This window comes from Balaenoptera borealis, assembly GCF_965194805.1.
Source record: "Balaenoptera borealis genome assembly, chromosome: 4".
NCBI classification, from domain to species: Eukaryota; Metazoa; Chordata; class Mammalia; order Artiodactyla; family Balaenopteridae; genus Balaenoptera; species Balaenoptera borealis.
In genome coordinates, this window is record NC_138861.1 from 591,661 (window position 1) to 726,310 (window position 134,650).

Genomic DNA, 134,650 nt, shown 5'->3' on the forward strand with positions numbered 1-134,650 from the left:
AGGTTATTATAAGATATTGAGTCTATTTCCCTGTGATATACAGTAAGTCCTTGTTGGTTATCTATTTTATATATAGTAGTGTGTATATTTTAATACCAAACTGCTAATTTATCCCTCCCCCTCTTCCCCTTTGGTAACCATAAGTTCATAGTTTGAAAATATACATAACCCCCAAGTTCATTGCAGCTCTATTTACAATAGTCAAGACATGGAAACAACCTAAGTGTCCACTGACAGATGAATGGATAAAGAAGATGTGGTACATATGCACAGTGGAATATTACTCAGCCATGAAAAAGAATGAAATAATGCCATTTGCAGCAACATGGATGGACCTAGAGATTATCATACTAAGTGAAGTAAGTCAGACAGAGGAAGACAAATACCATGTGGTAGTGCTTATATGTGGAATCTAAAAAAATGATACAAACAAACTTACTTAGATCTATTTCTTGTCCTCTCTTCTGTTCCACTGACCTGCTTATCTATTCTTGCACCAACATGACACTGTTTTGATCCCTGTATGCTTATAAACCTTGAAATCACACAGTTTATATCCAATAATTTGCTCTTTATTTAAAAGTTGTTTCATACATTCTAGGTGCATTACATATTTGTATAAATTTTAGAATCAGATTATAAATTTCTATTAAAAACCCTGCTATAATTTCAATTGGGATTCATGATGAACCTACAGATAAATTTGGGGAAAATGGACATCTTAACAATATTGATTCTTCTGGCTCATGTACACAGTATATCTCTCCATTAGTTTAGACCTTTAATTTTCTTCAGCCATATTTTTTTAGTTTTCGTGTTTCATTCTTCTACACTTTTTCTTAAAGTTATTCCTAAATAATTTATATTTTGGAGGCTACTGTAAATAGTACTGCTGGTTTTTTAATTTAATTTTAATGAATGATTATCATTGCTACTATGTAGTAATGCAATTGACTCTTACATATTGACTTGTAACCAACAAACTTCTTAACTCATTTTTTTTTTTTTTTAAGTAGGCACTTTAGTGCCTGTATCAGGGGTCAGCAAACTATAGCACACAGGCCTAATTCTCCATCTTTGTGAGTAAAGTTTTGGTGGAGCACAGTCACAACTTAGTGTCATCTTTGCTGCAAGGGCAGAGGTGAGCCCTTGCCACAGATGCTGGTCAGAAAGCCTGCGAGATGTGCTGTGTGGTCCTTTACAGAAGAGGTCTGTCAAACTCTGGTCTATGTTATACATCCTTCTCACAGTCTACCTTGAAGCAAGGACCTAACACTTCACTTAGAGTACAGTCTTGTAACAAAATACTTCTGTCTCTCCTCCCAGCTTGGGCTAATATTGTCACACATTTTATTTCTACATGTGTTATAAAGCTCCCAATGATGCGTAACTATTATTTTTGCTTTAAACAGTCAATTATATTTTAAAGAGATTTAGAAATAGAAAAAATATTTGATTTTCATCCACATATGTACCATTTCCTCTGCTCTTTATTCCATTGTGTAGATCAAGATTCCATCTGATATCATTTTCCTTTTGCCTGAAGGACTTCTTTTAACATTTTAATTTATTATAGTTCATGTCTACTGGTGACAAATTTGTTCAACTTTTATATATCCGGAAAAGTCAGTTTTGGGGCATTCATTTCCTAAAGATACTTTTGCTGGATATCGAATTCTAGTTTGACAGTTTGGGTTTTGTGTTTGGTTTGTTTTGTTTTTTTTTTCTTTTTTCCCTTTAAGAGCTTTAATGACTTTGTGCTACTTTTTCTGACTTACATGGTTTCCAACGGAAAGTTCTGCCATTCTTTGTTCCTCTGTACCTAATTTTCTTTTTTCACTGAAGGCTTTTAAGTTTTTCTTTTAATCACTGTTTTAAGCCATGTAATTATGATGTTCCTTGAGATAGTTTTTTTCATGTTTCTTATACTTAGTACTTTGAACTTCTTAGATCTGCATTTTTATAGTTTTCATTAAATTTGGAAACTGATCTGTCCTTATCTCTGCTCCCCACCTATCTCTTTTCCTCTGGGGACTCCAATTAAATATATTTTAGACTAAGTGTATTTTCATCTCTCATATTGTTTTTTCCTCTCTAGAAGTTTTATATGGGTGTTTTTCTGTGGGTTTTAAAAATGTTTTTGGTTTCTCTTCAACATGTTTCCTCTACCTTCCTGAATATATGAAATAGAATTATAAGTTTACATCTACTAATTCCATCATCTGGGCATTTGCCAGTTTATTTTTGTTGATAGATTTTTGTCTTAGCTATGGATATTATTTTTCTGTTACTTTGTATGTCTCTCACTTTTTTGGTGCCAAAAATTATTATTGATACTATTTTCTGTGCTAGATATTTTTGTATGTCTATCAATATTCTGGAGATGTGTTCTGCAGTGCAGATAAGGTCCTCCAAAACAATTTTAAACTTTCAGTTTTCTTAGGTGGGCCTAGAGTAGCCTATAGTCTAAGGCTAATTTATCTTAGTATTGAGGCAATCCTCTCCTAAGAAACATACCCTGTGGATGAAAAAACCTCTCTGCTCTGGCAGCTGAGAACACAAGCTCTTCTCAGCAATTTGGGAGCTCTGAGGGTCAGAAGTGCTTATTCCCCGTATCCAGTAAAGCCCTCAAGTGCATGACCTGACGAGGACTCAGCCGAAAACGAGAAGGAGACACCTCCAGCCTCTGTAATTCTCACTCCTTCCAAGGCATCCCCAGATGCCCGCCTGTCTGCCCAGCCCGGGGAGACCACAGGACCCTCTCCTTCTTCCAGAAATCACTCCCTGGGCTGCCTGATCTCAGCCTCTGATTGCCGGTATTTCATATATTCTCTTCTGTGTATTGGTCATTTCTGGTGGGAGAGTAAATCTGGACCATCTTACATCAATTTGGCTGGACCATGTATGGTTTTCGGAGTGTGTTTTTAACACTTCAAAGTAATCTCTCCATATTTCACTTTATCCAACCTCTATAAGGTGTTTAAAGGGAGCATAATTATTTTCACATTTAACCTTTGAGGAAATCCATACTATCTATGATCACCCCACTCCTTTGGTGGAAATTCCTGCTCTAGAACCCAGCTCCTTGCATCCAACCGCATGTTTTCTCTAGACGACCATGTCAAAAAATAGCACTTGTACTTTGAAAGTAAATAGCTTCGGATTTAAAAAAAAAATCACTTATATATGAGGTGATTATATGCATAACCTTTTCCTTAATGCTTTTGTTAAATTATTTCTTCAAAACACTGCTCCCATTTTCTTTTCACATCAAAGATTGAATCGTATTCATCTGGAGCTAAAAATTTCCAAATGAGTTGGAAGATATATGAATATAGAATTGACAGTATGTTATTAATGTCATCTTATCAAACACACCTTTCACTCTGAACTTTCTGCAGCTATTTTTTGGATTTTTGGTGTATAAATTTACTGCTACGGTTGATGTACAAAAATCAGACAAAATTTCCAAGGTCAATTTTAAAGGAGGAATTGAAAAGTAAGTTTGCCAAAATATTATTTTCAGTAATGTTTCAGGAAAAGCAAGTGATTTTTCTCAACAAAATATAAAAAATTATTATAAATACAATGCATCTTGTTAAAAAGATTTAAAATACAAAATAAAAAGGAGAGAAGACTAAAATTACCCATAATTTCAGAATCCGAAAACTATCACTAATATTTTGGTGTATTCCCTTCCAGTCTTTATTTTTCTCTATCATATAGGTCTTTGTATGTGTACTTTTATTATAAAATAATATAATTAAATTGTTCATATTTTGTAAACTTGCTTTTTCTTTTTTTGTTTTAACTCAGCTAACAGGCTTCTAATAGCTTCAATTCTCCCTTTTTATAATTTAATATCAAAGTTATGCTTGCATAAACATCTTTTCTGTTTAAAAGCTAGATGTTTATCACTGGCAAATGTTACTAAGCCTAACACTGAAAGGAACAAGTCAAAAGTTTATAAATAGAAAAGTAATTTTTATTTATATAGAAAGAAACAGACACACCCAATATCCAAAATTTTAGTCTGCATTCCAAATAAAACATTCAGGATGAATATTTACCTTTGGTTAGTTATTTCTGGAACCTCTTTGTGGTGGACAATTTTTCTAAAGCTTTGTTTCAGGAACTTGCCCTTTTGGGTTTTTCACGAGGGGCTGGTAAATGTGTTAGGCCTGCCAGGGCCCTAGGAGATGTCACTCGTAATGACAGCTCTCATTGTGAGTTCCAAGTGTCACAAGGACTGAGGCAGGATCCAGGTGGCAGCAAAGCCTGTCAGAGCCCATAAGTGTCCCGACTTTACAAGAGTGAAGAAAACTCCTGTTACTCGGTAATGCGTGAAAGAAGACAGTATTCACGACATGCTTTCCAGCACAGATGGAGAATGAGGTATTCTCATAAAGAGAAATACACATTTTTTTGCTTCTGTGTTTCCCAATCAGCCTGACCTAAGCAGTCAGCTGGGGCCCTTGTTAAAAATCCAGATCCCTCTCTGTAATCCAGAACCACTGAATCAAAGTCTCCAGGGAAGAGTCTACCCTTAACAAATTCTTCCCCAGGCAATTCTAAAGATGTGGCCAGTTTGGGGGAAAAAAAAAAAAAAAAAGCAGCCCTGTATATGAATTTGCTTTTCTCAAAGTATTAAACTTCAGCAAATAATGTCGTGCTAGAGCTGTATTGAATGCATTCATCTCTGCTGATCCAGAAAAGGCGTTTCACAATCCTGCTGGATTCCTAGGAGCAGCATTAAGAACACACATTACAAAACTGTTGCAAGAATGTGTTTTATGTTACGTGTCTTTTGGCCACAATAAAAAAAAAGAACATACATTATGATGGAATTATGTAGGTTATAAGAAATAGAGTGTGCTGTTCACCAGATAATTTTTAGTAGAAATTCCAGGTACAAATGCTGTTCAGGTGACTTCAGGGTGTCCTGTAGCTGTCACACTTGACTTGAGGGTGAGCAAATCATGGTTGTTATCAAACTCTAAGTTAGCTTGGGTGAATTTATTGGCAGCAGTGACGTGAATCATGCATTTTGTTTTACCATCTCAATTATTCCTGCCGATTCTTATGAAATGACTCATTACTTTCTTGCTGACTGGAGTCAGAACTCCTTCAGGGAAAAGCCAGTTTCTCTATCAAATCAGGAAGCCCCTGAAGAGAGCACCGTAATCAGATTTACCAAGCGATGGAGATAGTGGGAGCGCAAGTCAAAAGGGTTTGCCCAGCAGGGTAAGCGAAAGGCACAGAAATACCTGTTGTGAGATAAACACCTCACAAGAGTGAATATGTACAATAAGAACACAGGAAAAAAGTTCTCTCTCAGGAGAAATGTGTCTTCTTCTAAGGCTCCCAAATGGTGGCCTTGGAATATCATACACGGGCAGCCCAGAAATCTGGACCAGCTTGTTGCTAGGTTGCCTGGTTACTAACAATTCAGGCAAGTCCAGGAATTCCCAATTGCAATTCACTACTTTTCCTATTTGAGGATTTTTGGGGTTTTTTTGACCCTTTGATAACCTTACCTATTCCTACATTTTTGTCCTTACGTAAGATCGTTTTCCATTCCAGCCCTTTTAATAATTATATGTCGATAGACAATATAGTAATTAATAAGTAATTAGTAATAAGTGACTGGTAATGTTTTTGTTAAAATTTGCTCCCGTTTATTTTTTAAAGTGCATTTTACTTCATGATACAAAGAGAGAAGAGCATAGCCGATTTTTCTTCCAGCAAGGAAGTAGCCGTGTGGATAACAGCATTGGTGCAGAGCAGGGCAGAGTCTAATCTGTGTAATGTGAAATGAGTTGCCAAATTTGGGGACACACGCTTTGAGCTTTCCTTCCTTTAATCAGTAAATTAACTAAAAGCAAGCTGCATATATGGTCCTTGAGATAAGGCTTTGAAACACCGCAAAAGAACAAGGAAGACAAATGCATTAAATGACATTTCTTTCAATCAGGCAGACAGATGATCAGATTTCTGTTTTCATGAATTATAGAGCATGTGTCCTGCTCCCCTTTTTGGGAGCCTGAAACAGTCAAAGCTTCCTCGCCATGAAACTTTATCCTCATCCTTAAATATCCATAGTTATTTGCATTACCTGTTTACTTTCTTTCATCAGTTCTTTCAGTGCAATAGCATCAAATGACCTCAGCAGCTGTTTTATATATATGCTACATCAGTACTTGTTACATTGTTACATTGGTACTTAGTATATACACTGGTACATGGTCCATTCTCTCCCATTGCTTCCGGGGTATATATTTGTGATATTGTGACTTATAAGAGGAAATGTATATTTAGTATTTTGTCACAAGACCTTTGGGATTTCCTAAGTGATAAGAGCAACAAAGTTGTCTTTTATTTGTTGATGAGATGGGTTTTGGACCGACCTTAGGTACCTAAGTGTGAGGACTGGTGGCTAAGAGAGCCCCCCCTTGTGTGTCGAGGACTGGGAATTTCAGTCCCACACCCTGGCCTCCGGGGAGGAGAGAGGGCCCGGAGGGGGAGGGCACCACCAGCCAATGATCTAATCAGTCATATCCAGCTGACCAAGCCTCCATAAAAACTCAGAAGGACGGAGTTCAGAGAGCTTCCAGGCCAGTGAACCTGTAAGTCCGTGCACCGGTCAGTAAAAGGATTTGAAGGGAAATGATTTTTGGAAGATTTGTAAGTCTTGGTAAACACCATATAGTTTAGGAGACACAAACAAAATTCATCTTAATATGAGTTGTCCGTGAAATCCGGACAGCTCTGCTCACGTGGGTGGTCGGCAATGTCTCGCTGAAGCTTGAACACGGGCACAGACCAAAGTCAACAGCTGCCACGCATATGAGCCGTTACCTTTTTTCTTTTTTTCAACGTTATTTAATTTTATTTTCTTATTGACGTATAGTTGATTTGCAATGTTGTGTTAGTTTCAGGTGTACAGCAAAGTGATTCCGTTTTATATATATACATATATATTTTTTTTTAGTTCAGATTCCTTAAAAATGTACATGTTGTTTACTTTTCCACATATTCTTTGCTTAAGATTTATTAATTTAAAAAAGGCCCCATGTAATGACTATAATGTAATGTCATTAAAATAATTTTTTCCGGGCTTCCCTGGTGGCGCAGTGGTTGAGAATCCGCCTGCCGATGCAGGGGACACGGGTTCGAGCCCTGGTCTGGGAGGATCCCACATGCCGCGGAGCAACTAGGCCCGTGAGCCACAACTACTGAGCCTGCGCGTCGGAGCCTGTGCTCCGCAACAAGAGAGGCCGCGATAGTGAGAGGCCCGCGCACCGCGATGAAGAGTGGCCCCCGCTCGCCGCAACTAGAGAAAGCCCTCACACAGAAACGAAGACCCAACACAGCCATTAATTAATTAATTAATTAATTAATTAATTAATTTTTTAAAAAAGTTACAATCTGGAAAAAAAATTTTTTTTCCTCGCAAAACTAATTACTGTGAGAAACTTTTGTTAATGCTTCTCAGTAAATCAGACTAGAAGAGAATGTCATTTTTTTGCTCGCCAGTGCCAAAATTCCGGATCATAGATACATGACAACTGTTATGTTCTTATGCCAGAGTTTGAAAATATTCTGTTTATTTTGTTTTCTCAGACTGATCAAGGCCAAGTTCTTCACACAAGAATAAAGGCAACTTGCCGATGATGAGTTTTGGACCTAATGTGTTTTCCTAAATTTGGAAAGACCTTTTATGGACACTGCAATGTCTACAGCATAGAAGTATAGATTATGGATATCCGTAAGTGTGTTTTTAGTTCTTTACCGTTAAATCTTTTTAAGATGCTTATGAATATTACACAAACCACAGTAAAGATGAGATACCTTTGCCGCTCGTTTGCAACTGCCTTCGCCTCTCCTTTTTTCTGGAAAGGGACACCCGACGTGAGAGGGCAGACGGGAGGGCTCAGGCCTCAGCTCGCGCTCTCCTTGGCCGTACGAGAGGTTTCCTTCTCGGTCCAGCAAGGTTCCTGGCCACGGAGCACAATGTTTCAGCAGCGCTACAGCTTATCTGTTCAGCCTGAAGCCTGCCTGCGAGGTAGGCGCCCAGGCCTCGGGGCCCAGGCCAGGAGGGCCCTGGGGAGCTAGCCCAGGCCCAGACACCCAGAGGACCAGTGAGCGGCCGTGTCGTCGCAGGAGAGGACGGGCGCCGGGGGAGAGAGCACAGCTTCGGCCCACAGACAGCTAACCGCTGCCTCTTTATCCGTCTTCTTTCTTTCCTTTTCTCCTCTCCTTCCTTCTCCTATGCATTCTCTTCTTTCGTTTTCCTTCCCTTTCTCCTGAGTACCCTTCCCCCTTGCACATCTCCTGGGCTCTGCTTCTCTTTTTCTACTCCTGCCCCAGCGTATTGTTCTTCCTCACAGCCAATTTTCCTTTTCCTTTCCTTCTCTTCTCACTTCACCCACTGTGGAGAAGCTTACGCCTTTCCAGAGACCTGTGGTTCCTCTCAGCAGGCGCAACATGCCCAAAAGACATGCTTAGGGCGTCCTAATGGTTCAGTGTGGTTACTGAAAATTAAAGGTATATGTCAGAGGACGTAAAGGGTTGGGTTCTAACTGCTACGTTCTGCTAGGAATTTGCTTAGTCCTTTTTTTTTTTTAAATATCTTTATTGGGGTATAATTGCTTTACAATGGTGTGTTAGTTTCTGCTGTATAACAAAGTGAATCAGCTATACATATACATATATCCCCATATCCCCTCCCTCTTGCATCTCCCTCCCACCCTCCCTATCCCACCCCCTAGGTGGTCACAAAGCACCGAGCTGATCTCCCCGTGCTTTGTCCTTCTTACTCCGCTAGGATACTAAAGTTTTCTCCACCCGAAGCTGTGGAACCTTCACCTTAGAAGCAAACCTGAAGGACATGGGCCATGACTGTTTCTGAGGGACTCGAGGCTTTCCACCAATAGGCGAGTCCTAGAGACCCATCCGTCAGAAGAAGAACTGACGAGGTCGGTTAACTTTAAATTGCACATTGTCACTGATACCTTTGCTTAACAAGTCAAGGTATTTCCAACAACAATGCACCGAAAAATTAAACTCCAGTTCACCCTTGAGCAGCATGGGCTTGAACTGCAGGAGCCCACTTATCTGTGGATTTTTTCAATAAAACAGATCTTTAGATTAACAAAGTGGTGGGTTGGGGGTAGTTTGCGTCTGATGAGAGATCACAGTATGTGGAATCAAAAGAACTAGGGTTTGAGTCCTGATTCTATCCAGACCGTTTCGGCTTCTTGCCCTGGGGCGAGTCCTTTATCAATTCCTTTGCTTTTGAGGCAGACATAGAAGTTTGCACATTTGCACCTGTGAGGGGTCAGAGCCCCTAATCCCCGGTGTGTTCAAGGGGCAGCTGTATGGTAGTTCCATCTGGCACTGACTTTGGAAGAGGATCGGTGTGTATGGTCAGAAATGAGATTCAGAGACTGCAAGTTCAAAGCTACTAAGTGAATAGTTTCTGTTACCTGCTTCTGTGTATTCAAGAAGGACAAGATAACAGCTTCATGTTTGTCTAAAATTTTCCATTTAAGGAATATCCTGTTTTAGCACTGTCACCTGCCTCAATATAACACCTACTCTGTGTTGTTATAAAGTTTTTTGGTTAAAGTTAATGTTTTTTAACTCTTTCTTGGCAAAGATTTTAATGAGGAATAGATACTACTCAGGTAGCAAGGAGTTGTTTATACTTCCTTCTAAAGAAATTATATTTTTCACAAGAACGAAGTAAGAATGCAAACCATATAGACTAATTTAATTTTCTTTGACTATCATTCAAAGTACACTTTGCCTTCTGAGGCTTAAATTCCTATACTGACTGAGGATTATTATTTCTTTCTATCTTTACAAAAATGACAAAATTAGAAGTCAATTATCTTTTAAACCCTATGTATGAAGTGTATATAAATGAATTGTACAAAATCAACACACAAAAAGGAAATTGTCAGTCAGATTCTCTTATGAGTTTCACACCTGCTAGAAGAAGCAGCGTTCTCCTGCAGAATGAAAACAGTCCCACCTTCTGTACTTTTCTACTTGATAAGAGAAGAACAGATTCCAGACAGTTAACTATAGAATTCACCACATTACTTTTCTTCTCTCCACCAAACTAAAATTTTGTTTCTTCCATTTCTCTTAACTGAAGTTATTAATTTCATCTAAAAACATCTTTATACCAGAGTCAATGAGTTCAACCTGAAACTGCACTACATGTATTTGAGGCTAATACATATTATAAAAAGTCAGATCTTTTTGCACCTTTTCCAGAGCAGTGACATGTGAAGCCAAACTTAAACATACTGAAGGAAGATTTTTAGTACGAAAGTGCCTGGCCTGTTCATTCGCATTAAATTGTTGACCTAGGGTCTAGTCGCAGCTCCACACTCACTGATATTTCTGTTTCCTAACTCATGGAGAACAAATGACAGGCACCCGTGCTTAGCAAGGAAAGAAAACATATCCAATCCTTTCCAGAAACATCCTGAACTTCCTAAAGTAGGCTGAATGGTCCATGGGGAAAATTTATTTGCTCTTGGTCAAAGGAACAATTAATCCAAAACAGATTTAAATCAGGGCAGCTGTAAGGCATTGGGTTGGAAAGAGGAAAAGGAAAAGAAAAAATTGTTTTATGTTTCAAGAGAGTTTAGGAGATTTCTTTCAAGTCTAAAAGTCACAACCCAAAGAACACAAAGCTTAACCAAAAATAACAGCACTACAACTCTTGGCAAAGAATCAAGACTTTTTTCAATAAAATAACCAGTACATCTGAGCGATCTACTATACCAACAATCCAATAATATCTATATTGATGTTGCAATATGGAACAGTGTATATACTGGACCAAAGTTGTGCTAAAATAAGGCAACATAGCACATGTCTGACCACAGAGGAGTTATTTTACAGTGTAAGCTTCCATTAATAACAACATACATGCATATCATCAAACTGACCCTCAACGTAGATGGAGCAATCGTTCCCACAGTTTGGTTTCAATAATTTCATGTTAAGTGGTTCCATTTTAAGTCAATTTCCTACTACACAAGACTATCAAATTAATGTAATTTCATATTTCAAATAGAGAACATATTACATATTTTATTTTATTTGTGAATCGTCTCTAAAGATTCAGTGAAACTATGATATCATGCAAGTATAAAAATGCATTAGGGGACTTCCCTGGTGGTCCAGTGGTTAGGACTTCGCCTTCCAATGCAGGGGGTGAGAGTTCAACCCCTGGTGGGGGAGCAAAGATCCTACATGCCTCCAGGCCAAAAAAACCAAAACATAAAACAGAAGCAATATTGTAACATTCAGTAAAGACTTTAAAAATGGTCCATGTCAAAAAAAGAATCTTAAAAAAAATGCATTAGGGGCTCTTTGTGTAATGGATATCTTTACGTTTTATCTGAAAAATATGTCTATAAAAACCATATAAATGTTTGCAAAAATATCTTCTAATATTAACTTTTTTTACTTTGTAAATATCTAAACCATTTGTAAGAAAGAAAAAACTTCTTTGTGTTTTGATAATTATCTATATCAGAATTTCCAAATTAATAGAACAAAATAGGAAAAAAGAACTTGAAGCCATAAGTTATATTTAGTTATTCGTCAAGAAGCCAGATTCCATGGGTTTTGAATATCTGACCCTTTGGCATCTTCCCACATAATCAACCCTTTAACCCAGACTTGGAGTAAAGGGAATAACAGTATTTTTTTCCCTTCTCTGTTTAACTTGGCTTAACTTTCTGTAGAAACTCCTCTTTCCCACAGCCTAATTCCAAACAAATTGTAATGTTAACAATACCCTTACCATGGTTAATGCTGTCATTTTGCCAGTTAACCTGATGAAAGGCCAACATTACATCATTTCCTTTTTAGGTGAGAAAGTAATTAGGAATTTCAACCTACGATTGACTTGTATTCTTATTACTGAATTTCCTTTTTTTTCTTTCATTGCTTTTGAGCAAAAATTTCCAGTCATGGAGAGATCTTCACAAAAAAACATGAGGGAGATAATATCAAATGATCTAGAAAAATATACCTTTCCCTCCTCGAGTAACCAATAGGTAATAGAATGCTAGAAAATGGGCCACAGACAAACCTTTGAAATGGTCATTTTTCCAGGGTAGATTTGAGAGGGTCAAATGTCGTGTTGCTTTTTTTGTAGGCTTTAGAGAGAAAATATACAGATTTGAGAAATAATTGTTTTCTAAATCAGGAGAGAACAAAGTAAAAAAAAATCTGTGATGCTTTTGATGGAAATTAAATGGCTGGGGGCTGAAGAGTAAGCCAGTTTCACCCTATGTGAGGGGGTGGACGTGACTATAGGGACAGATTATTTCAGATTTGTTCATTTGACAGAAAAGCAGAAACCAGGACATATGAAGAGAGTCTCCCTTCACGGGGCAAAGGGGGGCCCAGGGGCTGCAGAGCTGCCCCACACGACACTGGGCCAGCAGGTGGCTGCTCTGTGCCCACGTTTTCTAGGCCGGGGGTCAGTGGGGCACTACAGCCCCACCAAGCATTTACGTGATGGCCACAGTGGTGGGGACGGAAGGTCGGGGTAGCCGCGTTAGTGATTACGTATGATTTAGAAATGCATTCATGGTTTGAACATTTAGTGTTAAATAAATGCTTTAACTTTGTCTAATTCAGTGCTGCCCACACTGATTTCAGCAAAGAACTTTCCCTTCTGTCCCTCGCGACACACACACACACACACACACACACACACACACATCATCGTCTTTCACAAACCAGAGGACATAGGTGTCCTAAAGAAATGCGTTTTAGTCAACGATTGTCTTCAGCGTTACCAGTTGTCCGAACAGAGGGTTGGGCATATTGGTGAAGGATGTTGGAAAATACCAAGGACTTTGGAACTCCCAGGACGTATATTCAGCCCTCCTTATCCACTTATTCCTTGTCCTCAGATTCAACCAACCGCGGATCAGAAATATTTGGGGGAAAAAAATTCCAGAAAGTTCCAAAAAGCAAAACTTGAATTTACCTTGCACCTGGCAACTATTTACGTAGCATTTACATTGTGTTTGGTATTACAGGTAATTAGAGATGATTTAAAGTGCACGGAGGTTGTGTGTAGGTCACATGCAAATACTACACTGTTTTATAGGAGGGAACTGAGCATCCATGGATTTGGGTATTTGATGGGGGTCCTGGAGTCAATTCCCTGTGTACACCGAGGGAAGACTGTATTCAGTGGTCTAACACTTGATGAAGGCTAAGCTCAAAGGACTGAAAAATGAATCACGTAAGAGCTTCACATTCAATCATTTAGAGTAGTCTGTGCTGACCAGCAGGAAAATGGAATCTTTTTCTTCGTTCTGTGTATCTAAAACAGGCATCTAACATTCTCACTCAAGGTTGAGTAGACATGGGGACCAGTCTTTAAAGACTTTTCTTTCTTCCTTTGTTTTTATAGTTAATTGACTTTAAGATCTCCTCAGGCATTAGATACTTGCTAGAACTGTAGTTCCTCTCCTTTCCCACAGAAAATTAATTTTTCTCATTTAGATAGGATCATAAGAGCAAAACCTAACCCTTATTTCAGTCATGAATATTCTTGAATGCAATTGATGTAAGTGGCATTTTTTGTTTAACAGAGGACATAAAAATGAACACCCGGCCCTAGAAAGATTTACTGGATAAACCTTGCCTCTTCCTACACACTGTAGGAGGAATAAATGTCTGAAGAAGGAAGAATTGTAAAGATACAGAAGATATTATGATGTAAGGAAAAGTGTAACCCATGAAATCTTTTGAAGGACTCCTCTGACTTGGGATTAAAATATTTTATTGCTCAATCCTGTAACTTCCAACAGTTATGAAATAGCACACTCATAAGCTATTGTTTGGGGTCATTTTATTTTTTATGTGATCCCTATACTCTGAAGATCTGCAATGTGTCTGGGAAATAGACGACCCTTTTACTAGTAACAAAAATATCCACTCTTTATTGGTGTTGGGGGAAACCAGGGGAAACATACTTAATGTCTTTCTGCACTTAATATGATGACCTGAATACAGCAGTCACTTAATGATACTGTTACGATTGTATTCGTGTCAGATTTAAGAGAATCCTCACCCCCATTGCTGGAAAGTGCTAGGAGCCTACACAGCATAAAAGAAGAAAACAAGGTGCATATAATGAACATTTATTTAGTAGGACTCTGAGTATTAGCCCCTGATTTGTTTCTCTACTAATTCTGCAACTGATATCAGGTCAATTAATCCTTCTGACATTCTGACATTTTCTTTCTGGACTAGAGATAATATCTCCCATCTTAGGACATGTGGTGCGTGGAAATTTCATCATGATGAAACATATTTTGAAAAAGACAAGTTTCTATATTTCTTAAGATAGTGTTAAATCATGGCTCTTCCACAAGTTTAGAACCACACAAAATGGCACTTTTTCCTTTTCCTCCATTTTTCTCCACTATATCTCTTGACTTAGTTTGGTCAAATGATAGCACAATTTTAAAAATATTCAGTTCTCAGAAAATAAAAGATTTTAAAGGATGTAAAGAAATGTGTTCAGTCTCAAAATCTTCAAAGTCACACATTCCTTTAGGTATAGTGTCCTGGGTCATTAAATGGTAATTGTCATGTACAAAAACAAGTTGCTATTATAAAAATTAGGCTTATTCTAAGATAAGCCTTTCTTATTCTAAATAAAAAGCATGGCTAATTTTATTAAGAGCCTACAAGACCCTTAAGCAAGTTTTTTTAGCTTCAAATATATTTACAATTATGTGTGTGTGATACTATATATATATATATATATATATATATACACTAATGCACAAAGCATCCTGCTAAAAGATTAGCATTCCATGCTAGATGCAGAGATTCTTAATGTTAGTCTGTTTGGTTAACAAATTCCACAGTTTTGTAGAGATAAAGAGATCATACTTATACCATCCTTGGAATTTTTGTATAATGAGTTGAAATTATAGAAAAGGGGGCTTCCCTGGTGGTGCAGTGGTTAAGAATCCGCCGGCCAATGCAGGGGACACGGGTTCAAGCCCTGGTCCGGGAAAATCCCACATGCCGCGGAGCAACTAAGCCTGTGCACCTCAACTACTGAGCCCACGTGCCACAACTACTGAAGCCCGCGCGCCTAGAGCCTGTGCTCCACAACAAGAGAAGCTACAGCAGTGAGAAGCCCGCACACTGCAACAAAGAGTAGCCCCTGCTCGCCACAACTAGAGAAAGCCCACGTGCAGCAACGAAGACCCAACGCAGCCAAAAATAAATAAATAAAATAAATCTTAAAAAATAAAAAACTACATTAAAAAAAGAAATTATAGACACTAATTACATATAAGTCATATAATGAAGCTATTTTCTAAAGCTACCATCCACCCATTCATTTATTCACTTACTCACCGATATTTATGGAGAATTTCACGTGTGCTGAGGACAGAATGGTGAGCCTGTCAGACAGACCAGGGCTCCACGAAGCCATGGAATCTGCTCTGTGTCTACGTCCACGCATGTTAACCTTTCTTGTCCAGAAATTAGCTGAAAGAATTAATGTTCCCTCTTAGGGTTTGCTTTCTTGTAGACTCTACATTTGATAACTTAATTTTTTATATTCCTTGGACTTTAGAGTGTTCTTACTTCAAATTAATTCAAACTATATTTGAAACATAAAAGCGAGCAAGGCTCTTCATGGAATTGCTAACAGCAATGTTTCACAGATTTGTTGAAAACTGAAGTTTGCTCAAGATCCCACACACAATATGGCTGATTTATCTGTGGTAACAGCAAAGGAAGAAGATTAAAGCTATTCTATATGTAATCATATTGCCTCGAATGCTATATGTGACCAAAATATGATTTCTGATGGAAAAATAAATGAGGTCTGCTAAAATGTCAAGAAACCTAATCATTGCATTAAGTAATGATTTTCATACACTAGATGGGCATATTTCCCTAATCCTAGACAGGGGGTTTTCAGATGTCAAAAGTGTGTCACAATTTAGGTATCTGGAAGAACTGGTAAAAATTACCCTCTTAAACAATAATTATCCTGCTTTCATTGATGTCTGGGTTATATCAAAAATAGGTTAATGGGAGCAATTAGTTGATTTTTTTCCTGGTGTAATGTAATTTATCTCAGTTGTGGTATTGGTACAAATGAGGAAGATGATAGTAAAAACCCATTACATTAAAATTTAATGTGTGTAACTTATTCTATTTGTTTCAGTGGCTATAATGCTTCTCTCTCCACCTTCGGTCACCCCACTCCCACCAACACACTTTGTTACGTGTTTGGTTGATTTACCCCAACTCTGCCGTGTTTGATTTTCTCACAGTGATGTTTGAACCTCACCACTCATACATGCACACCCTCTCCATAACCAAATTTGAAGACAATAATAATTTCAGATTTCTCAAACTCGTCTGTATTATGGCCTCCTTTAATTCACCAGCTACTCATTCCCTGACCCCTACAATGTAATATCTAACCTTCCACAGACCATTGAGTCTGACCCCCTTAAGATCTTTAAAGACCTCTTCATCTTTAAATATATCCCCTCCTCCATCCTTGCCACCCCCGGTGCTACTGGCAGAAACCATACCTGTCTAGGATCCCGGAAATAACAGGAAGTCACCCTGTGTGTCAGACAAGGTGCTTTGTTGCAACAGAAACTGGTGCCGGCCATCTTCCATAGGACAGAGAGGTCGTGCACCATGGTCAAGTGGGATTCATCCCAGAGATGCTGGGGTGGGTTGACATCTGCTAAGTAGCCCATGTGATGCACCACATTAACAAAACAGAGTGTAAAAATCATACAATCATCACAAAAGATGCAGAAAAAGCATTTAACACAATTGAGCATACATTGATGATAAAAACTCTTAATAAAGCAGGTGTAGAGAGCAGGTACCTCCACATCACAGAGGCCACGGCATGGCCAGGCCACTCACGAGGGCTGCTCTCTTGTTCTGTGTGCATCCCCTGCCCGGCCGGTCCCTGCCTGATCCACACCCACTCATATGCCCGACCCTCCCTCTTAATCACACAGCCCGATCAGTAACTGCCTGTGTGCTCCCCCCGTCCTTCCTCCCAGACAGTTATTGATCCACTGTGATAGTCTATCAAAGGGAAAACATCTGCCTGTGTTGGTCCTTAGCGTGAGGGCTATGAGGGACATTTCCCTCTGCCGGTTTCCCTGGAAACCTATGAGCCAACCTGATGTCAATTTCCCTTGTAACTGGTAACCTCCCTCCCCCCCCAGTAGCAAAGACTGCTGCCATGTCGTGTCCTGCCAGCCCGTCCACAGCACACTGGGGGGTGTCGCTCCAGGACCTTGCTTCATGTGTGTAAGATCCCCTGTCCAATAAACCACTGATGTTTCTGCCGCTGACTCTGGACTCTTTCATTGGTCTCAAAGCTGCACTTGCAGGCCTGCGGGGTACAACCCAACTGTCATAAGTGACAAGTCCACTGTTAACATCATTGAAAACAAAGTATCAGAGAAAAAAAGAAAACAATCCTCTTTACATTTACATCCAAAAAACAAAGCAAAATACCTACGAATAATTTTAACCAAGGAGGTGAAATACATTTATATTGAAAACTAAAAGATATTAATAAAAGAAATTGAAGAAGACACAAATACATGGAAAGATATTTCATGCTCATGGGTTGGAAGAATTAACATTGTTAAAATGTCCATACTACCCAAAGCAATCTACAGATTCAATACAATCCTTATCAAAATTCCAATGGCATTTTTAATGGAAAAAGAATAAATAATTGTAAAATTTGTATGAAACCAAAAAAAAAAAAACCCAAATATACAAATATCTAGTAACTAACATAGTATGTTATTGGCATAAAAAAAGACACATAGATCAATGGAACAGAAAGAGATCCCAGAAATAAACCCACTCATATGCAGTCAATTAATTTACGACAAAGGAGCCAAGAATGTACAATGGAGAAAGGACAGTCTCTTCAATAAACGTTATTGGGAAAACTGGACAGCCACATGCAGAAGTATGAAACTCGACCACTATCTTATGCTATATACAAAAATTAACTCAAAATAGATTAAAGACTTGAATATAAGCCCTGAAACCATAAAACTCCCAGAAGAAAACATAGGTGATAAGCTGCTTGACATAGATCTTGAAATAAATCTTTTAATCTGATATCAAAAGCAAAAGCAATAAGAGCAAAAATAAATGAGTGGGGCTACATCAAACTAAAAAGCTTCTGCACAGCAAAGGAAACAATCCAAAAAATGAAACGGCAACCTACTGAATGGAGAAGAAATATAAAGAACCCATACAACTCAATAGCAAAAAAACAATTTGATTTTAAAATGAGCAGGAGATATGAATAGACCTTTTTCCAAAGACCAACATACAGATGGCCAACAGGTACATGAAAAGATGCTCAACATCATCAGTCATCAGAGAAAAGCAAATCAAAACCACAATGAGATATAACCTCACACCTGTTAGAATGGTTCTTGTCAAAAAGACAAAAAATAACAGGTGTTGACCAAGATGCGGAGGAAAGCGAACCCTCATGCACTGTTGGTGGGAGCGTAAATTGGTGCAGCAATTGTGGAAAACAGTATGGAGGCTCCTCAGACAATTACAAATATAACTTCCATGTGATTCAGCAAATCCACTTCTGGGTATTTATCTGAAGAAAATGAAAATACTAATTTGAAAAGATCTATGCACCCAATGTTCACTGTAACACTGTTTACAATATCCAAGATATGGAAACAACTTAAGTGCCATTTGATGGATAAATGGATGAAGAAGATGAGGTGTATATAGATATAATGGAATATTATTCAGACATAAAAAAGAATGAAAGCTTGCCATCTGTGACAACATGGATGAACACGGAGAACATTATGCTAGGTGAAATAAACCAGACAGAGAGAGACAAACACCAATATCGTTAAGATCTCTCTTACACGTGGAATTTAAACCAAACAACAACAACAACAAACCCAGGGTCCTAGATACAGAGGACAGATTGGGGGCTGCCAGAGGCTGGGATGGGGATGGGAGAAATAGGTGAAGGGGGTCAAAAGGTAAAAAAAAGTAATAATGATAAGATCAGATAAAATAAACATATAAGTCGTTCATATACATTACTTGTAATCTGCCTTAGAAGTTACGGAGACACACCAGAATATTAAGTCCCACAGAAGTAAATAGAGAACTATTTAATACAAAACTCAGATTATTATTAGTCTTATCCTAAGGAAAAAAGTCAGTTTTTAGCAGACGGGGGCCTCCGAGGCAATGGGAAGCTGACGAGCACAGGTCCCTGTGGCTGGAACTGCTCTCATACTGCAGACACTGTGCACAGTTTCACCTCCAAGCTTCTGCAGGAAGACAGCAAAGGCTTCCTTCTTCAAATAGGAGCGAACCTCTCCCAGTCTACATCTTTTATCAACCCGGACATTTCTTCTTCTTCTCATCTTTTTTTTTTAATCTCCACTGCTTGACAGATATTTCCACTTGGATGAATTACTGTCATCCCAAATTCAATATCTTTAAACCGAAATGCATACTCTTCCCTCTCTTCTTTCCTAAAAATCCTTAATGCCACAATATCCCAGGCACATCTGTACTGTCAGCCCTTTACCAGGCTGAAAACCTTGAGCTATTTTTAATTCTCAGGAAACTCCTGCTCTGGTTCCTATGTTCCCATCCAACTTGGCCATCTGAGATATCAGTTTATTTACTTATTCTCCACTAGCGACCCCGTGGGCAGAAAGCCCGGGCTTTGCAACAGGTCCCCTGCTAGGCTTCACATAAAATGTCAACAGCAATAAGTCCAATGAGGCTCAGAAGCTATTTGAGAAATAGTCACTGTTAATAGAAAGAAAGGAAGGAGGAGGGAAGGAAGGAAGGAAGGGAAGAAAAGATGAGATGATATAAATAATAGAGCCCTCAATAAAAACTTAGGAGACCTGGGTTCTACTTGCACACTTTCCACTAATTAGCTCCAGTAAACCGGTAAACCATTAAACATGCCTTGGTTTTCAGAGTCTTCATCTATGAGATGAGGTATTTGTCTGTGTGGCATGAGATCTTTCCTAGTCCTGACACTTTATGACTTTTCCTGTTTTCCAAGTTGTAACATTCAAGCTAAACTATCAGAGAGCCCTGGAGTCAAGTAGAGATCCCAGCAGGACTCCAGAGGTGCTCAAGTCTCCTGGAGGGGAGCCATGAGCATGTGATTCTCCAATTTCCCCTCCTAAGAAATCAGGACATGCAACGTTGAGCCAGGGCCAGGTGCAGTATCTGGGAGCCTGGGTCAACTATAGTAGAGGGCATCTCTCACTTGTGGAGTACAAGGGGTGGTGCAGAAGCGTAACCCAAGACATCATCTTAGGAAGACTGAATCAAAGCCGACAAGACCACCCAACAAATCCACAATCTAAAGGGCTTAGGCACCAAGACATGCAAACAGCCTAAGTGCCTCTGAATGGACAAAGAAGATGTGGTACATATATACAATGGAATACTACTCAGCCATAAAAAAGAATGAAATAATGTCATTTGCAGCAACATGGATGGACCTAGAGATTATCATACAAAGTGAACTAAATCAGACAAAGATAAATATTATATGATATCACTTATATGTGGAATCTAAAAAAATGATACAAATGATTTTGTATCATTTTTTTAGATTCCACATATAGACATAGAAAACAGACATAGAAAACAAACTTATGGTTACCAAAGGTGGTGGGGAAGGGTTGGGCTGGGAGTTTGGTGTTAGCAGATGCAAACTATTATATACAGGATAGATAAACAACAAGGTCTTACTCTATAGCACAGGGAACCATATTCAGTATCCTGTGATAAACCATGATAGAAAAAAATATAAAAAAGAATGTACATATATATATATATATGTCTGGCTGAATCACTTTGCTGTACAGCAGAAGTTAACACTACATTGTAAATCAACTATACTTCAATTTTAAAAAATAAAGGGCTTAGGCAGACAAGAGAAAAATATATATGAAGCAGAGAGAGATTCTAGGAAATTTCTCTTAATAGAATTTTGTCATGGGATGATCATAACCTCAGGTTAAAACTGTGACCTGGCTCTGTGTGTGTGTGTATCTGTCTCTGTGTGCCTGTGTGTGAATGTCAGTTTGAATGGAGTATGAAAGGTAAAAGATAAAAAAAGCAATGGGCTAAAATGTGAATGAGATATTAGAGAATGAATGTGAACATATGTAAATTATTCTGTTAATGCTTTCAAGACATTTGATAGTGAAGGAAAAATATAAGCAATAGCCAGATGAGGGTATAGACTGAAAATAAATATTTGTTGTGAAACTACTGCATGTATGTCACTAAAGAGTCAGCAACATGTAACACAAATATGGACCTCAAGCTATGCAGTGATTTTAATGTAAAACTAAAATGATCACAATTCTAGACTAAAATTATACTGTCTAACATCTTGGATAAAAACACGCATGATGAAGAAGGAAGTGTGTACGTCAGCCGAGGTGAGGAAGACCGATTTGCCGAGCCTCCTTGCGAAGCCCCCGCAGGTCTGCCTTGGCGTTTGTGATGGAGGATAAACTGCCCTCCAAGGCCGTGGGCTCAGCACGGGGCGTGACTGCAACCGTGACATCGAGCACATTCAGGGGATTCATGGGGCAACAGCGTAGCTGAGGCTATAATCTACGAATAGAACTTTCCTCCCAGCTCTGTACTCTGCAAATGTGTGAGAACAGAGAGAGAGGCTAGTGCAGGTGAGAGGTCAACGATGACAGGTTTTCTTTAGCGTTCCATCTGTCACTGCAGCAAAAATCCCCGAGTATCATTGCTGCTCAGGCAGCTCTGAAGCTGAAAACCTTCCACAAGATTTGCATGTGAGAACCAGTTTACTCTTTTTTGTTGTTTTGGGTTTTTTGTTTTTTTTGAAGTATAGTCGATTTACAATATTGTGTTAGTTTCAGGTGTACAGCAAAGTGATTCAGTTATACATACATATATATCTATTTTTTTCAGATTCTTTTCTTTTATAAGTTATTACAAGATATTAAGCAGAGTTTCCTTGGCTACACAGTAGGTCCTTGCTGGTTATCTATTTTATATTTAGTAGTGTGTATGTGTTAAACCCAAACTCCTAATTTATCCCTCCCCCCTTTCCCTTTGGTAACCATAATGATACAAATGAACTTATATACAAAACAGAAATAGACCCACAGAACTGGTTTACTCTTGACCACTTTTCCTCCATTTATTTATTTCTCATTCATTCATACAACATAGCTATTGTGGAACGCTTATGCACTAGGTACTAAGAGGTAGAAATAAAGTGAAGAACAAGAAAGGAGCTGTTCCCACAAAGAGGCGAGTGGGAAGCAGCCGCATAGCACAGGGAGATCAGCTCGGTGCTTTGTGACCACCTAGAGGGGTGGGATAGGGAGGGTGGGAGGGAGACGCAAGAGGGAGGGGATATGGTGATATACGCATGCATATTGCTGATTCACTTTGTTGTTGTACAGCAGAAAGTTACACAACATTGTAAAGCAACTATACTCCAATAAAGATGTGAAAAAAAAAAAGAGTCCACCATCTAGGAGGGGATACAAACAGTGACCGAATAACTGCAATGCAGTGAGTGTTATTGTTATGGGGAGTACGGAGTCCTATGGAAACACGAAAGCTGCACCCAGTCGAGGACTTAGAAGTAGACGTGAAGCGAATGACATTTCCCACGAGACAGTGAATGGGAGGGGTTAGCTGAGCCGAAAGGAAGAAGCCTCTTGCAGACACATGCAGCAGTCAAGGAGGCGAAATCATGCTGAATTAACAGAAAAGACCTCCAGGTCTCTGGGGTTTATGTGTCCAGCATGGGTTGGCTGCAGCTCTGAGACAGGCTGGGACCTGGGACTTGGGACCCTTTGCTGCAGTGCTGGCGCCTGGACACACCTCTCCTGGAGCAACAAAACACAGAGAAACCATAAGGGACTAAAAACAACTGTGTGCATGTGTACTTGGGGCAAATCATGGACAACAAGATACAAAAAGACCAAAAACCCAACCGCCACTTCTGAAGAGCCCGGAGCAAAAGCAGGTCCTGCAAATGCCCCCTGCGCTCAGCACCACCTGAGGGGCGGGCGGACCACCTCTGCCAGCCCTCCGGCCCGACCTTTGCACGCGCCCCTGCCCTCACCCCGTGTAAGGAAGCAGCTCGCGCCGCCTCGGGGAGTGAGCCAGGGCCCCTGTTGCTTGACCTCGCTCCCCCCTCCTGCAGCAGGGCCCCAATTAAGCCTTGCCTCAATTTCTTGTCTGGCCTCTAGTCAATTTCCTTCCTTCTTTCTTTTTTTTTTGCTTAATTGGAGTATAATTATTTTACCATGTTGTGTTAGTTTCTGCTGTTCGGTGAAGTGAATCAGCTATACGTATACACATACCCCCTCCCTCGTGGACCTCCCTCCCACCCCCAACCCAGCCCCCATGCCACCCGTCTAGGTCACCACAGAGCACAGAGCTGAGCTCCCCGCACTGTACAGCAGGTGCCCAGCAGCTATCTGTTTTACACATGGCAGTGCACATCGAGTCCATTTCTGTTGATTAAGGAGGCCAGGTACCCCGTTCGGTATCAGCTCCGCTGTGCTCCCTGCCTTCTTTCTCCGGGACACAAGCTGTCAGGTCATCCTGCATCCGGAACATCGCCTGTCTTGTGGCAGAAGGCAAACATCGCGTTGAAGCACAGAGCTGTCCTCCCAAAGTGACACGTGCCACTTCTGCTTACATCTCACCAGGCAAAGTAAGTCATGCGGCCAAGTCCACCAGGCAAGGGTGTGTAATTTCCAAAGGGCAGGCAGGGACACCACATTGTGAACTGCAGTTGGTAGCAGAAGAGTGAGACCACCCATCAATGCTGTAAACAAAGTAATAGAACGAGGATAGAAGTTGGAACAGCCTCAGACTTACACTGATTGCAGTGTTGCGTGATCTCAGATGGTGAAACAGAAAGTGACAAGGATGAAGCCGGGTCACGTAGGCTCTACAGGGCACCTTAAGGAGGGAGGATTTCATCACAGATGCACCGGGTAAGATTTGCTGGGTGATTGCAGTGTGGAAACTGGATTGGGGAGAAGCCAGATCGAAGGACGTGTGGACCTTAATCCAGGTGAAAATTTATGAGACCTGAATAAAGACAGGAGGAAAAAGACAATAGAATTTAAGAGGTGCTTGGAAAATTGAATCAGCAGTGGTTGGAGAATTCTTGTATATGAGGGATTAACAGGGAAAGATGTAAAGATGCAGCCAAATTTTTCGGGTTTTTTTTTTTTAATTTTTATTTATTTGGCTGCACTGGGTCCTTGTTGCTGCATGTGGGATTTTTCGTTACGGTACGGGCTTCTCTCTAGTTGTGGCATGTGGGTTTCATCTTCTCTAGTTGTGGCTTGGGCTCCACAGCATGTAGGCTCAGTATTTTGCAGCACGCGGACTCTCTAGTTGAGGCGCACGAGCTCAGTAGTTGTGGCGCACGGGCTTAGTTTCCCCAAGGCATGAGCTATCTTAGTTCCCCGACCAGGGATTAAACCCACGTCCCCTGCATTGGAAGGCGGATTCTTTACCACTGGACTACCAGGGAAGTCCCCCAAGTTTTGTTTAGTTCAGAGTAGAGAGGTGTCAATCCCAACATAGAAATACAGAACGGGGTCAGGTTGGGGAAGAAGATGGTAAATTCCATCCGGGGAATTTTGAGTCTGGCTCTCCTGGAAGCCATTCCAGCAGAGGCATCCAGTAGGTGAGTATATACTTAGGTCTGAAGTTATGAAGGAAGGGAAATCTGAGCTAAAGTTGTACGTCCGGGACTTATCAGGATGTAGGTGCAAACTGAGCTGAACGATTGATGTCAACCGGGCGATGTGTGAAAGGAGAAGAGGGGAAAGGATGAAAAGATAAAGCAGCACAACAGAACCATTTTTCCTGCCGAGATGTTCTTCGGCCTTTATTAAGCGCATACCTCCCCATATTTTTATTACTCTGCCCTAGAGGAAGGGCAATCGTTCCCGAGGAAGAATCACAGGTTTTCCCACCGCCCTCAACATAACATGGTCAGAAGAACAATTAAATCATGAGTCAGGCAGCTTGGGTTTCAATGTCCACCTTCACTCCTAGCAACCACGTGTCTGTGGAAAACTCCTTAATCAGCCGTGTCTTAACTTTTTCACCCCGAATCAGGGGTGCTAACACCTTGACTCCCTCCCTTAGGAGACTGTCAGGGCTGGGAAAGCTGCATGCTATGGGTGAAAGCTCTTTGAAAACTGAAAGTATCTTTTAAACACAAGTTGGTATTACAGTGTTCACCCTAGGAGGGGAAATTCCAAAATCTATTTTGAGATCTCATAAAATATGAAGAAAATAGAAAGCCCTTTGCCAAATCTCATAAAAGCAAAATTGACAACATTTTTGACGTGACTCATTCTTCCTTTGAAAACCAGCTATCAGATAAGGGTCAGCTCCTTTCAAAAAGAAACTTAAGGAAAATAGAACTTGTTGGAGTGAGACTGTTGTTTTTTACATTGATCATTTTCAAGGTGTTTATCATTATTAACATATGAGTTAGCCCGTGGCCTTAACTCTAACCCTAATATATGTATTTTTCCCTTCAGGCAGATACATTTAAATGGTGGCAAAATAGTTAAATTTTCCAATTGGATTTCAGTGACCTTTTTATGGCGCTCTCGGTACTAACCAAAAGTTCTGAACACCCGCATACTTACAAAAACATTAATTCTAGAAGATTTGTCTAGAGATGAGAAGCCAGGAATCAGAGCGTTTACACTGCCAACGGTCCAGTGACTCTGTTTTCTATACCTTACAATTTCAGACAGTAATTATGATCCCCTTTCAAACAGTTTTTACTTATTTCAGATTAGAGCCGACCTTCATTGTCATTGCTTATGTGTCTTGTTCTTGTAAACTCCAATTTAAAATCACTCTAGTGCCCTCTATCCCAGCAGCTTATGGGAAATTTTGGATTATTGGTTGTATGTCAAGTGTTATTGTAAATACTTTGTCAAGAGTGGGGCTTGTGCTTTCAGCTTTACTACATTTGTTTCATTTTATCTTCCCAACCAAAAGGTGCCCCAAACACGAAAACGTTATAAAATTCATCATATACCACAGAAAGTACCAACTACGATTTAGAGATTAAAAGAACTTAAACCTTCACTGCACATTTAATTAAATGTCTTTAAGTTTAAATGTTGAATATATGTTCAGGGATATATAAGTAATAGAATTAGTTTAGTCCTTGGATTAATTTCTAAGCTATACTACCTCTAGGGGTAATAAATATTAGGTATATGGGCCATCAATCACCACACTCACCCCAAACATCACTATCATTATATACTTTCTCAGTCAGTCCTCAGAATCTTTCTCAACACAACACCCCAGGAAGCCCCTTCAAATCACTTACCTGTATGCCACCCTGAGGCCAGCAGTCTACATAGGTGATAAATACCAATAATCAAATGTATTTCATCCTACTTTATCTAAAGTAGATGTATCTTGTCCATAAATTTTATCTTTGAACATAAAAAAATCTTCCTCAGAAATTAATTTATGCTATAAGCACTAAAGCTATAGGCAACAACCTATTTTTTACAGGTATTAACACTGCTTATGGAAGATAAATTATTATTGTCCTACCAGTACTCTCTCTGTCACACTTCACTACCATCCAAGAATAATGAAGTGTTTGCTAATTGTTAATCACTAAATGCTTATTTAGCAATTATTCCTACACTCATTTCAAATAAACTGTTAATTTAGGAAGGAAAAAGTAAGCTGATTTTAAATCTTATGCAAACTTTGTTTTATCACTTCCATGACTACAGACTATTTTCTCATATCTCAGCTAATCTTTTCAGCACTGTTTGTAAAGCAGTAATAAAATGGACATTTATTGTGCACTAATGTGGAAAGTTATCATTATTCTTCTAGAACACATCCTTTGCCTCTTACTGAAAGGCATTTTCCTCTTTTTACATTCTTTTGGACTCTTCCAAATGAAACTTCACTAATTGTATCGTAAAATCGCGCCATGTAGCTTTTGAGATCATGCAGATGTGTGTTGACAAAATAGCTATTTCAAACTTTGTACATGGCCTTGAAAAAAGCATTTTAATGACTAGGAAAGGAGATTTGTTCAAGTCAACAGGTTGACAGTAAGCAGCTGTTTCTGTTTTATACATTCCATCTGTTGGACCACACTTTATATCTGTCCCCTTTTCAAGTCAAATTTTCAACAGATGCATCTTAGTTATCATTTAATAGTCAGTGTCTGGCCGGCTACAGTTCTGATACTTATCATAAGCTGGTTGGTGAGTATTACACTGTATCCCCTGGCTGGGAGCCTTTGGCAGCTTTACTGTAGTGCACAGTTCTTAACGAACAGCATGAAATCGATTTCCAACTGCCAGGGAAAAAATGCAGTAATGTCTCATTGTCTATAGCACTACAATGTGAGATCTTAAAACTACAGCTCCGTTAAAAACACATCTGAAGGACTTCCCTGGTGGTGCAGTGGTTAAGAATCCGCCTGCCAATGCAGGGGACATGGGTTCAAGCCCTTGTCCGGGAAGATCCCACATGCCGCAGAGCAACTAAGTCCGTGCGCCACGACTACTGAGCCTGTGCTCTGGAGCCCGAGAGCCACAACTACTGAGCCCACGTGCCACAACTACTGAAACCCGCGCACCTAGAGCCCGTGCTCCGCAACAAGAGAAGCCACCGCAATGAGAAGCCCACGCACCGGAACGAAGAGTAGCCCCCGCTCGCTGCAACTAGAGAAAGCCCGCGCGCAGCAACGAAGACCCAAAGCAGCCAAGTAAAATAAATAAATAAATAAACAAACAAATAAATTTATTTATTAAAAAAAAAAACCACATCTGAAAATATTAGCTTCAGAAGTGTGTTTGATACCAGCACATAATATGTCTCTTTGCAGAGAGTCCACCCTTAAAACTCACTTTGAATCAAGTTAATAAGTCTTTGATGGCTAATTATAAAAGGCTCTTTATGTTAAAAAAAAAAACTAGCCTAAATTGCTATTTGTTGATTTTTTATTGTACATGTGGTATAATTGTGACTGTATAGTCATTAAAATATATTTCGACTACACAAATCACTGCTTACACACCTTGAATAACCTTGTAGTTTCTACCGTAGAAAATATTCTGCTGGCCCAGAAAGGCTCCCAGCTCACGGGCTAGATCATAGCACTGTCAATCTCTCCTGAATAACCACATATTTCACATGAGAATTAAAATGACTTATGCTATAATTGTGTGGCCTTGCTGACCACCAGAGAGCTTAAGAGGTCTAGCCTCTGTGATTGAAGCATACTGGTCGGGGAGTATGAGAGTTCCTGATCCTGCAACCAGAGATCAATGATTTGAGGTTTTCTAAATTAATTATATGACATGCTGTTAAGATTTTACTGGATAACAGTAGAACTAGTAAAATGTCAGTCCACAGCAATCATTTAAACAAAGAACTATTTAAAATTTAAAAGTTTTAATATGTTCACAGATATATATGGGTAGACCATAGCTGACAATTTGATTTCCTCTCAAATAATATTGTCATCAAAAAACCACAGAAAACTAATCTAATGAATGGACTTAGAAGCATCTGGAATGCACTGTTGGTAAAGCAGTGATCAGTAACTTGGTATTGACTCATCACATACTCCCCTAGGAAGAAGCCACAGAGACTCTGCAACCCTGAGTTAAACCGTACAATTGAAGGCTGCGTGTGACTGGGGTTCTGGAGCTGTGCAGGGTGCAACTCTCACGACACTTGGAGCCCTGAGAGCCTGTAAAGGGCTTAATATCAATGTTTGGATCAGTAGTTTTGAAGATAGAAAATGGGATAGTATGACTATGATATGACTCTCAATTTTATGTCAAGATTGTCCCTCAGTTTGTTAAGAGAAGATTTACTCAGTCTCATTCAGAGAACTTCTAAGTCACTGTTTGTCAAGATCAGCTTTTTATTTTTTTTTTAAATTTAAAAACATTTATTTTATTGAAGTATAGTTGATTGACAATGTTGTGTTAATTTCTTCTGTACAGCAAAGTGATTCAGTTATACATATATATACACACATTCCTTTTCCTATTCTTTTCCATGATGGTTTATCACAGGATATTGACGATAGTTGCCTGTGCTCTACGGTAGGACCTTGCTGTTTATCCATCCTATAGGTAATAGTTTGCATGTGAAGATCAGTCTTGAGTGCTTTCAAAATTTTACTTTTTAGCAAAGCACTCAAGTGTGTGCAAGATTTGCTTGAAAAATAAGTGACAGTAGATCCAAGAGTCAAGATTCTCCATACAGCGGTGCCCCTTAATCCGCATGGCAGCGTTTCCCTGAGCAGGAGATGAGGAATGACGGCAGCCCGAGCACCGAAAGGCCCTGTGAACCGGCGCCCTGTCCGGTCTGAACCTCACCCCCACTAGACCACGAGTGTGTGGCTCGGGGCACGTCACTCTCTGTGTGGGGCAGACAAGGAAAAGCATCTCTACTCCGGAGAATAAATTCGACGCTCAAATTCAGACAAGTCAAGGGAGCTCAGGCCTCAAAGAACTTGTAGTCAAGTAGTGCAGACAGGGGTAAACAAAATGCTGCAATAAAGCATCTAAGTCCTAAAGCTCATATGAGCAAAACAGACAAGACGCAGGCTCAACTTGTGTTCAGGTCTTGGGCGTTGAAAGGGAAGACCTCACACATGAGAGGGAGTGAGAGCGGGTGAGGGGGCTGCGATCCAGGACGGTGTCAACACCACTCTTGGCCTGTCTGATCTCTGGAGGGTGAGAAGAAACCTCCATGGAAGGGTCTGCAAGGCGCTGCGGCTGGGGCTGCTCACAACACGTCCAGGAGGTGGAGACGCCTTCTGGGGAGACGTACAGACGCATAAGAGAACGGGGTACAAGCAGGGCCCAAAACGGGTGTGGGGACAACAGAACGTGGTCTCTGACTTCTCCCTGGACCACAGATCAGAGTCAGAGGCTGTTGTTCTCGTGCCTTGCCGAGGCCACCATTTCTCCACTCGGTCTTCTGTCTCTATTCTTTACTCCGTTCCAGTCTCAGTTCTTTATTCCTTGCAGCCTCCACACCAGCTCTACTCATCTGCTTTCAGTTCTCCCGACATGCTGCATGTCCTGTCCTCAGGGCGCTCGCGTATACTGTTCCCTCTGTCAGAAACACGCTTCCTTCCCCGACACTCTGTTCGGTTCCCACACACCCTCCATATCTCACCTCCAGCTTCACCCCCTCTGACCACGACTCCACCTCCCACCTGCACCTGCAAAGATCAGGTTCTCCTTTTCTCATACTTCTCTGCACTTTTCTTTCATAGCACTTGGGCTGTTTTTAATTGTATGGCTGTTGCTTCCCAGCTCACTAACTCTGGAGCAATCGGCAAGGTATTAAACTGTTTTGCTCACCACTGTATTTTGTTAATGTGTATCTGGTCTCGACTTTATTTAATAAATAAAATGATCACCGACTCAATCTGAAAAAGTCTTTGACCACACTCCTCCCCTGTGTCTCCTTCTGTGAAATTCCCCGTTTCTGAATCTCAGCATGGAATGCTCAGACCAGATTTTTTAGTCCTTTTCCATTGCACCCTCTGTTCTATAATCTCAAATACCCAAAGGGAAACGATCTTGGCTTTTTCAAGAGCAAGACTTAAGGGAAGAACCCTTAGTGTCCACTTTTTCATCTTTGCTGTTCTTTTGATGTATCTAACTTGACAGTGATAAAAATTTTCTTCTGAGAAAGAAAAGCGCTCTGGACTGCAGGCCTTTCTAATGTGGGGCATAGGAAATCGCTGTCATAAACAGAGGAAGTCAGATGTTTCCTCTTCCATAACTTCTAAGAAAATTATTATTGTTAACATCTATTCTCACCTAGGAATAAAAGTAATTTAATACAAATCAAGAAAATTCCTCATCACAGAAATTGGTTCAAACAAAAAAAAGAAAAAACAAGAAATTGGTTCGCTCCATCTAGAGAAGCAGATGTTAAACCACGGTCTTATCAGCTTGATGGGGATATTTACAGTTTGCACACAAGATAGACAAGCATAATTTACTTATTGACAAGACTATGCCATTTTCTGATAACCCAAGGACATGATTTTATATTTATCAAATATTTGGATCTTGTAATGATAATAGATAGTGAGTCTCTGTAGATGAAATGAAAGCATTAAAGTCAAACACTTTTCCAGGGCTTTGTAACTGTAGGTGCTTGAGTCTTCTCATATAACTTATAGTCCAAACCAAGCACTTTTGAGAGCCCAAGAGGATACTAAAAATAACTGAAATTATATAACTTTTGAAATGTTCATTTTTTTCTAATAAGACAGCTTTTGTATATTATGGAGATATGTATTTTTAAAAAATATGTCTATTTTCAAAAGCATTTTCTTCTTAAATTAAAAGTAACATATCTGGACAAACTAAATAAGAATGGTATTTTTTTCTATTGTATATTGACTATCTTGACTATAACATAAGCAGAACTTTCAGTCTCAGCTCTGACAGCTCTAAAGAAATTAGAAGTTATCACTCCCATCTTTTCAAGAAGAAAAAGCTGTACTGGACCAGGGTAAGTCCATGGTCTTCAAAGGATCCCCACACTTTTGTGGATTTCACATCTAGGAATCCTGTGAAGTTCCAAGGAAAATGCCCTCCCAGCTGTGGTTGTGAAACATGTCCGGTGTCTTTTCCAGGGAAAAGGGTTCACCTGACCCTTATCTTATCTGGAGGAAGGGCATTCCTCTGACTTCAACCTTCCTGCGTAACCCAAGGGAGCAAACAAAAGCTGTGCTACTGGAGACGCACTTGTGCAAGTCCCATCCCACTACATGGCTGAGATTTCACCCTGAGATTATAGAATACCTCTCCTCTCCCCCACTTCACCACCACACCAGCAGGGCTCTTGTATAGCAAGAGTGGATGACAGCTGAAATTTGCTGCAAAATGCAGCCCAGAATCAAGAGGAGATAAAAACAAGAACGCTCAAGGAATTTGAAGCCTCTGGCACCTACAGCTAAAGCAAACATCAAGAAAACCCCAATGCTTCTCATAACATAAATCCTCACACTAAATGCCTATTTTCCTTTGTTTCTATTACTCAGTACAACACGTCCAGCTTTCTCCAAAAACTTACAAGGCATGCCAAAGTCAAGAAAAAAGTATGAAGAAACAAATGAAGTATCAGAAGCAGACTCAGATATGACACAGATGTTGGAATCATCAGAGCAGGAATTTAAAATAACTAAAATTAGTACGTTTAGGTGTCTAATGAAGAGGGGACAACACGTAAGAACAGGCAGGTAATGTAAGAAGAGAAGTGGGAACTCTAAAAAAGAGTCAAACAGGGTACAAATGAACTTATCTATAAAACAGAAATAGAGTCACAGATGAAGCAAACAAACTTACGGTTACCAAGGGGGAAACAGGGTGGGGAGGGATAAACTGGGAGATTGGGATGGACACATGCACACTACTACACATAAAATAGATAACTAATAAGGACCTACTGTAGAGCACAGGGAACTCTACTCAATATTCTGCGATAACCTATATGGGTAAAGAATCTAAAAAAGAGTGGATATATATGTATGTATAACTGATTCATTTTGCTGTACACCTGAATCTAACACAACATTGTAAATCAACTATGCTCCAATAAAAAATAAATTAATAAAAGGATATTATAGAAATCAAAAAAAGTGTAACAGAAATGAAGAATGCTTTTGACTGATTTATTAGTAGAATATGACTCAGACAAAGGAAGAATCAGGGAATGTGAAGATTAGGTCAATGGGATCTTTACAAGCCAAAAGGTAAAGACAAAGAAAGAATGAACAAAAAGAATAGAACTTTTAAGAACTGTGGGGAAATTTCAAAATGTATAACGTATATATAATTGGAACGCCAGAAGGAGAAGAAAGAGAGAACAGAGCAGAAGAAATATATGAAGTCATAATGGTGAAGAACATTCCAAAATTAATGACAGACACCAAATCACTGATACAGGAAGTTTGGAGAGCACCAAGCAGAATAAATTTCAAAAAACTGACACCCCGTCATGTAATATTCAAGTTGCAAAAACACAAAGATGAAGAGAAAATTTTCAAAGAAACTGGAGGGAGAGGGGGAGGCAACACCATGTGTAGAAGAATAAGGGTAAGAGTTATACTGGATGTCTCATCAGAAACTGTGCAAGAAGAAAGCAGAGTAAAATATTGAATGCATTAAAAGAAAAAAAATCCACCAACCTAGTATTATATATCCAGCAAAATGAACCTTCATAGGTGAAGGAAAAATAAAGACTTTCTCGGACAAACAGAAGCTGAAGACATCCACTCCCAACAGACCTGTCTAGTAAGAAATGTGAAAAGAAAGAAACAACGAATATATGCAATGAAGAGAAAACAGTTACAGATATGGTGATATTAATCCAAATATATCAATAAACACCTTAAATGTGAATTGTACAGATACACTAACTAAGAGACAGAGATTGTATGAGAGGATAAAAAAAGACCCAATTATATGTTGTCTACAAGAAACCCACTTTAAATATAAAGAAACAGATGTTAAAAGCAAAGCAATGGAGAAAGATATATGGTAGTAACACCAATCAAAAGAAAGCTGTAGCAGCTGAATAAATCTCAGACCAAGCTGACTTCAGCACAAGGAAAACTATCAGGGATCTAGAGTGGCTTTTGATGAGCAGAAGAAAAGAAATATCAAAAATTATTGCATATTGCAATGAACTTGAAGGTAGGAAACGTAGAGAAAATCAAACCTAAACATGGTCATTTAAAAAGAAAAAATAAAATTGATAAATCTCTCAGCCAGTCTAATGGGGAAAAAAAATTGAGAAGACACAAATTACTAATATCAGAAATGAGAGAAGGGCTATCATTGCTGATCTCACGGACATTAAAGAATGATAAAAGAATATTATGAACAACTCTAGGCCCATAAATTTGATAACTTAGATGAAATGGATCAATTTCTTGAAAGACGCAAATTACCAAAACTCACGTGAGGGAAAATAGATAATATGAATAGACATATCTATCAAAGAAATTGAATAACATTCCAGAAAATAAATCACCAGGCCCAGATGGTTTCACTGGTGAGCTCTGCCAAACATTTAAAGAATAAATGATAATGATTCTTTCAGAAAATCAAAACAGAAGGAATACCTCCTAACTCATTCTATGAGGCCAACGTGATCCTGATATTAAAACCAGGTAGACATTACAAGAAAGGAAAACTACAGACCAAAGTCTATAGCATGGAAAGGGAGATGCTGAATGATGGGATTGTGGGGAAGAAAATAGAATATCTTGTAAAAACTAAGTGAATATGAATACACTTTGGAATTTAGTTAATAATTTATTAATATTAGCTTATTAATTATACCAAATGTAGATATTAATGTAAGATGTTAATAATAGGAGAAACTGAATGTGGGGTATGTGGGAACTCTGTGTACTAATTTCTGAATTTTTCTATAAATATAAAACTGTTTTTAAAAATAAAATGTATTTAAAAACAAAGTTTTGCCCTACAAAAGAGACTATTAAGAGAATAAACAGGTGAGTAAATTTACTTCTTATGACAAACATGGTTTATAACTAAAAGTGAACAGGTAAACTTTTCTAAAAAAGTCATATTCACCACAGAGAGTCAAGGAAAATGAAGAAACAGAGGAATATATTCCAGATGAAAGAACAAAATAAAACCTCAGAAAAAGACATAACTGAAGTGGAGATAAGTGATTTACCTGATAAATTGTTCAAAAGGAGCAAACATCTGGTAGTTATAAAATAAATAAATCACAATGAACAGCATGGTGGCTATAGTTAATAATGCTGTATTTTATATTTGAAAGGTGCTAAGAGAGTAGAATTTAAAAGTTTTTATCACAAGAAAAAAACTGTGTAACCGTGTGGTGATGGATGTCAACCAGAGTTATTGCAGGGATCATCTCACAATATATACACGTATCAGAACATTATGTTGTGCACCTGAAACCAACATACTGCTGTGTGTCAACTGAAAAATAAAAGAGCTCAATATAAAGGTTATAAAGATTCTTACCAAGTTCAGGAGAACAGTGGATGAACAAAAGTGAGAATTTCAACAAAGAGGTAGAAAATATAAGAAAATACCAAACTGAAGTCCCAGAGCTGAAGAATACAATATCTGAACTGAAAAACACAGTAGAGGGCTCAACAGCACACTAGATAAAACAGAAGGAAGGGCCAGTGAGCTGGAAGGCAGGACAGTGGAACTCATCCAATTAGAGCCGCAAAAAGAAAAAAGCACGAAAGAGTGAGGATAGCTTAAAGGACCTGCGGGACAAGGTCGAGTGGTACAGCTCGAAGCCCTTGAAAATACTGGAAAAAATAAGAATGTTCTTTGCCTGTTTTAGAAAATACAATTAAAATAAAATAGCTTTTTGACATAAAATACAGAATAAATATAAATTAAACTTGTTATGTGCACACAGATATAGAAATATTTTCTAGCCTGAAGAAAAGGCAATGTTTATCCAGTGCTTTCTTTACCTGTTCTCAAAGAACTAGCATCAATAACTGTGTTTTTCTTCTGTTAAAGGTGTCTGTTTTGGAAGTTTTACCCTCTTTTCTCGACCTAACTTTAATCAGGGTTCAGTTACAGGTATTTGAGCTTAGAATTTTAATTTCTACTTAATAGCTGACTCCTTCTTTTGTTTTATGCAAGCATATTTCTAGTACATATGGGAGAAAGGAAAGAGAAGATTGTTTTCTGAATTTTATCCCACACCCTAACCTCCCCACGATGCTTATATGGTTACAGATTGTAACAGGAAGAGCTGCAGAGATGACGCAGGCCCACCCTCGCCCCATGTGAAGGGGAAGCTAAGACACGGGGTGTTAGAGAGCTTATAATCTGCTAACAGTGGGTGTCCTGGACAAATTGGTGTGACTGCTGTATGTCGAGCCACTAACCATAAAATAGGTGTAAAGAAGGGCTCACAGGGAAAAGTTAGAAGTTTTGGAAAAGTAACTGAGCAGCTCAAAGTAAAGCGCAAACGATTTATTGGAAATTAATGAGTATCTGAGGAGGGTACTAGTCTGCAGCGTTTCAAATTAGAGCGGTCTTAATATTGAGGCCACAAGAGGTAAAAGTCACAATCAAATAGAATATGTAAACCAGAAACACTGGTCATATATTAACAGTTAACCGATTGCACTCTGATTCACCAGGGTCGTGCCTGCTGTTGCGTTTATACAACCACGCCGTCCTGCCCCTGTTCACATGCTCTGTTATGGTTTCTCTGGTATCTATAGCAATGACTCGTTTTGATACCTTTCCTTCCTTAACATTAGGGAAAGTCCAATCTGCTCTCAATTTCTCTCTGTCTTTTCACTGACCCACAGCTGTGGCTTCAAACACAGAAAACCCTGCTCTCCAGAGACCACTGCCCCTGTCCACCGCCTTCCCTTTGCTCCGGCCGAGGCACCCCCAGCCCCAAATCTCCACGCTGCACATTCAGGGAGCAAGACTACGACTAACTGTACATCATGACCCTGACCTCGTAAAGATGGGGAAGAGGCCCCTGCAGGGGAAGACTGGAGAGAGAACAAACTGAGAAAAGAGTCCAGATTCGCAGCATCCCACAGCATGGAAGAGGCTGTGAGTGAGGTGAGCAGAGGCTCTGCGGTCAGTAAAGTGTGTCTCCTTTACTGAGACACACGTGTGTGTGCGGGAGAGTGGCGCGTGCAGGAGGGGCTACTGATGGGGAAGGGGAGTCAGGGACAGCTCGCCGGGAGAAATTCTCCTCCGTGTCTGCTCTTCCATCATCATTATTATCGCACGCCCTCCATTCTCATACATGACTGCAGTTTAGACAACAAATCATGCTGTCAGCCTAGGATCAGTCACCCGCTCCGAGCTTTTGAGGAACTTAAGACAGCCAAGATTTTCACCTACTAAACAATAACTACCTTGTTTTCCTCCTTTTCCATACAAAAGTACAAGTTAGAGTTTATTACTAAATATGTTAAATTATTTTTCATTGTAAATTATTTCCATATTTCAGCTGACAGTTTTTAAAGTCCCGAAGGGAAAACTAAGACATAGCAACTTAACTACTATTACAATGTTTTTCCTTCTAGCAACAATTCTCTAACATAGCACATTTCTAGTTACTTTAATTTACCCATCTTAACTCCCAAACGAATATACTCATTATTTATAGAAGGAAAGAGGGGAAGCACATAGGTGACCATAACAAGGTTCTTCCTGCTCTGCTATAATGAAAATAATCGACTTTATTTGATAACTTATTAAAAGTGCCTGCCTGGATATTGGCTTTTTACTTTCCATGGTGTCTAGGCTAAAATCATTGTTATGCAAAAGCCATCAGTCTCAGATGATTCTTACATCTTTCGGTCTCTGAGTTAGATTACAAACATATGAGAAAAGCAGATGTAAAGTACTTGGGTTTTCGTAATAGTATTTGTTGAATTATTGAAGATAATATAAAACCATGATTAAAGTGTATGAATATAGCTGTGAATTTTCCTATAAGCTTTTCCCTTGCCCTCTTCAGTTTGTTATAATTATCTAAAAATTATGTGTGGCCCTTTAGGCAATTTCTCTGTGTGTGTGTGTGTGTGTGTGTGTGTGTGTGTGTGTGCGTTTTTACTGTTGGTATTGTCTGGTAGGTTATTATCACAGTAAGAATTTTACTTCTTTTTCTTTTAAAATACATCATAAGTCAAGAAAGGAACCTGAACTAACCACTAAGCAGTTTATTTCCTGAAATTTGAAAATATGTACCTTAGAAAATTCCAGTAAATACAGTAATATCTTCATCTCCATTTCTCTGGACACCAAATCACCCCTCACCCATCCACCTGTTCAACAAACATCAGCACTAGGAGCTGTGCTCTGTATCAGGCACCGTGCTGGGCATCTCAGGACTTCACAAGTTTGCTCAGCCTCTCTGAGCTGCAATTTCCTGGTCCATAATATTGGAATAATAATTTACACTTCCACAGAAAATGACGAGACAACCCTGAATTCCCGAATCAAACATCATCAACTCTCTGAAATGAGTCATGACCATCTGTGGGCTCCTAAGGCATCCTCTGAGCATTTCTATTACATCATGCCTATCACGGTTTCCCAACTACTTTTCTTTTTTTTTTTTTTTTCAGACATGGTAGCTTTTTATTTTTTTTATTTTTTTTTTAAACGTCTTTATTGGAGTATAATTGCTTTACAATGGTGTGTTAGTTTCTGCTTTATAACAAAGTGAATCAGTTATACATATACATATGTTCCCATATCTCTTCCCTCTTGCATCTCCCTCCCTCCCACCCTCCCTATCCCACCCCTCTAGGTGGTCACAAAGCACCAAGCTAATCTCCCTGTGCTATGCAGTTGTTTCCCACTAGCTATCTATTTTATGTTTGGTAGTGTATATATATGTCCATGCCACGCTCTCATTTTGTCACAGCTTACCCTTCCCCCTCCCTATATCCCCAAGTCCATTCTCTAGTAGGTCTGTGTCTTTATTCCCATCTTACCACTAGGTTCTTCATGACCTTGTTTTTTTTTTTTCCTTAGATTCCATATATACGTGTTAGCATACTGTATTTGTTTTTCTCTTTCTGACTTACTTCACTCTGTATGACAGACTCTAACTCCATCCACCTCACTACAAATAACTCCATTTCATTTCTTTTTATGGCTGAGTAATATTCCATTGTATATATGTGACACATCTTCTTTATCCATTCATCCGATAACGGACACTTAGGTTGCTTCCATGTCCTGGCTATTGTATATAGAGCTGCAATGAACATTTTGGTACATGACTCTTTTTTTTTTTAATTTTATTTATTTATTTATTTATTTATTTATTTATTTATTTATTTATTTATGGCTGTGTTGGGTCTTCGTTTCTGTGCGAGGGCTTTCTCTAGTTGTGGTAAGCGGGGGCCACTCTTCATCGCGGTGCGCGGGCCTCTCACTATCGCGGCCTCTCTTGTCGCGGAGCACAGGCTCCAGACGCGCAGGCTCAGTAGTTGTGGCTCACGGGCCTAGTTGGTCCGCGGCATGTGGGATCTTCCCAGACCAGGGCCCGAACCCGTGTCCCCTGCATTGGCAGGCAGATTCTCAACCACTGCGCCACCAGGGAAGCCAGGTACATGACTCTTTTTGAATTATGGTTTTCTCAGGGTATATGCCCAGTAGTGGGATTGCTGGGTCATACGGTAATTCTATTTTTAGTTCTTTAAGGAACCTCCATACTGTTCTCCATAGTGGCTGTATCAATTTACATTCCCACCAACAGTGTGAGAGGGTTCCCTTTTCTCCACACCATCTCCAGGATTTATTGTTTGTAGATTTTTTGACGATGGCCATTCTAACCGGTGTGAGGTGATACCTCACTGTAGTTTTGATTTGCATTTCTCTAATGATTAGTGATGTTGAGCATCCTTTCATGTGTTTGTTGGCAATCTGTATATCTTCTCTGGAGAAATGTCTATTTAGGTCTTCTGCCCATTTTTGGATTGGGTTGTTTGTTTTTTTCATATTGAGCTGCATAAGCTGCTTGTATATTTTGGAGATTAATACTTTGTCAGTTACTTCATCTGCAAATATTTTCTCCCATTCTAAGGGTTGTGTTTTTGTCTTGTTTACATTTTCCTTTGCTGTGCAAAAGCTTTTAAGTTTCATTAGGTTCCATTAGTTTATTTTTGTTCTTATTTCCATTTCTCTAGGAGGTGGGTCAAAAAGGATCTTGCTGTGATTTATGTCATAGAGTGTCCTGCCTATGTTTTCCTCTAAGAGTTTTATAGTGTCTGGCCTTACGTTTAGGTCTTTAATCCATTTTGAGTTTATTTTTGTGTGTGGTGTTAGGGAGTGTTCTAATTTCATTCTTTTACATGTAGCTGTCCACTTTTCCCAGCACCACTTATTGAAGAGGCTGTCTTTTCTCCACTGTATATCCTTGCCTCCTTTGTCATAGATTAGTTGACCATATGTGCGTGGGTTTACCTCTGGGCTTTCTATCCTGTTCCATTGATCTATATTTCTGTTTTTGTGCCAGTGTCTTGATTACTGTAGCTTTGTAGTATAGTCTGAAGTCTGGGAGCCTGATTCCTCCAGCTCCATTTTTCTTTCTCAAGATTGCTTTGTCTTATTGGGGTCTTTTGTGTTTCTATACAAATTGTGAAATTTTTTTGTTCTAGTTCTGTGAAAAGTGCCGTTGGTAGTTTGATAAGGATTGCATTGAATCTGTAGATTGCTTTGGGTAGTATAGTCATTTTCACAATGTTGATTCTTCCAATTCAAGAACATGGTATATCTCTCCATCTGTTTGTATCATCTTTAATTTCTTTCATCAATATCTTATAGTTTTCTGCAAACAGGTCTTTTGTCTCCTTAGGTACATTTATTCTTAGGTATTTTATTATTTTTGTTGCAATGGTAAATGGGAGTGTTTCCTTAATTTCTCTTTCAGATTTTTCATGATTAGTGTATAGGAATGCAAGAGATTTCTGTGCATTAATTTTGTCTCCTGCTACTTTACCAAATTCATTGATTAGCTCTAGTAGTTTTCTGGTGGTATCTTTAGGATTCTCTATGTATAGTATCATGTCATCTGCAAACACTGACAGTTTTACTTCTTCTCTTCCGATTTGGATTCCTTTTATTTCTTTTTCTTCTCTGATTGCTGTGGCTAAAACTTCCAAAACTATGTTGAATAATAGTGGTGAGAGTGGACATCCTTGTCTCGTTCCTGATCTTAGAGGAAATGGTTTCAGTTTTTCACCATGGAGAACAATGTTGGCTGTTGGTTTGTCATATATGGCCTTTATTATGTTGAGGTAATTTCCCTCTATGCCTACTTTCTGGAGAGTTTTTATCATAAATGGGTGTTGAATTTTGTCAAAAGCTTTTTCTGCATCTATTGAGATGATCATATGGTTTTTCTCCTTCAATTTGTTAATATGGTTTATCACATTGATTGATTTGCATATATTGAAGAACCCTTGCATTCCTGGGATAAACCCCACCTGATCATGGTGTATGATCCTTTTAATGCACTGTTGGATTCTGTTTGCTAGTATTTTGTTGAGGATTTTTGCATCTGTGTTCATCAGTGATATTGGCCTGTAATTTTCTTTCTTTGTGACATCCTTGTCTGGTTTTGGTATCAGGGTGATGGTGGCCTTGTAGAATGAGTTGGGGAGTGTTTCTCCCTCTGCTATATTCTGGAAGAGTTTGAGAAGGATAGGTGTTAGCTCTTCTCTAAACGTTTGATAGAATTCGCCTGTGAAGCCATCTGGTCCTGGGCTTTTGTTTGTTGGGAGATTTTTAATCACAGTCTCAATTTCAGTGCCTGTGATTGGTCTGTTTAGATTTTCTTTTTCTTCCTGGTTCAGTCTCGGAAGGTTGTGCTTTTCTATGAATTTGTCCATTTCTTCCAGGTTGTCCATTTTATTGGCATATAGTTGCTTGTAGTAATCTCTCATGATCCTTTGTATTTCGTCAGTGTCAGTTGTTATTTCTCCTTTTTCATTTCTAATTCTATTGATTTGAGTCTTCTCCCTTTTTTTCTTGATGAGTCTGGCTAATGGTTTATCAATTTTGTTTATCTTCTCAAAGAACCAGCTTTTAGTTTTATTGATCTTTGCTATTGTTTCCTTCATTTCTTTTTCAATTATTTCTGATCTGATCTTTATGATTCCTTTCCTTCTGCTAACTTTGGGGTATTTTTGCTCTTCTTTCTCTAATTGCTTTAGGTGTAAGGTTAGGTTGTTTATTTGAGATGTTTCTCGTTTCTTGAGGTAGGATTGTATTGCTATAAACTTGCCTCTTAGAACTGCTTTTGCTGCATCCCATAGGTTTTGGGTTGTCGTGTTTTCATTGTCATTTGTTTCCAGGTATTTTTTGATTTCCTCTTTGATTTCTTCAGTGATCTCTTGATTATTTAGTAGTGTATTGTTTAGTCTCCATGTGTTTGTATGTTTTACAGATTTTTTCCTGTAATTGATATCTCGTCTCATAGCATTGTTGTCAGAAAAGATACCTGATATGATTTCAATTTTCTTAAATTTACCAATGCTTGATTTGTGACCCAAGATATGATGTATCCTGGAGAATATTCCATGAGCACTTGAGAAGAAAGTGTATTCTGTTGTTTTTGGATGGAATGTCCTATAAATATCAATTAAGTCCATCTTGTTTAATGTATCATTTAAAGCTTGTGTTTCCTTATTTACTTTCAGTTTGGATGATCTGTCCATTGGTGAAAGTGGGGTGTTAAAGTCCCCTACTATAATTGTGTTACTGTTGATTTCCCCTTTTATGGCCGTTAGCATTTGCCTTATGTATTGATGTGCTCCTATGTTGGGTGCATAAATATTTACAATTGTTCTATCTTCTTCTTGGATTGATCCCTTGATCATTAGGTAGTGTCCTTCCTTGTCTCTTGTAATAGTCTTTATTTTAAAGTCTATTTTTTCTGAGGTGAGAATTGCTACTCCAGCTTTCTTTTGATTTCAATTTGCATGGAATATCTTTTTCCATCCCCACACTTTCAGTCTGTATGCTTCCCTAGGTCCGAAATGGGTCTCTTGTAGACAGCATATATGTGGGTCTTGTTTTTGTATCCATTCAGCCAGTCTATGTCTTTTGGTTGGAGCATTTAATCCATTTACATTTGAGGTAATTATCAATATGTACATTCCTATTACCATTTTCTTAATTGTTTTGGGTTTGTTATTGTAGGTCTTTTCCTTCTCTTGTGTTTCCTGCCTAGAGAAGTTCCTTTAGCATTTGTTGTAAAGCTGATTTGGTGGTACTGAATTCTGTTAGCTTTTGCTTGTAAAGTTTTAATTTCTCCGTCGAATCTGAATGAGATCCTTGCTGGGTAGAGTAATCTTAGTTGTAGCCTTTTCCCTTTCATCACTTTAAATATGTCCTCCCTTTTGGCTTGCAGAGTTTCTACTGAAAGATCAGCTGTTAATCTTATGGGGATTCCCTTGTATGTTATTTGTTGCTTTTCCCTTGCTGCTTTTAATATTTTTTGTTGGTATTCAATTTTTGATAGTTTGATTAATATGTGTCTTGGAGTGTTTCTCCTTGGATTTATCCTGTATGGGACTCTCTGAGCTTCCTGGACTTGATTGACTATTTCCTTTCCCATATTAGGGAAGTTTTCAACTATAATCTCTTCAAATATTTTCTCAGTCCCTTTCTTTTTCTCTTCTTCTTCTGGGACCCCTATAATTCGAATGTTGGTGTGTTTAATGTTGTCCCAGTGGTCTCTGAGACTGTCCTCAATTCTTTTCATTCTTTTCTCTTTATTCTGCTCTGCGGTAGTTATTTCCACTATTTTATCTTCCAGGTCACTTATCCGTTCTTCTGCCTCAGTTATTCTGCTAGTGATTCCTTCTAGAGAATTTTTAATTTCATGTATTGTGTTGTTCATCATTGTTTGTTTGCTCTTTAGTTTTTCTATGTCCTTGTTAAACGTTTCTTGTATTTTCTCCATTCTATTTCCAAGATTTTGGATCATCTTTACTATCATTACTCTGAATTCTTTTTCAGGTAGATTGCCTATTTCCTCTTCATTTGTTTGGTCTGGTGGGTTTTTACCTTGTTCCTTCATCTGCTGTGTGTTTCTCTGTCTTCTCATTTTGCTTAACTTACTGTGTTTAGGGTCTCCTTTTTGCAGGATGCAGGTTCGTAGTTCCTATGGTTTTTGGTGTCTGCCCACAGTGGCTAAGGTTGGTTCAGTGGGTTGTGTAGGCTTCCTGGTGGAGGGGACTGTTGCCTGTGTTCTGGTGGATGAGGCTGGGTATTGTCTTTCTGGTGGGCAGGACCACGTCCAGTGGTGTGTTTTGTGGTGTCTGTGAACTTATTATGATTTCAGGCAGCCTCTCTGCTAATGGGTGGGGTTGTGTTCCTGTCTTGCTAGTTGTTTGGCATGGGGTGTCCAGCATGGGAGCTTGCTGGTTGTTGAGTGGAGCTGGGTCTTAGCGTTGAGATGGAGATCTCTGGAAGAGCTTTTGCCATTTTATATTACATGGAGCCGGGAGGTCTCTGATGGACCAATGTCCTGAACTCAGCTCTCCCACCTCAGAGGCTCAGGCCTGACACCCGGCAGGAGCACCAAGACCCTGTCAGCCACACGGACGTTCCCTTTTTTTCCCAGCTCTCCCAGGAATCATGAAGTCTGAGAAAGCCAATTATGTAGACCTGTGATGGAAATTAACAACTAAAGCAGTGCCATTCGAATTGAACTCCAGATCCAAATGCTGGTCCAGGAACCGTTTGATTCTGGTCTTTAGATGGCTTGCATGAAATAGATTTTTGGTCAGTTACAATAAGGCAGAATGGAGGAGACTCCTTGCCTGACAGCAGTTTTCCAGCAGTCAGATGAAGAGACACATAAGGGGTCCTGAACAAAGGATCTCCTGTCCTCGTGGAGTTTGGGGACCTGCACAATGGACCTAGATGACACTTCTTAAAATTCACAGCAGTTAGGTTACTAGGCAACTAATAAAATATTATTGAATCAAGTGAAATAAGAATTAATTTGTTAATTAATTAAAGCATTAGTATTAAATGGCATTAGTTGGTCTCATGAAATGTTAGAATAAATGTTTAAATGTGTGAACTTAATTAATTAATATGAAATGTAATCAACTGAACTAATGTTTCTATCACCCTTGATACCTTGAGATTTCTTCACCTACCAGCAGCCCATAAGGGGACGCCCCCTGGCAGAGCTGCCTTTCCTCTCAGCCACCTCCGCACAGTGTTCTTCTCCAACCTGCTCTTTTCCTAATCCCGTCTCTCTGTGGCCAAACTTCTATTTAATTAACTCAAAACTGGTGGCTTTATTTACAACTTAGATGAGGAAATTTAATATCCTATAAAAAATATATTGTATTTGGGAATTGGCCAAAAACATACTTGTGCAGTACTTGCAATAGTGTTTTCAAGCTTGGCTCTTATGCCAGATGGTCTGTCACCACCTGGGCATCAGCCCCGCCCCTTGCTATGGGCTCTTCCGCAACACAAGCAGGGAGCATGGAAACTACGGTTCCCAGAATCCTTCACCAACAGGGCTGAGACCGGCCTGTGATTTCACTGAGGCTTAGACGGCAGAGAGAAGGAGCAGGCATCTGGCGTCACTGACATCTTCCTTCCATCTCTACACTCCTCGCCAAGGCCTCCCAACAGCTCTGTTTAAAATGCATCAAGGGTCAAGTGATGTCTGTTTTCCTGCAGAAAAACAATCTGACACAGGGGTCATAATAAGACTGAGATATTAAAACAACATCCACGACTTATTGGTTAGAGAGTCGGTTAACTCCCTCCCCTCCCACCTTCCCACTCCCGGCCCATCATCCTTCTCTGCTTTATTTTTCTCACACCCCATACCACCATCCGATGTCCTATAGTTTCGTTTGTTCATATTTTTAGTTGTCCGTCATAGTGGAAGCACCATGACAACAAAAGTCTTTGTTTTACACACTAAGTTCCCAGTTTCTAGAACAGTGCCTGCTGTGCTACTGGTATTCAATAAAAATATTTTAATGAATGAGTGATTCTGAGGGAACGTTATTTTCTTCTGGTGAGAATTTGTGTTTGCTTCTGCCAGGCTCCTGCGGTGCTCCCAACACAGGACCACTTTAAACTCAGGGTTCCGCCTGCGGAGTTTCAAGCCACGGAATGTCTATGCGTTTCTGAGCCAAAACCGTGCATCTGCAGGCTTCAGATCAGGAATACTTGGGAGAGATTGTGTTCTCCCCATTCTGAGTCAACACTGAAGAGACAAAACACGCCTGCAGGATTTCTATTGTGGTATCATTTCCTGCTCCCGCTGGTTCTGTCTTGTCCCCTTGTATCTGCTTCCACTGGCCCAGTCCTCTGTCCAGCAGCTACAGGTGATGACAGCCGAGGAATTCCAGCTACTCTGCTTCCTACCAGTGAAGCCTTTTTTTCTCTTTATTCCTTGCTGCAGCTTGTTACCCCTTCTGGACATCCGGCCTGCTTAAGCCCTAAAATCGTGCTCAAATTGTATCCAGCACTGCCAGGTGTTCTGTACCGGGGGTGGGGGTGGGGGGTGGTGGTTCTCTGTACATCTCCTGAGGTGCTGCAAAGGGAAGCCCCTTTTATCACTTGCATCACTTTTATAATCAGACCAAAGTAGATGCTCTGGAAAGGAAGAAGAGTTTGGTAAGACACTACTTCCCCTAGGTCATATTGTCGACCGTTTAAACACAGTATTTTATAAATAGAAGAGAAGCACCCATAACTGTCATTTTCAGAAAGTGAGATTTCAACAAGTCTGCCTCTGCACAATTCGCCTTTCCTTTATGTCAAAGCAGACTTCTCTTTACATGGAAACTTGAGTCAGTTTCTTGTCTTGAACCAGGGCTCAGGACATGCCTTTGGGCCCCGTCTGGCAAGGTGATCCCTTAAGAGTATCTTAGTGTCCTTGGCAGTTTTGAGGTCTACATGCTTCGTGTTTGCCAGAAGGAGAAGCAAACCTGCAACACTTATGAGCAAGGATCAAAAGAAACGTCTTGTCTTTGGAAGTAAAGGGAAAAACAAAAGCGACAGTGGCACCCTTTGGTTAGATGTTTCTGGCACAGATTCATCGGCTCACTAGTACAACACATCACCAGGGCAAGTGAACAGTGGAAATTATCAGGCCTTCCTCCCAGGGGACTGCTCAGTGACAGGCATATTATTGTTCTCATACCGTATTTTGCAGCCTTAAATTATGCAATATTATATTGGAAGCAGAAAAATGTTTATGTGTTACAATATTTGAAAGGAGAGAGGGCACTTTATTGACTAGAGTATACTTTTCATTCCTTTCACCGGTATCTGAAAAGTTGCAAACATGTCTTTCTACACAGCTGGCTCTTTCCCATAGGTCAGTAGGTCGTGTGGCTTTGGAATGTTTCTCTTAAAACTTAAGGGCTCATAGACTTTCCCATATTTGTATTCAAATATAAAAACTCTCCTCATTTGGATTAAATGCATTCTTCTAAAAGTGATATTCTTTTAAGGCTGTGATTTTTTTTTAACTCTGCTTCAATTCAGCGAATGCAGGACCCCCCCTGAAATAGGAGACTCACATCCTGGCAAGGAAGATGTTTGGGAGCTTCACCTGCAGGAGCTCTGGGGTTACTTCCAAGTCCACTGACCAGACGTGGCAGGTGCTAAGGGATTTTCAGCTCTTTGTAAAAGGCATACACGTAATTGATGCTTATTTTCTAATATGCTTTGCCATGAAGGGAAGCAGGGACCTGTCAAGCTTTATGACATTTGAAGAATTGGGATAAGGTTACCCGAGTGTGATTTCCTTAATATTTTCTTTTATAAGCAGCTTTATGAATATACTTCCAATGCTTTGCCTACCTGCTTCAGGAATCTTCCTTCCCCCGCTTCCTTCCTTCCTTCCTTCCCTCTCTCTCTGCCTCAGTCTCTCCCTCTCTTTCATTCTATAAATGCATAAATAAATGGAAATGCATTACTACGATTTAGTTAACCTTGCCATTAGGAAATCAAGCTATTGAAACTCATGTTCTCCACTGCTCACATGTAGCTTAAACAAGTCAGACAAGGAACTTAAAGGAGTATATAAACAGTTTGAAGTGCCAATGTTGAAAATCCTATTGCATAACGGTGTTGGGAATGTGTCCCCGCCCAGGGACTTCTTCACTAAGACAGCTTTACGACCAAGAAATAGTTAGTGTTTCTGATCATGACCCTCAAATATCAGAATGATCTACAGACACTTGTTAAAATGCAGGTTCCTGGGACCTGCCAGTACCCAAAGAATCTGATTTAATCAGCCTGAGGGGGGCTTTTTGTTTTGCATAATTAGTGAGCCCTTTGCAGAATGACTGACCAGACTCATTCACACCCAGGGTTCCGAACCAGGCCACCTGAGTTTGAGCCCTGCTTTTGCTGCTTGCTAGCTGTGTGATTTGGGGGAAATTGCTTAATCTCCCTATACCTCCATTTTCTTGCATGTAAAGCAGATACAGTGACAGTGCTCACCTCAAAGGATTACTGGAGGAAAGGAGTGACCCAACACATACCGTGCTTGGAACAGGGTCTGATACACAACTACATCTTGCAGTGCGAACTACTATGGTTCTTTCCTGACAATTAACATTTTAGAACCCCAGAAAGGAATTCATTCATCCTTCTCTTAATAACTTTGCTTGTTGTTGATGTTGTTTTCAGCTCTCGTTTTAAAGCCAACTTTATTGAGATACACGTACATACGATAAAACATACCCATTTTAGGTGTAAAATTCGATGAATTTCGATAAATGCACCCACCCTCAGCGCCCCTACCACAGTCATGTTGTGGAACATTCCCAGCACCAAGAAAGTCCCTTCTGTCCCTTTAGCAGCAATTCCCCACCCTGGGTCCAGGCAACCAGGGGTCTGCCCTCTGTCACTACCAGATTGGTCTTACCCTTTCCAGAATTTCATGTAAATGGAAACATGCCATATGTACTCTTCTGTGTCTGGTTTTTTTTTCCCTCAGCACAATGTTTCTGAGATTCATCTGCGTTGCTGTGTGGGTTGGTAGTTTCTTCTTTTCCTCTGCTGAGTTCTATTTCATTGCATGGACGTACCGTAATTTGCTCAGCCAGTCATTAGTTGCTGGATATTTGAGTTGTTTCCAATTTGGAGTTATTATAAATAACTCAGATAACTTCTTTGTTGGCAGCTAGTTTAGTTTTTCTATTTAAGAAAGAGTAAAGTCGAGGACTCAGAAAACAGAATCTGTCTTCATATGATCAATTTTGGAAAGCCTAGAAGTCTTGCAAGAGCAAGATGCAGGGGAAGAAAAAGCAACATTGAAAACTACGTGTATTTTTAAACTAAGTTAGAATGAGAGCTTAACCTTAGCTGTGGACTCTTTTTTTTTCTTCTCTCTTTACAGAAAACATATCTTTGTGTGGCTGAACTGCTTTTTTTAAACTTGTCAGTTTTGCTCGTGTGAAATATCTTTTACTGGATAGAGTAAACATGGTTACACTCAATAAATACCTTTGAACTAGTTTGTCAGATCTTTATTTTGCAGTATCCATTAACCCATTCATCTTCGGAACTTTTCATGTCACTGTTTGTGAACTTATGCTTTCCTTTCAATTTCCTCTAGTCAATGCAGTTGTAAGTTATTCCTATGGGGGAAGCACTTTAAAAGCAGCATTAAATATATTGAGATCTATAGGATACCATTTTGGCCTCCTTTTTTTTTTATTTTTGTTTATTTATTTTTGGCTGCGTTAGGTCTTCGTCGTGGTGTGCGGGCTTCTCATCGCGGTGGCTTCTCTTGTTGTGGAGCAAGGGCTTTAGGCACGTGGGCTCAGTAGTTGTGGTTCATGGGCTTCAGTAGTTGTGGCATGCAGGCTCAGTAGTTGTGGCACACAGGCTTCAGTAGTTGTGGCTTGTGGGCTCAGTAGTTGTGGCTCATGGGGCTCAGTAGTTGTGGCATGCGGGCTTCAGTAGTTGTGGCTCACAGGTTCAGTAGTTGTGGACACGGGCTCAGTAGTTGTGGCTTGCGGGCTCTAGAGTGCAGGCTCAGTAGTTGTGGTGCACAGGCTTAGTTGCTCCATGGCATGTGGGATCTTCCCGGACCAGGGCTTGAACCCGTGTCCCCTGCACTGGCAGGCAGATTCTTAACCACTGCGTCACCAGGGAAGCCCCTTGGCCTCCTTTTGAAGCACAAACAATTTATGAATACCAGGGTTATGTAATGATATCAGGGCCAAAAGAGTCACTATAATTATTACTCTAGGACATCAAATTAAAATATGGGGATCTGTTGAGTCAATATATTTAACAGATTTTTCAAATATGAGAATTAACAAAACCTCTCAGGATCGCCAAAGCACAAGGACGTTATGTTTACCCAGAAAAGGGTGGCGCAGCATGCTTAAGCATCCAGAGAAGCTGAGGATTTCCCAAATCACCAAGTCCCGGCTCCTTTCTGCTTCCTATCTCTTCCTTCAAGCTCTCTCTCTCCTTTCACCTTTTACAATAAGCGGCAAGAGGAAACCAGCCTGTGTCTTCAACACATTGCTTAGAACTTGCCTCTGGTGAATGTCTAAGTATTCCTCGTTCCCGCATACCTGCGGACTACAATTCTGCTGAGTTCCTGCCACTGTATAAGGATCTCCTTTCCCCCGTTTTCCAATAACGGGTTCATTTCCAGCTGTGCCTTCACTGGCAGTGCTTTTACCATCCCTGCTTCTGCCAGCTGACCATTTGTGACCTGTCAGGGATTCTCTAAGGTGATGGGGGTTTTCTCTGCCGTGCTTCTGACTCGTTGAGAGCAGAGTGAACGGCCGCACGTCTACTAACAGTACACGCAAAGCAACCTAGGCTTCCTAACAAATCATGCTCCCCAAGATTCTTCCAGCCTGCCCCCTCCAAAGCTACTTTCACAGTTTAAGGTATTTTTTAGAGCAACACCCCACTTCCCAGGACCAAAATCGGTATTAATTGCCTATCGCTGCTGTAACAAATGCCCAAATCTAGTTACTTAAAACAACGCACGTGTATTGCTTCACATTTCTGGGAGTCAGAGGTCTGAAGCGGGTCTCGCTGGACCAGATGCAAAGTGCTCACGTGGCTGCCTGTCCTCTGGAGGCTCATCGAGAAGGGCTTTCCAGCCTCACCCTGTCCAGAGGCTGCGCGCATCCCTAGCTACTCACCCCTCTCCACCCTCAAGCCAGCAATTGCTGAGCAAGTCTTCCTCACACTGCATCCCTGTGACTCTCTCTGCCTCGGACCCGGACTTTCTTGCCTCCATCTTTCACTTATAAGGACCCCGTGTTTGGGCCCACACGGGTAATCTGGGGTAATCTTCCCACCTCAAGGTCCATCGGTTACAATCCTAATTCTGTGTGCAAACTTAACTGCCCCTCGCCATGTGCCACGAAACATAAGCTATTCACAGGTTTCAGGGATCGGGACACGGCATCCTGGGGCCGGGGTGGAGGGTGTGAGGGCATTATTCTGCCAACCACCCTACTGAACGCTGATAAACACCATCTGTTTTGAGAAAATATAATGAACTCTATTTCCGTCCCCACTGGAATCTCTTAAAGCCCACGTTGCTTCGTGAACGTGTATATCAGGACCAGAAATTTAGGGGCTCCGACCTCCTGCATTCTGCTTTCCTGAATTAAAACCTCACATTCCAAAAGAAACGTGGGATGCTAATGTGGTCCCAATGATTGATCACAGGTTACCAGGGCAAAAGACATCTAACTAGGTGCGTTTCAAACAAATTGAAAGTAAATGACCTTAAGGAGGAAAAAAGAATAATAAAGAGAAAAACAAAGATAATGAAGTTTGACAAGTTACCGTGATGTGATAAACAGTACGGTCAATGGTTTGTTTGCTAAAAAGTAAAGAGAAGTTCTACCTCTGACATATTTTTTAAAAGTACATGTACGCTAGCGTACAATTTCCTCACATTTCTTCCCTCCCACCCTCTCCCTTTTCTCTCTAAATTCCTTTGGTTTGTGAACTTGTGGTTTTTGTTTATGAACTAGACCAAGAAGCCAAAAAGATGAATCCATTAGTCGCATTAGTTGATTTGAACTGATATGGTAATAAAATCCCAGAAAAAAAGAAAGAGGCTTGCTCTAAAAATCCCCAGGTTTAAACAGATTCATAAAACCCATTTCCAGGTGGAGTATACTTAGTGAGCCGACTGCAGACCAGTGCTTCCAAAACTGTAATATGCATACGAGTTACCCAGGATTTTGTTAAATAAAAGTTCTGATTCGGTAGGTTTGGGGTGAGGCCTGAGGCCTGTATTTCTGACAAGATCACAGGTCATGGAGTTGCTGCAGATACACAGGCCACACTCTGAGTAGCAAGGAGTTAGATCGCACCTCTGATTGCCATTGTCATCTGCAAATGTGAAAAGAATACACAGTTGAATGCTTGTGTGCTGTTGCCAATTGTGCATACAGGAAAAACAAAGCATCTTGGGAAGAAAAACTTGAGCTTTTCTGCCTGAGAGACAAAGTCATGGAAAGTCACTTTCAACTGAATACTTGTCCTTGTTAACATTTTGATGAAGTTGTCATGACAACTTTCCTATTCTCAATAAAGTGGAGGCAAGTAGGTTTTAACCTATACATCATCTGTAAGACAGAACAGATCTCAAAGGTGATGAAATATTCAGGTGTTCATTCATCCATTCAATGATTTTACCGAGTCCCTACTGAGATGCATGTTCTTTGCTAAGCACTTAGGCTGGAAAGACTACTTCCCAACATCAAGGAACTCTTAGTAATTTTTCAGGGCATATCAGTCATCCAGATTAGAGAATGTCTCTCACAATCACGCTTTGGTGGTTCCTGTACCGCAGGTCGGTTGCTTTTCCCACACACCCTATACAGAATGGGGGAGGACCACAGGCAGACCTCTTTTTAGTACGCTTCCCTTTATTGCGTTTTTTTACAGATTGAAGGTTTGTGACAACCCTGCATCGAACAAGTCTATCTGTGCCGTTTTTCCCACAGCATTTGCTCACTTCATGCCTCTGTGTCACATTTTGGTAATTCTCACAATATTTCAAACGTTTTCATTATTATTGTATTTTGTTATGGTGACCTGTGATCAGTGATCTTTGACTTACTACTAAGACTCGCTGAAGGCTCATTGATGGTTAGGATTTTTTAGCAACAAAGTATTTTTTTAGTCAAGGCAGATACATTGTTTTTTAGACATAATGCTATTGCATACTTCATAGACTACAGTGTAGTGTAAACATAACTTTTATATGCACTAGGAACAAAAAATTTGTGTGACTCGCTTTACTGTGATATGTGCTTTATTTTGGCGGCCTGGAACTGAACCCACTATGTCTCTGAGGAATTGCCTGCACAAGACACTCTCTACCTGAGAGCTACCCTTGGTGAAACTGGGTAGGTCCTGGTAGAAAGTACTGAGGTTAAATGTAGTCCTTACCAAGGAGTCTGTGTGCCTTAGAATTTGAGGCTGGTAAAGGCAAGAATGAATGGGTCAAGCAAGTCATGATCCAGGATGAAGGGTATGTTGACAAGAGTAATGACAGTAGAGGAAAACAAAAAACAAAAAAACAGGTTTTATATGAAGCTGCAATGCATGACAACTAGAAGGCGGGCAAATGAGGCCGTCTGGACTCAACTTACCTTTCTACCTCATCTGCCTATACTTTTTTTGGTGTACTTTGCAAATGACTCCCTTTTAAATTTATTTTATTGAAGTATAGTTGGTTTACAATGTTGTGTTAATTTCTGCTATATAGAAAAGTGATTCAGTTATATACATACATATACATTCTTTTTTATATTCTTTTCCATGATGGTTTATCACAGGATATTGAATATAGTTCCCTGTGCTGTACAGTAGGACCTTGTTGTTTATCCATCCTATATATAATAGTTTGCATCTGCTAATCCCAAACTCCCAATTCATCCCTCCCCCACTCTCCTCCCCCTTGGCAGCCACTAATCTATTCTCTATGTCTGTGAGTCTGTTTCTCTTTCATAGATAAGTTCATTTGTGTCATATTTTAGATTCCATATATAAGTGATATCACATGGTATTTGTCTTTTTCTTTCTGACTTACTCTTAGTATGATAATCTCTAGGTCCATCCACTGTTGCTGCAAATGCCATTATTTAATTCTTTTTGACGGCTGAGTAGTATTCCACTGTGTACATGCACCACATCTTCATTATCCATTCATCCATTGATGGACATTTAAGTTGCTTCAACGTCTTGGCTACTATAAATAGTGCTGCGAACATAGGGGTGCATGTATCTTTTCGAATTACAGTTCACTCCGGATACATGCTCAGGAGTGGAACTGCTGGATCATATGGGAGTTCTATCAATATTTTTAGTTTTTCAAGGAACCTCCACACTGTTCTCCACAGTGGCTGCACCAGTTTATATTCCCACCAACAGTGGAGGAGTGTCCCCTTCTCTCCACACCCCCTCCAGCGTGTGTTACTTGCAGACTTGATAATGATGGCCTTTCCGACCCTTGTGATCGCCACCCCCTTTATGAACATCAGGGCCCTGCCTTCCCACCTCCAAGCCTTTGCTCACAAGTTTGCCTCTGCGGGGAAAACACAGAAGACCAACACTTCCTCTATTTTATCTTTTCCCAGATATGATCTGTGCTGGAAGGCCTGACTCCACTGCGGTCCTGATATGAAATAGTCTCCTGTCAGAAGGTATCTGCGTTTCCTCTGAGCTTTCAAATCTTTAGCTTTATCTTTCGTAAAATACGATGAAATCCTCTTTCAATTATGCGATACTGGGTACTTCTTACTTATTTGTTTCCCCCTAGGACTTAAATTCTCTGAAGACAAAAGCCCTTTTGACCTAAGAGATTATCATGCATCGGGTGTAGAGAAACAGATGGTTTCAGAGACGGCAGAGCCAAAAAATGCACACTTACAGTTCTAGACCAGTTGCCCGATACTAAGGCAAATTTTAGTTAAATGCCTTTTTTTCTTATTTAAATGTCTTTTTTCTTATTTAAATGTATGTTTATTCTGACTGATGTTTGCCTTGAGGACAGCATAGTTGTCAAGGCTGCGAGATGAGTCTAAAATGGAGAGATTATGTGGGTAAGTTTAGGGAGAAATATACGAATTGGAGATAACCACGAACAATGTATCTCAGAGTTCCTGGGTTTGAAGAAAGATCGCATAATAATCATGATTAATTATGAATTCAAAATTAAACAGCATAATGAGCTTTTTTGAGGTCGGAAAGGTGACTCAAAACATTTATATGAGAACTTTTTCTTCTGTTCTGGAATACACACACACACACTCACACACACTGCACACCCAACAAACAGAACTAAATGTACCGAGCCAAGCAGAATCAGGACCTTACTGGAAAGATGTAAATGATCTGCAGCCATAGAACTGCATTTGCAAAGGAGCAGATCGGCTTTAACCTGAGAACCAGGGCACGAAAACCATCCACGCAGAGACATCAGTTTCCCAGCAGAAATGCTGGAGTTTCTAACTACGGAGACCCGAGGCTCTTCCGGCCCAGTGCATAGTGGAAAACGTTGTTTTTTAAGTCGGCCAAATTTTCCTTGCGTTCCCTCCCGCCTTCTCCTTTCTCTTCCTTTGTCCCTGTTCCCTGGTCGCCGTCTCCACACAGGAGCTGCTGGGCAGGCGACGGGGCGGCTGGAGGACTCCGTCCCCCTGCGCTAGAATGGTCGCAGTGGGAGACACTCAGCCCCGAGCTGGCTTTCCAGGGGCACGTTTCGGTGCAGCTTCCCTGCACTTCGGCTGCTAGAGTCCGCGCGGAGAGCAGGGAGCCGCGCGGGAGCCCCCCGGCCCCAGGCGGCCGACACTCGCGGGGAGGGCGCGCCGCGAGCGCACCGGGGCCCGGCGTAACCTCACCATGGTGCGTTCCAGCCGCCGCTTTCTTTCTCAGCCTTTTGGTGCAGGGAAGGGGAGGGGTTCCGAGAAGACCGCAGGGAGAGGCGCTGCGAGGGATCCTTGGGGCTGAGCGGGGGGAGGAGAGAGGGAGGGAGAGCGGGAGAGAGAGCGGAGCCCGGGGCCGGGGCTGCCTGAGCGTGGGCGCCGCGCGGGAACCGGGTTCGCTGCGCGCCGCGCCCGCCCCGCCTGTTGAGCGGCAGCCGGGGAGAAGCGCGGCGGCCGCCGGCGGTGGGGACAGCGGTGCAGGGACCGGCAGGTGCCGCCGCCGGGCCCCCCTCTGCCGCCCGCCGCCCACTCTCCTCCTGCGCGGGCGGCGCGGAGCTGCGAGGCGCGCCCCGGAGCTGCCGGCGAGCCGGAAACGCAGCCCGAGGTCGGGACGCCCCCGAGTAAGTGGTCGCCGCGCGCCCTCGCCGGCCCGGGCTCCGGGGGCGGCCCTCTCCGCGGCCCCCCGTCCGGGCCCTCGCGTGCCCCCCAGGAAGCCTTCCTGCGCTCCCGGGGCCGGGCCCGGTTCCCACGCCGGGGGCAGCTCCGCGCGCCGGGGCCCCGCGGCGGCCGAGGGCGGAGGGCCCGCGGGGAGCGAGGCCGCGCCGGCGTCACCGCAGCCTCGTCCGGCCGCGCTGCGCGTTGAGCGGTTCGCGCTCCTGGGGGCCGGGCGGCTGCGACCCCGGGATCGCTCAGCGGGGCCGCCGCGAACTTCCAGGGGGGCCGCCGGGCTCCGCCGGGGAGTGTGCGTGTGCGCGCGTGCGTGTGTTTGTGCGCGCGCGCGCGTGCGTCTGTGCATGTTTGCGCGTGCGTGTGTGCCTGTGCGTGTGTTTGTGCGCGCGCGCGCGCGTCTGTGCATGTTTGCGCGTGCGTGTGCGCGCGTGCGTGTTTGTGTGTGCGCGCGCGCGTGTGCCTGTGCGTGTGTTCGTGTGCGCGCGCGCGCGTGTCTGTGCGTCTGTGTGTGTGCGCGCGCGTGTTAATTACTGCTTGGGGATCCGATGCCCACTGTGACCGCGGCGCCCTGGGGAGCGGTGGGCGTCGGGCCGGTGCCCGCAGCCTGTCCTGGGTGGGCCGAGCAGCCTCGCGGCGGCACTTGTGTGGGCCCTCCGCTGCAAGTGGTCATGTGATTTCGGGTTATGCATCCCGTGCGTCTTTCCTTAGCTCCCTCGTTTCCCAGGGTCGCGCCTTCATTGTGCACTTGGTGAACAGTGTGTATCTTCTGAAGTAAGCCAGAAGGTTGAACGTGTCACTTAATTGTGACTCGGGCGTCTTGGTTTCCATCACACTGAAACCCCCTGGAATTTTAAGTAGAACAGGTCGTATATACAGTTTTAAATTAGAGCTTGATTTATAACATACCAGGGTCAGTCCTGTGATAGTGATTTCATCAAATGCTTACCTCCCAACTAGAACTGCTCTTGGGAGGAACATCGTTGACCCTCTGACCACACGTGGATAAGCGCTAGAGCCTTCAGTGATGGATGTAGATTTTTATACCTTGGTTCCTAGTGTGGGACTAATCCGTTGCTTTTCCTAAAACGGCGGTGTTTTTTTGTTTTCTTTGGGAGTTGTCATTTCAGGTACTATATTATGAAGAGTGACAAAAATCAATAATAACAACAATTAACAGAAATATGATGTCTAAAATTTCGAAGCAAATCTTAATTTGTCAAAAAGCCATGTTAACAGTGTTATGCTTTTGGTGGAGTTTGCCCGTGTAGTCTGTGCTCTCTGTTCAGTTATTACACAGCTCGGTCTGTGCTTTGCTTCCGGGGATCCTGAAATTGTATTTAAACGTTTGAGTCTCTGCATTTTTAGGGAGACAATCCAGAGTCCTCAGATATCTAAAGGGATCTATGACCCAACAGAAAAATAAGAGGCACACAGTTAAAATAAATAAGCTATACTTTTCATGTCAAAACAGTAGGCTCTTTACATAAAGCCTGTAGACATAAAGTAGTAGGAAAAATTCTAGAATAATTATTGGTGCAGTAATTAAACTTCTCGTATAAAACAGACCCACTTGTATGTTTTTAAATGTATCAGGAAACTTAAGTAGCTGAAGTTTATTTAATAGAAATTTGTAATGAATAGATGGGTATTCTGTTTTTTCTTGTGCTGTAGGATCTTTTTTCTAATGTATGACAGAGAAAATAAGAATTTTATTTTTCTCTCTTTGAGACCCAACACAAATAGAAAGTACTTATGCTTGGTGTGGTGTTTCATAGTGTATGAATATAAAAAGCCCCTTTAAGTCCCCGCTACTAGCTATCCCGGTATAAAATAACATGTCCAAGATACTTTTATGTCGTTCTTGAGAATGTAGAAGGAGACGTAGCTTCACAAGGTTTGGTCCTCAAATCTCATGTAACTATGGCTTATAAAATGATCTTGTGTTAAGGCATTATTTTAAAAAACTTTTAAAATTAATATTGGACTAAAGAAGTAAGTGATCACTCAAATTGTTATTTCCATTATGAATGTTAGATTTTCCAGGAAGTTGCTTAGCTTTCCTTTTATTTGCTAGGATGTATAACTTTTGTATCATTGATTTTTATACCACTTAATTATAAATATTTACCCAAGCAACTCTTCTTAAACATTACAGTTTATTACTTTTCTGCATATTTGTAGAAACAGTTGCTTTTCTTTCTAAAATATCAATAATTTCACTGGTTTTTAGTCTCTAGGCCATCTAGATGTTTTCAGTAAATATTCGTTAGGTGCCTGTGCAGCAGTTTTGGTTGGAGCTCTCCATCTTGATACAAGAAAATCTTTTGGCAAGTTTTAGGTCTTTAGATGAACCAATTTAGCCACCCATAGATTAGTTGACTCATTTGGCATTGGAGTGATTTTTTGGCTATCCTGACTCACATTTGCTTCTTTTGTTTCTCTCAAACAGTTTGGAAGTGTCTGACCTAGTTCATCTATTTCTCTCTCCCCTGAGTGCAGGCCCACAGGCTTGTTCTTCCTGCAGCCTTCAGGCTTACAGGGTATGAACAGAATTATTTGCCGGGAGTGAGGAGCTTTAGGCCAGTTCCCGCCCAGCAGCAGTAGGAGAGTGAGTACCTTATGAACCCTGAGGGGCTTTGGACCGTGATCCCCCCTCCCCCAGGTCCAGCCACAAAAATGTGATTATCAACTGCATGTAGTTGCTTGCCTGGAATCCTTTCTGGCCGTTAATAATCTTTTTATTAAAATAAACTCTCCCTTTCAGAAAATCAAAGGCAACTCAAGTTAATTCACTCGGGTACCACTTCTTCCTTCTCACCACAGTAGGAATTAGCAAGAAGCCAACAGAAGACAGTGGCTTTGGGAGTGAACACCCCAGGAAAGGGGTCTGGGCACCCCCAGGAAAGCTTCTTAATCCTCAGTTTTTTCCAGGTCTGACATAACTATGTGTCCCCTTTCACTCTGCTGCCTTACATTAAAAATACCTTTTGGGGCTTCCCTGGTGGCACAGTGGTTAAGAATCCGCCTCCCAGTGCAGGGGACATGGGTTCGATCCCTAGTCCAGGAAGATCCCACATGCTGTGGAGCAACTAAGCCCGGGTCCCACAACTACTGAAGCCCGTGTGCCTAGAGCCTGTGCTCCGCAACAAGAGAAGCCACCACAATGAGAAGCCTGTGCACTGCAACGAAGAGTAGCCCCCGCTCGCCGCAACTAGAGAAAGCCCATGCACAGGAACGAAGACCCAATGCAGCCAAAATAAGTAAATAAATAAAAATTAATTTAAAAAAAAAATACCTTTTTAGGGACTTCCCTGGTGGTCCAGTGGTTAAGATTCCACGCTCCCAATGCAAGGGGCATGGGTTTGATCCCTGGTCAGGGAACCAGGATGCTAATGCCACGCAGTGCGGCCAAAAAAATAAATTAATTCAAAATAAAAATAAAAATACCTGTTCAGACAGGGAAGCCAGAGAAAGACAAATATCATACGGTATCACTTGCATGTGGAATTGGAAAAAAAAAAGATACAAATGAACTTATTTACAAAACAGACTCACAGACATAGAAAACAAATTTATGGTTACCAAGGGGAAAGGGGCGGGGAGGGATAAATTAGGAGTTTGGGATTAGCAGATACACACTGCTGTATATAAAGCAGATCATCATCAAGGACCTACTTTATAGCACAGGGAATATCTTGTAATAACCTATAAGGGAAAAGAATCTGAAAAGGTATATATATATGTGTGTGTGTGTGTGTATATATATATATCTGAATCACTTTGCTGTACACCTGAAGCTAACACAACATTGTAAATCAACATACTTCAGTTGAAAAAGAAACACCTGTTCAGATGTCTGGATTGCTACCAAACTCAGATCTCCCTCAGGATATTCATCCTTGGATTCCCAGTACCTGGCACACAGTGGGTGTCTTCCTAATTATTGATTTAAGTTTTTTGGTGCCTTGGTGCTGTAGGTATTCTGTTCGACAACACCATTTCAGGATTAGTATCTGTTTTGCAAGGACCCTACATGGACTGTCGTGGTCTTGGTCCTACACGCATGCCTGTGCTTTTCTCCCATGGGGCCTGCAGGCTGTTCAGAGCTGCTTCGAACTGTTAATTCTTTCACCATCGCCCAGCTACCCTTGGTCTTTCTAAGTTTACACCCTTCGCGGGTGTTACCCTCTCCCTGTGACCGGTGCTCGTTGACTTCCTGAGTATTCCACTTCCCTTGGGAATCTACGCTCACAGGGGATTTGCTTCCTCCACTTTGATCAGCTGTCATCGCTCAGGACTTCATTCGGCTCCGGCCCCCGCCCTCCGGGCCTTCCCATCACGCAGGGCTGCGCAGCTGAAAAAGCCGAGCCTTCCGTGTGCCCTTTCTGACCCCACCTCCTGCCCTTCCAGGAAGCCCCTCACCCGGCACCGCGCACCCGCTCCTGTCCTGCGACTGCTCCTGGGCCGGTCCCGATTTTCTCGGTTTTCCTCTTTGCTCAGCGCACTGACGTTGGACAACCACGTCGGCTTTGCCCCCTCCCTTAATCTCCTGCCACTAGCCCTGCCAGCACCCGATTCACTCCACCTTCAGCTTCAGGGATGGTTAACGGTGCTCGGAAGTTATTCTAGTCTTTCTTGGATAATTCCTGTCAATTTCCCCATCAGACATGTTCCAGGGTTCTCCAGGTTTTCCAGTCCAAATTATCTTTATTTTTTCACTTTTAGCAGATGATCTTATTTCCAAATTCAAGGAGAATATTAAGATCAATTTAGGCGAGCTATTGATCGATATTCATGTTGAACGCGTGAGGCATTCCTTTATTTGACCTGCTCTGAGCGTAAGAACTCTTTCCTTATAGTGAACTGTACTGTTTGCCTCTATAATCTTCATATCCCAAATTTACTTTACTTCTTAAAGTACTTATACAGAAAGCTTTTCTACATAACAGAGATATAATAGGTCTATGATCTCTATGGTAATATTCATTTCCTTCAACTTGTCCTTAATTGGCATAGGTCTAGAATCCCATTATCATCAAGGAATTTCTCCTTTGGATGAATTCCTGTTTTTCTGAAAGTGTGGTCCTGAGAGCTGAGCAAACAGGAACGGACTAACATCATTGGACTTGTCTGGCTATCTCCTCTGGGTACCACATGGTAAATCATCCTAAAGTCAAATTTGTCCTCTCCCCTTCTATATTTTTGGCATCCATACTGCACTGTTTAATTAAGCATCTTTTTGCATACTTCTCTGCAAGTATACTTCTTTTCCTCAATTTGTACATTTGGCTACTAGATTTGGGACTTTGAAAAATACTTATTGCGATTAAATGTAACCTTTACCTTTCATTAGCCTGTTGTTCCAGAAGGTCAGGATATTTTTGGATGCTGATTCCATGATACAGATTAGCTGCTCTTCCCCATTTAGAGGCATGAGCAGATGTGGTCAGGATGCAGTTAATATCTTCATCCAATAACGGTGCAGAGTGGAGAACAGGCAGGACGTTTGGTCCTAGACGCCTTCCCTTGCTTTGCAGGAGCCCATGAATTAGTGGTCTTTATAAGGCCATTTGGGCAGCGTTATAGTCAAGTGACTCTCCTTCCTCAGCGTTTACATTCCTTCATGTGGGCGGGGCGGATGCATTCTGTGACAGACTCAGTCAGGTTCCTTGCTGGACTGCATTTCCACTTTCTGCAGAATAGCTATGAAGCAACCCTGTAAAAACAAAAAGAAATAGCCCTGGGTTCCTTTGTAATGATGGGTTCCTTTGAGCTCTCCCTAGCTGGTGGGTAACAATACTTCACATTTTGGGTGCTTACAGATGATAATGTTAAGAATCTCGTGGGAGTCGTGCCTGGAATCAGTGTCAAGCTCTCAAGGCTAAAGTTGGAATCCACCTTCTTTGTTTTGAAAATTGAGACCATGGCTGGCTTCTTTGCTCCCTGTCAACCCTCCCTTCACATAACATTTTAAAAGATGATTGTAACTGTTCCCTTATCACATCCACACGTGCTTTCAGTACTTTGTGATGAAATTTTTCCAAATTAATGGATTTAAACTCATCTAGAATACTGAACATCATACTATGGCTTGGGCCTTAAATTTGTTACTTGATTTCTGTCTCGCTTTTGCCAGTATGATGACATTTTCTCGAGGAACTGAGGTGACACCAAACCAGAATCGGGTAGTTATGCTGCCCAGTGAGTCACCTTCATTTGGATTTCTTCACCCCCAGCAGTCAGTGCACTCCTCCTATAGCTGATAAACGCTCTTAGCACCACTATGCCTGGCAGTAATAACAAGAATTAAAAGAGTTTTTTTTGAATTTGGAGTTTTTGAAAGCTTCAGCTTACGTTATGTTTTATGACACAATTTTCAGAGGTTAGTCGCTTTTTGTACCTCTCAGGATGAAGTGTATTGTGGGTTATGCGTGTTACTGAGGAAGATACAAAGTTCATGACATTCCTGCCTGAAGGGGCTTAAAGTCCGCGTGTGGAGACAACCACCCAGGAACAGCCTTGGAATTACACATGTCAGCACTTTACCAGGAGCTTAATATTTGTGCCGCAGTTTTAGAAACTTCTCAAGAACTTGAAAAGCCAGAGTCCCACAGGAGGGAAATGCTGAAGGAGGCTTTCTAGGGAAGGTCTGGCGCTGAGCAGAGATTCTACAAGAAGATGAAGATGCCGGACTTCGCAGGACCTGTGGGATTTAAAGAGTGGGAAGAGTGGGGTGTGAGTGTGTGTGAGCGTGTGTGTGAGTAGGTATGAAGGTGTGTGTGAGAGTGTGTGTGTGAGTGTATGAGGGTGTGTGTGTGTGTGTGAAGGTGAGGGTGTGTGTGTGTGTGAGGGTGTGAGTGTGAGGTCAGTGTATGTGTGAGTGTGTGTATGAGTGTGTGTGAGACGAACCTGTGGATGGAGAACCGGCAACGCCACTTCTTCTCACCCCACCCCCTGCAGCGTCCCTTTGTGGGAAACACTGTGACCTCCCCTCCTCTTCTGGATTCCCTGGCCCCTTGCTGGGTCTTTGAGGGCCCGTACCTACTCAGCCTTTACATCTCAGACTAGGCTCTGCTTCCCAGAAGCTCTCCCTGCTCTTACAGGTCTGAATCGAGGGCCTTGTTGTTTCCCTGCACCTCCCTGCTCATCCCCTATGCTATTATTTATCCTCGGCTGTAATGTTTTTACTGAAGTAGAGTTGGTTTACATGTCATGTTGGTTTCCGGTGTCCAGCAAAGTGATTCACTTATATATATATATGCATATGTATATATGTTCTTTTTCAGATTCTTTTCCGTTACAGGTTATTAAAAGATATTGAGTAGAGTTCCCCGTGCTATACAGTGGTCCTTGTGGATTATCTATCTTATATACAGTAGTGTGTATCTGTGAATCCCAAACTCCTATTTTATCCCTCCCCCCCTTCCCCTTTGGTAACCGTAAGTTTGCTCTCTGTGTCTGTGCGTCTGTTTCTGTTTCGTAGACAAGCTCATTTATGTCACTTTCCTAGATTCCACTCTAAGCGACGTCATACGGTACTTGTCTTTCTCCGTCTTACCCTCCGCTGTAATCACGTGCTGAATTGACTCTTCTCCCCAATGGGAGGAGATGCCATTTCAGTTTAGTTCCCATTCTGTTCACAGACACGTAATAAAAGTGCTCCAGGGATCACGAGCGTTCGGTCAGAGTGTGTGATGTGAAATGGGCGTCTCAGAGCAGCGAGTGCTGGAAAATACCGATCAAAAGAGTTAAGGTTAAAAGGGGTTAGGTTACAACTAGACCAGGATGTCCACTGAACCTTTCTTTGTTAGGTTATGCGGAACCATTTTGTTGTTTAGAGTTTTGGGGAAAGGGTGTGTGGCACATGCATTGCTTTTAATTAGACCTTCATAGTCAATTCCAACCCTTCAGAGTTTTAGATGCAACTCTAGACTTAGGGAAATTGTTTGACTCCTCACATTGCATCAGGTGTTTCCATCCATGAGGTTGACAAACCCTAGAACTTCAATAATGCATATTTTTATTAGAGCAGTTTGATTATGTTACTAGTCTAATTGTATATGAATGCACTGAAATTGCCAGCTGCTTCTCATTCATTCTGCAGCTTCAGATATCCTCTATTACAAGTAGTTAAATGATACATGGCTCATATGATTAACTTAATTAAACACAGGACAAAGAATTTCAACGTTTCACTAGTATAATATGAACTTCTAAGTTGTGTATTGGTGAATATAAAACTGAATCAATATAGGTTAATTCAGAATTTAGAGGGTTACAAATGTAACGTGGAAGATACTTGGATAAACACAGTCACAGAGTCGAGACTTGATGGGTCAAGATTTGAGGCAAGAGATTCTTACGCTGAATCAACACAGTACGTTTCCAAATGTGATTAGCAACAGGCAATCCTCCCAGTGAAAACTCTGGGTAAAATTTCATTTTTCAATGTCTTAAAGTATTTGCAGTCACTAATGACTAATGACTAACATTCTTCTTTGTTCGTCTCTACTACAAGTAACAATAAGCCGCAGCCTCTCTTTGTGGATCTTTTCTGTGGGGACGGTTTAGAGAAATGTTCTTAAGCTCTTGTTGTGTCGCCTCATGCTGAAAACTGTTCCTGGCGGTGTGTGAGAGAGCTGTGGCCTTTCCTGACACGGCCTGTTGCGTAGCAGGCTGTCCTAAGCTCCTCCTCGTTCCCCGCTCCCTCTGAAGCTGTAAGAGTTTGTCCTGACTGAGGCCGGGTTGTCACCTGCAGCTCACCTGCTGGCTTGGCCAGGAGCAAGAAGGTTGTGTATCGCAGGTATCGTGAGGCCACAGCCCACATAAGTTTCTCTCGCATCGGTCCTGCCCTGTGGCCCGCTCATTTGGATTGATGCGGTCCTGTGGAGTGTATCTCTGGAGGCCACGGGGAACTGTTTGACCCAGAAAAGCAGCACAAGCTTGTTTGTCCAAGAGCAGAAGTCACTGTTATTATGTTGCCTTCTGCCTTCAATCAAGACCATGGTTTCTTGAATATAGACTTTCAAAGTCAAGAGAAAAAGGGAAGTGGTAGACGTCGCAGGTGGGGCTTAAGAAAGGCAGGTGAGTCGGGTGCCTTGGGCACCAGGGCGCTTCAGCAGCAAGGAGGAGGCCTGGGGAAGTCCTGGGAAGAGCTGTGTGCTCACACGTTTTCTTCCCTGTTAGTCTTCTTCGTCGCTGATGAAGAAACGTCTTAACTGGGGGTGGTTAGAACATTTTTGCTCACCAGCCTTGATCATCTGTCCAAATCCAACTGGAGTAAAATCTGTTGAGTTATTCTTGTCGTAATATTGGCTGTGTTTCGGTGCACAGTGGGTGCTGGGAGCTGTGTGCCGTCAGTCTGTTTTACACGCAGTGAAATGGTGTTGGGCTGTGCTTGTCTGCATTAGCTGTCTGACAAATAAGCGTCGGTCACTGCTTGAGTGCCGAGAAGAAGTGGTGCCGCGTGTGCGTGTCACACGCCGTGTGCAGTGGTGTAGAAGCGGCGCAGTGCTCACAGCTCCCCCTGGGTGATCTGACGGCCGCACGTCACCTCTAACTCTGCTCCCGTGTCTCGGTCACCCTCCTACTAGAATACTGTGTCACAGCCACGTTGTCCCAGCTGCAGTTTGTCACCAAACGCTTTCTTGTTCTGTCTTTCTCTTTTGCGCATACTTTTCTGCTCCTTGGAATACCTCCTCTTGTTTGTTATGCCTCGTTATTTCTTACTCATTCAACAGGGCTCAGCTTAAGAGTCATTCATTTGAGGAAGCACTTAGCAATGTACCGTGTCAGCATTCGATGAAGATATTCTGTGTCCCCATCACAACATGCCATGATAGTTCACACTTCACTGAATTTGTGTGCTTTTATCCTGTTCACCCACCAACCCCTACATGAGACCCTCCTTTAGGGTTTCATGTTGGCTTCTTTGTATTTGTTTGTTTTTGCTTTTAATTCCTGAAACCTCATCCCTTAGAATGTAGGAATAGGTGCTTAATAAATAATTTGCAGGATGTATGAACAAATGAATAAGCGAATGGTTGGATGGATGGGTAAATTCAGGAATTCAGGTAGACAGAAAGATTAAAGATTTTACATGGGTAGACTGATTATAAAGAAAGGTCTTAAAGAAAGCATCTGTGATGGAGTCCAGAGCAGAATATGAGCTTTAAAGGAGAAAGCTATGGTCTTGTCCGGCATTGGAGAGAAGTGTGCGTTGCCGGATGGAGAGTAGTGTGATGAGAAGGTAAAGCGGTGGTGTGTCCACGGTTAGTGAGATTGAAACTTAAACATCTGTGAGCAGTAACTATGCATTTGGTAAAAGAACCCACAGTCAATATACAATCGTTTGAAGTGAAAAGGAATATGTTTTCTATATTTAACACAGGTTGCTTTCTATATTTTCTATATTTAATTCAGGTTGCTCTAGTGGAAGTATGAAAAAACCCAGCCTTACACTGATGCATAGTTGAAAAGGGAGGAGGGGTTTAATATGTTTTAAGACAACTGTAGATATTCTTTTTGTATAAAAAATTCAAAATTTGAGAAGTGATCATTTCATAAAGGTTACTTGCCACATGGGATCTGAAACCATTAAAATCCATTGTTCTGTGAATGGAGCCTTTATTCCTGCGTGAATTTGGAACATCATGGTCACTGGAAAATACTGGTTCCCCTTGTTTTGCAGGTCTTCCAAATGTTGACAAACTTTACATTTTATATTATACAGTATCAAAATAATCACATTAATTAACATCACCACTGATCTCATCAGTACTGGGAAGCTGTCAGGCTACCATGGCAGATGTACATGGTGCAGCTGTGGGTTGAGGAAGTTTTCCAGTTCCCTCTTTTCAAGCAAAAAATCTGTCTTTAAGTAGAAGAAAAGTATAAATAAATTTTGCTTTACATTAGAATAAGTATTGTTGAATTCTAAAATAATAACTCTTAAAATGAAAATTTTAAATTTAGAAAAGTTAATATAATTTAATATCATTGCAAAACAAAACCCCAAAGTGTAGTTACTTCTTGTGTTTACATGTAAATGTAAGAAGAACTTGGGAATTTCAAAATAATGATTTATTGGACAATAATTAGGTTACAGAGATCAGAGCAAGTATAACGAATGAAAGGTAGAAAGAACACAGTAGAAGTTCGGAGAACAAATGGAGTTAATACCTGAATATACACATTCATACCCTAAACCTACTACGGTAGAGAAGTCTACAGGGGCATGCATTTCATTAGCTGCATAATGATGACCTTGTAGATGTCATGTAACTTCCAGAAAGCTGCACTATGTACTTGTGAGAGAATGAGAATGGAAAGGACACATGGTATCCGAGTGCTGTTATGAAAGCAGTTATTACCTTGCACCTTCTAGGAGAGGCTCTCAGGGCACCCCAGGGTGTGCAGAACTTGGAACCCTTTGACAACTACTGCTTTGTTAACCAAGCCTTGAACAAAGTAGCATCAAGGGGCTACAATAATGTAAATCTAATTTCAGGTCATAATAGGCAACATTCATTGAGTACGTACTATATTCCAAGCATTGTTAAAACGCAATTACCTTTCTTGAAACCCTTGAGAATGTTCTACCCTTATCATTTAATTTAAGATGAGGAAACAAAGTCAAGAGTAGAAAAATAATTTGCCTAAATGTCATACATTGAATTAGTGGTGGAACCAGTCTTTTTAGCCAGGCAGGGTCCATCCTCTAAAAACTATGCTTTAGGACTTCCCTGGTGGCTCAGTGGTTAAGAATCTGCCTGCCAATGCAGGGGACACGGGTTCAAGCCCTGGTCCGGGAACATCCCACATGCCGCAGAGCAACTAAGCCCGTGCGCCACGGATGCTGAGCCTGAACTCTAGAGCCCGCGAGCCACAACTACTGAGCCTGCGCTCTAGAGCCCACGAGCCACAACTACTGAAGCCCACGCGCCTAGAGCCCATGCTCTGCAACAAGAGAAGCCACTGCAATGAGAAGCCCATGCACCACAACGAAGAGTAGCCCCCGCTCGCCGCAACTAGAGAAAGCCAGCGTGCAGCAATGAAGACCCAATGCAGCAAAAATAAATAAATAAAAATTAATTAATTAGTTAAAAAAAAAACTATGCTTTACCACCTTAATGGCTTACATATAAGTTTTTCTGTTGGTTTGTATATGATTTTGCATATAATCAGTAGCATTTGTTTTTAACATAGTCAGATTAGACTCTATAGCATTATGAGCCTTAGAGTTAGGTTTTGATGATCTATGAACTTCCAAATAAAACACATAAAACCAGAAAAAAATTAATACATTTAATACAAATGATAGAAAGTCAGTTAAATTAAAGTATCTTTAAATTCTCCACCAAAGTTATGACTGTAATGTTTAGGAAACTTCTTTTTTTTCATATTCACTCTTGAAGAATATTTTGTTGGATTTATAATGTAAGGTAAAGAGAGTTTTTTTCTTCTTTCAGCCCATACATTTTTTTGCATTATCTGCTATTCTCTATTGTTTTGGTGAAAAGTAAGTAAAAATCATTTACTCCCTCTTTATTATATTTCTTTTTTTCACCTCTGGAAGTTTTTTAAAAGTTTTCTTTTAATCTTTGAATTTCAGAGGTTTGATAACATTATGCCTAGATGTAGTTTTCTTTGTATTTATCATGTGTGGGGTTTAATGAACTTCTTGGATCTGTGTTTGATGCTATCATCAAATATGGAATATTCCCAGACATTACTTGTTCAAATATTTTTCTGCTTCCATTTCCTCTCTCTTTTTCCCTGGACTCTAGATACATGTATGTTAGACCTTTAGATATTGTTCTACAGATTTCAGATGCTTTTCTATTTTATCACTCTTTATTCTCTTTGTGTTTTTGTTGGGGTTATTTCTGTTAACCTGACTTCATGTTCACTGATCCTTCCCTCTGATGTTAAATGGAATTCTTTATTTCCCTTGCTGTGATTTTTCATTTTTAGCATTTCCGATTGTTTCTTTTTCTTTATGTTCTGTTTCTTAATGGAAACTCCCTATTTATGCCTGCTATTCAACTAGGCCACTGGATTCTTTAATATATTTATCACGGGTGTTTTAAAGTTCCTGTCTGGTAACAACATCGGGGCCATTTCTTGGTCTCTTTCTGTTGACTGTTTTCTCTTGACCGTGGGTCACTTTTTTCTTCCTCTTCTCGTGTCATCTATCAGGTGTGTGTGTCATGTACCACATACACATATTAGGCTGCAAGTGTGGAGGACCAGCCCATCTTAGCTTCGGGGTCCTTAGTGTTCTAATCTCTCCTCCAGCAGCTAAAAGTCTGATAGACATTTAACTAGCCACTCTTGACCCCAGCCTGTGGGAGATTCTGCCACCTTCCACCACTTGATCTGGGATGAAAATAGCCCAGATCTCATCTCTTCCATGGCTTCTTATTTATTTATTTGGAATTTAGTTCATTTAGGTTCTTTTAGTCCTCCACTGAGTTGGTTTGTTTTTTTTTTTTTAATGACCTGGCTAAGGTATGACACTTACAATAAACCTCAAATACAAAAAATATACAGTTGGATAAGATTTGACAGGTGTATACACCTGTGAACCCATCACCACAATCAAGATAGAAGTCGTTTCCGTCACCCCTAAACAATTTCTTGTGTCCTTTTCCAATCAGCACCCCTCCTCTATCTCCAGGCAATTGCTGATCTGCTGTCTGTAATTCCGGGTTTGCTTGCAGTGTCTCGATTTTATACAAAGTACTATTACAGTGTGGACTCTTGTATGTGCAGTCCCATCGCTCAGATAATGATTTTGAGATTTATCTTCTTTGTTGCATGTTTCTGCTGGATAATAGTCCTTTGCACATATGGCTGTATAACATCTTTTTCATTCATTCACGTGATCAAAGACATTTCAATTGTTTCCAGTTTTGATTGTTACAAGTAAACCTGCTTCATGAATGTCTGTGTTCAAGTCTCTGTTTGTATATGTATTTACCTTTCTCATGAGCAAATACCTAGAAATGGAATAGCTGGGTGGTATGATCGGGTGTGTTCAACCTTTTAAGAAACCACCAAACTGCTTTCCAAAGTGGTTTGCTCCTTTTTACTTTCCCACCAGCGGTTTACGAAAGATTCCCGTCATTCCGCATCAGCATCAAGTCTCGGCATTGTCAGACTTCTAAATTTTAGACATTCTAATGGGTTTCTGTCTCATGACTAATATTATTGAGCATAAGGAGATGTTTATTGGCTAGCATTAGGTTTAGGCGAGGGTGGGAGTGTTGCCGAGTCCAAGCTCGCTCCGCTTGCCACACAACCGGACAATACGTCGAAAGACGCGGTGTTGACGCAGGCGATAGGGACTTTATTCGGAAAGCCGGCAGACCCAGAAGATGGTGGACTAGGGTCCCGAAGAAGCATCTTAACCAGGTTTGGATGCTAGTTTCTTTTATAGAACAGGGAGAGGGAGGTGAGGAGGTAAAGCACAATGAAAAAGGTAATAAGTTGTTGCAGATATTTCCGGTTCCGCCCAGACTCCGGAGGGGATGTACGAATTTCTTCCTTCCTGCGGCCGTTCTCAGGTGGGCCTGGTCAGGGTGTTCCTTGTGAGCGGAACAAAGTTATTTTAGCTTAATGCTCATGACCTGGGAGGCCGGGTTCCCAGAGATGGGCCATTATGGATAATTTAAGCTTATAGGCAACTTGATTATAGTGATTAACTTGTAGCAAAAAGCAACAGAACACAAAGGTTAAAGTAAAAGAAGCAGCTCCAACGCGGAGTCAGATGCGTTCTTCCCTGTTACAGGACCTCATGATGGGATTAAGTGCCCTTTTAAGAAGAGATACCTGAGAACTATCGCGTCTCTCTCTCTCTCTGTGTCTCTCTCTCTTCTCTCTTGCCCCCCCTATGTGACAAGGTAGGCATCTGCAAGCCACAAAGCCAGCTTTCACCAAAACTCGTCCATGCTAACACCCTGCCATTGACTTCCAGCCTGAAGAACCTGAGAAGACGTGTTAATGTTGTCGTGGGCACCCAGTTACCCAGTTTGTGGTGCTGAGTTACAGCAGGCCTGGCTGACCACCACACCCCCTGACCCTCTTCGGTCTCCCAACAAACCCCTCTGTTTGAACATGTGTCCTCTTCTTTTTCATTCTCAGCATACTTTTCTGATCTCTGCTTCTCCATCTGAGTCATAACATCCTTCTTCAATTCTCAAGTATGACTATTTCCCAGAGTCATCCATTTGGCCATCTTCTCTCTCTTTTGCGGCCCTTTGACATTGAACGGTTTGACTTAAAGTCCTGATTTAAATGGCTTCCTCTATCTAGAGGACCACAGATTCATATCTCTAATCTGTTTTACGCTCCTTAATTAAAGACTTCAATTTTCAGATGCATCTCTACCCAGATGTACTGCTAAGAATTCAAGATCCACGTGTGCAAAACACAGCTGACCATCCCTTTGTCAAACTGGCTTCTGGGGCCTCTTTCTATTAATGGCCCAACATCCTTCCAGACTGAACCTGAGTCATCCCGCTCCTCAGACCTACTCATTCGCCGCTGATGCCAACTTTAATTTTGTAGTATCTCTAGCACCACCCTTTCCTGCCTTTCCCACAACTTCCTGCATCCCCCCCGCCCCGTTCACCTCGCTGTACTTCCTCCATGGCATGCCCTTTTGCTCATGACTTCACGTCCAGTCTCTTGTCATTTTCAAATGAGCTTAGTGAACTTCATGCATTTCTACGTGTAGTGAGATTCTTCCTTTCCAAAAAAGGTAAACATTAAATAATAAAATAATGAAAGTGATAAAAAAGAAAAGGAAAATAATTGGACAAAAATAGTAAAAACAAATAGGACGGCTCATACCAAATAATAAGATAGAAAAGGAAAATACATAGGAAAACTTTTTGAAAATGATTTCTTCTCCAGTTGTGTGTTGCTTACATATGTGTATTTGTGCTGCACGTACAGAAGGATCCAGGGAAAATAAAGGGAAAAGACTGAGTGAACCGTATAATAAGGACTTAATATATCTGTATCCCATCCATGTTTATACCAGATGACTCCAAGCCGGTAGTCCTGTCTTTTAATTTCAGCATAAAATTAACTTACTAGGAGCCTAAAGTTAGATAAATTGTGATCTACATTGGCTAGTTAGATTAAGGCTGGAAACATACTTAACTTTCAATTAAGTGGCAAAGACAGGGTAATGAGTAAGTCAGGCTATTTAGAAAATATGTTTAGAGAATTAAAAAAGGACTAAAGATAGCTTCTTGAGAAAGTGCAAAAGGTGATGAGAAAATCGTGAAAAAGAGCCTGGGGAAATGTTTTAGAAACTGTGGACAGCCAAGCCAGTTTCGCAGCGTGTACTGATGCTGGTGCGAGGTGAAGAGGAAGGGCGACCCTCCGACTGGACGAAAAAGGAGCATGTGTGGTAACTCTCAGATCAACAGGTGTGGGACTTGAACTCAGAGGACGGAGCGGAGAAGTTTTCTCGAAGCATCACAGCCATTGCGGGGCCTCCACAGACGGAGGGGGCTTCTCTGCCTTTCAGTTGAGGAGGTGACCAGAGTGTGTGGAGTGATCACGTGGCCTCAGCTTCTGAGCGACCTCTGTCCCTCAGGAGCTTTGGGGTTTGGGCCAAGTCACGAGAATCTGGATTTCTGTTCCGCCACCTGCGAGTGGGAAGGACTGCAGTAAACAGCCTCTAAGGTCTCCTCAAGTTCTGAACTTGTGTCATGTAAGTGCCTGTGTCCTTATGTTGACTTTTGCGTAAAAGATACTGAAACGCAGCAGACACATTGTTTGTGTTCGCTGTGAACAGGAAAGTTCCTTCGGACCCTCCCTGTTTTCAGTTGGTCAGAGATGAGAAGACCTTAAAACAATGTAGTTGTGGTTTGGGGTTTAATGGGAAAGAACTTGCTCTCTCAACATGCCCCTTGGGGTGTCCAGACACACACCTGCAAATCCGTGTTCAGAAGCCAGGTGTCATTTCTGGTAATGATTTCTTCTGAACTGATCCTAATGTAGAAACTCAGAAACAAGTGAATTTCTGTTGGAATTTGCTGCATTTCTTTGGCTGGCCTGGTTCCAGCATAAGCTTCAAGGCCCGTGTCTCAGTGTCAGTGACAGAAGACCACTTTCTGTCTCAAGAATCAGAAAGAGCTGAACGGAAAACTCTAGAAGGCCTGTGACTGCCCGCAGCCTCTAACCATCAGTGGCCTGTGTTCCCCACTCCCCGGAGCTGCCAGAGCAACCTCTCTCCCCCCGCCCGGGGCCTCCAGGACGGGAGCCTTGGGTGAATCACAGAAGAGGGAAGATCTAACTCAAAAATCTAACTCTCTTCTGTGTCAACATTACTCTAATCCAGCTCTTTTTTTTTTTTTCACCTTTATTAGCCTTTTCCCTAGGATTTTAAAAGAAAATTTCTCAGAAAAATATACTTTCCCATAATTTATTCCTCTCCTTTACAATAAAGATGCTTTAAGTGTGTCAGAGACAACCACAGCCTTTCTAGTTGTCTTTTTTTTTTTTTTAATAAATTTATTTTTGGCTGTGTTGGGTCTTCATTGCGGTGCATGGGCTTCTCATTGCGGTGGCTTCTCTTGTTGTGGAGCGCGGGCTCTAGGCGCGCGGGCTCAGTAGTTGTGGCTCGCGGGCTCTAGAGCACAGGCTCAGTAGTTGTGGTGCACGGGCTTAGTTGCTCTGCGGCATGTGGGATCTTCCCGGACCAGGGCTCGAACCCGTGTCCCCTGCATTGTCAGGCAGATTCTTAACCACTGCGCCACCAGGGAAGCCCCTCTAGTTGTCTTCTGATTCTACTTTGATTCCTAAAACCAAAGAGGCTCAAAGTGAAATTTTGCACAACGGGGTCTCCTTAGAGTTCACGGGGGTCCCAAGAGGGCCCGTCCCACCTGCGTTTCTGGGATGTCTTCATTCCCTTGGTCCCAGGCCCAAAAGTCTGACCTTCCATTTTAGCAGATAAATTTAACCTTTGTTTTCCCCGACTGTATGTACTGCCAGAACAGTTTGAGTAATAATCACTATGGTATATAAAAGTCCCCCATTTTTCAAAGTCACCCCAGAGCATTGGCTTTATAACCAGATGGGCCTGGGTTCACCTCCTGTTTCTGCCACCCACTAGCAACGACCAAGGACAAGTTCCTTAATCTACGTTTTAGATTCTTCTTGTGTAACATATACACACACGCTCCCCATCAGATGGTTGTGAAGATTCGATGAGATAATGTATATGATGTCTTATAAGGTCAGCGAACTGAATCTCTAAAGGAGCAGACAGTAAATATTCTAGGCTTTGCTGGCCTTGGGGTCTCTGTCGCAATTACTCAGCTCCGCCACTGTTGTCCCAAAGCAGCAGCCTTGGGCCACAGGTAAAGGGATGAGCTTGTAAACATGGAAAAGCCCTGTTTTCCTTCTTTCGTCAGTACTTCACTTCCGACACCAACTGTGTGTGTTTCCTCCCCAAGAAATTCCCGACGCCAGCTGGGTGTCCTACAGTTTCATTCAGTTCTGAGACCGTATCCCATAGATTAAGGGCTCAGCCCCACAAGGCCGCCCCAACTTCAGAGCCTAATCACAAATTCATGCCACAACCAGCTCTAAATGGAAGCTTCCCACGACCCACCCCTGGGTTCCATATTATGCTAGAGGAGCTCCCAGAATTCAGGAAACAGCTTGCTTACTATATTACCCGTTGATTATAAACGGATACAATTCAAGAGCGGCCAGATGGAAGAGACGCACAGGGCAGGCGTGGGGAAGGACCCGGAGCTTCCATGAGCTCTGGGTGCATCATCTTTCTACACCTCCACGTGTTCCCCAGCCCAGAGCTCGCCCCTGCGCTTGGGGTTTTCTGTGGAGGCTTCGTTATGTAGGCATGATTGACTAACTCATTGCCCATTAGTGATTAAGTCAACCTCCAGCCCCCCCGCCCGCCCCCGAGAGATCTGGGAGGGATGCAAAGTTCCAACCTTCTAATCTCAGGTTGGCTTCCCTGGCAAGGAGGCCCCGTCCTAGGCTGCCCCGGGGCCTCCAGCCACCAGCTACCTCATTTGCGTAAAAAGCACCGTCACTCTGGAGATTCCAAGGGTTTGGGGAGCTGGGTGCCAGGAAACAGAAAAGGGCGAGAGTGGGCAGAGACCACCTATAAGTTTCTTATTATGGCACAACGTGGCCGTGTTCCAGTGAAGCTGTATTTGTGGACACTGCAATTTGAATTTCATTTCGTGCTCGTTTATCATGAGACATTCTTTTGGCTTGCCTCCATTACGTAATGTGAAGGCCATTCTTAGCACAAAGGCTGGACGGAACCGGGCAGTAGGCTGGACCTGACCCACGGGCCGACCCCGTGAGTGCCCAGTGCCCTGCTCAGGGCTGGTTCAGCTTCGTCTGACCCTCCCGTTGGCTCACCGCCCGCGCCTCCATTGCCATGCATTTCTTCGGGTCTCCTTGGTCTCCTCTTTGTTGGTGCCTGTGTGGCCAGGCGTACGCGTCTTGATTGATTTGTTCTTGGTGAGGCTGGGAAGGTTCTGTCTCCAGCAATGCTCACAGATCTTAAGTTTTTATGACTCTGTTAGTTTGTGGTCTTTTTCTCAAGGATCTTGGGAAAAGTTCCAAGGGCTGGATTAGAAGAATCCAGAGTCATTGTTGTGTCTTCTTCCATAATCTTCCTTCCAAATATGACAGGTTAGAGCCCAGATGATTTGACTTTCTTCCACCATAGAGTGAATTCTGTGCTCGTAAGGTCACCCTTCCTTCCCATCAAGGAGAAGCCACCTTAATGCCCCCTCGTTGTTCAGAATGTTAAATCAGATGCTCCACAGATATGACAGTCAATCCCAGAATGTACTATACTCTTGTCACAAACCCTGTTTTAGTCAGTCACTGGGTGAGGTACCTTGATTTCACAAATATCTTAAAATAAACATTCCAATAAGTGTCTCACGTCTCCCTCCTCATCACCTAAACCTTTCTACAAAGTGAGTCAACTTTGAGAAGGTAAGTAGATAAAAGGGTTAACACTGAATCAATTTTGACAACAGGTAACTTATCAAAGTAGTGATAGGAGAAAAAATATTTTGTATAACAAATACTAACCATTTGTCAATCTAGTGTTCTAGGAAAAGAAAATCAGATACCATGGAATTTCTATTTTACCTTGGTTGTTATGAGTTTATTTTGTTTAAAAAATTTCCACATTAGGAATAATGTGTATTTATTGAAAATAGTATGCACTCCAATGACATAATATTTGCTTGATTGATATAACGAGTTTGGTTTAATGAGTGGAAAAAGAGATTTAAAATCTAGCATAGTTCTTCAATGTTTATTCTAATATTTTATTAAAGAAATTTGGCATGCAACTTATTAGCTAATAGAATTACATAAGATGAAACCAAAATAGCATCTTAGTGCGCTGGGCTGTGCTGTAAACTCAACCAGGGATTGAACCTGGGCCCTGGGCAGTGAAAGTGCCAAGTTCTAACCCCTGGACCACCAGGGAATTCCCGCCTTACTTGTAAATTTAAATCAAACATTGTTGAGAATACAAGCACTTCTTATACAACATAACTGTTCCTAAAAAACTGTGTGTTGCAAAACTACGAACTAAAAATAAAAGGATTTATGGGAAGAAAATATGTTGGGGTGAAACCAGTCAGCGCTTATGGACACTAACAAAAGCTATACTAATCCTAACAAATATACAAGCTTAGTTAAAAAGACAAGCTGAATTCTGATGAAAACCGCGCTACAGTAATTATAGGACTGATTTAAGGGAAAAAAGGTAGCTTGATTGGAAGGGACTATATTATAGGAAAGCACAGAGCCTGCTGAGCTGTAGAGACAAGGAACCAATAAAGGAAACTCTGTAACAGGTTTTTCCAAGACAGGGCACGTGTTCAGACTGAGCTGAGGGGACCTGCAGGGGTGGGTGGGCGTCTTCAAATGTGACCGCTACTTTACGCCGACATTATTCCCCTATTTATTAGTATGAGCCAAACCGCAATACAGAAATACACAGTGTTTATCTGCAAATAGATGAAAACAAAATGGCTTTTTATGGAGTAAAAAGGCCTTACTTGTCTCCCTTAACCCTTCTCATAATAATCGCTATATTTTCTGTAAATTTTTTTTTTTAATTTAATTTAATTAATTTATTTATTTATTTTTGGCTGCATTGGGTCTTCGTTGCTATGCACGGGCTTTCTCTAGTTGCGGAGAGAGGGGGCTATTCTTCATTGCCGTGCGTGGGCTTCTCATTGCAGTGGCTTCTCTTGTTGCTCTAGAGTGCAGGCTCAGTAGTTGTGGCTCACGGGCCTAGTTGCTCCGCGGCATGTGGGATCTTCCCGGACCAGGGCTTGAACCCGTGTCCCCTGCATTGGCAGGCGGGTTCTCAACCACTGCGCCACCAGGGAAGCCCCTGTAAATGTATTTTGAAATGACTATGTCTTTGTAAGGAACTATTTGAGCAGTGTAACTAAGATGGGGATTAGAGGACTAGCTGGAGATTATTTAATGTGTTTGAGGAACAAAATATCAAAACGTTTATCTGATTTCCTCATGACCTGCCATAAGTGGGAATGATATTTAATTTGAAGAGATAGTAACTGTACGCATTCAGATTTCAGTGGTGATCGTCAAAAGCACAGATATTTAGGATTTATAGTCCCAAAGGTTTTCCTCTTTGATTAGTTATAAAGCATCCTGTAGACATTTTGCTGTAACAATTGAGAATCAAAAAATGATCATTCTTAGAGTTAAAAACCTCCCTACTCTAGAGTGCACTAAACTTCGCTCTTACTTCCAGCTTGTCACCGAACTGCCTGCTGAATGCAATAAGAAAGGTGCGGGTCACAGCCGCCTATTTTCAAGAAAGGATGAATGTAGTGTGTTAAACGTAAGTTACGTGCCGTAGCGTAGCTTTAGTGAGGCAGCTGTTTCCAGCAGGGGATTGCTGGTATGTTGGGCCCCCAGAGCTGAGGTCGCCGTGGCCTTTAGAGGTGACCTCTTAGCTTTGGGGAGGGTGACCAGTACTGGCTCTTAGGCACAAAAATATTTAAGAAACGCACCCTCCACTCTTGCAGAGAGCTAGAGACGCCTTGCTCTGGGGGGGTGGGTCCCTGGCCTGGAATCTGAAGGGCGGTCAGCTTGCCCACGTCTGGGCTTTTGAAGAGGGAAGAATTGCTTCCCTAAAGGGGGTTTCAGTCGGAGAGTTGAAGCATCCAGCTCCCACGAGGGGTTATGCAATACTGAAAACCGCACATCTGGACTTAGTGATGGCCTAATGGCCAAATCCTGGGAAGTGAACTGCGGACCGTTTTGGTGGCCGTCCCTGGACCCTGGTCTCCCCTCCGCGGGGCTGGGGTATTGAGAAGGTGAGTCCGGGGCCTGTGGGCTGCCTTTCCTTCATCGCCACGTCCCCCCAGGAGACACAGCCTGTGGGTTCTCTCTCTGAAACGCCGCAGGGGTTGATCCACTTTTTATCCTCAGAGTGTCTCCGTCATCCCACCCAGATCGGCCGCCTGTCCAACTCTGACCCAGCCCTCAGCCTGCATCTCAGATAATCTTTTAAAAATACGATCCCGGCCTCACCTCTTAGTCACTCGGCTGCTTGGCCTCGGAAGAGGGCGGTGGCTTACACAGCGCGGATCACACGCTCGCGTCTGGAGCGCCCTGGCCTCCCCGGGGGCTCCCCGGCCGCTTGCCCCCCACCCCACCCCGGGCCGGGATTGGTTCCGCTCCCGGAACGTGGCTGGGTCCGCCCTGGCCTCCAAGCGCGCTGTTCTCTCTGCGGCTCGCTTCACCTGGCTCGCGGCCACTGTTCAGCTCGCTGTCTCCTCCTGCTGGGACTGGGTTTGGATCCCTCGTGTCCCCCCTGGATCGCAGTGTGCCTGTCCTTGAATAGCACACATCACACTGGGAACTGTCGTGTCAGGACGAGTTTTCCTAAAGGAAGCCCTCCTGCGCCGCTGGTGGGGGTGTAAATCGGTGCAGCCACTGTGGAGAACGGTATGGAGGTGCCTTTAAAGCTAAAAATAGAGTTGCTGTTATGACCCAGCAATCCCCCTCCTGGGCACCTATCCGGAGAAAACCGTAAATCGAAAAGACACATGCACCCCAGTGATCGCAGCAGCACTCTTTACGGTAACCAGGTCATGGAAGCAACCTAATTATCCATCGACAGAGGAATGGATAAAGAAGATGTGGTACGAATATGCAATGGAATACTGCTCAGCCATAAAAAAGAATGGAATGATGCCATTTGCAGCAACATGGATGGACCTAGAGATTATCATACTGAGTGAAGTAAGTCAGAGAAAGACAAATGCCATGTGATATTGCTAATATGCGGAATCGAAAATATGGTACAAATGAACTTATTTACAAAGCAGATACAGACTCACAGACATAGAGAACAGACTTGGATTACCAAAGGAGAAAAGGGGTGGGGGAGGGATAAATTAGGAGTTACAAAAAAAAAAAAAAAAAGAAATAGTTTTTCTGCTGGATTGTAAGCTCCATGTGTCTGTGAGGACTTTTGCGTGTGGCTCTGCCCTTGCGTCTGGAAGAAGGTCCCACACAGGCCATCCATAAACGCTTGTTGAACAGAATGAAAGTGAACAAATGAAGGAATGAAGGAATGAAGCAGGAAGCAATCCAGTGCATCGAAGAATCTATGGGAGTGGAGGTTATGAAAAGCAAAATGCCAGCGGCAGGGGGAAGTCAGGTGTGTGCAGAGCTTTAACTTTCAGGAGCTCATGGTTGAATTTAGCAAGGAGGTTTGGGTGACGTGGTGGAAGCAAAGCCAGGGCCTTGTAGGCACAGGAGTAAATCTCGTCTGAGGGGGTGAGTGCAGCCCAGGGGCCGTGACCAGAAGGGGAAGCAGAGGGGACTGTGGAGCTGGGAGCAGGGGCCTTCGCTGGCCCTCCCTCCGCCCAGCACTGCACAGACTTGGAAGTTCTCACCAGCTTTTCTACTACTTTGTCCTGCTGTCCTGGTCTATCGCAGGGGAAAGTTCTATAAATATTGCTTACTGCCAGGTGAAAAGAAACACGTTTTAAAGGCCTGACTTTTGGATTTTTATTTAATAATTTTTCAGCTTTTGAGGAATGAAAACGTTCGATTTTCTGAACATGAAGCTGTCTTCTTGACGTTTATTTATGAAAAAGGTTGCTACAGCTTGGGCCGGGGTTGGCACACTTTATCCTTACCGAGGCAGTTTGTTTTGAAGTTCTCTCTTCTTTCAGCTACTCTTCAAAATCTGGACTTTGGGATTTAATCTTAAAACACTTATATTTCTTGAATCACAGGTTTCGGCATGGCTGGGTGCTAAGTCTGGCATATGACCTGCTGTTGGAAAACAGGCTTTCCGTGTGAGAGACTATGCATAGGGTGCTTTCTTCAGGTTTTTTTTTACATGTGGAAACAAGGGTTTTGTGCTTCATTCTCTGCTAGAGGTTCATGATGGAGAATCCCATTACCTGCACAGGAAGGCATCCTCGTTACTTTTCTAAATTTTTATTGGAGTCTAGTTTCTTTACCATGCTGTGTTAGTTTCAGGTGCACAGCACAGTGAATCTGTTATACACACACATAGAGCCACTCTCTCTGCCTCCTGGTTATTAATATGAGGCCAATACATGGGTCTTTATTCTCACCGTAGCGGAGTTAATCACTTACCAGTAAAGGGAGAGAGCAGTCAGTGGATTTGGAGGCCGTTTAATCATCAACCCTGGGGATGGCAAGTACCTCTCCGAGCTCCTGACAATCTCTCTCCCACTGCTTGCCAAGGCCTTGTCACCACATTTATCACTTTGATTCACTTGTTTTTTCCTTCCCCTGTCACTACCATCTCTACACCCAGCTCTGTACTGGATTCAGGGACTGACCCAACCGTTTCTGAAGTTGCTGCTAATGTTACACGTAAAAATCATCATTCGTTCTGTTGAAGAACGTGGTCTGTCTTCCTGGCAAACGCAAGGCAAACGCGGGTTTCCAAGGTAGCAGCACTGGGTGCGTCTGTTCACAGTGTAATCTCATCAGCTGAACAGACCAAGGATGCTAATTAGTTTGTTGATACATATGTGATTTAACGAGACTCGACACTTAACTGATGTTGAAGTATGCACAGCTTGTTTCCTGTCGCTGTTTTTACTTTAATAAAAAAAACCATGTTAGGCACATTGGCTGGAAATTAGAGCATTGTGCCATCTCGGAGAAGAAAGAATTTCCAGGAACGTTGACTGGTCAGTTGTATCCTGCTCTAGCGAGGTTGAAGAGAAGATGAGGGTAAAATATCGGGTTTGGGGACAGGGGTTGAAATCCAATTTAAATGAGAAGATTAAGCATAATGGAAGAATTTTCATAAACTACATTATGTCAAACTCCTAGGTCCAATACTAAAATTATAATAGGTACCAGAATAACTTATTTTAGGAAGAAATTCCAGACGTGCATCAGCTCCAACATATAATCTTGTATTTTTTGTGGCCTTCTTTTTTTTTGACTGCCCTCTTTTCTAGTTATTGTATTATATGTTTACATAACTGGAACCATGGCATTCAATTAATACGGTTCTTCCTAAAAATTCATATAAAATAATGGTATTGTAATTTTTATGAATGAATATTTATTTAATATTATCTACTATACTCTCCTTTATTATCTTCACGTTGTACAGAACTGGATCCACAGAGGTTCTCTATTTTAGGGGCGGGATGGGGAGAAGAGGAGATGAAGTAATCTGACCCTATAGTCAAAGTTATATTCGGATTAAAGTGCGTCAGTTAATTTGCTCAGCTTTTTGCAAACAGCGGTCAGCACACTATGGCCCGTGGGCCCAGTGCAGCCGGTTTTTACGGGAACACGTCCGTGCCCGGCCCTCTGTGCATCTGCTGTAGCTGCTTTCCCGCCAGCAGTGGCAGAGTGGGGCCACTGACTGCAGCGCTGAAGTGACCTATGGCCCTTTACAGGAAGGTTTGACCCTGAGCTCCAGTGTGTGTGAGGACAGGAATTAGTAAACAGGAACAGTGAGGTTGAGATACATCAAAGACTGAGACACAGACACTTGTAGAACTGACTCTTAAACGAAGCCTGCTTGAGAGCCCTAGATCTGCAGGTTTTTCAGAATCCAAGTAACCGTCCCTGCATCACCAGATTACCTTTGGGCCACTCAGCAGCCCGCGGACAGAGGCAGCGCCCTCTTCTCTGCCCGCAGAGTAAGGTTTCTGCTCCTGAATGCGGAGGATCTTCCTCTGAACCTTCTGAAGATTAGTAAGTGACGTGTGATCACAGACTTGGGGTTTGACTTTAAGAAACAGAGAGTCACTTACATGTGGAACCTTGAAAAAATGACACAAGTGAACCTATTTACAAAACAGAAACAGACTCACAGACATAGAAAACAAACTTCTGGTTACCAGAGGGGGAAGGCGGGGGGCAGGGATAAATTAGGAGTTTGGGATTAACATACACACACTACTATATAGGTAACCAACAAGGATCTACTGTATAGCACAGAGAACTCTACTCAATATTTTGTAACAACCTATAAGGGGAAATAATCTGAAAAAATAGATACATATGTGTATAACTGAGTCACTTTGCTGAAACTAACGCAACATTGTAAATCAACTATAGTCCAATATAACATAAAAATTAAAGAAAAAAGAAAAAAAGAAAAAGAAACAGAGAGTCCCGGCAGCTTCTTCTGGCCACTCAGCATCCGTCATCTTCCTCAAACCTGATAACCCAGCGACACCCCAGGGGCTGTCAGATGTGAATTTAGCTTCCTTATTTGTCCCAGTTTAGGAAGTGAGTTGTCCATTGTTATAAGCTTGTTAGTAACGTATCTGTGACAAATTACAAGCTGATGCTTATATATATTAGGAACATACTGAGAGCACTGAGGGGCACAGAAAAGACAAAAAAGTGATCGGACTCCAGTTCCAAAGCCTGAAACAGAAGATTTTTTTTTTTTTAACATCTTTATTGGAGTATAATTGCTTCACAATGGTGTGCTAGTTTCTGCTCTATACAAGGTGAATCAGCTACACATACACATGACATAAGATTTTATCCCGGATGATTCAAGCACCACCAGCCAGTGAGCAGGAGAATTATGCTCTTCTTTGCTTTCTAATGTAAACTTGAAAACCGTATCTTTAAGATAAACTAATCCTACTGTATAAACTAAGCCTGATTATTTAGAAGCTAGTCTCACTTGGTAAAATATGAGTTTGGGTTCATCGAAAGGCACTGGCTGTGGAGTCAGATGGACCTACATTTGAACCCTAGTTCTGGCGCTTTCTAGCATTTCCAGTGGAATGACCTAAACTTTGAGCCCCTGGCCTGTTGGAGCTAATAATACCTACTCCCAATGTCTGCTGTGTGGCTTCAGTGTAAATACAGAGTTCCCAGCCCTGTACCAGGCACTGAGTAGGGGTTAAGTAACCATGGGTTCTTTTTCACTCTTTTTTTGTGCTTTTTGATTTTCCAAGTATGGAAATAGTTGGTGGACCCAAGTTAATCAAGATCATTGTATTTTTTTGTTTGTTTTTGTTTTTAATAAATTTATTTTCTTTATTTTTATTTTTGGCTGCGTCGGGTCTTCGTTGCTGCTCACGGGCTTTCTCTAGTTGCGGCGAGCGGGGGCTACTCTTCGTTGCGGTGTGCGGGCTTCTCATTGCGGTGGCTTCTCTTGTTGCGGAGCACGGGCTGTAGGCGTGCAGGCTCAGTAGTTGTGGCTCGCGGGCTCTAGAGCACAGGCTCAGTAGTTGTGGCGCACGGGCTTAGTTGCTCCGCGGCATGTGGGATCTTCCTGGACCAGGGCTCGGACCCGTGTCCCCTGCATCGGCAGGCAGATTCTTAACCGCTGCGCCACCAGGGAAGCCCAAGATCTTTGTACTGTTGAGAAGCTGAATTTACAACCACACGGTTCCACTGAAAAGTAACTAATGAGACGTGGGTTGTGAATTGTGTGGCGACTCAGTCAGAACATCAACAAAAACAAAAGTAAGAGGGAAAGTCGGCCAGAAGGGCTGTGCGTGTGACTTCAGGGACCCCTAGGAAGAGAGGCTTTCTTGATTTACCCCGGTGTTGTGTGGATTCGGATCCTGAGACCCTTGCAAATCCAATGGCATGGTCTTAGGAATCAGGAGTTCTTTGAAAAAATATTATGTGTTTTTCATTTTGGTGATATATATATATATATATTTTTTTTTTTTTTAAAGGAATTCCTTTATTTATTTATTTATTTTTGGCTGTGTTGGGTCTTCGTTTCTGTGCTAGGGTTTTCTCTAGTTGCGGCAAGCGGGGACCACTCTTCATCGCGGTGCGCGGGCCTCTCACTATCGCGGCCTCTCTTGTTGCGGAGCACAGGCTCCAGACGCGCAGGCTCAGTAGTTGTGGCTCACGGGCCCAGCTGCTCCGCGGCATGTGGGATCTTCCCAGACCAGGGCTCGAACCTGTGTCCCCTGCACTGGCAGGCAGATTCTCAACCACTGCGCCACCAGGGAAGCCCAATTTTGGTGATATTTTTAAGTTATTTTACTATTTATAGAGACAAGTATCTTCTTTGCCAGTAATCATTTCAATTAATTTTTTTCATGTAATTCTTTTCATGTAAAAGTCAGTGTTTCAGATCTAATCACATATACTTGGGCCTCATTATATACATTTTTTTCTTTAGGTATGTTTAGGAGACATTAGACATGCTATTCTGATTTTTCAGAAAAGACAGCACAGTGAGAATGTAGCAGTACCAGCAGTGACATGACATAGATTGAGACTCAGCCTGTGCCGTAAAACCGTAGTGTTTAACTCTTGTGGAATCACACAGGGCCACATGGGCTATAAAAATGAGAATCAGTAGTTTGTGCTAAAGACATTTAGGAGAAAATTGCATTCCGTTTGAAAACTATTAAAATACTAAAAGGAAGTACTAGTATACCAGGATGCATGCGTATGAAATAAAGATCTTTACCAGATGTTCCATCCATGAATTGACATTTGCAGCAGAATTTTTTCTTTACTTGCAAATGACATAGCACTGTACGGTCTTTGCTTTTGCACACCTGCCTTTCTCTGTTTCCCTAGGAGTCCAGAGTCGCTCCTCTTTCTGTCCTGACCTTCTGCTGCCCCTGGACGCTCCAGCCACCAGTGTCCCCGGCCCCGTAAGAACAGCCGCCAGGAGGTGGGCACCATGTTTTGCGCGAAGCTGAAGGACCTGCAGATCACGGGGGACTGCCCCTTCTCGCTGCTGGCCCCGGGCCCGGCCCCCAAAGAGCCCGCGGGCGAGGCGGCGGGGGGCGGGCCCGCAGCTCCGCCCGGCCGGCAGGGCGTGTGTCCCCGCGACCCCGGGGAGAAGCCGCCCGCAGGGCCTCCGCAGAGGAAGAGCAGCCGCAGCCGCGTCTACCTGCACACTTTGGCAGAGAGTATTTGCAAACTGATCTTCCCGGAGGTGAGTGCCTGGCCTTTCGAGATTGTACTGATAATTTGAAAACGGCAAAAGGATGTTTTCCTAAGGAAAATGTGAACACTTGCTTTCTCACTTTCAAGGCTACAGTCGATGTAGACGGTTTTCTGCAAACATGTTTTTTAAAGCAGTCGTTTTCTTAAATTGTGATTAATTGAACGTGTTTAAAATGTTGCATGCCTTTCCAGAGCACCGCGCGCTCTGACAAGCTTCGCGCCTCCGAGCCGCTGCTTCTCCCTCTGGCCCCGGCACCCGCGCCTGAAAATGCAAACGCTCGCGGCCCCTGCCCCCTAGGGCCTGCGCGGGCATCAGGTGGAACGAGCCACAGCGCTCGCCACCCACAGGGCCCGTTTTCTACTTACCGGTGCCAAGCTGTGTTTTATGGGTTCGTTCGCTGTATTTTTAGAGCTAAATTCCTTGAAGGATAACTTATTCCCTGCTGGGTTTTCCTAAGCGCGTCATTGTTCCCTGGTAGCTTGGTGCGGTGGGAAGACCGCCTCAGCCTGCCGGTTCAGAGCCTGAAGTCTCCACTCGCGCCGGGCCTGCCCGTGACCCCCACCCGCCCCCAGCTCAGACACGTCTCCGTGTAGCTCTGTGGGCTGGCCTGCGCCGCCCGGTGCCGTCCTGAGGTGTGGAGCGCAGCCCGTAAGGGAAGCCTGCAAAGACCGATGCTGTCAGGTCTCCCTTATATGTGGAACCTTAAGAACAACGCCAGCAACCCGTAGAAAGTAGAGGCCGGCGGTCAGAAGATGAATGAGTGCTCGGGGGCGGCGTGCAGCGTGGCCACTGCACCTGGCTCTGCTGGCTGACGTGTAGGAAAGCCGTTAGGCAAATCCTGGGAGCTCTCGGCACAAGGAGACGTTGGTTTTCTTCTTTCTTTCTGTTCTCTTTACTGTAGCTATATGAGACGGTGGATGTTAGCTGAACCTATTGTGGTAATTATTTCACACTCTATGTAAATCAAGCCGTCATGCTGTGCCCTGTAAACTTAGACAGTGATGTATGTCAATTATTTCTCAATAAAACGGGGGGGAAATGGGGGGAAAAGAACTCTGGGGACAGAGCACAGACCAGGTAAAATGTCTTTGGAATGGATGGGGCATGTGGAGGGTTCCTTGCCCCCTGGGGTCAAAGAGAAGAGCTACTGAAAGGCTTCATGGAGTGTCTTCGTCCCTCTGTCAGTGTTCACGGTTTTATATAAATTCGCATCAACTGGGAGACCGGGGATTGATGTGATCAAGCTCCAGCTCTCGTCATCCACGGGTGATTTTTAATTGACTCCACACCAGCCCTGTGCCTGTGTGAAGCACTGAAGAACCACAGACTGGTGACTTTTAGGAGTGGAAGGGACGTCAGAGATAAACTTGTTTCACTCCCGAGAAGGACTAGAGAGGCTAAGTGACTTGACCAAAGTCACACAGCTTTGGAAGGATAGAGCAATTACTGCTGTCAACAATCTGGACTCGAGTGACAAAGAAGAGACTTGAACTGAAGCTTGAAGGATGGATAAATCAGAATTAGCAGGAAGTTGAGGGGACTTACGTCAAATATAAAGAAACACAGTAGCACTTTGGTTCGCGGCCTCTGAGATGGAAATATTTCATTATTCTCGCCCTGCTCCCGTCACTCGCAGCCGGCTTTGGCTGGGGTGAGGGACGTAGCCCTTCGCAGGCGGGGGGTTGGCATTACAGTCTGGGAAGCGGTTGGTACTCTCATTTCCAGACAGAGGAAAGATGCACAGGGATGGACAGATGGTGAGGACGGACGGCTGGAGACCTTCCATGCTTTCCCTGGGTCTTGTCATTACCATGGTGGCTTCATTATTCTGTTTGATAAATTTTGAGTTCCTACAGTAGAAGTCATGCACATGTTGGAACCTCTTTTAAAAACATTCTGAACACCAAACATATATGTTCCTGTTTTCCTTTTCTTTATTTAGAAGGGTCTGTGTTGTTTGTTCGTGAGCTCACAGGAATAATCATCAAGGTTTGACTGCGCTGTCATGTAGCAGGGAAGGCGAGGATGTAGGCCTTCCAAGAGGCAGGAGGTGACCCTTGGCATCAAGGACCAGGACTCTTTTCCCACAACTGAGGCCATTTTCATTAAAACAGGGAACGTCCCAGGGCCGTGTAGTAAACAACCTAGATTACTTCATCCCCTGTCCGAACATCTACGTGTCTTTGATTAAGTAGGACTTTTTTTTAACCGATTGTTTTTAAGTGGACAGATTTAATGCTTAGCCTACTGTTCAATTTCAGTTCTATCAGTTACCCAAAGGAAGAGACTCCAAATAGTATTTGATGGCACCCTAGTTCTTGCTTTCGATAATCAGATTTAACTCCCCAATTATGTTTTATGGGGTGACAAGTATATCCTTAGCAGATTTAGAGTGGGAGATGGCTTTCCAGAGTTGTGGAATCGTAGGTTACAGAAGTCTTTTTGCTCATCTAATGCAAACTTTTCATTAGTTTGAAGAAATTGACACATAAAAGGCCACTTGCTTTAAGTAAAAGATAACTGAGGAGACGGAATGTTCTCTGCACCTCATTCGTAATCTGTTGCTCTTTCTGTTACATTGTTAGCTGATTCTTCTTGAATATTCTCCCCAGTAATCCTATAAGCTCCTCAGGCAGAATGTCTTTAAAGAAATTATGATATGGTATTAGCCACAGTTGTAGCAAATCAGAACCCACTTCCTGAATTGAATCAATTGAGTCAGACATGCTTATATAAAGGATATCATCCCAAATCCAAGACCTTGTGAGATTAAGAGGGTCTGAGGGGACTCCTGAAATCTCTAAATGTGCTGCAAAATATTGGGTTGCAAGAAGCAAAAAGAGAAGCAGTTTTACAGCATCCTTATGCGGGAAATATCCTTGGTCTAGAAAATCATTAAAAACTGTAGAAAACACTCCATCCCAGCTCCTGCCATACTTAAAACCTTTCAATGACTTTTCATTGCTCTAACATAAAAATAAACTTTCTTAATATAGCCTCCAGGCCAAAAAAAAAAAAAAAGCTGTAGAAAAGTTAAAAATCAACTGAAATAGCAACATATCCATAAACCAGACCAGTGAAATTCCATTCAGAGTGTTCCCAACAATATTGCATCAAACAGCAGTTGTACCTGAAGTATTGATATACGAGTATCCTCTAGGGCTGTCCTGCAGTGATTGATTCCGTGTCATGAGGCCTGGGGTCTCAGGAAAGTTGAGGCCTTCTCGTGGATTTCTTGTGAACTGCGTCATCTCAGGGTCTAGGCTCAGGCTGTATTGTAGAAGCCCTAGCACCAAGGTAGGAAACTATGCACCAGCAGCCTTTACCAATGCATGTTTTGTCTGAAAAGCTTGTTGGTTTTGTTTTGTCTTGTTCTGAATTTATAACAATTTTCCAGAGGTGCAATGGTGGGTGATGAAAGTAGACAGAAAAGCCTGGTAAGCCGCAATATCACCAGCTTATGCTACTACAGCTTGGCTAGGACTTTGGAACTTTCTTCTTTAGAAAAACAAATTCTTTTTTTTTTTTTTTTTAATTTTATTGAAGTACAGTTGATTTACAATGTTGTGTTAGTTTCAGGTGACAGCATAGTGATTCAGTCATCCATATGCATGTATCCATTCTTCTTCAGATTCTTTTCCCGTATAGGTCATTACGGAGCATTGAGTAGAGTTCCCTGTGCTGTACAGCAGGTCCTAAGTTCTGATTCAACATGGAAAGTCAGGAAGACACCTGTTCCACAAACCCCAGCAATGAGAGAGGGACCATTTCTCCTTTCTTACAATGGCAGCATATATGCTAGGAGGAAAGGACTAGAAAAAGAAGTTCCTGGTGGCAGTGGGAAGGAAATGAAAGACCAGGAAGAATACAGACTGGCAAGGATAAAACCATGTACCTGGTGTTTTAACCGAAAGGTCAAGAGGAGAGAGAAGGCTGGTGTCTCAAGTAGCGCTCGGGGCGAGGAAGGAAAAAGTCTTTGGTGCCAGAACTGGATGGATTCTCTTTTCTCATTGCTCATCCAAAGTTCCTGGTCAGAGCAGCAATTCATATATAAACAAATGTAATCAAATTATTTTAAATTGGAAACAATCTAAATCCATTTTTGAACAAGCGGAAAGAGTAACACCTCTGTACTGGCTTATATCTCCTCACTGATAGAAATGTTATAGACCAAGCCTTCAAGACTGAACAGCTGATGGGGTGCGGGGATGATGGCCATTCATTCATTCATTCATCCCATCACTGTGTAGCGAGCATCTCCTGTGGCCAGGTACTATCTAGGTGCTGGACATGCAGTAGTGAGCAAAACAGGTATTCCCTGCCCTTTTGGAGTCTCTATTCTAGTGGAGAAGACAGAAAATGAGAAACAAATGTCAGGTAGCAAATGCTTGAAAGACAGGCTCGTGCAGAGGCAGTGACCCTCATTGCACTGCTGACGCCTCTTCCCGTATGAATAGGTTTTATGGAAAGATGGATGGGGTTGAGCTGAAACTGGCAGTCTCATATACAGCTGATAAGAGTGCCAACTGCTACAAACTTTTATGAAATTAATTTGGAGAGAGCTACTGAAAATTAAAAATCCACAGACTTTGAGGATTTCACTGAAAAAACTATAGCTTATGGACATAAAAAGCAGTATATGAGAGGGAAAAAAAGGCCCTTGAGAAACTGAAGATTCTTGAGCACCCCCGGCTGATCTGCCTCGTTTACGGTCTTGGGTTTAATGTTCCCTTGCTCCTTCCCCGAGTCGAGGACTCTGAGGAACAGGCCCGCATTTCTCTTCCTGAACCCGTTCCCCACCTGCCAGGTATCTGGCCCTTGGTCGGAATCTGCCCACTGTTCCAGCCTTCTTTCCTCCTGAGGCAGATGTGTGCTCTCTCTCCTTACTGGAACTGTCAGAAAAATGGTTCTACGTGGTAAATCTAAGTTCTCCTTTATTTCTTTTCAGCACTTGCATTTTCTTTCAAGAAATTTCACATTTCTTTTCTAAGCTCTATATGCTCTTTAAAAACCAAAAGTTTTGGGGCTTCCCTGGTGGCGCAGTGGTTAAGAATCTGCGTGCCAATGCAGGGGACACGGGTTCGAGCCCTGGCCTGGGAAGATCCCACATTCCGCGGAGCAACTAAGCCTGTGCGCCACAACTACTGAGCCTGCGCTCTAGAGCCCGTGAGCCACAACTACTGAGACTGCGTGTCACAACTACTGAGCCTGCGCTCTAGAGCCCGTGAGCCACAACTTCTGTGCCTGCGTGTCACAACTACTGAGCCTGCGCTCTAGAGCCCGTGAGCCACAACTTCTGAGCCCGTGCGTCACAACTACTGAGCCTGCGCTCTAGAGCCCGTGAGCCACAACTTCTGAGCCCGTGCGTCACAACTACTGAGCCTGCGCTCTAGAGCCCGTGAGCCACAACTACTGAGCCCGCATGTCACAACTACTGAAGCCCGGGCACCTAGAGCCCGTGCTCCGCAACAAGAGAAGCTACCGCAATGAGAAGCCCGCGCACCGCAATGAAGAGTAGCCCCCACTCGCCGCAACTAGAGAACGCCCGCATGCAGCAACGAAGACCCAACGCAGCCAAAAATGAATAAATAAATTTTTAAAAAACACCAAAATTTATTTTCATAACTCGTTTCATTAAAACAGAAGCTTGGTCTATTTTGCTTAACTTTACTGTCTCACTTGACCAGTGGAAATTCCAAGAGAAATATAAATAGTTCTCAAGGAAAAAGGAATTTCACAACTTGGGATATAGCCAGAGAATTCTCCACTGTCCTCTGGGTAAACTACACACAGAACTGGTGGCTATACACACATAGATACATATGACTTTTTTACGGAATGCAAAGAAATTACCAGTGCTTTACGTCCACTTATCAACAAGCTGTTAAGAGAGATTAATAGTATTGAAACCAGTGTTTAAAACCATGCAGGCTTATGTACAACTATTTTGCAATCTAGGAAGCTTCATGAGATACCCAGAAATCAATAGAAGAGAAGAACACTGCAAGTATTTGGTGAAGATTATTCGTTCAAAGAAAGGAAATGAGTGCAAGTTCGGGGAAATCCGAGATTTGTTTCGATCAGTGATCAACTGACCTTGGTGACATACTGGATTTAAGGGATAAAAGAAAGGGGAGAGACGCACTCGGGAGTTTTCTAGAGCAGGACACGTAAACCGTACATGAGACAGAGATGTGGCTTTGTGGGGAGGGTGGCGGTCACTGGGGTGGCTGTGGGGCTGTGGAAGGAGTGGGAGTCTCTTGGTTTGAATGCCCCTGAGACTGAAGTCCTGGCCACACACCCAAGGGGTTTCCGGTCCCCGAGGAAGGGGTGCCCGCGACTCCTCCCCAGAGGCTTGACTTCACCAAGCCAGGCCTCCCGTTTGATACCAGCTCAGTGGCCGTCAGTGAGCCGCCCACCGAGGGCAAAGCCCACATCCAGACGCAAGTGAGTCTGAGAGCTTTGCTTCTGCCCAAGAGTGAAAAGCCCATAGAGAATCTATCCCCTTTTCCACAGTGTCAATTCACTACACTTATTAAAGTAACTGCTTCTGCTTCTTCATAAGGAGCTTTCAGCCCCAATTTTCTGTAAAGTATGTATCTTCAAGAATATGATTGTTTAAGGGAATGTTTAAAACTTTTCCTTCAATTTTCAGTTTGAGCGGCTGAACCTTGCCCTTCAGAGAACACTGGCAAAACACAAAATAAAGGAAAGCAGGTAAGTTGAATCATTTAGTTGCATGAATCTCCTGTTGCAATCGCTGACACAGCTACTAATAGCCAACACTGAGTGACGTATGCATGTGTTCTGAATCATTTTGGTATGCCGGGAACGGGGCTAAACGTTTTAGCTACCACTCATATGAAAGCAAGTGTATTCATTTTTCACATTTTATATATCACTAAGCTCAGGTTCCTGTAAAATATCTGGGATCGTATAGCTGTTTAGGCAAAGGCAGAACTGAGTTTCAAGCCTGGGTTTTTCAGAGCCCATGATTTTAAGCATGTTGCCCTGTGCTGTTGCTTTTAATAAGCTCCCAGAAGGCCTGTTCTTTCCTAGCAGGGGATAGCTTCTGAAATGTTTTACAGAGGTAAGGCATGGGTCAGAGCAGAGTCCTCGCTTGAAGAACACAGCCGAGAGGCTGGGGCCTGCCTGGCCCTCCCCCATAGCCTCGACCACAGGTTAAGCTTTCCGCTCCTGCGTCAGGAGGACGGGAAAGGATACAGGAGCCGGAGGAGGGCCACTCAGGGGTCTGGGGCAGCTGGGGCAGTCCTCAGGGAGGTGTTTCGGCATTTTCCTAACTGGTTCGGCTATACTGGTGTGCGAATACCACTTCCGTTTATACTTTGTTCTTCTACTCTGTCTTTGAAATTTTCTTTAAGAAAGCTTTCTGTAGCGGTTTCATATATAAGGTAATTTTTTTTAAAAAAAAACAACCTGACTTTTAGAGTTCATTTTAAAAATACATCTCAGCTCATTTACTGCCGGTGGATAACTTGATTTGGCCTTGTTTTGGTTTTCCTGAAATCAAAGGATTATTTCATGTGCAAATAATACAATAAACACTTGAGTTCAAATTTTCAGAACTGAGCTTGGAAGTTTTGCAATCCAGTATCATTGTCGGGAATATTTGATAAGTTCATTCATCTGTCTGCTGCTCAGGAGTGGATAATCTGCTCTGTGGATTATCTGGGCTGAATTTCCCTTGCTGACTAACTGGGCCCAGACTGTAGGCAGCAGGCAAAGCCAAGAAGGGGTCAGAGACAGGTCCAAAAGAGAGAGTGTGAATCTGTGTGTCTGACAGAAGCTGTGTTTACAGAGTGATATGGAAAGCATTCCAGAACGCCTCTGACCTTAATTCTCAGTCAGGCTGATAAGATAGCCAACAAGTCCTGTAGCTGGGCTACTGTGTCTGTCTGCCTAGGGCTTTGGCAGACAGTTTACTCAGAATTTATTCTCAGGGCCCTGTGTCCTGAAATGTGCCTAAGCTAGATGCAGATATTCAGTTAGGATGTGTTCCCAGAGATGTATCTCTTTAAAAAAAAATTCTCAAAACTTAAAAAAATTATTTTATTTGGAAATTTTAAAAAATCTTTTACCCCTTCCCTGACTTCTTAAAGAGTTGATCACACTTTTAAATTGTCCTAATCACTATTCCACTGTTGAAATAGGATGAAGGACCTTTTTTCTTCTGAGACTGCCTGCTGATATGCTAAATGGCTTCTCTCTGCTTTCTTTCTTTAGTTCTTTGGGACACTGGGCCTTCCTCCCCATCTTTCTGGCAGGTCAGCTGCTGTTTCTACCGCAGTCAGTTTGCTGCCTGCTGAGGGTACCTTAACTGCCCCGTCCGCCACCTTTGTTAAGTGAATGAGTTTTAGTACAGCCGTTACGATACCTCTTTGGGTTGGTTGCACAGAGAGCTTTTGGTTTGTTTCTTTTTCTAGGACCTTTTGATCACATCACAGCATCATGTGTGAACTTGTGGCTGGTTATGTGTGTCTCTGTGTACAACATATGCACATTTGCTGGTGTCCATGCAGGCTTACACCTTCTCGTTTTTTAATTTTTTTTGAGGGTAAAGGGAGGGAGCTTATTTTGTTTTTTGGGTTTTTTTAAAATAAATTTATTTATTTATTTATTTTTGGCTGCGTTGGGTCTTCGTTTCTGCGCTTGGACTTTCTCTAGTTGCGGCGAGCGGGGGCTGCTCTTCGTTGCGGTGCGCAGGCTTCTCATTGCAGTGGCTTCTCTTGTTGTGGAGCACGGGCTCAAGGTGCACCGGCTTCAGTAGCTGTGGCGCGCGGGCTCAGTAGTTGTGGCTCGCGGGCTCTAGAGCGCAGGCTCAGTAGTTGTGGCGCACGGGCTTAGTTGCTCCGTGGCAGGTGGGATCTTTCCGGACCAGGGCTCGAACCCGCGTGCCCTGCATTGGCAGGTGGATTCTTAACCACTGCGCCACCGGGGAAGTCCCAGGGAGCTTATTCTGAATCGCACTCTGTGTTGTTTGGATGAGCTAAGCTTTGCTGGGAGTTAGCAGAAGAGGTCTCTGAGCAGTTTTCCTCTCATTCTTTACAAAAAAAAAACACAGAAGCTGCTTAAGGGAGAGGAAGGAGCAAATCTAAAGACTGAAAACATAACATAATATGTAACAAAGGGTTGGGGGGGTCTCTAGATTCAAACCAGATGTAATTCAAATTATTTAGATAAGAACATATAGAAATATATATTTCTAGTAACCTAGTATTTTAAATAATTATAAGCAGTATACCTTTATGCAATCAAGTAGCCAACAGAGCAATTTTCCTTCTCAAAATTGTTTCCTTTTGAAACTTCTCTACATGTATCATGCTGTACTGAAATCTGTTTAACATGTTAAATTCATGCCTATTTCCTCTTGGCTTGTCTAATGGCAAGCTGAACAAGTAGAACTTGGGTGTCTTTTAATACACTTCAGTAGTTTGGCAAATTTGGTCATAATCTGTCATCACTATCAGAAATCATCAATTAGGCAAACATGAATCAACAAGCTGTCCAGTTGAAATTACAAAAACCTTCTATCAGTCAAAATGTATGCTATTATATTATCAACTTCTGTGCTACATAAAGCAGTGCAGAAATTGAATAAGGAATAGATTTCTTTAGTTACTAATTTTTATGTAAGATCAAGGATAAAAGTTTAATGTGATGATGTCTGAGAGTTAAATATATAGAACCAAAAACTCAAAAGCAGGATGTACTATGTATTTGCTTTAGAAAATAATTAAGAACTTACTTAAAAGTGAAATCCCTCAGCACAGAGATTTTTCTTCTTGGTTGGGTTATCAGAAAACCCCATGCTGATTTACTATCATCTTTTCCTGGCCATTTCATACCACTGGTTTTCTGCCAGTACAGCCTCTATACTATTAGCCAATGTGAAGTTAGCTTCAAAGGTAAATATACTTTATAAGAAATGATGAAACACTCTAAATCAGGTATATTTGGGGGTTTTCCAACATTGTTTTGGGTTTGTACATGTCACTGCTCCTTTCCTGTAAACTTGACAGTCAAGATTTGCCTCTACAGAAAAGGTAATTTAAATTATTTTCCGTCATCATTTCTGTATGTTATAATCTGAAATTTTAGCATTCACTTGTCAGTTTATAATTTAAGATATTGAAATAATTTCAGGAAATCTTTGGAAAGAGAAGACTTTGAAAAAATAATGGCAGACCAAGCGATTGCAGCAGGTAATAGAATTAAGTATATGCAATTAGGAAATAATTATACTTGTAGAACTAATGTTTTACATGTAAACAAAGATTTTCTATTCCTAGAAAATATTTACCTGGAGAACTAGTATTTTCTTTAAAATATTCATATTTATTGGTCAGTAGCTTCCAGCGTGAAATGTTAAATATCATGTTTTGTGTTAACACAAAGAATAACTCTTTTTCGTACAATATGTCTTTGTTTGACCTCAAGTATTTCCTCTTCTTACAATGTTTATTTGCTGAGAAGTAGATAAAGCTGCGTGGGAGGCTGACTCATAGGCATTCACATGCTTTGGTCTTGAACTTTAAGTGCTCCTCATTTATGCATGAAAAATTCTACTCAGCAAAGTAAAAGAAGTAATTTTTGTAAAGGTTGGAAGCAATCGTGGGAAGAAAGGTGAGCAGTGCTCTCATATTAATACCTAGTTTGGAGGAAACAAGCAGATGAGTGACTTTGTCATACTGTCCTTTTCAAAGTTTGAGTACACGGACCAACAGGTTAGATGTTTCTCAAAGTACAAGATATGAAGAACTTGATGATGATGACGATGACGATGGCTGACTTGTACTGAGCCCCTCCTCTGGGTCAGGCGCGATCCTAACGTGCCCGCCAACCCTGCCACGGCAGTGCTGTGGACAGGACACTGGGGTTCCCTAAGTCACAGATGAGAAGAATGTGGTACACAGAGTGTAAAGAACAAAGGACATTAGAGGGAGAAGCTGTGGAAAGTAGATAATATATTCCAAACACCTATTCAGTCAGGTAACATCAAACAAGAATGCTATTTTACTCGGAAAAAAATTACTTCATATCATCTCTAAGGAAAAATGACAAAATTGAGTTTCACCACCAGTGATTTAAATTAATTCCTGTATCTGATGCTTATACTCCAAGGGGGCCGGGACCCCTTCACCAACACGTACCACTGTTTCCATGGTTAACAAGATGGGAGAGCTTTTTCTGAAATGGACTTGATCCTGTGATTCCAATTGCTCTTTTATAGTTAAGTTTCAGGGAGGTACAAAGTCATATATTATACTCAGTTGATCATTCTTTTGTAATTAACTGACTTGGGATTCATATTAGGAGTTATCCAAATTTTAGAAACTAATTTATGTAGATAATTTAAACATGGGTAGTTAATTTTGGTTGGAAATCTTATTAGCAGATATAAAGCAAACTAACTCGTCAGACAGAACAATATTAAAAATAGTCACAGCACACCTCAGCTAAGATGGCGCATTTGATACGGCAGAAAATGTATTATGTGCTTTCAGGAGTCCCAGTGGAGATCATCAGAGAATCTCTCGGTGAGGAGCTTTTTAAAATATGCTATGAAGAAGATGAATACATCCTAGGTGTGGTCGGAGGAACCCTGAAAGACTTTTTAAATAGCTTCAGCACCCTTCTGAGACAAAGCAGCCACTGCCAGGAAGCAGAAAAGAAGGGCAGGTTTGAGGACGCGTCCATCCTATGCCTGGACAAAGATCCCGATTTCTTAAATGTTTACTACTTCTTCCCCAAGAGGATCACTTCCCTGATTCTCCCCGGCATCGTTAAGGCAGCTGCTCGCATCTTGTATGAGACCGAAGTGGAGGTGTCCTCGACGCCCCCCTGCTTCCACCAGCACTGCAGCGAGTTCATGGACCAGCCCTGCCTGCTCTACTCCGTCCACGTCAAGACCCCCCGACCGTCCCCACCCCCGGGGAAGCCCCCGTCCTCGCTGGTGATCCCCGCCTCGCTCTTCTGCAAGACCTTCCCCTTCCATTTCATGCTGGACAGAGACATGACCATCCTGCAGCTGGGCGACGGCGTCAGGAGGCTGATGAGCCGGAGAGACGTGCAAGGGAGGCCTCATTTCGACGAGTACTTCGAGATTCTCACCCCCAAAACCAGCCAGACGTTCAGCGGAATCATGACCATGCTGAACATGCAGTTTGTGGTCCGCGTGAGGAGGTGGGACAACGCCGTGAAGAAAGCTTCCAGGGTAAGAAGAACGTTACACTCTTGTGAATGTGCAATCCATTGTTACACATTTAAAGACTAGCATTAAAAAAGGTTAAAATATACGCATTACTTGAGACGTTTTAATACAGCATTTCTGTTCAAGACAATTCTAAAATACTTTGAAGGCTGGAATAAATTTAAGACAAGATTCTTTCTGCATTCATTTGCTTGCTTACTTAAGCCATCACTGCACAGATATTTGTTGAATGCAGTCTACCTTATACAATCTTTATGGAGTATTTTATAACTGAATTAGAAAAATATTGATGTAAAAGTATGGTTTCAGTCATCATGAAATAGCTGACTTAATTTGGAATGATAAGAGGAATTCTACAACAAAGAAACAAAAACTTGTTTCTTACAGGAGGCAACTAAATGGATTTTTTCAATATTTAATACACATGGAAAAAAATCAATAACTTGTTTGATTAACGGTTAGAGAATGTGGGGGGAAAACGTTCTGCTCTCATCTCATAATAGAGAACCATGGTAATGATTTAGAAAAGTGTTTGGGAAATCACAGCCGATAGTACAAGTGAGCTCAAAGAAAGGCTTATGACGCATCTAACTTCTGGACACACGTAAACCAGCAGACATGCTGTCTCTCCCCCCAGATGAAAACAGCTTTATTACTTTTTATCATAAAAGTAGTATAGCTGAGTGTTTAAAAAATAGGTAATACTTAAAGATGTTCATTGCAAAATCAAAAACATTAATTATACACATTTTTGTTTAAAACAAAATATACTATTTACAACTTTTTTTTAAATCACTAAACGATATCTGTGGGCCTCCTGCCATGTCATTAGATACCTGTCTATGTCACTTTTTCAAAGGCTGTGTCTTATCCCATCGTGTGGTTTTCCGTTTAACCGTTCACTATTGAAGGACACCTGGGCTGCCTTCTTCCGCTTTGCTGCCGTGAACACACATGTACACGTTTGTCTCATTCACACAAGTAATCCTGTCATCCAGGACAAACACATGAAGCCCCCCTCGCTCAGGGCTCCTTGTGCCATCCTTTCTGCCGCTGTCCACAGAATGTAGTAGCAGAAGCCTCAGCATGCCACATAGTGAGAAAGCCTTGAAGCAAGAATTTTGGGCTCTGTTGATTGAAAATCAAGATTTCTGTGTAGCCTGTAGTCCAGTATAGTCTCCAAATGTCTGCATGCATTTTAGAATTCATAGTAAATTGCAACGATAAGAAAGCATATTGTGTTTGTTGACAAGTGGAAAAACATCAAGTCTAAAAGTAAAAGGAGGGACTTCCCTGGCGGTCCAGGGGTTAGGACTCCACGCTTCCACTGCAGGGGGCGCAGGTTCGATCCCTGGTCGGGGCACTGAGATCCTGCAAGCCACACGGTCCAGCCACACACACAAAAAAGCCAAAACACAAAAACCAAAGGGATTATCACTGTACCCACCTCCTCACCTTTTGTCTCAAAAAGGTGTTGGGAACTTGAGTAAGCCACAGCGGCTGGCGCCCCTCTCTACGCAGGTGATGGACCTCAAAGGCCAGATGATCTACATGGTGGAGTCCAGCGCCGTCCTGTTCCTGGGCTCGCCCTGCGTGGACAGGCTGGAGGACTTCACGGGCCGCGGGCTCTACCTCTCGGACATCCCCATCCACAACGCGCTGCGCGACGTGGTCCTGATCGGAGAGCAGGCCAGGGCGCAGGACGGCCTGAAGAAGCGGCTGGGCAAGCTCAAGGCCACGCTGGAGCAGGCCCACCAGGCCCTGGAGGAGGAGAAGCGGAAGACGGTGGACCTCCTGTGCTCCATCTTCCCCTGCGAGGTGGCGCAGCAGCTGTGGCAGGGCCGGGCCGTGCAGGCCAAGCGGTTCGGCGACGTCACCATGCTCTTCTCGGACATCGTGGGCTTCACGGCCATCTGCGCCCGCTGCTCGCCGCTGCAGGTCATCACCATGCTCAACGCGCTCTACACCCGCTTCGACCGGCAGTGCGGGGAGCTGGACGTCTACAAGGTAGGGGCCGAGCGGGGCGCGGGGTGGGGTCGGGCGGGGTGGGGGCGGGGCCAGGCGGGGCCGGGCGGGGTGGGGGTGGGGCGGGGGCGGGGCCGGGAGGGGCGGGCGCGGGGTGGGGTCGGGCGCGGGGTGGGGTCGGGCGGGGTGGGGTCGGGCGGGGCGGGGCGCGGGGTGGGGTCGGGCGGGGTGGGGGTGGGGCGGGGGCGGGGCCGGGAGGGGCGGGCGCGGGGTGGGGTCGGGCGGGGTGGGGTCGGGCGGGGCGGGGCGCGGGGTCGGGCGGGGTGGGGTCGGGCGGGGCGGGGCGCGGGGTGGGGTGGGGGCCCACGCCCCGAAGCACGCGGCGTGCTCGGCCGTGCGTGCGTCCTCCGGCCCGAAACGGCTCCGAATCCGCGCGTTCAGAAAGGACGAGCTTGCCCCAAAGGACAGGCACAGAGCGCAGGGAGGACAGAGCGAGGGGCAGGCCGTCGGACCCTCAGAAAGGGGAAGTTGAAAAGACGGTGAGCCTGAGCCTCGACGGTGAGACCCGAGATGCACCGTCAGGGTGAGACGTTTCAAGGTCAGCCTAGCACAGGGAGGACGTATCCTCTCTCTCTGCAGAAGGAAAGAAGCACGAGGACTGCACGAATTGTCTGCGAACGGATTCGTTCAGTACAGGGTAACGGGGTCCTTTTCACAGCCAGGGCGCAGAAACCCAAGTCAGCGGCTTACGGGGTGACTGTACCCAGGCCAAGGGCAGAAGGAGGCCTGTCTTCAAGTCTCCTTTTCTGCCTTATTGCCTTTGTGAGCAGAGAAAGTTAAATAACCTTTCTCGTTTCTGAAACAGAGAATATAATACCCACCCACAGAGTTTATATGCATGAATCACATGCATCATGTCCCGTAATCTTCTACAAAGATTACGGTAAAAAAAATAATCTGTCATTCGTCAGCCAGCAGGGTTTACTGAGGGCCTGCAGAGCACCACCATTCTAGGCTCTGAGGAGGCACAGAGATGGTCCCTGAAACGTAATAAACTATTTTTTAAATGTAACTTTTGTTAATAAGAGAACCAAGGAAGACATTTTGTGTTCAGCTTATTTCTTTAGGAGTAAAACATATTTTCTTGCTGATTTAAAGTGTTTTACGTTGTTCTAAATACCGGCATAAGGAATAAAGCATGCTTCTCATTTATGTGGCTTGAATCATCTTTTAATTTGCCACGTAAAAATCTGGCATTTCAGAGCTTAATGCAACATGAAAATAAATAAATGATTAAAGAGGAAACAAAAATTATTTCTGGGACTCTGTAAGCCCCTCCTTTGTTCCAATCTAGATGCTCGAAGTAAAACTTTCCTTCTAAAAAATTTCTAACAGGAAATTCCAGACAGAGCTATGATTCCCTTAGGAAAAAAGAGGTCCATGTATAATTACAGATAAAATAATTGGCTTCACTTAGGTTAAGCCTGATGGCCTCTTGTGGAATTCACTGTATTTATTTGTAGACAGTTTAGGTCTTGAGAATATCTCCTCTCGGAACCGGGAGGAGGTCTCCCTGTCTTCTGCAAACTGCTGTGACCGCTCGCAGTAGCCGCCCGCTGCTGCACGGCTCGTCCTGGTGCAACTTTAAAGTACGGGCCGTTCCTCCCGAGCGTTCAGAATCTTGCTGCCCACGATGAGCAGGCGGGCGCAGAGACCCCCGGGGGCCCAGCTGCAGCCCCAGCCGGAGAGCCTGCATCCCCGTTTCACCTGCTCTCCATGCCGGCTCTGCGTGAAAGCACCTGGAGATGCTGTGACTAAACGGGGGAGGGTCCTCACCTCGGAATAACCTTAAGATACAGAGGGTGTTAATCGGGGGCTGACCTGTGCCCGTGGTGGCTTCCAAGGAACAGTCAGGCTTGTTCACTCCAGGACCCGACTGGACCAGGACTTCATTCAGTTACATCTCCTTTCTGTCTTTCAACCTCTTGGCCGTTTTCTGCTTATCGGAGGGAGTATTTGTCTGTTGTTTCAGCACATCCTTACTGGTCCTCCAGCGTGGGAGGGGGTGCAGTCCCTGTGACACTGGGGACGCGATACCACTCCCACCTCCGCAGGGGCTGCAGCAGCGCAGAGGACAGCACCCAACACCCAGTAGGGGCGAGGGTGCCCTTCGCCTGCTTAGTGACACTTCCTGAGCCCTGTGACAGGTTAGCCGTTAGCCTGAGCGCCTCTCTGCCTGTGGTGCTGAGGAGAGGCTCTCGGGACGCCCGGCCGCCGGGCTGTGTCCTTGGTGAGCAGCCTGGGCCCCAGTGATGGGGGAGTTGACGAGACAGACTCCGAGAGCTTGCGTCCCACTGGGAGAAACGCCGGCACACACAGGCGTAAGTGCACAGCGCCCCCGTTGGTGAGCTCTCCTGGTAGGAAACGGAGCAGGTACGGGGCCGTGGGCGGGATCGGCCTTCCTCGCCAGGTGGGTGTCAGCAGGGCCCGAGGAGACCAGGGACACGCCAGGTGGCCACCTGCAGGAGGACTGTTCCAGACCGAGGAGTAGCAAGTGTTTGGTATGTCTGAGGGGAAACAGGTGGCCGCTGGCTTGGAACACAGTGAGCAAGAGGGAGAATTCGGAGATAGATCGGGGGCAGCGGAAAGGCAGGGCAAGAACTTGGGGGGCACGTTAAGGGCCCCGGCATTTATTCTGCATGAAATAGTGAGTCACTGAAGTTTGTCCCCCTTCTCTTTCTCCTCTCTCGTCTCCGTCGCCCTAGATTGGAAGCTCTGGATCAGAACAGTGATATGATCTGATAAGTCACAATTAATATTTAGAGGAGAAAAATGTACCTAGTACAAATTGGTGGCTTATTTGTGGATTTAAAGTAACCATTAGCTTTCTGTACTCAGGATCACAGACAGATAAAAATCACTCGTAGCAACAGCAATCATGACAATGATAATAATATACATGAAATTTACAGAAGAGCCTGATTTCCAATAGCTTTCCAATCACCAGTGTCTCTGCCTCTGGGCTTGACGTCTTGGTTTCTACACTTTGTGATTAATATTCATAAGGACAGTTTAGCGTTGCTATGACAACCCCAAATGTCCTTTTGAAAAGCTAAAATGACAGTTTTAACCTGGCACATCCTTATTAAATTCATAGGGCCTTGATTCAGTAGTGACTTTGTTTAGAACGCTGTATTTTATGCTGAGAGGGTATAAAATCACCCAGTATCTTAAACAGTTTAGTATAAACCCAAAGTACGTCATTTGCTTCTACAAAGCCCTTTTACGTGGTGGGGAAAGAAGGAGGTGAGCCGGTGGCGATCCTGGGAGTAGAAGCCCCTCCCGACATCGGGTTCACAGCACGGCACTGCCGCTCACCTTGTGCGTTTCCTGGAAAGGAAAGCCTTTTCCAAGGGTCTGTGATTTGCTCTGATGTTCCGTTGGCCCTGAGCGCCGAGGTGTCTGCCGCGTGATTCTGAGTTTCTGCTCTATGATACGCACTGTGCTGCTTCCTCAGCTTCCGTTTGTAACGTGGAAAATCCGTTGTGCGTAGGTGGAGACCATCGGCGATGCATACTGTGTGGCCGGGGGCTTGCACAAAGAGAGCGACACGCACGCCGTTCGGGTCGCACTGATGGCCCTGAAGATGATGGAGCTCTCGGATGAAGTGGTGTCTCCCCACGGAGAGCCCATCAAGGTGAGGCGGACCACGTACTGGCCGGGAGAGGTCAGGACAGTAAATGCTGATTAGTTAGCTCCCAACAGAATGGGGCATCCTTCAGGGTTTAGTGGCAGAGAGCAAATCTCCAGCTTGCTTGACTACGCGGTGTTAAGTGGCTTACAGATCACTCAGAGACCAAAGACGCCATCCGTGGCTTGAGCTTTGAAAAAATGGTACCCAAACCCGCACTTCAGAACCATGGCTTCCTCTGTGACCTGGAAGCTGGTTCCAGAACCACACAGCCACAGCCAGGCAGGGGACCACTGCGCTCGGAAAGCAGCTGTGTCCACTGCTGGCTGCGGAAGAACGTTGCAGCTACTGTAATTGCATCAGCAACGTGGAGATACTGCATCACGACTCGTCCAAAATGAACGACCGGCAACTGGGCTCCCTGCTGAGCAGGGGAGGGAGAACACAAAGGCTTCCCCAGCCGTGCTCACAACGGGAGTGCAGGCAGAAAGGCAGGCTTCCAGAGCTCATGCAAGGGCTTCTGATTCACCACACCTAAGTACATCTAGCGCCTTCAAGGGACTTTGGAAAACGGAATGTTTAGTTTTTTGAGCCCTGCAGGGGAGGAATTACACGAGCATGAAGTGGGCTACTAATCCACCAATATTTTCCAGGACACATAAAATTCCAAAATTTCTAGATGAGCCAGATCCCAGAATAATAATGTCTTATAGCAGATGAGAAAATAAAATTAACATGCTCATAAGCATTGATTTAATAGATAAAACATGAGTGGAATATCCTTATTTGTCCCACTTGAAGTGAATCTGCCATTTAATTTTTATAGAACAGTCCTCAGTTGATGACCTTCAGAAATGGGCCTTTGAAGTAATATGGAATCCTATGTGGCATGATATAAAATATATAGAGAAGGAGGAAAAAAATTGGAAGCTTAGCCAGGGCTCTCTCCACTGTTAATAGAAGCCGTGTGTGTAAGCCTTCACAACTATCTTCTAAGTCAACTGTCTTCCCAGTTATATACCGATGTGTGACACACTTCCCTAAAATTAGTGGCGTAAAACCACAGAGCTTTGATTCTGCACTGATTCTGTGCTTCGGAATTTGGATGAGGCGAAGCAGGAATGCCTTGTCATTTCTCACAGTATCTGGCACCTCAGCTGGGAATCCTCAGCGGCTGAGGGCGTGTAGGGTAGCTGGGATTACACCACTTGAACCAGAGCACCGATTCCAAGATGCCGCGTCACTCCCCTGCCTGGTTGCTTGGCTGGGGCTGGCGGAGGGCGGGGCCCAGCTGGGACTGTCAGCCCAGGTGCTCACCTGTCGTGCTCCGGCGGGGCAGCCTCAGGGCCGTCCCGCTTCTTACATCGGGGCCACGTCCCGGTGAACAGGTCTGCATCCACTGCCTGGCCTTTATGCCCTGGCCTGAGGAGATACACCGTGACACGTCCATTTTGTCCTACTGGTCACAGCAACCCTAAGCCTGCCCACAGGGGAGAAGACTGAGACCCCAGGTTTCAACAGGAAGAGCGCGAAATAATTTTCAACTGTGCTTTAAAAGCTTCACAGTATCTGACTTTCCCAGATGCTTAATTTCTATAATTTTTTAGAAGAGAATTGTGTGTTTTGGGGGGTTTTTTTTTGTAGTTGTTTTGTCTTTTTTTGGTGAGGAAACTCATAGCATCAAAGTAAATGCTTAAAATATCCAGGTTAATAATAAAACCAGTGATCTCCACATAAATGGATTTTGTAATTACGATGTGTATGTTTGGGGCAGGGGGGTTAGTGGTATGATTTTTGATATTTGTAGAAATACACTTTTAGAGTTTTGCAATTGCAAGAATTATTTATAGCTAGTTTCAAAGATAATTACCTGGGTGATAATAGTTTAGCTTTACTGACCTGTAAAGTCAGATGTGAAACTACCTTTTTCTTTGTATTGACCTACAGTCCTAGGAAATATCTGACAGCCTTAGGGGCTACTCATGAAATATCACAGACGCAGAAGTGCAGAATAGTCTTAGTAGACAGAGAAGCACTAATGTGTATCACAGGGAGCAGATTGTGACTTAAACATCATCTTATTTAAAATCTTTATAACAACATTATGAAAAGGCATCCACAATTCACTGCTGAACAAGAGTAGTCGAGTCTCTCACGGATGCGGATTTGGAGTCATGTGTTTCTTACCCTCCTGCCCCACGGCATGGAATCACAGAGAAAGAATAGGAAATATTTCCTTTTTTTCTTTTCAAACTCTATGTTTTCTCCAACGTGTCACATGTACAAACCATCTACGCACTTATTCCTACCGACCTCCTCACCGACGTCCACCCACTGAGGCTTGGAAGACAGTGGGTGGACACCATCTCGTGATGCAGACCAGGGCCAGGCTGAGTCGGGAGGTGCAGAGTGAGCTCGGACACAGGCTCTGGGAACCTCCCTCCCCACCCCAGAACCCGTGTGCAGAGGGGCTACATCAAACGTGGCCCCAAAGGGGAGACCCCCGCAGGTTCCCACTGGGGGCGCGATGGGACTGTTAAACTTGGGACCATTTTCGTGCTTGTAAATTTGAAAAGTTCCCCGATAAGGAAGCTTTGGGGTTGAGAGTGAGATTCAGGGCTGGGGGAGGGGAGTTGGGGGGCAGGGGAGGAAGCAAAGAGACACTGGCTTTGTCTGCGTTGTTTGGATGTTTACGAGGAGGACGCATTTCCGTATTAATTATGCAATAGAAACAGTAAAACGCCATGATAAACTTTTCGTATTAAAAGCTAGAATGACTAGGTACAAAGAGAGAAACTGATTTAACCAGAAGAGTGCCCAAAGACAGTAAAAACTTCTAAAATTCTGCCTGATATTTATAAGCAGAAGATAGCCTTTTGTCACCTTATTTTATGTGTTTACATTGTTCATTGTCATAGTGTTTACGTATAGAACCATATTCTCCTAAGGAAGAAAAAGCCAGATGTAATAGACATTTATGTTTTTCTGCTTAAAGTAAAACTCGGATGAAGAAGGAACTTTAAAAATAATCCAACCCTGCATTTTTTAGGTGAGGAAAGAGTACAAGGGAAATTTGGAGATTTAGAGAAAGTCAGACTACCAGATGCAGAGAAGAAGCCAGCGGTCCCAGAGGGAAGGGGGTGGAGGGAGGGGAACGTGGGAGTGAGGGTTAGATGTACAGACAACTGGGTGTGAAATAAATACGTTACGAGGATGTAATGGACCGCACAGCAAGTATAGTTATTTTATGACAACTCTGCGGGGAGTGTAATCTATAAAATATTGAATAACTGTGTTGTACGCCTGAAACTAATCTAATATTGTAGGTCAGAGTACCAGCCATTAGCACAATTTTGGTTTCTAATACAAATTTCCTGATTCATGATGTAGGGCTTTTGTTTGAAAATTTTGCAGAATTCATGATTTGACATGTTATAAGCCAATGATTCTCAGAAGTTTCTAGAAGAGACCTGAAATTAGCAGTAAAACTAGGGAGATCTGGAGTCTTCTGGATTCTAAAGTACATCTAAGTCACTGAGTACTTGGCCTCTGTTTACAACACACACATCTAATAAAACTTGTTTTAAATGGTCAGCTAAACAGAGAACTGAAAGTAACGTGCATGGCATCTGACTGTCACGTAAAACATCCCCCCTTTAACTTGCTTTGTTGCAGCAGTAATTTAAAATCTGTACCTCCTCTAAGATCAGGCAGTCTTTGGAGCTTCCAGAAGATCCCACTTTAAAACATTGTTAACTGCGCTCCAGATCATTGATAACTTTCAGGATGCCTCATCGTTTAGCTCAGCATATCCTGATGCGGCAGGACTCTGGCTTTCCTCGGGTCCAGATGGTTTGGACTGAAGTGGGTGTAGTCACTGTGACGCAGGCGTCAGCAATGCCAGCTTTCCGCTTCCTCCGTCGTTTTCTGCTTAAATATTACCATTCTCTTTCTGCACTTGGTCATTTGAGTAGTGAGGTAGTGTTTGGCGTGAAGTCCTTTTAAAGCAGAACACCTAAAAGCCCGCCCTCTGCATCCTGAGCACCGGCTTCTTGGCCCCCTCTGACCGTGCTGGGAAACAACTTCTGGGCTCTGGAAGTCAGGTCTCTCTCACCGATGGACAGAGCAGGTGCATGTCAACAGTCCACAGGCGCTCTGGTCACCATGGTGACTGTGGTCCGTTCGTGGGGGGCTTCGATTCAGGTGCGGAAGACGGTTGAGATAAAGCATGTTCTGTGTGAGCAGCGTTAAGAGGCGGGACTGATGCGGCCTAGTGGCTTTTACGTGGCGGTGAGGAGCAGAGGGGAATCGGCTGCAGGCCTGGAGGAAGGAGGGCGTGAGGGGAGAGCAAGGGGCCCAGTGATTTCGACAGGCGCGCGGCCTGCGCTGGCTGGCGGGAGTGTTTACCCATGACCGCAACGTTGCGTTACTCTTGCTTTCAGATGCGCATCGGACTGCATTCTGGGTCGGTTTTTGCCGGAGTTGTCGGAGTTAAGATGCCCCGTTACTGCCTTTTTGGAAACAATGTCACCTTGGCTAACAAGTTCGAGTCCTGCAGTGTCCCCCGGAAAATCAACGTCAGCCCTACCACCTACAGGTACGGATCCCGTTCGGTGCCTGAAGTCTGTTCTTTTCATTCATACGCAGGCGTCATTTTTTTTTTTTAATTTTTTAAATTTATTATTTATTTATTATTTTTATTTTTGGCTGTGTTGGGTCTTCGTTTCTGTGCGAGGGCTTTCTCCAGTTGCGGCGAGCGGGGGCCACTCTTCATCGCGGTGCGCGGGCCTCTCACTGTCGCGGCCTCTCTTGTTGCGGAGCACAGGCTCCAGACGCGCAGGCTCAGTAGTTGTGGCTCACGGGCCCAGTTGCTCCGCGGCATGTGGGATCTTCCCAGACCAGGGCTCGAACCCGTGTTCCCTGCATTGGCAGGCAGATTCTCAACCGCTGCGCCACCAGGGAAGCCCCGCAGGCGTCATTTTTGTCTATTGGTTTGTTTCATTCTTCATAACATGTTCTTGCTTAGATCATCTTAAAGCAAAAGAAAAGCCATAACTTGTATCATCCTCACTTTAACTTTTTTTTTGAAACTGCTCGTTAGCCTCATGGGAACTTTGATCTCCAGCCCGACCCATGATTCTCCACTGAATTAGACTCGTACGTTCTGACCTGTATTTCTGCTCGGGTGATTAATTGGCCCCTTACAGCCAACGTGATCCTATTAGAACAGCTGATTCCCGGCCCCCCCCCGCCCCGAAGACACCCACTTCCCACCGGCCAAGCTCCGTCCGTCTCCTGACTGGGTGGTAGAGGGCCGCCTTGCACCTGGTTCCTGGGACCAGCACCCTGGGCGTGCCCCCTCCTTCCGCGTGTGTGCCCCGCCCCCGCTGCACATGAGTGCGCTGCATGCGGCCCTCCTCACCCCCCCCCCGTGCCGCTGCACGCAGGGCTCCTCACACCCCCCCCGTGCCGCTGCACGCAGGGCTCCTCACCCCCAGGCTCCCCTCCACGTGGTACCCACGTTGTCTTCGTGAAGCACAGGCCAGATCCGTCCCCCCGCCTCACAAGCCAGAACAAACTTAAACGTGCCACCACGGACTCACGTGTTCCCCTGACCAGAGTCCCGCCAGACCCTACCACCGCGGTTTCTTCCACGCCCTCCTTACTCCTCGGATCTCCTGCAACCCGGCCTCGTTTTTACGCATCACACTCGCCAAACCGATTCCTGAACGGAGGCTGCTTGCTTTGCGTTTCTCGCCCGGGTCATCCCCTGCCTTCCTCCTTCTCACGATCAGACCTTAAGTCGGAGGCCGCGTCGCCACAGACACATTCCTCACCCGCCCCGGACACACCCTCGGGTGCTCAGCTTAGCTCATCCTGTGTTTCTTAAGTTCAGGACAAGCGGCGATTCTAGGAGAAGTTATACAAATATGAAAGGTAATTACTTCTTTGCAGAGCTTTATTGATAGTACATTGAATTCAGGGATGGCGGTTCCCAATAAAATAATATTAGGAAGCGTTAACTTCCTTGATATATTTATGAAGCACATGTAACTTTAGGACACAGACCGCATACCCACCACCAAAAATATCCATTTCCTTCAAACTTCCACTTCCAAATTCTGATCAGTAATTTAGAATGTAATGGCAATTAGACATTCCTTTCTCTTAAATGTCATGAGGAGTTTTCTTCTAGGGGACAGTTTCCCGCAGTTTTGTTTGTTTTTGCTGAAGTGCAGAGAACGCACAAACACTAGGTTCAATACCGTTTGAGTTTGGGGTCAGTGGATTAAAGGGAGGGTTGTGTGCAGTGATGCAGGATCATTGAAGACAAAACTGGCAGGTGCCCCGTGCGGGCGGGAAAGTTGACCAGGAACTCCTGCAGGGACACAGAAGCAGGACTTGAATTCCACCAGGGAACAAGGAGAATAAGGACTTATGGGACGATGACCGAATTAGGAGAGTTGATGCAGCCACTGGCAGGAAACCGTGTCCGGTCATGAGGGATAAAGAAAACCTCCCTCCACGTGTGAGCATTTGCCCTGGGGCTGTGGCTACTATTCTTGGCTCTTACTCAAGCTTGCTTCTAAATGGTTTTATTTTTCAACCTGTTTTTCTTACAAATTTGGGTCTTTTTAAAAAGACGATTAAATGAACAAGAAATCTGTAAGTCTCTTTAAAAAGCATGGGATTTGTAGGCAGAAGACATGTCCTACAGCACAGGGCTTACCAGATGTGTGATCTGGAGCAAGGCTCTTCATACATTCAAATGATTTGCTTTAAAGCCACTTCTGAATGCTCCAGATAGAAGAATAAAACCAGAGAAAAATAGATTCCACTCATACCCTTTTACAACTTGCCTTGAATCCACTCAATACTATGTTTTTGAGATTTTTTTCTTGATGAAATATAATTCTAGGTCATTTATTTACAGTATTCCTAATGCAGTGGTGTGCTGGTAAACCAGCCTGCAGAGTGAAAGTGGATACTCCCTGACTTCTAGCATTTACCAGTTTTTAAGGTGTAAATACTATCACCATGGCAGGTTTCAGGCTACCGATGGCTTAACTGGCTTGTAGAATTCCAGAGTGTTTAACAGCTGTTTCTCACAAGCTGGTACGAGATAAATCTAGCATGTCCCCATATGTGCATGTGACATAATATGTATTCTAGAGTATAAGTAAGCCAGTCTGTCTTCTATCCGTGGGTAATTAGAGGATTGCCAGTTTTTCATTATTACACAACGTGATTTGATAAATATTCTTATACATACGTGTCTAGATAATATACCTACGAATGGTATTCCCAGATCGTGGGCTATACCCAGTTTCAGCTTTACTAAGCATCAGTTAGCTGTCCAGAGTGGTTTCACCAATCTATTGGTACATATTGGTAATATATACCAATAGACTCCACGGTGTCTGAAGGTTTCTGTTTCCCAGTGACTGATATTATCAGACTGATTGTTACCAATATGACGGTTGTTATGTGATATCTAATTGGTGCTTAATTTATCTTGTTCAATTTATTTAATCTTCACAACTGTCTTAAGAGACATGTATTATTTTAATCCCCATTTGAAAGGCTAGAAATCTGACATCTTTGCTGTTATTCAAACCTACATTTACCAGACTTTGAAGCTTATACTTTCAACTGTGTGGAATTCTGTAATTTTTCATTATATATTACCAAATACTATGCCTTAAAAATAATAGGTACTCAAAATATTTACAAATCCATGAGTAAAACATCATTTCATTAGTCTTATGATTTTGCAGACTACATATTTATTGGTGCACTGACAAAAATTAGTTGATTGAACACTCCCATGTATTCTACTTGAGGGCAGTGATCCTCAAGACCTGCATCTCTGTCCAGCGGTTTCCTCAGCGCACGGAGGGGCGTCAGGGTCCTGAAGTCTCGTGCAGCGTTGTCACTCTTTTCATTGCAGACTGGGGCATGGAAGGGAAGATACAATGAGAGATTTTCTGCAGAAGCTGGTTTAGAGCCTGTTTCCATCCACGGCCTGAATAACAGATCAGAGAGATGCTTATTAAGTTTGCATTTGACAGAAAGCTAGGGAAGCAAGTGGGAAGAGGAGACAGTAACTTAATCAAAATTAGTTTCAAATGAGTTTATCATCATGGACAAATGCAGCAAATAATAAAAGCCTGTAGAACATCTGAATTTAAGATGAAATTTAATTCTTAAGAATTTAAGAAGAAAATATATTGCAAATATCAGATAGTAAGTAGAGTGTCGATATATACAACTAAATCTCACTTTAGTCCTACTAACCTAGAATTCATAAAAATTCTATTGAGAGATCCCAAAGTTACTCTCACATTTTATATATAGATATATATCTTATATAGAATTTTCTTTCACAAGTTCTTGCCCAAGCTTACTTCTCAGTAATATTTAGAAAATGAATGAATTGACAGACAATGTCTTATCTCTTTCAACTCTTCCAGTTCTGTAACATTATTTTCATGTATTTTTTGCTATTATTAGACTTTTGCATTGTTTTGGGTTTTTTCCCCACTGCTGTGAATTGCACTGTTCTATAGATTATAGATGATACCTTTACAAGACTATTCTATAGTTATTTTTCCTAATGTGAGTGAACTACATTATTTGGTAGGGCTTTCTGTTATTGTGCATTGATTCCTTGCCGTTCTTCTGTGAAGATGCTTATAAACATCATTAGGATTTTTCCTGTCAGTGACACTGAAGATGGCTGGTTTATTAATATTCTCAGGAATGTTCCTTTAGTTATGCCGCCTTTTCTTGACTAGACAGTTACGTCAGTCTTAAGTTTTATGATTAATATTTGCGTTTCAATATTTCCAGATTACTCAAAGACTGTCCTGGTTTTGTGTTTACACCTCGATCAAGGGAGGAACTCCCACCAAACTTTCCTAGTGACATTCCTGGAATCTGTCATTTTCTGGAAGCTTATCAACAAGGAACAACTTCAAAGCCATGGTTCCAGAAGGAAGATGTTGAGGAAGCCAATGCCAATTTTTTAGGCAAAGCATCGGGAATAGATTAGCCAACTACACACCCAGTTGTTCGTCTTTGGGTCTGAGTCCTTGGAGCGTGTGTGGACCTTCTGAGAGCACCCTGGGACGGCAGCAAGCTGCAGAGCAGTAGTAACATTTCGGGAGCTAAGTCACCATCTGCTTTTCCTTCCACTTAACATGACAGAAATGTATTCACCTCAATATTCAACTCTTCAGTGAAAAAGAAAGAGAGAAAGAGAGAGAGGAGAGAGAAAGAAAGAAAGAAGGAAAGAAAGAAGCCTCAAAAAGTGACTTTGGGGGAATACTTCTGATATATAAGAATAGCTTATAACCTGTACTCAGAACTCAGCGCCTTGTTCATATATCGGGTGATTGTAGTGACCTGTTCAACCTGGTGGAGTCGCCTGCCTCCTGCCCTGGCCAAACGCCCTGGTTATCAAAGCCCTTCTCATAGTGTTGGTTGCCTTAAAAACGCTTTTTGAATAGAAACCATAGTCTTGGATACCCTAAGCTCTTTGAACCTTTCAAGTCTGCATTTTGTTACATTTCCTCACTTAACTGTTAGCATACATAACAAAATAGATTGAGGCTTTCTTCTGTTGCACTTTTTTCTTTTTCTTTTTTTAGAGAAAATAAGCCATTATGGGTTAGATGCAATATGAATCTAAAGTAGTTCTTCTGTAAATATCAAAGATGATTTTATAAAAATATTCTCCACAACATAATGTGTCGTAACAATAAATATTTCCTTTTTTGACATTTTAAAAAGTCTATATATGGGAAAGGCTATTTTAATTCATAAGAGCAATTTCATTTCTATTAATTCATTTTTGCGTCATAATCTTCAGGATTAAAGAGGGTTACAGCCTACATTAAAATGCAATAATATTATTCTAATTTACTTTACCCAGAAGCAACATGGCGTAAAGGCAGCATTCAGGGAATGAATCATAACGTACAGAAGTAAAACATTTACACACACAGCAGTAATTTGGACCTGTTTCAGCAGACACCCTCCATTGCCAGGCTGAGCCATGTAAAGTTCCATTAGGAAAATCTAAGTTCAGGAGTGGCAAATAAGACTTGTTCCTTTTGCTGACAGCTTATGTTTTAAGTATTTGTGTTGAACACTTTGGTGTGTATATATGTCCTTGGAACCATCAGGACTCTTTGTCTTAAGTACACATCTGTGAATTTTTTATTCTAGCGAAATTAATTCAATGATATTTTTAAAGAGGGTGTGAATATTGATGAAGAAAATTATGCTGTGATTTCATTGTAGAAATTTCAAAACATTTTTCTGGAACGTGAACTTTTAATAATGTTAGTCTAAGATCTCTGGTGAACTAAGTAACATGCAGAGTTTGGTTGGAGATAAGGATCTGATTTTAAAAAGAACGCAACTTCAAAGCACGAGAAAGATGAACATTACAGTGTTTAAATCAGTATTAGCAGAGCTATAGATACACTGAACTCTTATTTGGGGATCTGAGGAGTAAGTCAGCTGGAATTTTTAACAGTTATCTCCACTAGTCCCCAGGCCAGGCCATGGTGACCTCAGGAACAAAGGCCATTACTGGCTGGCCTCTAGCATCCCTGGCGTATTACTATACATATCACAATAATTATTATTTACTCAATGATGCTCCAGTGTCTCGAGGTACTGAATAGGGCTCATTAAATACCAATCCTATTATTGGAGAGTATCACAGGCCTTGGGAAAATATAGTTATAGTCTCACAATTATATGAAGTTAATGAGAATATTTAAAAGGAAAGTAAAGACTTAAATACATTTTTCTTTCTGGAAATGAGCCCTTATTACAGGGAAGATATTAGGAATTAAGGGAAATTAAAAAGCATAAAATAATGTGTCTTATTTATCACCTATTTAAGCAGACCCAAATTTGCTAATAATTTATGTTCCAAAAGTTGTAAATTAATTAGAATTCAAAAAATATTTTCTGTGTGTGTGTGTGTGTATGTAAACATACATACACACACAGACATAGAACCAATGGAGGAAAATGTGAACAATCTGAGTAAAAGCTCCATGGGAATTCCTTGTACTATTCCTGCAACCTTTCCATAAGTTTGATGTTTTATCCAAATAAAAAGTTACCCAAAATGTATTTTCTCGAAAACATTAAGCCATCTGTGATAGATTCCCCAGGCCAGCCTGCAAAGGCTCGTTAACTATGGGATACCTCAGAGCCCTTAAGCAAGATGGACATACAACATTTCCATGATGGAATGCGCTCAAAATCTGCAACTTGGGCGCTAAAAGCTTTACGGAATCCCTTTTCCATCTCTGTCTGATCCACTTCGGAGGGTGGCGGTGAGAGAGACGTGTTCACGGCCAGACCGCTGAGGGCAGGCAGGGACGGAGCCCGAGGGTATGTTCACAAGGAAAGCGAGGGACCCGGCCGGGGGCTTGAGGCTGGCGTGGAGTTGAGGATGCAGAAAAGGATGGACACAGGGTCTCCGGCAGGAGCCAAGGGTTCTGAACCTTACTGCCGAGTGAACTGTCCTAAAATACATATAACGTGGGTCGCAAGACACGCGTTCCTCCTAAGGACGCCAGGAGCCGCTCTTCGGGTGCCGCTGTGTCCACGCCTTCTTGGGCGGGAAGGTTGTCCAGCGTTGCGCTGGCCTGTCCTCCAAGTCCCTCCTCCCTGGTGAGGCGCAGAGCAGGCTGCTTGGCCGGGGCCGGGGGCAGCGAGGGAAGGAGGGGTGAAGCGGGAGGGGCTGGGGGCAGACCCGCCCTCACCCGCGAGCTACCTGCGGAGCCCCAGCGACCCGAAGGCTGCCTGAGGCTGGGAAGCCCACGTCCCCCCCTAACGTCCCAGTGCGAATGGGCCGGTGGGTCCTCGCGGCTGTGAATGGTGGGCTTTACCCGGATGCGTCGTCGTTCCTCAGTGGAAGGGACTCCACAGGACACGGCCCTTCCCCGAACCACAGAACGTCCAGAGCTGTCGTGCCTGCTGGTGGCCTTGGGTGCGTTCCCCCCGGAGCCGGGCGCGTGGGAACAAGTTGAGCGAAGGCCGGTTTGCAGGGTGAAGGATGCGGTGTGACACACGTGACACACGGGCGGGGGGAGGGCGGTCCGGAGGGGCTTGGGCCAGAGGGGTTGCCAAGCCTGTAAAGGAGGACGTAACAGTCCTGCAAAACCAAACCTCGGGTTGCTGCAGAGACGATAGGCAAGTGCGGTCCCCTTGTCCAAACAGAGGCTAAAAGCAGGGACAGCTTGCTTTACTCAGCAGAGAACACCAAGAGGTAAATGTAAACCAGAGTTTACAGTGTTGCGACCTACATTCTCTGCTGGAATTCTTCCTCAGATCCTGGGAAATCTGTGTTCTCTTGGGAGAAGAGGAAGAATCCCTCCCACTGTGAGAGGCGAGAACTTCTGGAAGGGATTAGCCCTTTGCAGTCCTGGTTGCCTTCAGTTTCCTTTTGCTCTTTGCCTGTTTGCTTCCAGACTGCAGAAGTGTGGCTCCCTTTAAATGCTTCTTTTATGGTGTTGGTGACTTGTACTCACTTGGTGTTCGTACTTTAAGCCACCTGCAACATTTTACACTTTATTGTCACCTATATTTCTCCTGAAGCAGCCTTGCCCTTGACCTGTCACACCTGCATGTGTTTCGACCAACTCCCACAATCCACACACTTTTACCTCTAAAACTGTTCTTCCTGTATTCAGTGCCTGCAAAACCAAACTAGCATAGGTTTCATAAATGCATAGCTTTCAAATTTTTAAAACTAAGCTAAAGGGGAAAAAATGTGATATTCTAAACGCTAGGCTTCTTTTACTGTCAGTGCAAATTCTTTTTCATCGTAATAAACTTAGTTTCAGGAAAATGTTAATATCTAAGATTTAAACACAGGCATCGAAATCAGGACAAAATTTAATTTGCAGATCTAGGACTTAAGCTCAGATATTTTGGTAGAAGATTTTCGATAAGGTTGTGCTGCCTTTCAATTTTTTTAAGTATTTAACGTTAAAACATTCTGCCATTTGCAACAATGTGGATGGATCTGGAGGGTATCAGGCTTAGTGAAATAAGTCAGACAGAGAAAGACCAATTCCGTGTGCTATCACGGATACGCGGAATCTAAAATCTAAAACAAACAAATGTATATAACAAAAAAAAATATTAAATTGCAACTAAACCTTACAGATCGGGAAGAAGATCACTTGGCAGAAAATGACTTTGCATAATGCCCAAATCTTATAAAGTATCAGCTAAGATGTTTGTTTAGTCTGAAAGGTTGCCAAACCCATCTGTACTGAGGGAAGAGCTATGGGGTCATCTCAGGGAAAATTAAAGCAAAACAAAATGCTGTTACAGAAGTTGGACAGTCCATCGTATTACACGCCCAGAATAAAAAGGTAAAGCTGAAGCCTTTGGGAAAGATACAGTGACAAGGCTCACAGAATTCTGTGCCTTTGGAAACGATGATGCCTCAGGAGGCGGCATCCAGGGCTGTTCAATCACAGTGAGCTGCTTTCTTCCCCAGATATATGTCGGAAAATTGAAGTGGATAAAAACGTTTTAGTCTTCGGGAATGTACTGTTCCTTCACGTCCTCCCACATGTAAATTAAAGACGCCCTGCAAGATCTTACGACACAGCTTGATAGTTAGTAGTCTAGAGCAATGTTCTCCAGACTCTTGGATTCTGCACACCATTAGTAAAATCTTTAGAACACTGACAATCTATTATAAATATATAAAAATAAATTTTATCCTGTAAGTATTATTAATATTCATGATTAATAAATATATAATACGCTGCTCTCAGTCTGATATAATATAGTAATAAGCTTATTTTAAGCAAGCATGAATATAAATAGAAATTCTAGTATTTTCTTCACTTACCCCAGTGAATCTTCTTTATATTTTACTCTAGAAACTGTTACAACAGGCCAGTGGGTCTCCACGTTCACTGAGTCACAAATCACTTTGAGAACTGGATAAAAGATAAAAGATATCGGCCATCACCCTTCTAAAAATGTGCATATGCCCTTACACCCCAAGACTGATGTGTATTTCCAGAGGTTTGGGGATTCCCTGGAATGTACTCCTAGGCCACCGCAGTGAGGTAGCAGAGACCCTCAGGCTAATAACTTATTATCTAGAAGGGAAAAAACAGCAAATCCTATTTGAAGTGAGAAGAGAATGAAGAACTAGACGAAGTCTGTGAGTTTTGGCATAGATGTGACCACTTGATTTTTGAGGAGCAAAGGGCATAAGTTCTTTTGCTCCTGATTCTGTGGAATGATTGATTCATGGGGCTTCACACATGAGCAACTAAAGTTTTCTTTTTAGCAAATGTTTAACGTATCTCTCAATGCATTTTCTCGAGTTTTTGGTAAATGTGCACTGCTCTTGGTATCCCACTGTTTCTTCTAGTTTAAGTACTTCTTTTCATTTTTCCTCTACGTGAAACAGGATAGCTATTGAACCTCGTGTTGAAAACCTTCTTGATACTAACAACACTTCTTTTATGATGACTTTCACAGTTGCTTTAAATTACACTGTTTATTTTGAGTTCTGCTTCTGGCAGAGTCGCAAAGTCTATCAAAAATTTATCCTGTGTCTCAGAAGCTTGTTAGATATTGTTGCCATATAAATATTGTAATAAAAGTGTTAAATAAAAATCTTCTTAAAATTTAAAATGAGTTCTGTTTAAAAAGAAAATGAACCATCAAATCAAGTAAAAACAATATTTAATACATTTGTTCTGTTGTGGGTCTTGCCGTTTCAGATGGAGGAAAGCTCCAACACAACAGTGGGGAGAAAAAGGACCAAAAGCTCTTAATTCAGGCCTTTGCTGTGTGTAGGTCAGTGTATCCAAAATCCCTTTTGAAAAACTTATTGTTAAATACAGTCCCGGTATAACCAGAATACATTTCTTTAGGTCTGTAAAACTCCTACTTACAACAAAACTCATAATCGAGTTTTTCAAATCACAAATAAAACCAAAACCATAAATTTTTTGAAAACCTAAATTTAAGAATAAAACTGCTCAGCTTATCCAAGTGTAACGGCGAGTAGCGTGAGCTCTGGGGTCCATTTATTTGGCCGCAGGTTGCTAGGAGACGTTTTTCCATCACTCCCTTGCATTTTGTAGAGAAACAGGAGGACTGGCTCTGCCTTTGCTTTACGCGATCTTTTCAAGAATGTCTGTACAGCAGGCAGCCTTAGCAAACAGAGATAATGCCCTCCCGCAGAGCAAAAGCGCAGCCATATTTCCTGCCCGTTATGCAAGATTTGCATTCCTAAGCTCAGGGCTTCTGTCCTATAATGCAGCCCACTGTGTATGCAGAGATCACATTGTCCTGTGGAAGTGAGGGCCCAGGAAGCCAGCGCAAGGCAAGGCTGGTTCTCCGTGTCTCTTGACATCGTTTTGAGTGGTGAAGTCTTCTGCCTCTGACCCAGGGATCTCGTGTCTTCTGCCAGAATTCATGACACTATGGCAGTTTAACCTGTTACCTCACAAGTAGAGTAAAATGTCACTCTTCTAGTTCTTGACAGTTTGGCAGCGAGGATGGGATGCTGACGGAGACACGGCTTCCTAGAAGAGGACAGACGAGGCTCCTGTGGGCCAATCAACAGGATTTGAAGGAAGAGTCCATGGGGTTTGGTAGCAAAGATGGTGACCAAGTTTCGTGTTCCACAGGGTAATAGGTGGTCGTCTGTTTTATTGTCTGCTAGTGAGGAAGGATTGGGGGTGGAGTTTCATGTCATGTACCAGGCAGGAGGTTCAAATGCAGCTGTCTCAGCAGTGGCTGCGTGGTTGCTGACACCCTGCTGGATGAGAACCTTTCTCCCCCGTCAGGTTCCCAGCCTCAGATGTACGTCACCGTCATAACCAGTACAAAGAACAGTCCTGGACTGGAGCAAGGTTCCAGCCCTCTTCAGACAACAGTAACGGAGAGGGACATTTACACTCAGTGAACAGGAAGACGGTCCACATGCCCTGGGAGCAGAAACCAGGTGAAGCACTGAAACTCTGGCCAGTTCGCCTGTGGATGCATCGTGCTTGTTGGGAAAGGATGGCAACTCCTGGGAGTCTGGGGCCTAGCTCTTCCTGCAGACTTTCACGCCAACCTTAGATCTTTGCAGAGGTCACAGTCAGAGGTCTTGGACTTTTTCCGTAGTCCTGGCTGCTGTAAGGGAGCTTGGTTCTTTGGGGGGGGATTTCCCTGAGACACACAAGCTCCCGTGGAAACCACAGATAAGGCACTGCTGTGGGTTGAACCGTGTCCCCCCAAAATCCATATGAGGAAGTCTTGTCCCCAGTCCCTATTTGGGAATAGGGTCATAGCAGGTGTAATCAGTTGAGATGAGGTCACGCAGAGCAGATAGACTAGACCGCTAATCCAATATGACTGGTGTCCTTAGAAAAAGGGGAAATTTGGACGCAGAGTCACCCAGGGAGAACCCACCCAGGGAGAAGATGAAGGCAGAGATCGAGGTGAGGTTTCCACAGGTCCAAGCATATGAATTATTGCCAGAATCAACCAGAAGTTAGGTGAGAGGCCCAGGACAGGTATTTCTCACAGCCCTCAGAAGGAACCAACCCTGCTGACACCTTGATCTTGGACTTCTAGTCTCCTGGGTTGGGAGACAGTAAAGTTCTGCAGTTGCAGCACCTGGATGCTTTGTTCTGGCAACCCTAGCAAAGTCAGGTAGGCAGTATCTGGACCTTTCATGCCCTGAATTGGATTTACGATGCTGATTCAAGTGACTAGACAGACTGACACAGACAAATGACTGAAGTCAGACCCACAGCCCTGGAAGACGCCCTAGACCTTGCACATCAGCTGGGCAAGAATTTAAGGATATTTTCTTAGTAATAGGGCAACTCGTGCCCCAGATTAAAATGATCTCCTTAAAAAGAAGTCACTGCTATGCAAGTCAGCCCCTCATCAGCTGGAATGAGCGAGCCCCACGGCCCCGGCTGGAGTCAGCGTTGCTGGGCTGCTGAGTGCAGGGTCCCCAGCCCGAGGTAGACGGTGTCAGCCGCGAGGACCCGGCCTCGTGCTCCAGGGTGCTGGACCCAAGACTTCGGAGGTTCTCTTTGTGGAGCCCCAAGCTGGCTCCAAACTACAAGTGAAGGCTCCTTGCTTGGCGGGTTGGGGCCGCCCTCTCCTTCTGCGTTCCCTGGCCCTTCCTACTTGCGCCTCTCCCTTTCAGCAGAGAGCCGGTTAGGGGTGAGGCCCAGGTCTCCCTGCCCCGGTGTGTGTGTGTGTGTGTGTGTGTGTGTGTGTGTGTGTGTGTGTGGAGTCACGGGTCTGAATATTGGGGGGTGGGGAAGGGAATTGAGGTTTTACGACTGTGCTGTTTGCAAGTCGCCCTCCCAGCTGGTTCCCTGGTGGGACGCGCATGTGAATGACACTAATGGGGTTCAGGCAAGAATCACAGTGGAAAGGGGATGCCAATGCGCCCCGTGGGGGGCCTTTTAGGCTCCTTCACTGTGCTGTGGTTACACACCTGTCCAAACGTCCATCCGGAGGTAACCTGTCCGCGCACCTGCTTCCTTGTGCCCCAGCGCCCGAGGGGCTCCTCCTGACTGATGTGCACACCTCGACTCCCAGCGGCGCAGGCCCTCGGCGGCAGGTCTCTGGGCTGATGACTCCGGTGATGGGAGCCCAGACAGAGAGAGTCAGGCCTCGCCGCGAGAGTCCCCCTCGAGGGTTAGACCTGTCACCCCCGACAGCGACCTGCAGCCCCTACTGCCCAGCCTTACTGCTCTGCTGCGGCGACGCTTCTGTTGAAGCCGAACGCCTGAGCCGGAGGGCGTGGGGCTCGCCAGCCTCTGCTTCCACTGGGGGCAGCTTGGCTCAGTCTCAGCGAGTGACAGGGTGGGAAGGGCCCACAGCCTCACCCGGTAAGTGGAAATGGCTTGTTCAGGAACACAACTAGCCTGGCCCCTCGGCCTCTCCGCTTTACAGGAAACAGTGGCAGCTGTCACCTTGGGGGCAGCTTTACACGCCCTCGGCCACTTAACAGCAAAGCTACTGGTTCAGCCGAGCCCTCGGTTCACAGAGGTTTCCAACACGTCTGGGCCTGGTTCACTGATGGGTCGGCTGAGCTGAAACCCAGGGCCTCGCTGTGTTTTCACTTATCCTTGGGTCGCTGCTAATATTCTAGCGCCTTCAAAAACCACATACCAGCAGACTAAAGGCTCCCGTATTTGGGGTCTTGCCGGTGGAAGCACCTTGCAGTTGCTGATGCTATTTGCACCGCTCGTGTAAGTGCCTCTGACAAGGGCCTGTTCTCCGAGGACGCCGCCTGGACTCTGGGGCTGAATGAGACTGCGCTCACACTCCCGCCGTCACCGCCTGGACTGTCATTGTATCTAACGTAACACAGCTGCCATCGCAGGCCAGGCGCCACTATGGTTCGGAGTCGGGGGTTACCCCTGCTGTCAGGCTTGCGATTCCCGCCGAAAGTGGCCCCACTTGTCTCCTGGCGAGAGTGGCCGAATGGCTTGGAGCACCCGCCCCCCCAGTCCTGCAGACAGACACGTCACACTTCCGACCCCGCGTGAGGCCACCGGGCTGCACCACCAGTGTTGACACTTTTCAGGTCACAGTGCTTAAGTTCCAGGCAGATCAGCTCACTGATGTCACATTATTATAGCCCTTGAAAGTAAACTGAATATTGTTTTCAGGTTTTGGGAACATTTACAGTCTAACAATGGTGTATTTTTATTGCAAAATCCACTCAGCTATGTGCTGATAGTTAAGTTCTTGAGCTGGCCTTCCTTGTTTCCTACCACCCACCAGCGCCTGGGACTGCTGACCACGAGAACAGCCTTCTCAGAAATTGACTAAAATTCCTTTTGGCTCTACCCCCATCACCTCCTCCTGGTGTACACACTTTGATAAGGAAGCATGATTACTAAGTGCAGTTGTCTCAAGAAAGGAATCATCTCCCCTCAGCTGCTTCCTGGGTAATGAAAATGATAAGGATGAAAAAGATAACTAACAGTAGAGCTACCATATGATCCAGCAATCCCACTCCTCAGCATATATCTGGAGAGAACCATAATTCGAAAAGATACCTGCACCCCAGTGTTCACTGCAGCTCTATTTACAATAGCCAAGACATGGAAGCAACCTAAGTGTCCATCAATAGATGAATGGATAAAGAAGATGTGGTAGACATATACAATGGAATATTACTCAGCCATAAAAAAGAATGAAATAATGCCATTTGAGACAACATGGATGGACCTAGAGGTTATCATACTAAGTGAAGTAAGCCAGACAAAGACAAATATCATATGATATCACTTATATGCGGAATCTAAAAAAAGATACAAATGAACTTACTTACAAAACAGAAACCGACCCACAGACATAGAAAACAAACTTACCAAATTTAGGAGTTTGGGATTAACATATACACGCTACTGTATATAAAATAGATAACCAACAGGGACCTACTGTATAGCACAGGGAACTCTACTCAATATTTTGTAATAATAATATAAGGGAAAAGAGTCTGAAAAAGAATGTGTATATATATGTATGTATGTGTAACTGAATCACTTTGTACACTTGAAACTAACACAGCATTGTAAATCAACTACACTCCAATAAAAAAGGATAATGGGAAAAATAGACCTAATCTGGAAATTTTGGATTTTGCTCTGAGCTTTTCTGCACAAGATGCTTCTCTCTGCCTCCCAGCAGAAACCAGGCCAGCACAGCTACACAGCCTCTGGGTTGGCAGCCCAGGCGCAAGAAGACCTAGAAAATTCAGACTTAATTCTGGTTCATCCGCCTGGGTTCCCTTGCGGGAGCGACCAGGCTGCAGATCGTAGGGATGAAGGGCTCTTGATTGAGCTTCGTCCTGTCAAGTCCCCACACAGTGGCTCACCCGGGCACGAGCGGGGAATAGAACCCATGTCTCTAGGTTTCATTAAAAAATGCCCTTGTGTTTCCTGTACCTGATTATTCCAGATGAGTGGTCTGGGCAGAATTAGGGGAGAATTGGGAAAAGGCTGAAGTTACAGCTGCTCAACTAGGACCACAGATTCACGGAGGTCAAAGAGCAGCCATGGTGGTCGGTGGCCCTTGGGGAGGGAGCACCTTGACCCCAGGAGACACGGCAGAGCGAAGGGTATTCATGGCCTTTATCATCCGTCGTCTACCCTGGAGCCTTTCTCACAAAGGAAAGGGCCCCAGGGTGGCTACCGAAACTGTTCTAAATGCATTGAACTGTATTGATTTCTGGGGCTGCCATTGCCTGCCAGACAACTCTGAACGTGATTTAATTACCGTTGCCCTTAACCTGGCTGATTCTATCGGCACAGCAGGGTGTAGCTCCAGCTCTGCAGCTGCTGCACAACCGGCTGTCTTCCCCACACACTCCTGTAGCTGCTGCCTGCACTCTTCCGGGGCCAAATGGCTGTCCTCGGCTGCTGGTGTGGGTCTGTAGGGCGCGCACGCAGGGCCAGCGGCACTCAGGCAGGGCCTCCATCAGCAGAGACCAGACTCATTTATCCCAGCTAAACCAGGAGCCCTAACGCCCACCAGCTTGCCGGGCAGGGAGGAAAAGGAAGAAATCCCAGATCTTCAAGTGCTCAATGCACCACCAGGAGTTGACGAGGAGGCCTGGGCGTGAAGACCGGGATCCCTCCAGAGTGAGGCCATCCTTGGCTACTCAGGAAGGGTAACTGACGGATTCTTGATGCATCTACTGCAGGCTGTTACCCCTGCGATGAGAATGGTGCTATGAAATTTTCCCCGGTCTTAGGCGACGTCAGAGACACCACCCAGGTCCTGAAGGCATTGCACTCAGGCTCAGCTCAGCGGTCAGGGCCCTTAGGAATGAGGATAACATCGCCCTGGCCTTTCCCCTTGAGGTCAGTGTGGAGCCCGAGCCGCCACTAACAGGACCAGCTGGAGAGGGCAGGCTTTGGAGGACAGGCCTGGCGGTGGATGGGACTTGCTCCGCCGGCGGGGTGCAAGCGTCCGGGGGCAGGGCGTGGCTAGGGTCAGCCCTGCAGGGCGGCCTAATAGCTGATTGGAGTCCTGTTGAGAGTACCTGGAGCTAAATGCTGTACGAGGCAAGTTGAACACATTTGGGTGCAGATCTTTCAATCAGATTAATCCAAGTGCTGTATTGGTAAACTTCACCAGGTGCCACGATGGTGTAGAACTAGGGGTAGATTTCATCGCGAGACAACTCTCCCCGGGCCCCTCATACGTGTGCACATCTTATGACCAGAGGCTCTGACTGCCTTTGGTCCACACTGTCTTTCCAAGCGTGTGTGTATAGCTAAGTGCCTTGGAAATGGAGACAGTATCTCCCCCTAGAGCAGAGGGAGGGATGCTTCCCATCGGTCTACAGGATTCAGCTCCCTAAGCTCAGGGCTGCTACCCTGCAAGAAAGCCCGCTGCACCCACAGCTGTCCTCTGGCCCTCTCTGTGTCTCCCTGTGGGAGCCGGGACTCGGGAAACTGACCCCTCTGGCTACTGCCGTGTCTGTGAGGAATACACTGCTGACCACCATTCCAGGAGTGTCGCGTCTTCTGCCAGGATCCTTGGAACAGCAGCCGGCGAACTTGCCGGCTTGCGAGTGGGACGCGGTTAGGACAGGGCACCAGCATTTCTAAATGAGCCCATTTTGCACAGAAGCCTAGATCACAGATCTCACTCGGGCATCTCAGTGCATTCGGCCTTACCGTCCTATCAAGGAATATCTGTCCCTGAATCGCAGCTGCCGCATTTGGGCTGGCGAGGCTTCAGCAGCCCACTGGAGTCTCCGACACTCCCTGTATCTGAAACTTGTGCTAGGGAAGATGGGACTCCACCTTGGAGCCGCTTCTTTTACTGTAACCTTTGTATTCCTTTGCTTTTGCTACAAGTTAAGAATGTTGCCTGAAGCCTGAAATAGACAAGGTAGCCTCTTCTCAAGGCTCTGACCTTTAAAGGTGTAACACTTTACATTCAAATAGGGATAAAAAGTTGCAGAACAGAGCATAACAGCTGCAAAAACAAAGGACTCCGACACCAGGAAGTTTGCAACAACTAGCCACACCCCCTCCCCTTTTAGTGTAAAGCAAGCCTGAATGCTAACTTGGGGAAGACTGTTCTTTGGGAGGGGAGACCACAGCCTTCTCAGTCTGCTGGCCCTCCCGATAACAGCGTTATTCCTGTGCCAACAATTCGGCTCTCGATTTATTGTCTGTCCAGCAGTGAGCAGTGGAGTTTGGACTGCGTAACAGACCTTCCCAAACGGGCCCATCACTTTCCATCCTCTGCAGCCCCGCGGGCTTTAGAGCCATGGTTCTTGCATACCTCCCTGGTAGAGCAAACCCTGCTCTGGGAGAATTATGATAAAAAGGACTGTTCACCATGTCAACAGCCCTCCTTTGTCGACTCCCATAGTTCATATTAGGGTTGCCTTAAACTTCTCCCCTAGGCATGACTAAATGTGACCTGATTCATGGTCTTGAGAACTGTGTGCGTCGTCAAGGATACAGGTTCTGTACAGTGAGGTTCGCTTTAACACAGTTCTGCCCTAGTACTGGCAGGAGATAGCTGTGTGTGTCTCTTTTGTAGACGCCACAGTGGTGGTCGGTTTGCATCCTGGGACTGGCCATAGCACAGGATTTAACAGCCCTGGGTTCAGTCCTCAGAGGGTCCACTGCTCGATTGCTGTGACACGTCCCAAGCCCTGACGACTCTGACTGAGACCAGACAAAGTCCCAGCTCACACCTGTGCTTCCTGCTTATGGAAAGAGTAGCCGTCTTGACTGCAATCTGGATCCCTAACGTGAGGGCAAGGCACAGGCCCACCCGGGTCCGGAGGGACAGAGGCTGGGGGAAACGATTTCTCCAGCTTCCTGCCCCCGGGGAGGCTGTGTGTGGTACAGAAAACAGCAGCCTAGGGTAAGCAGTCTTCCGTCTGCAAGGCTGCCAGCCGGTACCGTGTTCATCAAGACAGGCGGACCCTCACACAGACCCCCGAGGTCTGGCGCCCACAGGAGCCGTTTACTTCTCACATAACCAGCCATTCGGGGCCTGACCGACGAAGCGCTCTCCTCTGCAGTGTCCCCCGGGCACAGACACCCACCCCGTCGGGCAGATGGGAAGAAAATGGGCAAGTCCCCGTGGAGGGTTGTGTCCAGGGCTGGAGGCGAACAGCCCCTGCGTTGGCTAGAAGCCTAGGGCGCGGCCAGCCTCACCGGAAGGGGCGCCAGGAGGAAGTGGGCTCCCTTGGCTGGTCAGCCCGGTCTCTGGCACGGACGTTCACCCCGGTCCCACTCGGTGCCGGACAGTGTCTGCACATTGTGCCACACGGTCCTGGAAGGTTCCAGAGAACCAGGAGATGAGTGATGCGGGCCCGACCAGGCCCGTCATCAGCGCTGCCGGAAGCAGTGTAACCCGCAGAGCTGGTGACAGTGAGAGGATCGCAACGTGGCAAACCCACCCGCCGCCCACGGAGGGGGTTGCGTGCCCTCCCCTCTCCCGCGTCGGGAGCCCGTGCTGCACGCGCGGCGAAGCGTCTTCCCGGGGTGAGTGTCACACGAAGAGCAGGGGCCCTGCCAAGCGACTGCTATGCTAACAGAAGCTCGCCGCTGCCAGCGCTGGACGCCGTCTGCACAGAACTGTCTGGTCGCCGATACGCCCTGCTTGAGGACCTCTTGCAGTTTTCCAGGGGGAGTTCCTGCCGTTCGTTTTCCAACCTTGGCATCAGGGCAGAGAAGCCAGGAGAACGGAGCGTGAGACGTACCCTGGGGACCGGACAGGGGACCTCTAAATGTGGACCACCTGCTTTAGAATCACTGGAGGAAGGGGGTGCTTGTAAAGTTGCGGATTCGCGCAAACAACCACAGACCCGTCAATTAGAATGGCAGGGTCGGGGCCCCAGAATCTGCATTTTAACCAAACGCCTCAAGAGATCTTTTTAATCAGAGTTTTCAATTCCAGGAGCCCCCTGCAGCCCTCCTCAAAGGGCTGGGTAACTCTGCCAGTGTTTACCCACCGATGGCAGGGTCTGCTAACCGCAAATACCTCTCCAGCCGCGTGGATTTTGCTATGTAAGCACAGCAACCCGCAGTTCCCTGCTTCCTGGGTCACAGCCACAGTCACGGAGGTGGAGGGACCTCAAGCTTTCTGGGCTTCTCTCCCCGGCTCAGTAGGTTAGAGGGCTGATCCGCCTGGTCCAGTACCCCGAGTCTAGAGCAGAGGAGATAGACCGTCCATGCTGGACCACATACCATCAGGAAGACAAAGTGACAGTCAGTAAGAACCTGTGCCACGGGGTGGTCACTAAGCCACAGACCAAAGATGAAACAGTAGAACCAGGATCTAGAAACGCCAACCAGTGGGTCCACAGGGGTTTCTTCCTGCATTTGTTCTCAGTTGTACAATCCGTATCTTCAGCGCAATCCGTGATGAATCAGTTTTGGGTTTCTATTCCCAGGCTCATCCCTGAAACGTGATTCATTTCCTCTGGGTTTTTTCTCTGCCCCCAAGATGAAGAGTTTCATCTGCTTCTCCGCCTCTTCTTTCCCAGCCTTCGAGCTTCACTGCTGGCTCTTTCTCAGATCACATTCTCAACTCTCGGGATGAGCCATCTCCCTTTACATATTCCTGATGTTCAAATGTGATTAAAAAAAACAACAGTGTTTGGAAACAGACCAAGGATTTTGATAGTGAAAAGACAGGCAGGGAAATACTTTAGACCCTGTAATGCACCTACCAGCACAAAGAACTCCCCAAACCAAAAACTATTAAATAACGCTATATCCTTGTAAAAAAGTCCCCCCCCCCACAATCCACATACTTATGTAGTACATGCAACAAAACTGACTCTTTAGGGTCACCTTTCAAGGAGGAAATGAGTAGAATTACACATAATTTACGTTTTCCCCACTATTTTCATAGTCTTCCTCATAATTCTCATTATTCCTAAGTTTCTTTTACATTGAAGTCAGCCACAGATTCTGTTGCTTGCAGTACAGAACTCTGACTGATGGAGAGACCAAATTCCATGACAATTAATCCTGGGGAACATCCTTCTTTCAGAGAAGGCTGTGGCTGTCCATTCCAGGGTGGGTGTCCTACATCATATATAAGGTACATCACTGAGATGTACGTGTGAATCGCAGCACAGCCAACAGGGGAAAAGAGACAGATGCACATAGTGACAGGACATGTGGAACAAGTGGGAGACCTTCCACTGCCATCCACACCTCTGACCTCTGCTTCTATCATCACATCCTCCCTGGCTTTGACACCCCTGCCTCTCTATTATAAGGACCTTTGTCATGACACTGGACCTGCTCAGACAATCCTGGGTACTCTCTCCATATCAATACCCTTTTTTTTTTTTTTACATCTTTATTGGAGTATAATTGCTTTACAATGGTGTGTTAGTTTCTGCTTTATAACAAAGTGAATCAGCTCTACATATACATATATCCCCATATCCCCTCCCTCTTGCATCTCCCTCCCACCCTCCCTATCCCACTGCTCTAGGTGGTCACAAAGCACCAAGCTGATCTCCCTGTGCTATGCGGCTGCTTCCCACTAGCTATCTATTTTACATTTGGTAGTGTATATATGTCCATGCCACTCTCTCACTTCGTCCCAGCTTACCCTTCCCCCTCCCCGTGTCAAGTCCATTCTCTACATCTGCGTCTTTATTCTTGTCCTGCCCCTAGGTTCTTCAGAACTTTTTTTTTTTTTTTTTAGATTCCATATATATGTGTTAGCATACAGTATTCGTTTTTCTGTGTCTGACTTACTTCACTCTGTATGACAGACTCTAGGTCCATCCACCTCACTACAAATAACTCAGTTTTGTTTCTTTTTATGGCTGAGTAATATTCCATTGTATATATGTGCCACATCTTCTTTATCCATTCATCTGTCGATGAACACTTAGGTTACCTCCATGACCTGGTTATTGTAAATAAAGCTGCAATGAACATTTTGGTACATGACTCTTTTTGAATTATGGTTTTCTCAGGGTATATGCCCAGTAGTGAGACTGCTGGGTCATATGGGAGTTCTATTTTTAGTTTTTTAAGGAACCTCCATACTGTTCTCCATAGTGGCTGTATCAATTTACATTCCCACCAACAGTGCAAGAAGGTATCCTTTTCTCCACACCCTCTCCAGCATTTATTGTTTGTAGATTTTTTGATGATGGCCATTCTGACTGGTGTGAGGTGATACCTCATTGTAGTTTTGATTTGCATTTCTCTAATGATTAGTGATGTTGAGCATCCTTTCATGTGTTTGTTGGTGATCTGTATATCTTCTTTGGAGAAATGTCTATTTAGGTCTTCTGCCCATTTTTAGGTTTGATGTTCTTTGTCATGTGAAGGAAGATCCTGCAAAATACATTCTAAATGCCACTGTAATAAATACATATGTTTGATAAACATACTAATGGGTACATTCAACGCAGTTATTTTGCTTCAAATGTCAGTGAAATTGAGGAAGATTTTTATCACATCAGCAGAGGATAATTTTCAATTTTTTTACATTGCTAATAAAGCACCCATTCTGGAAAAAAGCTCATGCTCTATATGAATGGATTAATGGATAATTTGCTTCCTCTTCACTATTTTTAACTGATGTTTGTTAGAAAATTCATAATATTATTGTATCTTTTAGTTAGGTTTGGATTTAATTTTTAACAAAAGAGAAAATGACAGAATTCAGGAGATGAAAGGTAGACGCAGCCGAGAGATTGTCAGATTGTCCCTTGTCACCCACCGCTTCCGACATGAGTCCTTGGCTCACTCACTTACGAACTCCAGTCAGTAAGGGACAGAGTGGGCCGTTCTTTACAGTTTGCGAGACGCTTTCACACAGGTCTCCTTTGATCCCCCTGGCACCTTAGCCGAGGAAGGTGGGCCAGGCACTTTGGTCATGGTTATAAAATGGGGGATTGCAGACCCCGGCTAACTCGCCAGGCAGGAAACCAGCAGGGCTGACCTGGTTCCTCAAACACCCAGGTGTCAGCTCCTTTCACTGCGCATTTGGTGCCCGTGGACACATCACATTCCTATGAGGTGGACACTGTGAGTTTCGCCACAGTAGTGGTTGATTCTAGAAACAGCAACAGCCAATGTCAAAAGCACTGTCATCTAACAGTTTCTGAGTTCTTCAGAACTGCCTCTCACTGCTCAGGCATCACACCTGCATTAATCCATTTGCTGTTCACAATACACCTGTGAGGCTGGTAATATTTTTAATTTTCTCAACACTGGAGTGTATTGATCTGTTATTTTCCCCGTTTGATAAGAAAGAAAACGGTGGTTCAAAAAATAAAGTGAATTGTTCCATGTCAGTTCTCTACTAAATGGTGAAAAACAAGCAGTCTGACTAAAGAATCTGTGCAATTAACTACCACACTATATTTTGTCCCCATAGCTGACTTTGTTCTTTGCTTTTTCAATTAAGAGAAGATCAAAAGTAAGGTATTCAAACAGTTGAATTTGTGGCTCTCATTCTCCCCTATTTCCTTTTGTATCAGTAATGCTCAGTTGTAACTGAACACAGACTAGAAAGTTTAATGCAGTATCTAGAGGCTTCTTAATGCTGTGGACTGTTTTGAAAAAGACACACAGAGCTTAAGTGCTAGATTCCAACCACTAGTGGGTGAGAAAAGAGGAAAGTATATTTAGCTCTGGCTTCATGGGAATCTTAAAATCCTCCAGGGCTTCTGAGGACAATAATTCATTACTTTACTAATTATTACTTCTTAAATAAATGGTTGACATTTTAAATTTTCATTGTTCCCTGACAAAGCAAAATGCATAGAGCTTTCCTGATATAGAGAAAGAAGGTTTCTACTAAATGGCCTTTCAAATAACTTTCTGAGCTCAAAGTAGATGAATCTTTGACATGTTCGTGGTAGATCTATTTTTATTAAAAAAAGTCTGTAAGTATGGACTGTGGCCAAGGTAAGCTCAGTGAGTTTTTATTTTAATCAGTTTGACCGCAGAAGCATATGAGAGCCGAATCTTGTTTTCATAAGTTTTTCTCAGAAATAAAATATATTTTATTTAATTACATATATTTCAGTATAAATATAGGTGACGAGTTGCCTTACCTTTAAGCTTCTAATTATTACAACATCAATACGAAGCATCGTTTCAAATTCTCTTTAAATTTCTTTCCATTTATTTACAGAGTTCGAGCATTTTATGTGTATATATATATATTCATGTATATATATACATATACTTGAACATATATATGTGTGTGACTGCATTTTTTTGTTTGTTTATAAATTCTGATGGCACAATAAACATTGAAAGGAATTTGGTACAGAAGAGTAACTTCAGAAAGTGCTTCTTTTACTATTCAATAATACCCTTTTCATGTGACTAAACTCACAGTTAATTTGCAAATTAAAAGGAAATCTGAACGTCACCTCTTTAAGAATCTGAATTATTGAATCTCCTTTTTTCCGTTGGTCCAGAACCCCATCACCTAACATGTCATCCAGAACTTACTTTTCTCTTTGCTCATAAGCATTCTGAATTCTCTGCTGTAAGTATTGAAGTGGCTGTATTAGTGAAAATCACAGGAGGGGTGATTACTCTGTGCTTACCCAGCACTAAGCAGCAGAAGCTTCACGGAGGGAAAAAAAATAATCGGGCTCTGAGCCATACAGATGAAAGAAGCATATGAATATCAAGCAAAACATTGTATAAGGAATTGTTGAAATTAAAGCACACGATGCTCTACGACATGATCCAAAAATAGAAGCCCTAATTCCCTGGTAGGAAAAAAATCTGGCAAAACACCAAAGCATTCAAAAACAACGCACAGACCCGAGAACAGTCCCCCAAGGTTTCCTCTTTATCCCCAACCTAAGGTTCGTTATCTTCCCATCACTGGAAAAGCCTTGAGAACAATGCTTACAATACGCTTAATGTTTAACTTACCCAACGCATTTATTTTTATTAGCTGAAAATGTGAGTCATTTCAGCTGACATTTTGGAAAGCCACATATTGCCTTTTTACTTATTTATTTTTCATGCATTAGACTGATCTTCAAGTAGTTTGCGTTGACTCCGGGGGCGGGGGCGGGGCAGGCTAAGCTGTTCCCCCAGCGCCTCCTTTTCCTCTGTAGCTGGTTCTCCTCAGTTTGGCGGTCCAGAAGGGAGCCCAGTAACAGACTGGTTCCGAGAACACAGCACAATCTCCTTGTGACCTGGTTGCTCCGCTCCTATGGCAGCAGTGGCGACAGTGGGTAGGGCGCTGGCAGAAGCCTGGTGACCCGCTTTGGGGCTCTCGTGGCTGGCAGGTTCCCTTCTCTCCCTAAATGTCACATCCTCTATAGTATCCGTGGGCCAAAGGAACATTGGCAAAGTTTCCCTTACACTCAGGTGACTATGAGATAATTAGAAAAGCAAACAGTATAATATACTGACAAATGCAAATAGCTGTTGGACAAAAAGGGCCATGTGGGCGGAAGTGTGAACTTCAGAGAGGGAAAACAGTAGGCAGGGATGTTCATCCCTCACTTCCTCTCCCATCTTTCTCCAGGTGGACGTTCCTCATTTTCCACCACGACAGAGCAATGTTCTCTCCCTTTTACCTGCAGAGTCTAAGGTGCAGGCCACTGCAGCACGTTCTGCACTGAGACACAACACAACTGTCGTTCAGAGGAAGACAGGTCAAGATATAACAACAGGTCTTTTTAACACGTTACAAAAATATTACATCTGCATACTTTGATGATGGCTATTCTGACTGGTGTGAGGTGATACCTCATTGTAGTTTTGATTTGCATTTCTCTAATAATCAGCAATGTTGAGCATCTTTTCATGGGCCTGTTGTCCATCTGTATGTCTTCTTTGGAGAAATGTCTGTTTAGATCTTCCACCTGTTTTTTGATGGGGCTGTTTGTTTTTCTGATATGGAGCTGCATGAGCTGTTTGTATATTTGCGAGATTAATCCCTTGTCGGTTGCTATGTTTGCAAATATTTTCTCCCATTCTGAGGGTTGTCTTTTCATTTTGTTTATGGTTTCTTTTGCCCTGCAAGAGCTTTTTAAGTTTAACTGGGTTTCATTTGTTTATTTTTGTTTTAATTACTCTACGAGGTGGGTCAAAAGGGATGTTGCTGCACTTTATGTCAGAGAGCGCTCTGCCTATGTTTTCCTCAACAGTTTTAAAGTATCTGGCCTTACATTTAGGTCGTTAATCCGTTTTGGGTTTATTTTTGTGTGTGGTGTTAAGGAGTGTTCTAATTTCATTCTTTTACATTAGCTGTCCAGTTTTCCCAGCACCACTATTGAAGAGACTGTCTTTTCTCATAATTCAAAAAGACACACGCACCCCAATGTTCACTGCAGCACTATTGACAATAGCCAGGACATGGAAGCACCCTAAATGTCCATCAACAGAGGAATGGATAAAGAAGATGTGGTACATATATACAATGGAATATTACCCAGCCATAAAAAAGAACGAAATAATGCCATTTGCAGCAACATGGATGGACCTAGAGATTATCATACTGAGTGAAGTAAGTCAGACAGAGAAAGACAAATATCATATGATATCGCTTATACGTGGAATATAAAAAAAGGGTACAAATGAACTTATCTACGAAATGGAGAGTTACAGATGTAGAAAATAAACTTATGGGTACTGGGGGTAAGGGAGGGGGAGGGATACATTGGGAGATTGGGATTGACATATACACACTACTATATATAAAACAGATAACTAATAAGAACCTACTGTATAGCACAGGGAACTCTACTCAATACCCTGCAATGGCCTGTATGGGAAAAGAATCTAAAAAAGAGTGGATATATGTATATGTGTAACTGATTCCCTTTGCTGTACACCTGAAACTAACAGAACATTGTAAATCAACTATACTCCAAAAAAAATCTTTTTAATAAAATATTATATCTGCGTAGAAAAAAATAAAGAGGTACAGAAGGTCATGATCAAAAAGTAAAACTCTTGGTTCCTCCAGCCACTGGTTCTAATTACAGACAATAGTCATCTCGAAGCTCTCCTAGGCATCTTCCCATAAGGCTATGTTCATAGCAATGTGTGTGTTCTTATTATCCAAATAGCACCTTACTCTATACAACGATTTTATATATAACAAAACTGAAGG

The 134,650-nt window shown here is 43.3% G+C and overlaps 1 protein-coding gene across 3 annotated transcripts; it reads left to right on the forward strand.

The window, feature by feature from the left end:
- The first annotated feature begins 49,718 nt into the window (after positions 1–49,718).
- On the forward strand, positions 49,719–114,643 carry GUCY1A1 (guanylate cyclase 1 soluble subunit alpha 1). 3 transcript variants are annotated; one of them, XM_082391334.1, is made up of 9 exons: positions 49,719–55,643; positions 85,223–85,586; positions 92,254–92,315; positions 95,763–95,821; positions 97,124–97,833; positions 99,352–99,837; positions 103,349–103,492; positions 107,929–108,083; positions 112,340–114,643. In XM_082391334.1, exons 2-9 carry the CDS (start codon positions 85,329–85,331, stop codon positions 112,539–112,541), a joined length of 2,076 nt encoding a protein of 691 aa, XP_082247460.1. In that variant the 5' UTR covers positions 49,719–55,643; positions 85,223–85,328; the 3' UTR covers positions 112,542–114,643. The 3 variants fall into 3 exon arrangements, with proteins under 3 accessions (XP_082247460.1, XP_082247461.1, XP_082247459.1); XM_082391333.1 differs by lacking the exon at positions 49,719–55,643 and adding an exon at positions 55,684–56,064; XM_082391335.1 differs by lacking the exon at positions 85,223–85,586 and having other exon boundaries at positions 49,722–55,643.
- The last annotated feature ends 20,007 nt before the right edge of the window (positions 114,644–134,650 follow it).

Excerpts from the sequence above, each read along its gene's own strand:
- GUCY1A1 (XM_082391334.1), top strand. The coding sequence starts at position 85,329 with ATGTTTTGCGCGAAGCTGAAGGACCTGCAGATCACGGGGGACTGCCCC. Across the intron at positions 92,316-95,762 it reads CACAAAATAAAGGAAAGCAG|GAAATCTTTGGAAAGAGAAG; the intron begins GTAAGTTGAATC and ends AAATAATTTCAG. Across the intron at positions 99,838-103,348 it reads GGGAGCTGGACGTCTACAAG|GTGGAGACCATCGGCGATGC; the intron begins GTAGGGGCCGAG and ends CGTTGTGCGTAG.